This window comes from Stylophora pistillata, chromosome 11 (genome assembly GCF_964205215.1).
Source record: "Stylophora pistillata chromosome 11, jaStyPist1.2, whole genome shotgun sequence".
Classification (NCBI taxonomy): Eukaryota; Metazoa; Cnidaria; class Anthozoa; order Scleractinia; family Pocilloporidae; genus Stylophora; species Stylophora pistillata.
The window spans coordinates 16,083,598-16,218,844 of record NC_142529.1 but is presented as its reverse complement, the minus strand read 5'-3'; the positions used below and the strand labels follow the sequence as shown (position 1 = coordinate 16,218,844).

At 38.9% G+C, this 135,247-nt stretch overlaps 11 protein-coding genes, 1 long non-coding RNA gene and 1 pseudogene across 16 annotated transcripts; 7 read left to right on the top strand and 6 right to left on the bottom strand.

Moving 5' to 3' along the window:
- The first annotated feature begins 5,006 nt into the window (after positions 1-5,006).
- LOC148720300 (uncharacterized) lies at positions 5,007-9,670 on the top strand. Its single transcript, XR_015993380.1, has 4 exons — positions 5,007-5,139; positions 6,965-7,056; positions 7,660-7,705; positions 9,402-9,670. It is a non-coding gene; the product is annotated as an uncharacterized LOC148720300 (long non-coding RNA).
- Positions 9,671-10,244: 574 nt separating this feature from the next.
- On the bottom strand, positions 10,245-13,645 carry LOC148720299 (uncharacterized). Its single transcript, XM_088739403.1, has 2 exons — positions 13,422-13,645; positions 10,245-11,308 (listed from the first exon to the last, which is right to left on the bottom strand). Exons 1-2 carry the CDS (start codon positions 13,534-13,536, stop codon positions 10,983-10,985), a joined length of 441 nt encoding a protein of 146 aa, XP_088595529.1. The 5' UTR covers positions 13,537-13,645; the 3' UTR covers positions 10,245-10,982.
- On the top strand, positions 12,822-19,630 carry LOC111340591 (uncharacterized). 3 transcript variants are annotated; one of them, XM_088739402.1, is made up of 5 exons: positions 12,822-12,840; positions 14,421-14,537; positions 17,129-17,451; positions 18,354-18,633; positions 18,896-19,630. In XM_088739402.1, exons 2-5 carry the CDS (start codon positions 14,433-14,435, stop codon positions 19,181-19,183), a joined length of 996 nt encoding a protein of 331 aa, XP_088595528.1. In that variant the 5' UTR covers positions 12,822-12,840; positions 14,421-14,432; the 3' UTR covers positions 19,184-19,630. The 3 variants fall into 3 exon arrangements, with proteins under 3 accessions (XP_088595528.1, XP_088595526.1, XP_088595527.1); XM_088739400.1 differs by lacking the exon at positions 12,822-12,840 and adding an exon at positions 13,685-13,810; XM_088739401.1 differs by lacking the exon at positions 12,822-12,840 and adding an exon at positions 14,145-14,163.
- A 10,358-nt stretch (positions 19,631-29,988) lies between these two features.
- On the top strand, positions 29,989-34,631 carry LOC148720298 (uncharacterized). Its single transcript, XM_088737539.1, has 4 exons — positions 29,989-30,121; positions 31,946-32,037; positions 32,641-32,686; positions 34,363-34,631. Exons 2-4 carry the CDS (start codon positions 31,954-31,956, stop codon positions 34,530-34,532), a joined length of 300 nt encoding a protein of 99 aa, XP_088593665.1. The 5' UTR covers positions 29,989-30,121; positions 31,946-31,953; the 3' UTR covers positions 34,533-34,631.
- A 1,713-nt stretch (positions 34,632-36,344) lies between these two features.
- LOC148720297 (melanocyte-stimulating hormone receptor-like) lies at positions 36,345-38,421 on the bottom strand. The gene has a single exon (XM_088739301.1). It carries the CDS (start codon positions 38,402-38,404, stop codon positions 37,385-37,387), a length of 1,020 nt encoding a protein of 339 aa, XP_088595427.1. The 5' UTR covers positions 38,405-38,421; the 3' UTR covers positions 36,345-37,384.
- Positions 38,422-39,768: 1,347 nt separating this feature from the next.
- Positions 39,769-42,459, bottom strand: LOC148720296 (melanocortin receptor 5-like). Its single transcript, XM_088737326.1, has one exon. It carries the CDS (start codon positions 41,811-41,813, stop codon positions 40,869-40,871), a length of 945 nt encoding a protein of 314 aa, XP_088593452.1. The 5' UTR covers positions 41,814-42,459; the 3' UTR covers positions 39,769-40,868.
- Positions 42,460-48,239: 5,780 nt separating this feature from the next.
- LOC148720295 (trace amine-associated receptor 9-like) lies at positions 48,240-50,567 on the bottom strand. Its single transcript, XM_088739849.1, has one exon. It carries the CDS (start codon positions 50,443-50,445, stop codon positions 49,501-49,503), a length of 945 nt encoding a protein of 314 aa, XP_088595975.1. The 5' UTR covers positions 50,446-50,567; the 3' UTR covers positions 48,240-49,500.
- Positions 50,568-55,911: 5,344 nt separating this feature from the next.
- LOC148720294 (5-hydroxytryptamine receptor 1F-like) lies at positions 55,912-59,487 on the bottom strand. The gene is made up of 2 exons (XM_088737307.1): positions 59,379-59,487; positions 55,912-57,983 (listed from the first exon to the last, which is right to left on the bottom strand). Exons 1-2 carry the CDS (start codon positions 59,421-59,423, stop codon positions 57,399-57,401), a joined length of 630 nt encoding a protein of 209 aa, XP_088593433.1. The 5' UTR covers positions 59,424-59,487; the 3' UTR covers positions 55,912-57,398.
- Positions 59,488-60,569: 1,082 nt separating this feature from the next.
- On the top strand, positions 60,570-61,631 carry LOC111340590 (uncharacterized; annotated as a pseudogene).
- A 1,968-nt stretch (positions 61,632-63,599) lies between these two features.
- On the top strand, positions 63,600-65,097 carry LOC111340589 (melanocyte-stimulating hormone receptor-like). Its single transcript, XM_022947459.2, has one exon. The coding sequence runs from the start codon at positions 63,682-63,684 to the stop codon at positions 64,624-64,626; it is 945 nt and encodes a 314-aa protein (XP_022803194.2). The 5' UTR covers positions 63,600-63,681; the 3' UTR covers positions 64,627-65,097.
- Positions 65,098-70,190: 5,093 nt separating this feature from the next.
- LOC111340588 (5-hydroxytryptamine receptor 1D-like) lies at positions 70,191-71,836 on the bottom strand. The gene has a single exon (XM_088739216.1). It carries the CDS (start codon positions 71,335-71,337, stop codon positions 70,384-70,386), a length of 954 nt encoding a protein of 317 aa, XP_088595342.1. The 5' UTR covers positions 71,338-71,836; the 3' UTR covers positions 70,191-70,383.
- A 4,656-nt stretch (positions 71,837-76,492) lies between these two features.
- LOC111340592 (uncharacterized) lies at positions 76,493-92,587 on the top strand. 2 transcript variants are annotated; one of them, XM_022947463.2, is made up of 11 exons: positions 76,493-76,640; positions 77,327-77,566; positions 81,699-84,259; positions 86,860-86,941; positions 88,678-88,827; positions 89,221-89,319; positions 89,774-89,887; positions 90,564-90,662; positions 90,801-90,902; positions 91,845-91,949; positions 92,409-92,587. In XM_022947463.2, exons 3-11 carry the CDS (start codon positions 81,765-81,767, stop codon positions 92,439-92,441), a joined length of 3,279 nt encoding a protein of 1,092 aa, XP_022803198.2. In that variant the 5' UTR covers positions 76,493-76,640; positions 77,327-77,566; positions 81,699-81,764; the 3' UTR covers positions 92,442-92,587. The 2 variants fall into 2 exon arrangements, with proteins under 2 accessions (XP_022803198.2, XP_022803200.2); XM_022947465.2 differs by lacking the exons at positions 76,493-76,640; positions 77,327-77,566 and adding an exon at positions 78,817-78,952.
- A 1,932-nt stretch (positions 92,588-94,519) lies between these two features.
- LOC111340587 (venom phosphodiesterase) lies at positions 94,520-131,109 on the top strand. Of its 2 annotated transcripts, XM_088737993.1 has the most exons (26): positions 94,520-94,712; positions 97,453-97,500; positions 97,600-97,678; positions 98,414-98,447; positions 99,377-99,465; positions 99,943-100,022; positions 100,479-100,598; positions 101,129-101,204; positions 101,573-101,606; positions 102,150-102,245; positions 103,778-103,853; positions 104,748-104,856; positions 105,188-105,231; positions 105,813-105,891; positions 106,298-106,329; positions 108,481-108,551; positions 109,360-109,413; positions 110,406-110,475; positions 110,829-110,916; positions 116,996-117,177; positions 117,932-117,989; positions 118,297-118,448; positions 119,261-119,480; positions 129,764-129,893; positions 130,086-130,254; positions 130,892-131,109. In XM_088737993.1, the coding sequence occupies exons 1-26, from the start codon at positions 94,629-94,631 to the stop codon at positions 131,036-131,038; spliced, it is 2,421 nt and encodes an 806-aa protein (XP_088594119.1). In that variant the 5' UTR covers positions 94,520-94,628; the 3' UTR covers positions 131,039-131,109. The 2 variants fall into 2 exon arrangements, with proteins under 2 accessions (XP_088594119.1, XP_088594120.1); XM_088737994.1 differs by lacking the exons at positions 94,520-94,712; positions 97,453-97,500 and having other exon boundaries at positions 97,657-97,678; positions 98,418-98,447.
- The last annotated feature ends 4,138 nt before the right edge of the window (positions 131,110-135,247 follow it).

Below are 135,247 nucleotides of genomic sequence, written 5' to 3'. Positions count from 1 at the left end.
TGAACAGTCTCTCGGTTTTTGTTCTTGATAATCAACTCGACAGTGCTGGAAGTTTAAGTATTTAGGGGTTGTATTATCCTCTAATTTTACGTGGACCGAACGTGTGGAACATGTGATATCTAAAGTGAACCAGAGATTAGGTCTTTTGCGTAGGATCAAGCAATTGTTGCCGTATAATGCACGCCTTCTTTATTACAAAACCCTTGTCCTACCCATCCTTGATTATGCTGATATGGTATGGGGTGATAAGGATAACGCGGTCTTAATGAACAATCTGCAGGTGTTGCAAAATAAGGCGCCAAAACTTGTTCCAGGTAAACCATTGTACTCTTCTGCAACCGATGCTCTCAATCAGCTCGGCTGGTTAAATTTACAACAACGCAGGCACTTCCATCCCTGCTTGTATGTTTAGAAATGCGTAAATGGAATTACATCTCAAAAATTGGAATTATCTAGAAACAGCGATGTACATAGATGCAGCACTCGTTGCAGAGATCATCTTAGACTTCCATCAGTAAAACGGAACTGGGGTAAACAAAGAACCTGCTATCATGCCTTTAAAGACTGGAATGTCTTGGACAGTGACTTGAAGAACTCTGGAACTATATGTCAGTTTAGAAATAATTTTTTTAAATCTTTTAATCTATAGCTTACTTGTGTAGTTTTTAATGTATGTAATTTGTGTACTTACTTTTAATAATTTAATGTTATTTTGGATTAGGACCTCTCTGTAGATCACCTACGGGTGAGAGAGCTTCCTGTTTAAATATCATTACTATCATTATAGCTTATTGTCAACTTAAAGCTATGCAAGAAAAATAGGACAGTGCCGAAAGAAACAAACGTAATCCGTTCCTTTAGAGGAAGTTTGCAAACAGCAGTATTTGGTATTTGCTTAGAAAGAGTGGAGAGAAGCTTCAGAGAAAAATTCCTTAACTGGAACGAATCAGTAATTTTTTATGGATAGGACTCGATAACATCCATCTATGTCCTATCAGGTTAATCGAGCAAGAAACAAATAGTTATGTCTAGGTTCTCATTCCCTGGCATTGCACTGCGCAATATTTGTTGCTCATAATAGTGCTCACAAAAGACTGAAATAAGCGAGCGCGCTCCATTACTGCAAAGAACTGACCTGCTATTGAATACCCATTGTAGAAAAGGAATGACCAGTTTCTGCTAGACAAGTACGATGACCTATATCGTTTAGCGCAGTTTTATTTGTATACAACATAGAGGCCATAAAAATGCTTCATAAACGAACGCAAGAAAATCACTGAACTGGGGCCGCCAGGTAAATTATCTTGGATACGCCTTTATGAATTGGGCGGGTTCTGTGTGAGAATAAAGGGCGTGACTTACAAAAAACAATAAGTCTTTTATTGCTCATATAGGGATTCTGTGTGTGTTTTGATGGAGTCGCTCTAGTTACCGTAGTTGATGTAGTTCCTGCAGCTTAGTGTGGTTTCTTTAGTTTTTGGTTATTTTCATCACTGTAGCTCGGTTTATTTTCTGTCCTTCGATGTTTGATAGTTTGGTTTGGTTGCATGCAGTAGTTCACTGTAGTTGAGTGTACAATATCAACCACACCAACTACACTAAGTTCAGTGAATGCACCATTTATTGTAGCGAACTTTATCAGTTACACTAAAATACACAAGAATAACCCAAATCACATCAAACTAAAGCAGACTGCTCCAAACTATAGCAACTACAGTAACCTTTAAAAATCGAATGGTTTACTGCAACAAATAGACCGAAGCGCAGCAAAATACCAAATACAATTAACTACAACAAACCAGACCGAACTTGAAATAAATGAAATAAGTTATTAAAGAAACTGTGGTGTTGCCTTGGTAAGGGGTATTACTTGATAGCGAATTTGGTTTTATCACCTGAGTTGAGAACATAAATAGGCTACCGCAGAGTTCTCTGCTCGTTAGCCTTTTGTCAGTGTGAACCCAGTTACTGGGAGCCGCGTCAACTCGGCGAAACTAAACCAAAGCACACAAAACTTCATCAACCGACAATCAAACTAACCCAAACTAAACCGACCAGAAGCGGCTGCAACGAACTGGCACAACTTAATTAAACAACAACACTTGAATAAAGGAACTCCAGTAGATTACAACGACAACAAACTAAGTAAACTACATTGAACCACAAACCCAATGAACCGCGACAGCAAATTATACCAGACGACAGGATCCGCACTGACTACAACAAATACAGACAGATTAATTCACGACATTAAATCACTACACCGCGTCAACAACTTCCTCTGCAATCATTGCCTGTGCATAACTTACTCGATATTCGCGACGGTTAGCGTCGAACTTAAGCCAATTCTGTGTGTTGTATTGCACAATACAAACAGACCGCTTCTAAGAATATTCAACACCCGACTTGATCATCGTTCAGTAGTTTTTTGAGTGGAGGCGCGAGTTCAAAGCATGAAATAACGTGAGGTGAAATGATAACAAAGAAACATGTAGTGAGGAAAAGTTTACGTGATTCTTAACCTCTTAAAACAGTATTGAACTAAAGGCTATGCATGTTCGTTAAATTAAGTAAGGGAGGTTTTTTTTTTTATTGAAAACTCTCTCAAATGGAACAGACAGATTTTAATGAGAAGAAGAATGTTTTCTTTAGTACAAAAAGAGAATCCCACGCCAAAGTTTTATTTTGAAACATTACTAGTGGTCAGACGAGATCGTGCAAAAAAAGAATCATCTGATCGGTCATTAACCTCCAAGTTGGACATGCATTAGCTGGCCTAACAAGATTCCTCAAGTTACATACGCCTCCCACATAGTTGAGGCTCATAATTAAAGACTCCTCTTCTTTTTAACTTTCTCCATTCACATTCTAGTTTTAAACGCAGACAGATAGGAAAGATCTCTACGTATAACTGAAATCAGGGGACTGAAATCAGGGGATGTTTACGCGATTGAAATTCAAGGACCATAAAATTCGCCCGTATCCTTAAACGAGGAAGGTTCGTGTGAATTGTTTTGTGAATCAAATGAGACGGGTCGATTTTCCCGAAGACGAGTCCAGTCCACTGTGTAAGTCGTGTCGATTCGTCAGCGAAGGTGCCAGCGAATGAGCATTTTTTTCCCGACGTTCAACGTTGCAAATTTGTAGTTGAGATAAAATATTTTTTCAGTTCTATAACATTGTTGATCTTTCTTTGACTTTTTCGATCTTTCCTCATTCCGTTACTGTTTCTTGCTGTCTCTTAACAGATCTGTAAATTGGAGTCGACTTCATAATAAATATTTTTCAGCGTTCAGGTTCGCGAAACTCTCATGAAAGTTCCTTTCTTTTCGAAATGATAATTGCGTTGTCGTGTCTCATAATTAGTCAGCGCGCGCTTAAAAAACCCTTTGTACTTAAAGGGTGGGGAGAATTTTTTACAAAGAATGTCGTAATTGTTAAACAGTGGAGATCTCACCATTTCTTTCTCTGCAATGGGTCTGTTACAGTAATCGAGCCGGCGAATCTAATAATTTCGCGCGCGCTCTACAGTTTTAATCACCGATAGCTTATCTTGATCTGAGAATATAATATGATAAATTACTGTAGGGCCTTTGACAGTATACGGCATTTGTTAAAAAAAGCGGCGGAAGAGTCCAAAGCTATTTACAGCCACCGATCAGATAAAAAAAAACACAAGACAAATTGGCACTGATCATAGTTCAAAACAGAAATTGAACAATGTTCCGTGCCTTTTCAGAATGGATGTGGCTATTGGGTTTATGAAAGATCATTACTTTTGGAAATAATTGTTTCATTGTCGTGTCTCATAATTAGTCTGGGCGAGTTTTAAAATACCCTTTGTACTGAATGCCATAAAAATTAAACAGCGGAGATCTTAGTGACGAGCTTCGAAAATCACAGAGCTGGGACAAGTAATATCAATTAAGCACGTACTGCTTTCCTCATTATCAATAAGTTTTTACGTAATCACTTTGCTATCAAAGTGTAAAACAAGGATTCGGAGGATAAAATCGATTGAAAAAAGTATCGGTCATTAAGTTCATTTAGATGAAAACGGCCATTTCTTTCTTTGAAATGAGCGTCGATCGCTTTGATTTTACCTATTCGCATGCGCTCATTGTTTGGCGGAGTTTAGGTCACGACAAGACTGCCAATCGTAAAATATAGTGAAACGAAGTGATAATGAGGCATGATATGGCGAGGAAAAGGTTGCATAATTTTAACCTGTTGGACAGAGTTCTCTTAAAAACAGTTTTTTAACTGAAAGGCTTGCAATCAAGACCATAATTACTTAGCCACGGAGAACACTGAAAAGAAACAGCAAGTTCCAATTAGACACGGAGGAGGCTGGACAACTTATTTTAAATCAAGCACAGAATGCTTTCTTCGCCATCAAGAAGCTTGTTAGCCATCGTTTCGTTTTCAAAGCTTTAAAGTAGAACCACTGCAGAGGAACAAAAGAGAGTTGCTCACTGAGCTTGTTTTGAAGAAAACAGCCATTGTTTTCTCGCAAATTTAATCAGTTAACGTCTGCTCTACAGTCTTAATCACCGATATCTTATCTTGATCTGAGAATATTTTATAATAAATTGCTACAGGGCCTTTCACAGTATTGTCCCAGCTCTGTGAGCTGGGACAATACTGTAATCCCAGTATTGTCGCAGCTCTGTCCCATACTCTATTGTCAATACTCTATTGTCCCCGGGACAATACTCTATTGTCCCCAGCTCTGTGAGCTGGGGACAATAGAGACACCCCAGTATTGTCCCCAGCTCTGTGAGCTGGGACAATACTGTAATCCCAGTATTGTCGCAGCTCTTTCCCATACTCTATTGTCAATACTCTATTGTCCCCAGGACAATACTCTATTGTCCCCAGCTCTGTGAGCTGGGGACAATAGAGACACCCCAGTATTGTCCCCAGCTCTGTGAGCTGGGGACAATACTGGGGTGAAAGAGTGCAAGACTATTCACAGCCACCAATCAAATCGAAAGAAACACAAAGCAAATTGAATGGGAGTAATGCTACGATTACTCTGTAAAAAGCTTTGTTCAAGCGAAGTTGATCATCACTCACTTGGGATAGGCGAAGATTGAAGAGTTATTTCTTTGGAGGAACTTCGTCACAAAAACTCAGGTAAGAAACTTTGAGTCACAGAGCGCTAGCTGCTTGTTTTATCTTCAACGGTCATCCCATTAACCTTATGAGCATGACAGATACCTCTGAGTTTCTTCTTGAAACCTCTAACATCCGATCAAAACACTGGAAATTCTGCGTATACATCAAAATACATCTTAGTCATGTTTTCCGAAAATGCGGAGGAAATTGGTCATTAGGCTCTGGAGACATTAAGGAAAAAGTAACGTACATTTTGCATTAAAACAGCAAGTGAATACTTTTTTAAAATCTTTAAACCATGGCTTTGGTCGCGAATATTATTTCTACGCATTCTTATTCAGGAAACAATACTTCTAGTAAAGGCTACAGGGATCACATAGGTAAAAAGCAATTACTACAAATAAGGCTTTTTCATACGCAGGAAAGAAAAGGAAGCTTATTCTTTTCATCTAAATACATCAAGCGAGAAAGTGCTTTAAAAACATGGCAGTTCATCTTTTCAGTTGTTGTAAACAACAGAAGTATAATTTCCTTATTCGAGGGAGAGTCTTTTAGGTCTAATACGTGAAATTGAAAAAGTATTACTATCTACGTGTACAGGTGCTTAGAAATTCTGTGCTTTGCAACGAGTGCAAATTTACTGCGCTGTTGAATTATGTAATGTATATATGCGTTAATAACTTCGTCTCGGTCCATAAAAATGAAAAAAAGAACTCGGCCAATATCCAGCCATCTTGACCGAACAAGTTCGGTTGATAAAGGATTTATTCTATTGCAAAAAGATTTCGCTCCATTAAAAATTGAGAATGACTTGTTTCCTTCGAGAACCGGGAGAGAAAGCTAACTGTGTTTATAGCACATCGAACTCACGAGATTCGCTTCTGTTTTCTTTGTTTTGACTATCTTCTGCCGCTTTTTGCGTTTCCATCGCCAAAATTGTCCCTGCGCGAAAATTTTATGAATACCGCGCCGAAATCAATTCAGGCGCGAGAATCATTCGAGCGTCAATGAGCAAAAATTAACTCAAGCAAAGCGCACGCAAAAAGGCAATTCGAGCACGATAAGGCCGTAAAGAGCGATAGTTCTAACAGTTCTATGTAAGGAAATGCATCCGTGCCATTAAAACAAAATTATAGTGGTTTTTTTTTTTTTTATATCCATGTATCCAAATTTTTTGTTGTTTTAAGGATTATACAATGAGACGCAAACAGGGAATCCATGGTTTACCACTTGTGTATCTTCCGTTGTGCCTTCTCTGTCGCTTGCAGGCTGTCAAAAAACGTAGCAAAGTACGTTTTCGAGATAGTTTGCATGTAATCTGAGATATAGCCCATCCATATTCCCCAGGGAAAAGTCATCGTTTGTCGCCTGGGGGGAGGAGGGTTGGTGGATATTTGGGGATCACATGGCTTTGAGGAGGACTGGAGGGGGGATCAGTCGTCGCCAACAGAGTATTAGGGGGAGACTATGAAAAATTGACTGCCAATTAACTTCCAATAAGGGAAACCTCGTTCCCATGGCCTTTTTTGGGGGTGGGGCGGGAAAAGGCCATGAGAACGAGGTCGCAATGAGGGAGGATCACAGCAAAGTTTCACAGCTCTATGGGGAGATCAGCTAAATTTATCTTAATAACCAGACTCCTCCGCATTTAACGACAGTGACTGGGCCCGGACGTTGCACAACTTCGTGAGCCAGGTTTTATTGATTTTCGGTAACGGAAGGCCTTTGTTTTGTTTCACCTAATGGCTTTGTAAAGTTTTAATGAGTAGTTATCAACATTCATGTCCGTGATGATCCTGAGTTATATTTTGTATTTTTTTTTTCGTAATTTCTTTTGAGGCAGATTGCAAGATGAATGTCCAATTTATTTTGATCGCTTTGGCGTTTGCCTTTGTTTGCATCTCTGCAAAGTCCAGGTTCCCAATAAATGATGAGGTAAATACTTCATCTTCTTTCATTAGCTTTGTTTGTAGAATTAAAGTAGACCAGGATGGGCTTCTGAGCAGACTATGGACCTGTGAAAAAAAAATAGATATTGCTAAAAAAGATAAGAACTGTCTTATCAAAGAGGCCTTCAGCGGATGTCATGGCAACTGCAAAGAATACAATTATGGTACCCTTACCGTAATTTTTTCGATAAACCCTTTAACTCCCGCGAGCGACCAAGAAAGAATTTCCCCTTACGATATCGATACAATGTCAAGGAGACAGGTGACTAGAATAACGAAAAATACTGGTTAGGTGATTAATAGTTGATCCAATACCAAATTCTCAAAGCTTTTAAAATCATTAGAGTCGTATGGCAGAAAGTAAGGAGAGTTACTGTTGAGTTCTTGGGAGGGTTTAAATATTGCGACTAGGGGGAAAAATTGCCAGAGAACAACTCAGCTTTTTCTCAGTGATCTAAATCGACCCAAATTATTTTTAAGGGAAAAAATGTATATTTTAATCGGAACAGTGCACGGTTTTAACACAGGAATTCAATCAGGTTAACAATTTAAGCACAGTGGTAAATATTGTGTCTCAACATAATTTCAGAGATATCGAGATGCATTCAAACAAGAGCTGAGGGAGCCAAATCAGGGTAAGCAACTTCTGTGATCATTGATTTGAAATTTCATGATACCTGCTGTATTATTTAACTAAATAGAAACTTTCACGACTACTGATGCTTCACTCTCCGGAAATACAAGATTTTTCCATGATTTCTTTGAGGAGAATTTTTACCCTAATTACATTGGAAATTATTAGCAGCTGTCTGTTCAGGTCTCAGATACCATACCATTCGCTGAAAATTTGGGATAAAATGATGTTTGGGAAGAATGTTGCGGACAGTAAAAAAAAACAAGCTGCATCAAACACAACAAACATACATATGATGCACGATCCTCGCAGTAGATAGCACTATTTAAGCAATAGCGAAAATCAGACCTGAAAAAAATCAGGCCTGTACGGGATTCGAACCGCTGACCTCTACGATACTAGTGCAGCGCTCTACCAATTGAGCTAACAAGCCAGCTGGGAGCAGGCCGTTAAGTTGATTCGTAATAAACCCGTGAAAGTGATAAATGAGATACAATGAAATATATGAAGTTCATATATTTTGAACTGCGGTATTAGATACATATGATGCACGATCCTCGCAGTAGATAGCACTATTTAAGCAATAGCGAAAATCAGACCTGAAAAAAATCAGGCCTGTACGGGGTTCGAACCACTGACCTCTGCGATACTAGTGCAGCGCTCTACCAATTGAGCTAACAAGCCAGCTGGGAGCAGGCCGTTAAGTTGATTCGTAATAAACCCGTGAAAGTGATAAATGAGATACAATGAAATATATGAAGTTCATATATTTTGAACTGCGGTATTAGATACATATGATGCACGATCCTCGCAGTAGATAGCGCTATTTAAGCAATAGCGAAAATCAGACCTGAAAAAAATCAGGCCTGTACGGGATTCGAACCACTGACCTCTACGATACTAGTGCAGCGCTCTACCAATTGAGCTAACAAGCCAGCTGGGAGCAGGCCGTTAAGTTGATTCGTAATAAACCCGTGAAAGTGATAAATGAGATACAATGAAATATATGAAGTTCATATATTTTGAACTGCGGTATTAGATACATATGACGCACGATCCTCGCAGTAGATAGCGCTATTTAAGCAATAGCGAAAATCAGACCTGAAAAAATCAGGCCTGTACGGGATTCGAACCACTGACCACTGACTATCTACTGCGAGGATCGTGCATCATATGTATCTAATACCGCAGTTCAAAATATATGAACTTCATATATTTCATTGTATCACATACCAAACATGTTAAAATCAACAGCATGTTGGAACTCAGAATATCTGTTCCAAAAACGGAGGAGGGAAATGAGACTTTGATAAAATGTAATTATTTTATTGGGAATCATACAGTTTTCAGGAGAAACGAAGAGGGAATCAGTCGTCGCTAACAGAGTGTAAAGGGGAGGTGGGACTATAGAAAATTGACTGCCGATTAGGGGTATCAGGACACTACAGTGCCTTGGGGTGATCGAGTAATTTTATTGAGACACAACTAAGTTCCTTCGACCCCTTCCCCCCCCCCCCCCCCCCGTGATAAAATAAGAACCCATTTCTCACAAATGAACATGCTGACTTGAAACGATTTGTAATTTATTATCTGATTAGCCACATTCTCAGACAAGCTCATGCCTCCAACGTCATCGGTCTCAGTTTGCACACCAGTAATGTAGTAGGCGTCAACCTTATAATTACATCTCATCTCAGGTAATATCTTCAGCAAGCGAGCGAAATGCTTTTGCAGGGATGATGGCAGAGATTTCGCGAGTGCTAAATGGAGTGGGACCGAGTTTTGGTTTGTAACATGTGAAAGCCAAGGTTGGAAGGACTGCCACAGCAGACACGGCGCATTTACAAACTGCTGCAGAGAGCACTAGGGGCCAAAAAAGAAATGCCGTCACTACTTGAGGAGAATTCTGTGCCTGTTAAACCAAATTTCTGTTAGTTGAGCTGAAATAAACACGAGTTTAAGCGTATGGTATCTACTGAGTTCTTAACTTGGAGGACACTCAGGCCCAGCCCTACCACGGTCGCAGTTGTCGAATATGAAAAAGTGTTATTTCTTTTGAAAGCGAAGCCAATCCTCTCCCGCGTCACCCCCCCCCCCCCAATGTTTTCTTTGTCCCACCTTGGTAATTAGTGGAGTGTTACCTTTCTTTATCACACAGCCATCTTCTTCTATTTGCTCACACCAAGGAATTTGATAATGACCTGGTTCACCATAGATTTCTTTGTAGCTCAATAGAGGAGCATCCGAACTCGTAAACCGTATGATATTCTCCTCGTTCCCCTTCTTTTAATTTGGTTCGAGCGCAAAACAAGGGGGGGGGTGCCCCGATAAGAAATCAGAAATGCCTGATACATTAGGTTAACGAGTCATGTTAAATCTTTTTACCAAAATATCCGCATATCTTCTTGATTAGGTATGTTTCCGAAATATTTAAAAATATAATTCCATGAGTTATATAAAAAAGGTTGAGAGTGGTATATTTCGTATCATCACGCTGCAGAAATTGTCTTTTTATGCCCACGTATATAAGCCTGAAGGTTATTTCTTCTTACTCTGTTTCCACAGTTTTAATTTGAACGATCTCGTGATAAGTGAAACATGATGTTGGCTTGGGAGATCCATAATCGCTGTAAACTACGGAGGAGATTTCAAAATTTCAAAATGTTTGCCGGTGATGTACAGAACATCTTTTAGAGCTACCGGAACGACATTCAGACAATTTCTAGCTTGTGTTCAATCGCGCGGCTGAACTCAGTGTAACAATTATGTGCGATATCTTCCCATCTTGGTCAGCTTAGCGGTGCTATTTTGTGTAAACTAATCTCTTGCCTCTGAGTGAGCTCCTAACGGTCAAACAAAAGTTAAATGATACCAGCCAGATAACAATTTGTGGTAGATGTCATATATATTAGTGTTCAGCAAACGCCTTGTACTCAGTGATTGTAAAAACACGTGTGGTTGACATTAAAAATTGGAGGCGGCGTGTCCGAGTGGTTAAGGTGCTGGACTTGTAATCTGGTGTCCCGAATTCAAGTCCTCCACCCTGCCACTCACTGGATTTGTTCTCGGTTACCCCTAGTTCAACTCCTCGGCTGTGCTCTGTAAATAGCCCACTGGTCTGCCTCCTGCCAGTGGGGATTTTTAAGCTCTTAGTTAGTCTACATTGTGGCTGAAAAGCCCCCAAGGGGGAGCCTCAATTAACGTATATTATTATTATTATTATTATTATTATTACTATTATTATTATTAGTGATCACACGGTTCGTGTCGGGGTTGACTTAGCTCAAAATGTTACAGTAGACACCGTTTCTAACTATATCACTACTGCCACTGTTTTGAGCGATGTAGTAGGTCAAGTAGCGGTCTTTGTCCTTAAACTGCAATATAAGATCTCGGAGTTCCTTGGGTCGAGCCCGATACTGAAACTGTACGTTCAACTCGATCTCAATACCGTCTTTGTTAACACACTCCAGCTCTTCAAAACTTATGCTCTGAAACACGCTGGGAAAGATGATGAATCGGTAACCAGGGGAACCAGAGTGAAGCCCCTCCCTCTTCACTTCAGTTGACAGCTTTTTCTCATGGATATCGTACGCCACACCAGCTGTTACAGATGAAAGAATTTGATTATTAGTTATTAGTTTTGAATGATGGACTTCGAGCAGTCCCTCCTTTTCGGCGAAGTTCGTCCTGCGAGTCAAAAAAATCAGAAAGAAGAATTTGATGTCAACGCGCCCCGGGGAACTCTTGGAGTGACACTGATGCACCGCGGGAGCACCATGAGTGAACACCTCACTCATAAAGCTCCCGTGGTGCATCAGCGTCACTGCGCGTAGTTTTTGTACCACCTCGTTGAATTACGTTTTCTTCGTGCTTATAAATTAGCCTGAAAATAATAAAAATGAATTCACGAAAATACAAGAGGTCTTTTCGAATTTGCTGTGAACACAAATAAGGGCAGATTCGCCACAATGTCTACTCGATCACGGCAAAGATTTGCACAAGCATTTCAATAAAAATTAGCACACTTTGCATAAACATTAATCAGTACACCTTTAATTCACAAATTTTTACTTGTAAAAGTACTTTGTAAGGCGAACGTGACCGAAACGTTCTGGATATATTGGCTCAATGAACACAGAAAGTCACACCTCTTTAGACCGCTAGCAAACAAATCAGCTTGTTTCAAAAACGTTATCCAAATACATTGAACCTAACCGAACCCTTCTATTGACATAGCCTTTCAAACCTGTACGAGAACTCTTCTCTTATCAGCAGAACTACTAAAATCAATTTTCGATAGCAGTCATGCACGATGACGTCAAAAAATTCTCGTAGCGTCAAACTGAGGCTTGGTAGTGATCGCTTCGCGTGTTTTGTTGGTGTTTAAAGAAATAATCAATTTCCCTCGTCTTTTTTTTTTCACTTTTTCTCCAAAATGCAAGTCGAAATGCCGGTCGAACGAAAGCAACCGACTTCGAGTGTAAACACACCGTCGGACGATTTGGCAGAAACATGTCACGGCATTGAAAATAGCAACAGGAGACTCGAGATCGAGGAGTCTGGAGAGGAAGTGTTGCGAAGGAGAATTAAAGAATTGGAGTTATATCTCGGTCTTTGCGCATTTCCGGCAAACAGACGGCGTTCAAGCAAACATTGTTGTCGTTCCCTTTGATCGTCGTTTAACCAAAGGGTAAGAGTGATTGTTCACACGTTTAAAGTCACCTGCAGTTTGTGCATCACCTACTTTACGTGAAACCATACTACTAACTATGGTGAAACAAAGTATGCTATCATGTTGGAAGGGGAAAATTCAGGTATGCGTGATGACGTCATTTTCAATGCCATGACATGTTTCTGCCAAATCGTCCAACGGTGTGTTTACGCACGAAGTCGGCTGCTTTCGTTCTACCGATTTTCGCTCTCCTAGAAGCTTCCTAGGTGTTTTTTCTTGCACAAAGCAAAATTTTGTGGGAATAGACCCCGGTTTCAAGTTGACGCGCAAGGAACCCGGTGTTTTTCTAAAACAGTCGGCTTCAAAGTGGTCGCCACTTAGCTTCGAGTGCTCATTAGGTGGCGTGTTTGTTCCTCGAATTTTTGGAAGCCATTTGGAAAGCAGTTCTTTGTTCTCCAGCGGTAAGCGATGCCAGGACTTTTTGATTTTCATATCTAAAGAGTTTGTACAGCCGTAGGCAATACACCATTGAGGCATTTCGAACAAAAAGTGAAAAAAAACAGACGAGGGGACTTGATTATTTCTCTAAACACCAACAAAGCACGCGAAGCGATCACCACCAAACTTCGGTTTGACGCTACGAAAATGTTTTGTGACGTCATCGCGCATAACTGCTATTCTCTTGGTTAACAATAATTTGTTTACCTTGGGCAAGGTCACGAATAAAAATACGTTTAATTCTAACAGAAATTTTAGCGAGCTGTTTCCATTAGCGAAAAGAGGCTTATCTTTATGCTGGTTGTTACATATCAGAGCAGTGTCAGCGAATCTGTTCCTTCCTTCTTGATAGTTTACAGTCCATTTGTTTTAAACTCATCCGCTTAGTTAAAACAAATCTCGAGATTTTAAAAAGTTTACGACATTCATTCATTCATTTTTAAAAAGTTTACGACATTAATTTAGCCTCTCAGTTTGATCAGCAATTTCTATATCCTTAAAAATTTCTGTGGATTGAGTAGCAAGTTCTTCAACATTTACAAACCTTCTTCCGTGTTAAGCTTTCGTAACGAGGTCCCTACCATTGCGCCAGTAAAGATGATTGCAGCAGTGACCACTATTGCAACAGTTATCGCAGACTTGCTACAATCACAATCCATGGTTGTTCAGGCCAAACAGCTCCGCACACTTTGAACTTGAGTCAGCACAAATCTTCCGCCCTGTTCGACCTGCAGTGCCCAATCTTTAAAACCTAATTAATATGTATGTAACAACGGGAAAAAACTCTTTGTTCAAGATTAACATCCTCTGTTAGAGACTTTATGCAAATGTAGAGTGATAACATTGAGAAAGATTTACGCTTGACCGTAAATCCATAGACTGTCAACAGAGCCCGTGATTGAAACGACATGTTAACAGCAACACAAAGAGCAGGTGAGTATTATTTCTTTAGAAACTCCATGGTTGCGTTAAACTTCACAACAGATGGTGTTTCGCGAGAAAATCAAGACGATCCCTTACCGAATACTCGCAATCGTATGATTTTTACTCGATCTGAAATCAAATAAGTAAGAAGAGCGAAGCGGAATAACTGATATAAACGTTTCCACTGATCAGTATGCGATGCGGTCAAAAGTCGTCACATCAATGCACATTCTGTCACACCTAATAAATTCCATACAAATCGACGAAAGTGAAATGATTAACAATATCAGTATAGACAGTAAACATGAACTTAATGTAATTGCTAGGTTTCTTAACCTTCCTTGATGTAAAAGGGGTAACAGGTAAGCAATAAATCACAGGGACGTGTCAAAAAATGCAGGTCTCGAGTAAACTAAGCTACTTAATATGGACTACACATATTATTTTACGTTTCCTTTTAAGGAACTTGCGATAACATTTGAAATAGTTAATTCTCTACATAGTTTAATTGTTGCGTTGTTTTACGTCATGCACGTTGACAGATGGTCTACCTCTCTCGTGATTTTCCAAGCAGGAATTTTTTCTGCATGAACAACTTACTAGGTTTCTTGTCTTACAGTGATTTTACAAGATGGCTAACGCTGCTTCGATGATCATAGCAGCTGTTGTAGGCATTGCAGCTTTACTCGTCGTCATTCTTATCCCGACCAGCTTCTCCTATGTGGAATATTACGAGGTAAGAAATTAAGTGTAATCTTACTGATTAAATTGGGTTATTCTTTGCACGAAAACATCTTGATAACATTGCCTAACCTCACGGGATGCAGGAAGTTTTCGCCTTGTCCTGATCGTGAGGAAAACTTTCGTCTTGACTCTGTTTAGCCTTCGAGTTCTCCGAAAGGTTTTTGTTTCGAAGTCTTTTTCTCGCGTTACACGGACCAGAGGACCAAATCGTCCTAAAGTTGTTGTTTTCATATATTTGTCAGTTGAGTTACGTCCATCAGATAACATCAAATTCAATGACAAATCGTCCTAAAGTTGTTGTTTTCATATATTTATCGAGTTACGTCCATCAGATAATTTCAAATTCAATGATATCGCCTACCGTACTTTGCAAATCTCAGATAAGAGGAAGGTTTTTTTTGTGTGTACAAACCATTGAATCGTTTTAGTTGAATCACGATGATATTTTTTTTGTTTTCTCGTTGCTTGAAAAAATATTAAGGGAACATTAGACAACAATATATATATCCAATATGCTAAGTTGGCTCAAGTTCTGCCGTTTAACATCATCAAGATCAGAGGGCGTTGTGATATTGGAAAGAAGGCTTGCAACAAATATATTTATTGAATGACTGCATTTTCTAAAGAAAACGGATGAAATTGAGGTGAACGGGTGTAATTCATCTTTTGCTGCTCGTGCGAAGGGCGAATTTAAATCAGAAGAACCTCCAGAATTACTTTGATCTCGTCAACTTACTAGAAATGCATACTGAATTTTAAGACTTTTGGCGACCGAGAGTTTTCCAGAATTCCACTGACCTTCCCGACGGCCTCACCTCTTAGTTCGAAGTACATCCCACAAATAATATGAGGAATGAGGGGGGCATTGAGGTTTGCGGTTTGGCGGTTTTGGCTATTTTTTAGATCGGTTTTTGTGCCAAAAATCGTCGGTTTTTCGGTTTTGTCGTTCATTGCGTTTTGCGGATTTTCCGTTTTCAGCATTTGGTTTTCGGCTCTCGTCAAAATTTGGCCGGGTACTTGGATTTGGTATCCGATGTGCTTTTTCGGTTTTTCATAGTTGGGGTTCCGGTTTCTCTTCGATCTGAGCAGCAGTTATACACCTCTGCTGATCTCGAATAGCCGCGAAACCTATGTTGCTTCCCTTCTAACCACAGTATCAGACCGATTACGATTTTGACAACTGAGATGTGCAAATTTATCGGTTTAGAAGGGTTTGCAGTTTTCGGTTTCGATCGAACTTTTTTGCGCTTTTGCGGTTTCCACTAGATCGCAATGCCCCCCTCAGGAATGAATCGAATCCCATAAAAACAAAACAAAACCATCGAAACGAAACGATCGAAAAGACGAGAAAAACCATGGAAACAGCCAAAACGTAACGACCCCACCGCTTCGATCAGACAATCAGACAAACAAAAAAAATCAGTTACGATGAAGCAACGAAATCTCCTTTTGACACATTGCACGAGATTGGATATGAGTTTATTCAACTGCATGTTCGTGCGTGCAAAGAATATTAGGGACTTTAAGAAACCGCGACGGCGACGCCAAGGAAGATTTCGATTAAAAAATGAATTTCTACTCTTAGTTAGGATTTCAAAAATGGCTGCGGGAACTTACTGTCTCATACAGCGCCACACCTCAACTTCAGCATGACGTATAAAGTACCCGTTGAGTTCCAAATGGAAATTAAAATAATTTGCCATCGCGGTTTCGGTTCGCAGACGACGCAAATTTTGGCGATTTCACGTTGTTGTTTTGCATAGGACGGCTAAGAAATGTACAAAGTTTCAAAACGCACGCGCTGAGCTATTGTTCTGCCAATTTGATCTCTTGTTTTTCTACGTATTCGTTGCCGTCGCCGTTGCGGTTTCTTAAGGTCCCTATTAACTCTTGATCCGCGTTCTTTGACATGGTGCAAAATAGATTTGAGGAGGGGACGGTGACTAAGCTTGGTGCCGACGTAAAAGTCAGTTTTTCTGCAAGGAAGGCAACATCTGCATTTAATAGATAATTTCAGAGTCAAATGGTCAATGCAACTCCCGATGATATGATACCACAAAATGTAACTTAGCAACGTTCTTGCATTGTAATATATCAATAACAAGTAAAAGTGTAAAGAAGATTATGAATTTAATAATGATAATAATTATGATAAATAATGAAACAATCAGGTGAATTCATTGAGGTAAGAACTGGAGTCTTTGATTATTTTTTAAATTGAGACAGAAATTCGGGGCTATACTCATTAAAGTATGCATGAAAAAGAGGAAGGCAGAAGCAGATAAGCGAGTAAAAGTTGAATGCGCTCACCTTGATTTGCACGAAGTTCGTTCAACTGATTATTTGAAACTGATTGCAACATTCGTCCAACTCGAACTTTTACGAGACACTCATTCCAGAGTCATATTTGTAACTTGTACCCGTGTTACATGAAGACTGGACTCTTTTTAGCCCGTGAAAACTGAATATTTTTTCATGTATATCATAGTTGTGATTTATTTGGTTGGAGTTTTATGACACAATTAAAAAATGGGTTCAACTCTTTAAAAAGCATTGTTTTCTTTTCCATCTTTACGCACACAGGTCGGCTTCAAAAGACGTAAGTCCACTGGTTATGTAGACATCAGCGAGGTGTACACCTCAGGTCGGTACTTTGTGGGTCCTGACTACACGTTCAAGGTTTTCCCAGCTGATGCTAATTTTGTCGCGCTTAACGAGATCTCTGTGTGGACTGGGGATAAAATCGAGATCAAAATCAGTTGCAATTTTCAGTATTTTCTAAGAAAGGACTTTCTGGCAGATTTACACGAAGCCTACAATGTCGACTACAAGCCTGTTGTCAGGGGAACGGCTATTGACGCCATAAAAGGGCGCGCTGCAGATTTACCAATCGACGACTACATCAGGTTTGTAAATATTGCCTATGGGGGAAGATGGCCTTAAGGGAATAGAGATATTTAGCACCGCGTTAACGTGAAAAGTGAACGGTAGTAATGACCACGTGACCTTGTGTTCCCCGCCAATTTTCACGTTTGCCAGCTGCACTTTGCCGTTTCTACGTGAAAGTAACCTGTTTCTCTTTTGCCGTGTACGTAAGATTTTCTCCGCTTTCTCCTTCGGAATAGAAGTTAATTGCCAGAAATAGGGCACAAAACTATTCCCTGTAAGTCATACTGAGGCGCCTTCAAATCTAACATGACATGAGCTCACGCGAAGCCAAATGTTCACGGTGTTTCTCGTGAAATGTAAAAGGGCTAGCTGACGTTTGCCGTTTCAAGTAAACGCGGTGCTAAATCTCTCTAATAACCATGAAGGGGAGGGGATCAAGGGTACATGTGAAACCTTCGATGTCCAGTACTTTTTACTTATAAAAATAACTAAAATAATTGACATGCCTCAAAATTGTGGCTGAACGTACTATTTAGGAATAAGTCTGTTACCCAGACCTTCCACGGCCAAGTGGTAATAACTAAATTTCAGTTACACGGCAGGACCTGAGCACGATATCACTCAGAAGTCCTTACCCAATCGTATGGCGTTCAATTAGAAGTCAAGCTCGGTTTTGTAAAAGTAGCTTTAAGCGCTTCTTGCGATGTGTTCAGGTATGTTTTTTTTTTTTGTATTAGCGAAATTTAGTCTCAGCAAACTTATGGTTACGGATCCAGGCACCCACTGTTTCCACGACAAATGCACAATTAAGCTGAAGGGCGTAGTGACGAAGACTCGAGGTTTTTGTAACCCTTCTTTTTTTGTTGAGCAAAAAAGGAATAATTTATTCATTCATTTTTTCCTATCTGTACCAAACAAGGAACCGAGAAAATATCGAAAAAGAACTGTTCAAAGCTCTTGCCAAGCGTGTAGATGGCTGCTGCAGAGAAACCTGTCCCACTGAAAAAGAGAAGATGCCCGCTTGTGGCTACTGCATTGAAAATTCCTTGTGTAAGAATGACGAAAGAGGAATGTTCGTGGAAGTCAGATACTTCCAGTTATTGGCGGTCGATGTGCATGACGATGTGAAAAGTCGGTATCTGCGTCAAGTCACAGAGGCGGCTGAAGAAGAACGGGCTCAATTTGAATTGCGGGAAAAGGTAAACCATACAGCTTTATCGTTTCTGTGGAAACTAAAGCGTTATTGACATTGCGTCAGCGGAAGAGATAATGATTGGCTCTATCACCTCCTATACCTTAACGTTTAATTCTCCTAACTGTCTGCCCCACATCTCCAGCTCCCTTATAGATGATCGCTAACCGCTAGGCGACCTCGTTCACTGTTGTATGTTAGCTAATCTATAATTGCAGGTGTTATCTACGTGAAGGCTGAACAACTAGCTATTCCAATTTCCCATAAAGGTTGTTCGAAAGGAAACCGAAAGGATTAAAAACGAGATCTACAACGAAGCCCGAGAAATTTCCCAGAATGCGAGCGCTAAAGCCGTGGTTATTGACGCTGAGGCAAAAGCGAAAGCGCTACGAGTGGTAGAGGAAGCGAGATCGGAAGGCCTCAAGAATCTGTACTCAGCACTGGGTATAACTACTGACGAGGAAAAAGCTGCTTTTAACTACCTACGATCTTTGCGGCAGAATAAAAACATCAAACTTAACGTAGGTTACAAATCCCTGGCACAATTCCAAAATTAAAACACACTGCCAAACAACCTCGTTTCCAGGGTCTCATCTTTCCGCTCCGAAAGGGTGAGAAGATGAGTGACCCTGAGAACGAGGTTGACCAACAAAGAGTCTTAATGCAGTAATTGGAGAAACAAAGAGTCGCTGACATTGCTAGAATTTTTTGCTTTTGGCTTACACGCTATAGCCTTTTCCAGGCACTTTGTGGTCTGTGAAGACGAGTGGACATTGGTGGCTGTGGTTACCATAGAGATAAGAAACGTTTGCAATCGAGAGCTTGGCATAGGCTAACATAACCATCGTAATTAGGGGTTGTTAATACCCGAAGTAACGCCCGTAACAAAAGCTCACATGCGAAGATGTAAAGAAAATAGAATTTATACGTAAAAGTGCTAGGTTTTGTACTCATCAACCTTTGTAATTTTCTTTATCACGAAATAAATTTGATAAAAAAAAAAATTGGAGGAACCTATTGCATTTTAAGTCCCAACCTACCCGAAGTTTTTTTTTAGGGACTCAGGTCTTTATTTATCGCCTGGGTGGAGACGAGGGGGAGGGGGAGGAGGGCATGGAGGATTTTGCTTGCATGACGATAAAATATACCTTATTCCCGCCATAACGCTCTGTAATATTATACTCATGATACCCCCTCCCTCATTGGCAGGTAAATGGAAATAAATATTCTATAGCCTCCGTTATACTCTGTTAGCGACCATTGATTCCCCATCCGTTCCCCCCTGCACACCAAGTGATCCCCAAAATCTTCCACCCACAGGCGATAGATAGTGACACGTATCTAAGAACAACCCCCAAGTTCAGATTAAAGAGAGGTGAGGAGGCGATATGTTTTGCGAAATGAGCAAAAGCCATTTCTTTCTCACTGACCACTCTCAACTTAGCAGTCTCCGTAAGATTCTGAGTATGAATTGCTATAAATATTCCTCAGCGCCATTTTTTAAAACCTCGAACCCCCCTCCCCTTCCAGCGTCATTTTTTTATACTCCTCTCTCCTTCCGCCCTCTTGCGCGCGCGATTTTCCCTGCGCTGGCGTCTGCTCGTTTAAATACGCCAAAGTATGACGCCTGATTCCTATTTTGTTCGCTACGTTACTGAAATTCTGTAGAAAAAAGTGTGGGATTGACTGGAAACTCAATATTCAGACACCGAGTGCATTTTGACTGTTCAGCTTGTTTCAATAATCATTTCAATGTTTTTTGCAAAAAATCAACAGCTCCCTTATTCCCTTGGCTAATTGGCCAAAATTGTCATGAAAATTTTGAAGAGCAGCAACATCAATCAGTCATTGGTAATTGCTAAAGGTTACTTAGGTTTCCACAAGTACAAAACCTCCCTAGCTTGTGTGGTTTTTTGGTATGATGCACTGGGCGTCAGTTAAGGACATGTAGCAGAAACATTCGGATGTAGTTGCTTATTTCGAAGAAAAAGTCCAAGCCGAGTTTTAAAATGTCTTTACTCATGCTACAAATTTCAGGAAAGCCTTTCAAAATTTTTTTTTCAAAATTGCTGATAAATTCGATCTTGACGACCGCCATTTTTCATTTCACTCAGCAACGTGGCCTTTTGTGATACCGCACAACGTTCTCTTCTCCGATTTACTTGAATATTAAAGGAGCTACACAAAAAGATGTCCTTGGTAGCCAGAGTGCCAGCTTATTGTAAACCAATTCCTGGACATCGAGTGGGTGTTGCAAGATGTCCTGCAAAGTTATTGAAAATATTTTCAACTGAAATTTACTAGGCTAACGTTAAGTAAGTTTGGAGATAATTTTGAAAAGCTCTCGGTTTACTTGTTGATTTTAAAGTGAATTTTTAAATAGGGATGTTAAAAGAAATTTTGAGCTTTCTGGAGTGTACTTCATTCAGTAGTGACTACAAAGAGGAAAATGTTGATAAAAAACTGAACCGTACCTTCGGAGTTCGCGGACAGCCCATGTATATACCTTCTCCATTGTCCCCAGTCCTTATTTCATCATACTGTGGAAAGATAGCGTTTAACTGCCACTATAAACATGAATTATTTGCCATTGGGTTCCCATTGTCAAACTACCCAAAATTTGGCAGGATATCATTTTGTTGAGTAAGTTTTTCCGGCTATGCACGTGCATAGCTATTGTTCTTCTTGTTAACAGATATTTTCCACCATTTTCGTTGCTATCGCCTTCTAAGTTAACCCATGTTTGGCCATTCTATTCCTAAACTGTAATGTAAGGGTCAGTGGTTTCTGGATCTTGACATTCGTTGATATCTTAAGCGTAGCTCTTCCTTGCAACCACTAGATTCACACTGGTGATCTGTTCCATAGCAGCAGTGACACTTTCAGCCGAACAATTTAGAGCCATGATGCCTTTGACCTATAGAAGAAGAACCGTATAGCCTTTCAGTATAACCATATAGATGAACAACGCTTATCGTGCGCGCTGATTGGCTAGTTTGGAAGTGATTATCAAGAAGCATTCACCTCCAACCAACTTTAAAGACAAAGTCGCGCGTCAAGAGTTTCATTTCGGACCATTTTTTGGTATATTAAACACGAAGGCACGCTCTAAAAGGTGAGACTGTTGGTGATCATATTGGATGATTGTAATGTCGAGGGGTCCGAATAACCGGGAGGAAACATGTCAACGATACTGTAGAACTCAACGATTTAATTCAACATGTCGAACCGCTTGATTCTAACATTCAGGATTCAGAAATTTGCCTTCCAGGATTTACACTAGTTCGTCGGGATATAGGGTCAAAACCAGGTGGAGGTGTTGCTATCTACGTGAGAGATAGTCTTCCGTTTCGTGTACGGAACGACATAGATACTGGTGCGAATGAATGTCTTTGGTGATGATGATGATGATGATGATGAAAGTCTTTATTATATTATAGATCAAACTAAACACTTGCAAATATACGTGCAAGTTTACAATGCATCCCTACAAGCATTAAACTAAATAAAGTTAAAGAGAGACCTATTTATAAAACAGCGCTTAAAAAGCTCTGTGCGAACACACGGTAACGTATAATCAAGACCACGCTGACGTAAAGGACGTGCACTTTTACTCGGAAGGAGATCCGCCAAACAATGCGCGTCTGCATGCATGTGTGACTTTCTCCAACAGTTGTTTATCCCTAGCGAAGATTACATTGTTGATGGATATGCGATCCTTGGTGTAACCATATTTCCAAGCTCGCTTACAGAATTTATCGATCTTAGAGAGGTATTTACAACCATAAGCACATGCTCATACCTCAATTGCGTAGGTAAATACAGACATAATTAAGTTACGAAATAAGATCGTAAGTTCTTATAAACTTTACCCATAGTACTTACAAATCCTAAGGATATAGAGTCTTGAATTAGCCTTATCCATCATATTGTCGAAATGACGATCTCAGTTGCATGGATTTTCATGAAAGGTTACTCCTATTAATTTAAGTTCACTCTTTCTCTCAATCATGTGCACAGTTCCAGGAGGGGTTTTTTGGGTCTTTCCGGCTCGTTACTAACTCCCTTGTCTTAGTCAAATTTAGTTTCATACGAATCATACTTGACCAAAGCTTAATGTTTTTAATTTCACTGACTGAAGAGTCGTCAGGTAAATTTGGCCCAATCGGAATAGACCCCTTGCACATGACGTCACTAGCGATTTAGGATGATGGTGATGTCATCTGCAAACTTAATAAGCAGATTTGTTTCCAGATTCACAGCATTTATGTCATTAACCATTATGGAGAATAACACTGTTCCCCTGTGGAACACCCCTGCCAATTGCAGGGAACTTTGTTGTCACAGCAACAACTACGACTCTCTGTTTACGGTCAATCAAAAAATTAGTTATCCAGTTAATAACATAAGGATTAATATCATATGACCTGAGCTTATTACATACAATGTGATGAGGGACAAGATCAAAAGCTTTACTAGCTCAAGATCAAAAGCTTTACTTTGGATCGAACTCAATGGCGCCAAATGTAAACCGACTCTCATTTGTTGTTTATATCGTGCACCTAATGCTGTCTTCACCAAGTTTATTTCCAGTCTCGAAAACTGTATGCCTACTTTGAACTTTGATAGATGTGATCTAATTATTCTAGGGGACATGAATGTTCACCTCTTGCTGAAGCCTGCTTATGGATGCAAGCACGATATGCGGATTCTGCATAAATTTACGCTTTCTTTGGACTTGTCTCAAACTCTCAACTCGCATCGTAGAACAGTCCAAATCGTTAATTGATGTGATCCTGGTTAATAATCAGCACCGAATTGTTGATAGCGGTGTTGTGTCCCTATCAAAAAGCGATCATTTACTGATTTATTGTGTGCTAAAAGCTGGTGTGCCAAAGGCCACACCGAGGACAATAGAATATCAGTCATTCAAATGATTTGATGAAAATGCCCTCATCCAGGACTTTAAAAATGTTCTGTGGCACATTGTTGACGATGAGAGCAATGTCAATGACGCAGTCTTGACTTGGAACAGATTCTTCACCGAAGTTGCGGATTCTCATGCACCGCTTAAAAAGCGCCGAGTAAAGGGCACGACAGCTCCTTGAATGAATAATAAAATCGCTGAAGCGATGCGCGATCGCAATTATCATCTTCGAAAAGCACAGAAATCAAACTCTACATACCATTGGGGAATGTCTAGAAAGCTGCGAATATTTGTGAATCGCGAAATTAAGTCCTCGAAGTCAAATTACTATTGCAAGTTAATTGAAGAAAGTAAAGGCGATTCCAGTAAATGAGGCTTCCTCACTCAACGTTAGCTCATCCATCCCGCAGTGTATAATTGCAAGTGGAGTACAACATAGCGACCCCAAATCTATTGGTACAGCCCTGAATTATTACTTTGTTTCTGTTGGAAGATTGATGGCAGAAAAGTTCTCTCAATCTCTTAATTATGTAAATCTTGCGAAACTCAATGTTGCTGAACCAGCGGCGGTTTCTTTTGAGTTAAGAACCGTTAAGCCATTCCTTTGTTTTACAACAGATTTGAGGCCATCGGGTTAGACAGAATCAGTGCCCGTTTACTGAAATGTGCTTCACGAACTATAACTCCATCAATTACGAAATTGTTAAATCTTTCAGTTGTAACCAACAAGTTTCCTAACATCTAGAGATGCGCTAAAGTCACAGCACTTTTCAAAGCCGGGAACCGTACTAGCCCGTATAATTATCGCCCTATTTCTATTTTACCAACTCTCAGTAAAATCCTAGAGAGGGCTCTGCATTATCGATTTCATCAATACCTTAACCATAACCTACTCAATGAAAAGCAATTCGAATTTCGGCCTAAACATTCAACAGTTAACGCTGTTTCTAGTTTTTCCGATGAAATTTTGTTAAATATGGAAAGGGGTAAACTGTGTGGAGCCGTATTCTTGGACCTATCCAAGGCCTTTGATATGGTCTACCACACAATCTTGCTACGAAACCTGTCGTCTTTTGGGGTGACTTCTGACAAGGCTAAATGGTTTGAGTCATATCTTAATGGACGAATGCAATGCACATCGTGCGGTCCAGAATTGTCTGATTTGTTACCTCTTACGCATGGCGTGTCTCAGGGAAGCATATTGGGCCCCTTGTTATTTCTTATATATATAAATGATTTGCCCACTGTCATCAAGCATTCGGAGGTGGCCCTATATGCTGATGACACAGTGCTTTATTGCTATGACTCAAACCCAGGTGGTCTGGAGTGCGCCTTAAATGCTGACTTGCGTGCTATTGCTAACTGGTTCAATGATCATTAACAAACTTACTCTTAATGTTGGTAAGACCAAAGCAATGCTTATTGATAGTGATTCCAAGCTTCGCAAAATAAACAGTCTCTCGGTTTTTGTTCTTGATAATCAACTCGATAATGTTAGAAGTTTAAGTATTTAGGGGTTGTATTATCCTCTAATTTTACGTGGACCGAACGTGTGGAACATGTGATATCTAAAGTGAACCCGAGATTAGGTCTTTTGCGTAGGATCAAGCATTTGTTGCCGTATAATGCACGCCTTCTTTATTACAAAACCCTTGTCCTACCCATCCTTGATTATGCTGACATGGTATGGGGTGATAAGGATAACGCGGTCTTAATGAACAATCTGCAGGTGTTGCAAAATAAGGCGGCAAAACTTGTTGTAGATAAATCATTGTACTCTTCTGCAACCGATGCTCTCAATCAGCTCGGCTGGTTAAATTTAAAACAACGCAGGCACTTCCATCGCTGCTTGTATGTTTAGTAATGCGTGAATGAAATTACATCTCACAAATTGGAATTATCTAGAAACAGCGATGTACATAGATACAACACTCGTTGCAGAGATCATCTTAGACTTCCATCAGTAAAACGGGACTGGGGTAAACAAAGAACCTGCTATCATGCCTTTAAAGACTGGAATGAATTGGACAGGGACTTGAAGAACTCTGGCACTATATGTCAGTTTAGAAATAATTTTTTTCAATCTTTTATCTATAACTTACTTTTGTAGTTTTTAATATATGTAATTTGAGTACCTACTTTTAACAATTTAATGTTATTTTGGATCAGGACCTCTCTGTAGATCACCTACGGGTGAGAGAGCTTCCTGTTTAAATATCATTATTATCATTATAGCTTATTGTCAACTTATACCACGATTAATTCAGTTTTAAAGCTATGCTAGAAAAATAGGACAGTACCGAAAGAAACAACCGTAATCCGTTCCTTTAGAGGAAGTTTGCAAACAGCAGTATTTGCTTAGAAAGAGTGGACAGAAGCTTCAGAGAAAAATTCCTTAACTGGAACGAATCAGTAATTTTTTATGGATAGGACTCGATAACATTCATCTATGTCCTATCAGTTTACTGCAGCCAAATCGAGCGAGAAACAAATAGTTATGTCTAGATTTTCATTCCCTGGCATTGCACTTCGCAATATTTGTTGCTCATAATAGTGCTCGCAAAAGCCTGAAATAAGCGAGCGCGCTCCATTACTCCAAAGAACTGACCTGCTATTTAATACCCATTGTAGATAAGGAATGACCAGGTTCAGCTAGACGAGTGCGATGACCTATATCATTTAGCGAAGTTTTATTTCTATGCAACATAGAGGCCATAAAAAGCTCCACAAACAAACGCAAGAAAATCACTGAACTGGAGCCGCCAGGTAAATTATCTTGGATACGCCTTAATGAATTGGGTGGCTTCTATGTGGGAATAAAGCTCGTGACTTACAAAAACAATAAGTCTTTCATTGCTCGTGTAGCGATTCTGTGTGTGTTTTGATGGGGTTGTTCTAGTTACCGTAGTTGATGTAGTTCCTGCAGCTTAGTGTGGTTTCTTTAGTTTTTGGTTATTTTCATCACTGTAGCTCAGTTTGTTTTCTGTCCTTCGATGTTTGATAGTTTGGTTTGGTTGCATGCAGTAGTTCACTGTAGTTGAGTGTACCACACCAACTACACTAAGTATAGCGAATGTACCATTTATTGTAGCGAACTTTATCAGTTACACTAAAATACACAAGAACAGCCCAAATCACATCAAACTAAAGCACACTGCTCCAAACTATAGCAACTACAGTGACCTTTAAAAATCGAATAGTTTACTGCAACAAATAGACCGAAGCGCAGCCAAATACCGAATACAATTAACTACAACAAACCAGACCGAACTTGAACTAAAGGAAATAAGTCATTAAAGAAACTGTGGCAGGTGTTGCTTTGGTAAGGGGTATTACTTGATAGCGAATTTGGTTTTATCACCTGAGTTGAGAACATAAATCGGCTACCGCAGAGTTTTCTGCTCGTTAGCCTTTTGTCAGGGCGAACCCAGTTACTGGGAGCCGCGTCAACTAGGCGAAACTAAACCAAAGCACACAAAACTTCATCAACCGACAATCAAACTAACCCAAACTAAACCGACCAGAAGCGGCTGCAACGAACTGGCACAACTTAATTAAACAACAACACTTGAATAAAGGAACTCCACTAGATTACACCGACAACAAACTAAGTAAACTACATTGAACCACAAAGCCAATGAACCGCGGCAGTGAATTATACCAGACAACAGGATCCGCACTGACTACACTAAATACACACAGATTAATTCACGACATTAAATCACTACACCGCGTCAACAACTTCCTCTGCAATCATTGCCTGTGCATAACTTACTCGATATTCGCGACGGTTAGCGTCGAACTTAAGCCAATTCTGTGTGTTGTATTGCACAATACAAACAGACCGCTTCTAAGAATATTCAACACCCGACTTGATCATCGTTCAGTAGTTTTTCGAGTGGAGGCGCGAGTTCAAAGCATGAAATAACGTGAGGTGAAATGATAACAAAGAAACATGTAGTGAGGAAAAGTTTACGTGATTCTTAACCTCTTAAAACAGCATTGAACTAAAGGCTATGCATGTTCGTTAAATTAAGTAAGGGAGGTTTTTTTTTTATTGAAAACTCTCTCAAATGGAACAGACAGATTTTAATGAGAAGAAGAATGTTTTCTTTAGTACAAAAAGAGAATCCCACGCCAAAGTTTTATTTTGGAACATTACTAGTGGTCAGACGAGATCGTGCAAAAAAAGAATCATCTGATCGGTCATTAACCTCCAAGTTGGACATGCATTAGCTGGCCTAACAAGATTCCTCAAGTTACATACGCCTCCCACATAGTTGAGGCTCATAATTAAAGACTCCTCTTCTTTTTAACTTTCTCCATTCACATTCTAGTTTTAAACGCAGACAGATAGGAAAGATCTCTACGTATAACTGAAATCAGGGGACTGAAATCAGGGGATGTTTACGCGATTGAAATTCAAGGACCATAAAATTCGCCCGTATCCTTAAACGAGGAAGGTTCGTGTGAATTGGTTTGTGAATCAAATGAGACGGGTCGATTTTCCCGAAGACGAGTCCAGTCCACTGTGTAAGTCGTGTCGATTCGTCAGCGAAGGTGCCAGCGAATGAGCATTTTTTTCCCGACGTTCAACGTTGCAAATTTGTAGTTGAGATAAAATATTTTTTCAGTTCTATAACATTGTTGATCTTTCTTTGACTTTTTCGATCTTTCCTCATTCCGTTACTGTTTCTTGCTGTCTCTTAACAGATCTGTAAATTGGAGTCGACTTCATAATAAATATTTTTCAGCGTTCAGGTTCGCGAAACTCTCATGAAAGTTCCTTTCTTTTCGAAATGATAATTGCGTTGTCATGTCTCATAATTAGTCAGCGCGCGCTTAAAAAACCCTTTGTACTTAAAGGGTGGGGAGAATGTTTTACAAAGAATGTCGTAATTGTTAAACAGTGGAGATCTCACCATTTCGTTCTCTGCAATGGGTCTGTTACAGTAATCGAGCCGGCGAATCTAATAATTTCGCGCGCGCTCTACAGTTTTAATCACCGATAGCTTATCTTGATCTGAGAATATAATATGATAAATTACTGTAGGGCCTTTGACAGTATACGGCATTTGTTAAAAAAAGCGGCGGAAGAGTCCAAAGCTATTTACAGCCACCGATCAGATAAAAAAAAACACAAGACAAATTGGCACTGATCATAGTTCAAAACAGAAATTGAACAATGTTCCGTGCCTTTTCAGAATGGATGTGGCTATTGCGTTTATGAAAGATCATTACTTTTGGAAATAATTGTTTCATTGTCGTGTCTCATAATTAGTCTGGGCGAGTTTTAAAATACCCTTTGTACTGAATGCCATAAAAATTAAACAGCGGAGATCTTAGTGACAAGCTTCGAAAATCACAGAGCTGGGACAAGTAATATCAATTAAGCACGTACTGCTTTCCTCATTATCAATAAGTTTTTACGTAATCACTTTGCTATCAAAGTGTAAAACAAGGATTCGGAGGATAAAATCGATTGAAAAAAGTATCGGTCATTTAGTTCATTTAGATGAAAACGGCCATTTCTTTCTTTGAAATGAGCGTCGATCGCTTTGATTTTACCTATTCGCATGCGCTCATTGTTTGGCGGAGTTTAGGTCACGACAAGACTGCCAATCGTAAAATATAGTGAAACGAAGTGATAATGAGGCATGATATGGCGAGGAAAAGGTTGCATAATTTTAACCTGTTGGACAGAGTTCTCTTAAAAACAGTTTTTTAACTGAAAGGCTTGCAATCAAGACCATAATTACTTAGCCACGGAGAACACTGAAAAGAAACAGCAAGTTCCAATTAGACACGGAGGAGGCTGGACAACTTATTTTAAATCAAGCACAGAATGCTTTCTTCGCCATCAAGAAGCTTGTTAGCCATCGTTTCGTTTTCAAAGCTTTAAAGTAGAACCACTGCAGAGGAACAAAAGAGAGTTGCTCACTGAGCTTGTTTTGAAGAAAACAGCCATTGTTTTCTCGCAAATTTAATCAGTTAACGCCTGCTCTACAGTCTTAATCACCGATATCTTATCTTGATCTGAGAATATTTTATAATAAATTGCTACAGGGCCTTTCACAGTATTGTCCCAGCTCTGTGAGCTGGGACAATACTGTAATCCCAGTATTGTCGCAGCTCTGTCCCATACTCTATTGTCAATACTCTATTGTCCCCAGGACAATACTCTATTGTCCCCAGCTCTGTGAGCTGGGGACAATAGAGACACCCCAGTATTGTCCCCAGCTCTGTGAGCTGGGACAATACTGTAATCCCAGTATTGTCGCAGCTCTGTCCCATACTCTATTGTCAATACTCTATTGTCCCCAGGACAATAGAGACACCCCAGTATTGTCCCCAGCTCTGTGAGCTGGGGACAATACTGGGGTGAAAGAGTGCAAGACTATTCACAGCCACCAATCAAATCGAAAGAAACACAAAGCAAATTGAATGGGAGTAATGCTACGATTACTCTGTAAAAAGCTTTGTTCAAGCGAAGTTGATCATCACTCACTTGGGATAGGCGAAGATTGAAGAGTTATTTCTTTGGAGGAACTTCGTCACAAAAACTCAGGTAAGAAACTTTGAGTCACAGAGCGCTAGCTGCTTGTTTTATCTTCAACGGTCATCCCATTAACCTTATGAGCATGACAGATACCTCTGAGTTTCTTCTTGAAACCTCTAACATCCGATCAAAACACTGGAAATTCTGCGTATACATCAAAATACATCTTAGTCATGTTTTCCGAAAATGCGGAGGAAATTGGTCATTAGGCTCTGGAGACATTAAGGAAAAAGTAACGTACATTTTGCATTAAAACAGCAAGTGAATACTTTTTTAAAATCTTTAAACCATGGCTTTGGTCGCGAATATTATTTCTACGCATTCTTATTCAGGAAACAATACTTCTAGTAAAGGCTACAGGGATCACATAGGTAAAAAGCAATTACTACAAATAAGGCTTTTTCATACGCAGGAAAGAAAAGGAAGCTTATTCTTTTCATCTAAATACATCAAGCGAGAAAGTGCTTTAAAAACATGGCAGTTCATCTTTTCAGTTGTTGTAAACAACAGAAGTATAATTTCCTTATTCGAGGGAGAGTCTTTTAGGTCTAATACGTGAAATTGAAAAAGTATTACTATCTACGTGTACAGGTGCTTAGAAATTCTGTGCTTTGCAACGAGTGCAAATTTACTGCGCTGTTGAATTATGTAATGTATATATGCGTTAATAACTTCGTCTCGGTCCATAAAAATGAAAAAAAGAACTCGGCCAATATCCAGCCATCTTGACCGAACAAGTTCGGTTGATAAAGGATTTATTCTATTGCAAAAAGATTTCGCTCCATTAAAAATTGAGAATGACTTGTTTCCTTCGAGAACCGGGAGAGAAAGCTAACTGTGTTTATAGCACATCGAACTCACGAGATTCGCTTCTGTTTTCTTTGTTTTGACTATCTTCTGCCGCTTTTTGCGTTTCCATCGCCAAAATTGTCCCTGCGCGAAAATTTTATGAATACCGCGCCGAAATCAATTCAGGCGCGAGAATCATTCGAGCGTCAATGAGCAAAAATTAACTCAAGCAAAGCGCACGCAAAAAGGCAATTCGAGCACGATAAGGCCGTAAAGAGCGATAGTTCTAACAGTTCTATGTAAGGAAATGCATCCGTGCCATTAAAACAAAATTATAGTGGTTTTTTTTTTTTTATATCCATGTATCCAAATTTTTTGTTGTTTTAAGGATTATACAATGAGACGCAAACAGGGAATCCATGGTTTACCACTTGTGTATCTTCCGTTGTGCCTTCTCTGTCGCTTGCAGGCTGTCAAAAAACGTAGCAAAGTACGTTTTCGAGATAGTTTGCATGTAATCTGAGATATAGCCCATCCATATTCCCCAGGGAAAAGTCATCGTTTGTCGCCTGGGGGGAGGAGGGTTGGTGGATATTTGGGGATCACATGGCTTTGAGGAGGACTGGAGGGGGGATCAGTCGTCGCCAACAGAGTATTAGGGGGAGACTATGAAAAATTGACTGCCAATTAACTTCCAATAAGGGAAACCTCGTTCCCATGGCCTTTTTTGGGGATGGGGCGGGAAAAGGCCATGAGAACGAGGTCGCAATGAGGGAGGATCACAGCAAAGTTTCACAGCTCTATGGGGAGATCAGCTAAATTTATCTTAATAACCAGACTCCTCCGCATTTAACGACAGTGACTGGGCCCGGACGTTGCACAACTTCGTGAGCCAGGTTTTATTGATTTTCGGTAACGGAAGGCCTTTGTTTTGTTTCACCTAATGGCTTTGTAAAGTTTTAATGAGTAGTTATCAACATTCATGTCCGTGATGATCCTGAGTTATATTTTGTATTTTTTTTTTCGTAATTTCTTTTGAGGCAGATTGCAAGATGAATGTCCAATTTATTTTGATCGCTTTGGCGTTTGCCTTTGTTTGCATCTCTGCAAAGTCCAGGTTCCCAATAAATGATGAGGTAAATACTTCATCTTCTTTCATTAGCTTTGTTTGTAGAATTAAAGTAGACCAGGATGGGCTTCTGAGCAGACTATGGACCTGTGAAAAAAAAATAGATATTGCTAAAAAAGATAAGAACTGTCTTATCAAAGAGGCCTTCAGCGGATGTCATGGCAACTGCAAAGAATACAATTATGGTACCCTTACCGCAATTTTTTCGATAAACCCTTTAACTCCCGCGAGCGACCAATAAAGAATTTCCCCTTACGATATCGATACAATGTCAAGGAGACAGGTGACTAGAATAACGAAAAATACTGGTTAGGTGATTAATAGTTGATCCAATACCAAATTCTCAAAGCTTTTAAAATCATTAGAGTCGTATGGCAGAAAGTAAGGAGAGTTACTGTTGAGTTCTTGGGAGGGTTTAAATATTGCGACTAGGGGGAAAAATTGCCAGAGAACAACTCAGCTTTTTCTCAGTGATCTAAATCGACCCAAATTATTTTTAAGGGAAAAAATGTATATTTTAATCGGAACAGTGCACGGTTTTAACACAGGAATTCAATCAGGTTAACAATTTAAGCACAGTGGTAAATATTGTGTCTCAACATAATTTCAGAGATATCGAGATGCATTCAAACAAGAGCTGAGGGAGCCAAATCAGGGTAAGCAACTTCTGTGATCATTGATTTGAAATTTCATGATACCTGCTGTATTATTTAACTAAATAGAAACTTTCACGACTACTGATGCTTCACTCTCCGGAAATACAAGATTTTTCCATGATTTCTTTGAGGAGAATTTTTACCCTAATTACATTGGAAATTAGTAGCAGCTGTCTGTTCAGGTCTCAGATACCATACCATTCGCTGAAAATTTGGGATAAAATGATGTTTGGGAAGAATGTTGCGGACAGTAAAAAAAAACAAGCTGCATCAAACACAACAAACATACATATGATGCACGATCCTCGCAGTAGATAGCACTATTTAAGCAATAGCGAAAATCAGACCTGAAAAAAATCAGGCCTGTACGGGATTCGAACCGCTGACCTCTACGATACTAGTGCAGCGCTCTACCAATTGAGCTAACAAGCCAGCTGGGAGCAGGCCGTTAAGTTGATTCGTAATAAACCCGTGAAAGTGATAAATGAGATACAATGAAATATATGAAGTTCATATATTTTGAACTGCGGTATTAGATACATATGATGCACGATCCTCGCAGTAGATAGCGCTATTTAAGCAATAGCGAAAATCAGGCCTGTACGGGGTTCGAACCACTGACCTCTGCGATACTAGTGCAGCGCTCTACCAATTGAGCTAACAAGCCAGCTGGGAGCAGGCCGTTAAGTTGATTCGTAATAAACCCGTGAAAGTGATAAATGAGATACAATGAAATATATGAAGTTCATATATTTTGAACTGCGGTATTAGATACATATGATGCACGATCCTCGCAGTAGATAGCGCTATTTAAGCAATAGCGAAAATCAGACCTGAAAAAAATCAGGCCTGTACGGGATTCGAACCACTGACCTCTACGATACTAGTGCAGCGCTCTACCAATTGAGCTAACAAGCCAGCTGGGAGCAGGCCGTTAAGTTGATTCGTAATAAACCCGTGAAAGTGATAAATGAGATACAATGAAATATATGAAGTTCATATATTTTGAACTGCGGTATTAGATACATATGACGCACGATCCTCGCAGTAGATAGCGCTATTTAAGCAATAGCGAAAATCAGACCTGAAAAAAATCGGGCCTGTACGGGGTTCGAACCACTGACCACTGACTATCTACTGCGAGGATCGTGCATCATATGTATCTAATACCGCAGTTCAAAATATATGAACTTCATATATTTCATTGTATCACATACCAAACATGTTAAAATCAACAGCATGTTGGAACTCAGAATATCTGTTCCAAAAAACGGAGGAGGGAAATGAGACTTTGATAAAATGTAATTATTTTATTGGGAATCATACAGTTTTCAGGAGAAACGAAGAGGGAATCAGTCGTCGCTAACAGAGCGTAAAGGGGAGGTGGGACTATAGAAAATTGACTGCCGATTAGGGGTATCAGGACACTACAGTGCCTTGGGGTGATCGAGTAATTTTATTGAGACACAACTAAGTTCCTTCGACCCCTTCCCCCCCCCCCCGTGATAAAATAAGAACCCATTTCTCACAAATGAACATGCTGACTTGAAACGATTTGTAATTTATTATCTGATTAGCCACATTCTCAGACAAGCTCATGCCTCCAACGTCATCGGTCTCAGTTTGCACACCAGTAATGTAGTAGGCGTCAACCTTATAATTACATCTCATCTCAGGTAATATCTTCAGCAAGCGAGCGAAATGCTTTTGCAGGGATGATGGCAGAGATTTCGCGAGTGCTAAATGGAGTGGGACCGAGTTTTGGTTTGTAACATGTGAAAGCCAAGGTTGGAAGGACTGCCACAGCAGACACGGCGCATTTACAAACTGCTGCAGAGAGCACTAGGGGCCAAAAAAGAAATGCCGTCACTACTTGAGGAGAATTCTGTGCCTGTTAAACCAAATTTCTGTTAGTTGAGCTGAAATAAACACGAGTTTAAGCGTATGGTATCTACTGAGTTCTTAACTTGGAGGACACTCAGGCCCAGCCCTACCACGGTCGCAGTTGTCGAATATGAAAAAGTGTTATTTCTTTTGAAAGCGAAGCCAATCCTCTCCCGCCTCACCCCCCCCCCCCAATGTTTTCTTTGTCCCACGTTGGTAATTAGTTGAGTGTTACCTTTCTTTATCACACAGCCATCTTCTTCTATTTGCTCACACCAAGGAATTTGATAATGACCTGGTTCACCATAGATTTCTTTGTAGCTCAATAGAGGAGCATCCGAACTCGTAAACCGTATGATATTCTCCTCGTTCCCCTTCTTTTAATTTGGTTCGAGCGCAAAACAAGGGGGGGGGGTGCCCCGATAAGAAATCAGAAATGCCTGATACATTAGGTTAACGAGTCATGTTAAATCTTTTTACCAAAATATCCGCATATCTTCTTGATTAGGTATGTTTCCGAAATATTTAAAAATATAATTCCATGAGTTATATAAAAAAAGTTGAGAGTGGTATATTTCGTATCATCACGCTGCAGAAATTGTCTTTTTATGCCCACGTATATAAGCCTGAAGGTTATTTCTTCTTACTCTGTTTCCACAGTTTTAATTTGAACGATCTCGTGATAAGTGAAACATGATGTTGGCTTGGGAGATCCATAATCGCTGTAAACTACGGAGGAGATTTCAAAATTTCAAAATGTTTGCCGGTGATGTACAGAACATCTTTTAGAGCTACCGGAACGACATTCAGACAATTTCTAGCTTGTGTTCAATCGCGCGGCTGAACTCAGTGTAACAATTATGTGCGATATCTTCCCATCTTGGTCAGCTTAGCGGTGCTATTTTGTGTAAACTAATCTCTTGCCTCTGAGTGAGCTCCTAACGGTCAAACAAAAGTTAAATGATACCAGCCAGATAACAATTTGTGGTAGATGTCATATATATTAGTGTTCAGCAAACGCCTTGTACTCAGTGATTGTAAAAACACGTGTGGTTGACATTAAAAATTGGAGGCGGCGTGTCCGAGTGGTTAAGGTGCTGGACTTGTAATCTGGTGTCCCGAATTCAAGTCCTCCACCCTGCCACTCACTGGATTTGTTCTCGGTTGCCCCTAGTTCAACTCCTCGGCTGTGCTCCGTAAATAGCCCACTGGTCTGCCTCCTGCCAGTGGGGATTTTTAAGCTCTTAGTTAGTCTACATTGTGGCTGAAAAGCCCCCAAGGGGGAGCCTCAATTAACGTATATTATTATTATTATTATTATTATTATTATTATTATTAGTGATCACACGGTTCGTGTCGGGGTTGACTTAGCTCAAAATGTTACAGTAGACACCGTTTCTAACTATATCACTACTGCCACTGTTTTGAGCGATGAACAATCGTACTCTGTGTATCAATATGCCAGAGAGCACTTAACGGACAAAAAAGGAGAGACCTTGTGATAAACGACAAGCCATCTCTAGTGGCGGGAGAAACACTTTCTCCGGGAATCTCTAAATACGGGTTTGACCAATTAAGGCATGTCTCGCAACATGTCACACTCTGATATCTGAAGCTACATTTGAAGACTGATGCGAACAAAATAGTTCATGAATCAAGATCGCCGACAGCGTCGACAGTAAAAAACACTTGAAGAAAAATTTATTTATTCTGCCTTTATCAACAGCAGTTATTAATTATAAACCTTTAGTTGCTCTCCGATCGACTACGTCTCATGCAACTCTAACGCATTTTTCAAGCTCCCCAAACAACCTCCCTGCTTCATTATCTCAATGAATGAACACTTACGAACAAATCAATGGACATCAGCCAGCCACGACACACTCGGCCTCTTTTTTAAGTTCGGGTTTGTACTAAATTATTCATTTACATTTTGTTACCTAATTACTTTTCTTTCGACCCTATATTCCTTTTAATTTAAATTCAGCATTTCATTAATCGACAGGGAAATAATTGATTGATATACCAAACGAGCGATTTAATCGTTAAAAGATGCAGTAAATTATTTACTTTTTGCAAAGGAGTTCTATCTTCGAAAATTCTCCTTTAATTCTTCTTTATTATTCCGAATTATCGATCACAGCTAAACTAATATTCAGTAATATGCGGGCCACAATTTACATTTTCTCTCAATTAGTGAAGTTTAATTCAAGCCAATAAATTAGCATTGAAAGTCAATTCCCCTTCGCAAACACAAAGACATTAGCTACATTACTTTGTCACTTTTAAATGCTGAAATAAGTAATTTGTTAAGATAACGAGCTCACATTTTCTGGGGACAGTAATTAAGATATTCTCTTTGTATTTTTTTTTTCTAATAAAAACCTTGTAAGAAAGACTCATATAAGTGAAAGTTAGGGAAAATAAATCGCTTCTTTCTTCTGGTTGTTTTAGCTCAAACAACACGCTTAAACTACCCTTTGAAGGTTCATCTCATACCTCTATATTGAAAACCAAGAATAAGTATGAGACAATAATGAAAGCAAATTTTTTCTTCGATGATGGAAATTCGTGAAAAAGTTTGCGTTCGGTAGCACGAAAAATAGCTTTAAAAAGTTGCGATTCGTGTTTCCACTGTCTTTCGTCCAGCCTTTTACGCTGGAAAAAAATTATCGACAAGCCTTGAACAGCAATTCTTTTTTAACTTCTATTTCTTCCTATTTAATGACATATTCATCAAGCGCTCTCTAATATTAATCGTGACTTATTCAGTCAGCTTTGAAAGTATTAACTTGGGCGTAACTTAAGAGTGATCTAACTCCATGGACAGCGAAGTGCTTGTCTGATTGTCTGCTTCACTGCTTGTCTTAGTTCACTAATCTTCCAGCAGTAAAGACACGGATTTAAAGTCGAGTTAAAGTAAACTAAGACAACTGCTACTTTCCGTAACACGACTAAGTGTAATAAATGTGTTTTACTATGAGCGACCACAATCGCCACTATGTAAAATGGTGCATAACAAACAACTAATGCTAACTGCATCCACAGTGCACTGTGCAATGCCTTTCTATATCGCGCCATATTCAGTGCATTTGGTTGGCCCGGCTGTTGTAGAACATGAGTTTGTCCTTGAGATTGTTGATGCTTGAGAGTGTGAAAATTGTTTGTGTACGAGACGAGTGAAATAACCAGGCAAAATGGTACAACGACGCGGCTGCACAGTAAAGTTATACGGTTATTAAATATGCCGAATAAAGAGTAAATAAAAGATAAAACCCAAAATAGAGCGACAATGATATATACACGATTTAAAGTTACAATTTGTTTGTACCTCAGCCCCAAGAGCAGCGCGAGAAGCCTGTCCACGCTTATGGATGTAATCGTCAATAAAGAAACACCTGTTAATGCAAGGCCTGTCGTGTATGCCGCACCACTCATGTATCGACAAATACTCCAGTGTTCGTGAACCAAGGACATCCAGTGGGTAGCAGCAAGAGGCTGGCTAACAAGACCAACCAACAGATCAGTTGTTGCTAGACAACGATACAAGAGTTTGGACGGCGGATGAAGGGAAGATTCCTTGTGAAGGGCAACAAGGATCAGAGAATTGCCAAGAAATGCTGTGATGGAGAGGAGAATGTCAACTGCTGCGAAAAAGGTTGCTACGAGTTGAATTCCACCGACCAAAGTAGGGGAGCATCGCAGGTCTAGAAATGCTTTACTGTGCGTTCCACCACTACTGAAATTTGTTGTCCACATTATTTTGTGTTCGTTTCGTTCTTCTTGTAGGTTATCTGTTACTATAACGAAAAATGTTTTGTTAACACAGTACATTTTTAACCACTATCACAAAAAAACTTACTTTTTTTTTTTAACAACCTCGTTAATACCGAGTTGTCTCCCCAAGACCCTCAGGAAAAAAATAAGAATCGCCCAAGGGGAATGCACTCACCTGCCCACAGATAACAGCTTGCTGTCACTATTATCATTTTATTGGAAACTTCCGTCTTCAAACCACAGATAATTTGCAGACAAATGTCTTCCTGGGAAGGAGTATTTGAATTATTTATTGTGCTTTGAAAATAAAATGTCCACGCTTGGAACTTATTTGTAACCTTGAAGCCACAGAATTGTTTATTTGCTAAAAGTGTCGTAATAAATTCTAGGAACTTTTACGAACTTTGAGGATAAAAATGTAATTTGTCACAACAGACAGATCGTTCCTGCATTTTAAATGAGCAATTGATACTGAGCTGAGGCCTTCACTTAAAAAAACAACATTGAGGAAATGAGGTTTAATGAGTATTGGGTCAGAAATTAACAGCAGGGGAAAAACAAACGAAACATATCACATGCAGTGCTCCTATTCTTGGGTTGGGGACTCCAACATCAATCAATATTTCTCTGAGGTCCAAATTCTTCTTTCCATCAAGGCATTTATTTACCAAGTTCAGTGCTCTCTTTCCAGCCTCTTTGAGTTGGGGATTTCAACATCAATATATATGTTTCTGAGCACGCCACATTCAACTCTCCATCACAGCATCTCTTAAGAATTCTTTTACCCTTGTTGCCCTTTACAAGGAATCTTTCGGCCATCGAAACTCTTGTTTCGGCTAGTCTCGTCCCATAAACACACACACACCGCTGTTCGCTATTCAACTTCCTTCTCCAAACTAAAGATAATTAGCACACAAAGGCCTTCCCAGGAAAGTGTCTCTGAATTATATTGTGTTTTGTAAAAAAAAAAAAAACGTTAAATATATCTCAGAATTTTTCATGTTTTGAAGCCGGACCGAAGTGTCATAGAATAGAGCTCACGGAGAAATAGTTTCATAATAAGGTCGTAATGGAGTTTCGTGACATAAAAGATAGATCGCCTGCGCATTTTAAATGAATAATTGAATAAGATGCTAACCCAGGAATTTACCTTAAGAGCATCATGAAAAACATTTAAAATTGATATTTGGTCAGAGATGTCAACTTATTTTATTTCTTTGAGTTTCACTTTGTCATTTGACACCTTTATTCACACCGTTTTTTCTAGATTAGACTTGCAAGAGACGAAACAGTAACAAGATAGCAAGATATTACAGTATGCATTACATTTAAGTGCAATTTCCTTTTCATTCACATTTTGTTTTCCTCTGTCTTGAGTACCAAGATCTCGGGCATAGTTTTCCTAACACAGACAGACCAAGGCTGGTAAATAACATATTTTATTACTATCATTTTTATTATTATTATTACTTATGAACCTTTAGTTGCACTTGGCTCCGTCTTTAGCGACTCTTACGCATCTTTCAAACTCTCCAACCTTCCCACAGGCCTCATATCATAACGAACGAACACCAACGAACGAATTGAATGTTAAATGTATCCGATCAAATTTAAGGAGACATCAATAAGCCACAGATACGGCCTCGTTTTTGAGTCTGGGGTTATTTTGAATCTGAAATTAATCGTTTCCTTTTTGTTGATGGGGAAATAGCTAATAGACAAACCAACAACTGAGTAATTTGATAGCTAAGACATGCAAGAGTTCCTCAATTTTTGTGAATAAGTCCTTTCCTTGGTAATTTTCATTCTGATTCTCTTTGATTATTCCAATTATCGATTGCAAGGAACTAATGAACCTTAATATGTAGGCCGTAACAAGCTGTTTATCTCAGTCAGTAAAATAATACTTCAAGTGAAAATTAGCATTAAAATTTTTAAATATTCCCTTGGCAAACAAAGACAGTAGCCACATTCTTGATTGACAAGACGATAGAGGAACTTTCCCTGTCACAATGTCATTGGCGTTAGTAGCAGTATAATTAGGTATGCTGTCACTTTTAGGGCTGATTTTCGACTGAAAATATTCTTTATGACTATTTTCTTCAATTACGAACTCCAAAAAAGCCTTCTAAAACGTCTTAAAAGAAAAATAAGTGCATGGTAAACCTTTGCATGGAACCAATAAAAATTAGAGACAAGTTAAAAACGACATATATCAGACATACTGGATATACATAACCCTATTAAGAAAATTTTAAGTTAGATCATATTCATCAATCAATACTCCAATTCTCCCAAAAAAATTAAAAGAAAAACATCGATTTGAAAAAAAACTCTGTAACAGCCGGTGACGGTCAGTTTTATTTGTTATTTTACTTTCATAATTCATATTTCAGCAAACTCGAGCACCTATTTTGTACAAGTCGATTATTATTTAACATCCGACGAGCATTTCCTCTAATAACCATGACTTAGTGAGTCAGCTTTGAAAGTATTAGCACGAGTATAACTCAAATGGCTTTTAGCTCCAGAGAAGGCAAAGTGCTTGTCTGATTTTCTGCTTCACTGCTTGTCTCACTTCACTAATCTTCCAGCAGTAAAGAAACGGGTTTAACGTGGAGTTAAAATGAACTAAGACAACTGCTACTCCCCTCACGATGACCAAATGCGTTGAATATGCTTTAGTGTGGTTGAGCACCATTTCCACCACACCATATGGCAAGTAACAAGCAACTAATGTTAACTGCACCCACAGTGCACTGTGCACTGCCTTTCTGTATCGTGCGATATTAAGTGCATTTGGTTGGCTCGGCTGTTGTTGAACATGATCTTGTATTTGTACATGATAATGACTGAGAGAGCGAAAAATTTTCCAGTACGAGACGACTGATATAACTAAGCAAGATGTTATAACTATACGACCATACCAATTAGTGATACGGTTATCCAACATGTAGAATAAAGCAGCGGTAATGGATAGAACCCAAAAGATAGCTACTATGGTACCTGCGTGTTTCAAAGTTACAATTTGTCTGTATCTGAGCCCTAACAACAAGGCGAGAAGCCTGTCCACGCTTATGGCCGTCATGGTCATCAAAGACACTGCACATACAGCATAGCTTGTGATGTATGCTGTGCTATTTGCATATCGGCAAAGATCCCAGTGTTCGTAAACCATAGAGATCCAATAAATAACACTGAGAGGCTGTGTAACAAAACCAACCAACAGATCAGTTGTTGCCAGATTACAATATAAGAATTTGGACGGCGGATGAAGGGACGATACTCTGCGAAGGGCAACAAGGACGAGAAAATTGCTAAGAAATGACGTGATGGAGAAGAAAATGTTGACTGTTGCGAGACAGATTGCTTGTTGTTGTTGTAATCCACTTATGAAAGCGGGGGAACAAAGTAACTCTTGGATCGTTTTTGTTTGTGTTCCATCACCTGTTTTTGTCGCCATCATTCAGTGGTAATCTTTCATTACAAAGAGAAATATTTCTTCAAAACGGCACCCGCTCAGCCACGGTCAATTAATGGCTCTTCAAATAACAGTCAAACAAAGACTTCCTTAGCAACGTTCACCATTCAAAATACGTGGGAAAATCATGTGCTGTTTAAAGTACAAATTAGAAATATGAGGAAAGCATACAGATGCGAAGACGTCTAACTATTTGTAGTAGAACTATTCTTTGCGTGATACGATCCCTTTTCACTCAGAGATACTTTTATTGATAGGATAGTGAATCATTATTAGCATCTGCTACGCCACATATAGTAACTGACGCAAAATGAAAGAATAACCCAAAACGTAATAACTTTTGATGTAAAATGTACTAGTTGTAATTAACAAATCGACTGTGGTCTAGCGTGGTCTGTACTCTTACCTAATAACTAAGGTTTTCGATAAGCAATTAAGAATAAAAACCCGCGATATTAAAGAATGACGTTTCGACGGCTCGATGCCATCATTTTCAAATTAAAATAAATACATTTTGTGAGTTCATTATATAGAAAGAGTACGTGTGGAGGTCTCAATTCATATGATTAAGAAATGAAAACGATGGATAAAAGATAAAAATAGGTGAATAAAGTACAAGCGTGGTGCGCTTGAACTGTCAGATAAAAGGTTTCGCTTTGATGGAGTCAGATTGAGTGTTGAGTGTTGGTTTCTGTCTTTGATGAAGAGCATTTCATAAATTAAATAATCCAGCTTCCGACGGCATTTCTTGAAGATCTTTGTTCCTTAGATTGTGTAGGTGTTTACCAATGACAAAATGCATTTGTTCCTTAATGCGTATTAACTTTTTATCTGACAGTTCAAGCGCATTACGCTTGTATTTTATTCACCTATTTTTATCTTTTATCCATCGTTTTCATTTCTTAATCATATGAATTGAGACCTTCACACGTACTTTTTCTATATAATGAACTCACAAAATGTATTTATTTGAATTTGAGAATGATGGCGTGGAGCAGTCGAAATGTCATTCTTTAAAGTGCCCCTGAGATCAAAATTTTCGTACATCATTTTTTTCCATTTTCGTGTTCAGTGTGTCTCCTTCACCTACTCTGCCAAATTTCAGTTTAGACCGAGCACCAGAAATATCTTTTTTCGGGCCGTTAAATTCACGATTTCTCGTCCACCATTATTTGATCATGTTCCGGAAGTTGATCGCAGGACTCAGAGGAAGTGACGTCAAAGGCTCAACGCGAAAATCTCACATGGCAAAATGTCAAGCAAACATAACAGGGTGCTTTACTCTATTCTTACAAAAACTAAACAAAAATGACTGGGCATCGATGCGTAATTCAAAGCTGAAGTAATCGTGCAGACCATACTGCAGGTATTTCTCTGCATCGGAGCATTGCAAATAGATCAGAGCGGGAAAAACGGATGCGATTTGTGCGACCCCGCCGAGTAAACGTCAATCCTACAGAAATACTTGTGGTCTGCTTCGAACACTTCTCGGAGGACTGTTTCGAGAGATCTGTGTACTTTGAAGGATCGAGGCGAAGAATTCTGTCGGATTCAGTGCCTACCGTTGAAGAAGAGAAGGGACAAGAACCTGTCAAACTATCAACCATCTGACAGCCAAGTCAGCGTGCTATCATCCCAACGCCTGTGACAAACGAATTTAAAATCAGGCCAACTTTTGCGAAATTTATTCGCAAGACAAATGCGCCTCCGTTGCACCTTTCACGGACAAAACAAAGAACCACTTCTGTTTCATATCAAACTGAATGCCACCGGTTCAGTCTTCTATCGCCCTTCAGAGCTACTCGGAAAATCGTCATAACACTACTTGCAGACTGCATCTAAGCCAAAAAATACTTTGTAACGCAATGAGGTCACAGCTCTAAAAGAATTGAAACAAACTCTGCTTTAAACCTCACCGAAGCCACACAACAATAGTTATCATGAATAAGATAGAAAAAACAAAAGAGACCAAAGTGCAACTCAACAACAGAGTTCACTTCAAACCTCTCAAAGCACCGATTGTAAAAAAAAACACGTAGGAAAGAGTTAATGAGATCATTGACCAAATGCATCGAGGAAAACACATTGATGGCTTAGATATGGCTTTCACAAACTCCCAATAGCCACCTTCGGATACACAATTAGCCATTGCCGAAAACTATTTTTACTAATCACCCGATCATTTCTTACAAAAAAGGGAAATCCCTTACGACAAGCAAAAATACAGTTCGAAGGCGATAAAGCGATGCGACCACAAAAGCCACATGGGGAGTCCGTGCCGTTCTGTGTTTATCTTTATTAGCATGGCAAAAATTCATCGTTTGTCGGCGCAAAACTATCCACAGAAGCTTCAGATGATTTCTGGGACAATTCATGGTCTGAAAAAGTCGACATTTTCCGACTGACAACGAAACAGTTCTCAAAAAAGTAATATGTGTGATTCTCTGTGCAGCGAACAAAGAGAGTTGTGACAAAGTAAAGCATAAGTTTGTTGAGCCTTTGACGTCATGATGACGTTTTTTCGGGCTCTGCTGGAACATGTTTTCAGCAATGGCGGACGATTTTTGGACGACTTTCAAGCGGTAAAAGTTGGTCATCGAAGGTTTGTTTTGAGTTTTTAATGGCAAAAAGAGTCTTAACTTGACCCAATTCAACATTGTGTAAACAATTTAGGCCAAAATAAAATGGTCAATTTTCGTCTCAGGGGCACTTTGATATCGCTGGTTTTTATTCTTAATGTACTCTTATCGACGACTATATTCATCATCACAGTGGTGAAATATTGTGGACTCACGAGGTGCATCCGAGTGAGTCGGACAAAAGTTTTGACCTACGAGCCTTGACGCTTCAAGGGTTAATCCAAAGCTAGATCGAAAGACTTAGGGTTTAAAACTCTCGAAAGGCCAGCTTTAGAAACTCTTTAAAACTTTAGAAAATCGATAAATCTTCATTAATATTAAAAATTAGACAACCAAACTAAGCCTCAGAATAATCTCCCAAATTTTCAACGATAATTTGCTTTTAAACTTCATCACACTTTGAAGTCATTTTGGACACAAAGCACTCATATTTGGTTCGCGCTTGGTCAGCTTGCGTTGTAAACTCCCGCAACTGTATGCGGGAAGTCGAGGGTTTAAGTCCCAGACCGAACCAACTCTCAGGGTCTTAAAATAACTAAAAGAGAGTTTATTGCATCCGAAAATGGTAAAACATTCTAGTCTTCTTGAATGAGGACGATAAACCGTAGGCCCCATCTTTTGCAATTTCCGCACTGTACTGGTTTGCAGGGGACGTCAAAGAACTTCTCGCAGAGTAAGGAGCGTAGCATTCGGTGTTGTGGACTGGCCTTATTGTCATATATAAAGCTTTAAGCTGAACTGGACCAGCCTATCTAAATATGTCGCAGATGCCTCAACAGATTTTTGAGAAAGGAACGTTGCGACCCATAGCATTGGTAAGGGTCGCCTGTTGAGGAACTCCTCGAAAAGTCTGACGGGATCTCTCAGATCGCCGTCCGTGGTTCACAATTCTCGCTGAGTTTTCCGATGTTTCACCGTTGAGTCACCAGTCCTTGTTATATTCTCATTAAAATGTCTGCATTTTGTTATTTGCTATTTCTTTTTTTCCTTTCGATTATTATTTTTTAATTTCTCCTATTCAAGGGGAAAAAAATGACATACTGAGTTTACAGCAACCCTTTTTCCTCATGACACGTATATAATTTTGATAAAAAGGTCGATCTGAAAGATAATTCCGTAACAACTGATAATGGCCAATTTTCATTTATTCGCTTTCTTAAACTTCATTAACATATACAACGATTACAAGTGAGGAAATATCTTCATGCATTTACAAGCTTAATGGACATTACTTGAACAAAACAAATAAATTTGAGACTAAACTGGAATCATCTCCTGTATAGAACATGAGTGTCAAGCCCTTTCTCCAATTGAGCAACAAAAGCTGATTTCGTTTTTCGTAACATACAAATACCTAAATATCGTAGAGTACTCTTTGAAGTTGTATCCACACACCATAAATGCTAAGATCGATATACATGAAAACACCTACATATCTTTCCTTTCGAAGATGACTTTTTACGTTGATGAAAAACTTTGGTGGCACGAAACATTCTTCTCAAACGATAAAGTGAGTGATTCCATAACCCTTCCTTCAGTTCTTTCGATGCAAAAAAACAATGCATATCAAACCAAAACAAAGAAAAATGGCTATCGACAAATCTCAAGGAATAATTTTTTAACTTTTTTATTCTTTGTATCGAAATAGATATATATATCTTATAAACGTTTCCCAGGAATAACTGTGACTTGAAGAGTCAGCTTTGAAAGTATCAATACGACTGTCTTTCAGGAGTGGTCTAGCTCCATGGACAGCCTGTCCAATTGTCTGTTTTACTGCTTGTTTGGCTTCAATAATCTTCCAGTGGTAAAGAAACCGGTTTAACGTCGAGTTAAAGTATACTAGGACTGCTCCTACTTCCCGTATGAACGCTAAGCGCGGGGGATATGTTTTATTAGTATATACTAAAACAGTGGATAGCGTTAAAGGCGCGCTCTGATTGGCTAGTCAAACTCCGAATATCCTTGCTATTTACCTCGCAGATTACAACGAGGGATATTTCTTCCAAACAGCACGATTATTTACTCTACTGATAATTTTTAAATTAAGACTTCCTTGGCAACGTTCACATTTAAAATGCGTGGGAAAATAATCTGCCGTTTAAGGTACGAATTACAAATAAGAAGAAAGCATAAAGTCGCAAAGACGCTGTTTCAATACCGGAAGGTGGAATGCTCAGAATGAATTTACAACTAATCAACTTGTATTTTCACTGTAGTAGGTTCACTGAGTCGTTACAAATAACAATTTCCTGATATTTCTGCATACAGTACAAGAATTACGCATAGAAAGCATCACTTAGATACTTTATCACAGAGTAAGCTTAGTTTCGCTTAACCCCCAAACTCCCAACATCTGATTGGTAATTCTCCCCTTTAGCTGCTGAACATTTCTTTGTGAATTGGTCTTGAGAATTTGGTGTTAGATCAGGATAACAACTTCCACCTGATAAGTTTGAGTATTCTGTTTGTATACCATGGGGAGAAATTACACGTTTAAACACTGCTAGGAGTTAAAAAGTTACTAAAGTTTGGCCTTAAAAAAAACTTTAGGGTGGAGTAGCATGAGGGAACAGACATCTAATCATTTGTATCGTTAGACGAACCTTTATTGAAGGATTGTGACTAAGTCTTAAGACTTGAATCATTATTGTTCCAACAAAAATACAATTTACGAGCGAAATTTATGGTCTTTGAAAAGTTTTCAAGTGCTTATTTACATCAAATTACACGAGAAATCATGATATCACTTATTAATAATTAGCATGAAAAAAACATCACTGAATGTCAAGACAGACGAGATTTTGAACTGCGCGCGGCCTGTGAACAACTGATCCGCTGGAATCAATACCTTTGTTAAATATTAAAGGGCTGTCACTCAAATTTCATTTAACCACAAACCTGTAGGCGAGTAACAATACTAATCAACCAAATAATTTGTTCAATCGGAACCATCCTCACTTGAAGGTTTTGAAACCTCAGGCGTATAACTTTAGCACTGAGCGGCTAACGATGGAAGAAGCTTGGCAGTTGTTGAAAGCGTTCGTCATGGTCTGTTCTTGCGACCTCATCATGGTCACCGTGTTAGGATGGAGAAATCCAGAACATCGATAATTACTTGAAAATGAAAGCAGGAGCGGTGCATTTTGGTCCGAAAAATTGATTTATTTGATGAAACGTTTTAATTTTTTTTAGTCATAAACTAGTTGAGTTGGGGATTTCAACATCAATAGATATGTTTCTGAGCACGCCACATTCAACTCTCCATCACAGCATCTCTCAAGATCTCTTTTACCCTTGTTGCCCTTTACAAGGAATCTTTCGGCCATCGAAACTCTTGTTTTGGCTAGTCTCGTCCCATAAACACACACACGCCGCTGTTCGCTATTCAACTTCCTTCTCCAAACTAAAGATAATTTGCACACAAAGGCCTTCCCAGGAAATTGTCTCTGAATTATATTGTGTTTTGTAAAAAAAAACGTTAAATATATCTCAGAATTTTTCATGTTTTGAAGCCGGTCCGAAGTGTCATAGAATAGAGCTCACGGAGAAATAGTTTCATAATAAGGTCGTAATCATTGGAGTTTCGTGACACAAAAGATGGATCGCCTGCGCATTTTAAATGAATAATTGAATAAGATGCTAACCCAGGAATTTACCTTAAGAGCATCATGAAAAACATTTAAAATTGATATTTGATCAGAGATGTCAACTTATTTTAATTTCTTTGAGTTTCACTTTGTCATTTTACACCTTTATTCACACCGTTTTTTTCTGGATTAGACTTACAAGAGACGAAACAGTAACAAGATAGCAAGATATTACAGTATGCATTACATTTAAGTGCAATTTCCTTTTCATTCTCATTTTGTTTTCCTCTGTCTTGAGTACCAAGATCTCGGGCATAGTTTTTCCCAACACAGACTGACCAAGGCTGGTAAATAACATATTTTATTACTAACATTTTTATTATTATTATTACTTATGAACCTTTAGTTGCACTTGGCTCCGTCTTTAGCGACTCTTACGCATCTTTCAAACCCTCCAACCTTCCCACATGCCTCATATCATAACGAACGAACACCAACGAACGAATTAAATGTTAAATGTATCCGATCAAATTTAAGGAGACATCAATAAGCCACAGATACGGCCTCGTTTTTGAGTCTGGGGTTATTTTGAATCTGAAGTTAATCGTTTCCTCTTTGTTGATGGGGAAATAGCTGATAGACAAACCAACAACTGAGTAATTCGATAGCTAAGACATGCAAGAATTCCTTAATTTTTGTGAATAAGTCCTTTCCCTGGTAATTTTCATTCTGATTCTCTTTGATTATTCCAATTATCGATTGCAAGGAACTAATGAACCTTAATATGTAGGCCGTAACAAGCTGTTTATCTCAGTCAGTAAAATGATACTTCAAGTGAAAATTAGCATTAAAATTTTTAAATATTCCCTTGGCAAACAAAGACAGTAGCCACATTCTTGATTGACAAGACGATAGAGGAACTTTCCCTGTCACAATGTCATTGGCGTTAGTAGCAGTATAATTAGGTATGCTGTCACTTTTAGGGCTGATTTTCGACTGAAAATATTCTTTATGACTATTTTCTTCAATTACGAACTCCAAAAAAGCCTCCTAAAACGCCTTAAAAGAAAAATAAGTGCATGGTAAACCTTTGCATAGAACCAATAAAAATTAGAGACAAGTTAAAAACGACATATATCAGACATACTGGATATACATAACCCTATTAAGAAAATTTTAAGTTAGATCATATTCATCAATCAATACTCCAATTCTCCCAAAAAAATTAAAAGAAAAACATCGACTTGAAAAAAAACTCTGTAACAGCCGGTGACGGTCAGTTTTATTTGTTATTTTACTTTCATAATTCACATTTCAGCAAACTCGAGCACCTATTTTGTACAAGTCGATTATTATTTAACATCCGACGAGCATTTCCTCTAATAACCATGACTTAGTGAGTCAGCTTTGAAAGTATTAGCACGAGTATAACTCAAATGGCTTTTAACTCCAGAAAAGGCAAAGTGCTTGCCTGATTGTCTGCTTCACTGCTTGTCTCACTTCACTAATCTTCCAGCAGTAAAGAAACGGGTTTAACGTGGAGTTAAAATGAACTAAGACAATTGCTACTCCCCTCACGATGACCAAGTGCGTTGAATATGCTTTAGTGTGGTTGAGCACCATTTCCACCACAACATATGGCAAGTAACAAGCAACTAATGTTAACTGCACCCACAGTGCACTGTGCACTGCCTTTCTGTATCGAGCCATATTAAGTGCATTTGGTTGGCTCGGCTGTTGTTGAGCATTATCTTGTATTTGTACATGATAATGACTGAGAGCACGAAAAATTTTCGTGTACGAGAGGACTGAGATAACTAAGCAAGATGTTATAACTATACGACCATACCAATTAGTGATACGGTTATCCAACATGTAGAATAAAGCAGCGGTAATGGAAAGAACCCAAAAGATAGCTACTATGGTACCTGCGTGTTTCAAAGTTACAATTTGTCTGTATCTGAGCCTTATCAACAAGGCGAGAAGCCTGTCCACGCTTATGGCCGTCATGGTCATCAAAGACACTGCACATACAGCATAGCTTGTGATGTATGCTGTGCTATTTGCATATCGGCAAAGATCCCAGTGTTCGTAAACCATAGAGATCCAATAAATAGCACTGAGAGGCTGTGTAACAAAACCAACCAACAGATCAGTTGTTGCCAGATTACAATATAAGAATTTGGACGGCGGATGAAGGGACGATACTCTGCGAAGGGCAACAAGGACGAGAAAATTGCTAAGAAATGACGTGATGGAGAAGAAAATGTTGACTGTTGCGAGACAGATTGCTTGTTGTTGTTGTAATCCACTTATGAAAGCGGGGGAACAAAGTATCTCTTGGATCGTTTTTGTTTCTGTTCCATCACCTGTTTTTGTCGCCATCATTCAGTGGTAATCTTTCATTACAAAGAGATATATTTCTTCAAAACGGCACCCGCTCAGCCACGGTCAATTAATGGCTCTTCAAATAACAGTCAAACAAAGACTTCCTTAGCAACGTTCACCATTCAAAACACATGGGAAAATCATGTGCTGTTTAAAGTACAAATTAGAAATATGAGGAAAGCATACAGATGCGAAGACGTCTAACTATTTGTAGTAGAACTATTCTTTGCGTGATACGATCCCTTTTCACTCAGAGATACTTTTACTGATAGGATAGTGAATCATAATTAGCATCTGCTACGCCACATATAGTAATTGACGCAAGATGAAAGAATAACCCAAAACGTAATAACTCTTGACGTAAAATGTACTAGTTGCAATTAACAAATCGACTGTGGTCTAGCGTGGTCTGTACTCTTACCTAATAACTAAGGTTTTCGATAAGCAATTAAGAATAAAAACCAGCGATATTAAAGAATGACGTTTCGACGGCTCCATGCCATCATTCTCAAATTCAAATAAATACATTTTGTGAGTTCATTATATAGAAAAAGTACGTGTGGAGGTCTCAATTCATATGATTAAGAAATGAAAACGATGGATAAAAGATAAAAATAGGTGAATAAAATACAAGCGTGGTGCGCTTGAACTGTCAGATAAAAGGTTTCGCTTTGATGGTGTCAGATTGAGTTTTGAGTGTTGGTTTCTGTCTTTGATGAAGAGCATTTCATAAATTAAATAATCCAGCTTCCGACGGCATTTCTTGAAGATCTTTGTTCCTTAGATTGCGTAGGTGTTTACCAATGACAAAATGCTTTTGTTCTTTAATGCGTATTAACTTTTTATCTGACAGTTCAAGCGCACTACGCTTGTATTTTCTTCACCTATTTTTATCTTTTATCCATCGTTTTCATTTCTTAATCATATGAATTGAGACCTTCACACGTACTTTTTCTATATAATGAACGCACAAAATGTATTTATTAGAATTTGAGAATGATGGCGTGGAGCCGTCGAAACGTCATAAAGTGCCCCTGAGATCAAAATTTTCTTACATCATTTTTTTCCATTTTCGTGTTCAGTGTGTCTCCTTCACCTACTCTGCCAAATTTCAGTTTAGACCGAGCACCAGAAATATCTTTTTTCGGGCCGTTAAATTCACGATTTCGCGTCCGCCATTATTTGATCATGTTCCGGAAGTTGATCGCAGGACTCAGAGGAAGTGACGTCAAAGGCTCAACGCGAAAATCTCACATGGCAAAATGTCAAGCAAACATAACAGAGTGCTTTACTCTATTCTTACAAAAACTAAACAAAAATGACTGGGCATCGATGCGTAATTCAAAGCTGAAGTAATCGTGCAGACCATACAGCAGGTATTTCTCTGCATCGGAGCATTCCAAATAGATCAGAGCGGGAAAAACGGATGCGATTTGTGCGACCTCGCCGAGTAAACTTCAATCCTACAGAAATACTTGTGGTCTGCTCCGAACACTTCTCGGAGGACTGTTTCGAGAGATCTGTGTACTTTGAAGGATCGAGGCGAAGAATTCTGTCGGATTCAGTGCCTATCGTTGAAGAAGAGAAGGGACAAGAACCTGTCAAACTATCAACCATCTGACAGCCAAGTCAGCGTGCTATCATCCCAACGCCTGTGACAAACGAATTTAAAATCAGGCCAACTTTTGCGAAATTTATTCGCAAGACAAATGCGCCTCCGTTGCACCTTTCACGGACAAAACAAAGAACCACTTCTGTTTCATTTCAAACTGAATGCCACCGGTTCAGTCTTCTATCGCCCTACAGAGCTACTCGGAAAATCGTCATAACACTACTTGCAGACTGCATCTAAGCCAAAAAATACTTTGTAACGCAATGAGGTCACAGCTCTAAAAGAATTGAAACAAACTCTGCTTTAAACCTCACCGAAGCCACACAACAATAGTTATCATGAATAAGATAGAAAAAACAAAAGAGACCAAAGTGCAACTCAACAACAGAGTTCACTTCAAACCTCTCAAAGCACCGATTGTAAAAAAAACACGTAGGAAAGAGTTAATGAGATCATTGACCAAATGCATCGGGGAAAACACATTGATGGCTTAGAAATGGCTTTCACAAACTCCCAATAGCCACCTTCGGATACACAATTAGCCATTGCCGAAAACTATTTTTACTAATCACCCGATCATTTCTTACAAAAAAGGGAAATCCCTTACGACAGGCAAAAATACAGTTCGAAGGCGATAAAGCGATGCGACCACAAAAGCCACATGGAGAGTCCGTGCCGTTCTGTGTTTATTTTTATTGGCATGGCAAAAATTCATCGTTTGTCGGCGCAAAACTATCCACAGAAGCTTCAGATGATTTCTGGGACAATTCATGGTCTGAAAAAGTCGACATTTTCCGACTGACAACGAAACAGTTCTCAAAAAAGTAATATGTGTGATTCTCTGTGCAGCGAACAAAGAGAGTTGTGACAAAGTAAAGCATAAGTTTGTTGAGCCTTTGACGTCATGATGACGTTTTTTCGGGCTCTGCTGGAACATGTTTTCAGCAATGGCGGACGATTTTTGGACGACTTTCAAGCGGTAAAAGTTGGTCATCGAAGGTTTGTTTTGAGTTTTTAATGGCAAAAAGAGTCTTAACTTGACCCAATTCAACATTGTGTAAACAATTTAGGCCAAAATAAAATGGTCAATTTTCGTCTCAGGGGCACTTTGATATCGCTGGTTTTTATACTTAATGTACTCTTATCGACGACTATATTCATCATCACAGTGGTGAAATATTGTGGACTCACGAAGTGCATCCGAGTGAGTCCGACACAAGTTTTGACCTACGAGCCTTGACGCTTCAAGCGTTAATCCAAAGCCAGATCGAAAGACTTAGGGTTTAAAACTCTCGAAATGCCAGCTTTAGAAACTCTTTAAAACTTTAGAAAATCGATAAATCTCCATTAATATTAAAAATTAGACAACCAAACTAAGCCTCAAAATAATCTCCCAAATTTTCAACGATAATTTGCTTTTAAACTTCATCACACTTTGAAGTCATTTTGGACACAAAGCACTCATATTTGGTTCGCGCTTGGTCAGCTTGCGTTGTAAACTCCCGCAACTGTATGCGGGAAGTCGAGGGTTTAAGTCCCAGACCGAACCAACTCTCAGGGTCTTAAAATAACTAAAAGAGAGTTTATTACATCCGAAAATAGTAAAACATTCTAGTCTTCTTGAATGAGGACGATAAACCGTAGGCCCCGTCTTTTGCAATTTCCGTACTGTACTGGTTTGCAGGGGACGTCAAAGAACTTCTCGCAGAGTAAGGAGCGTAGCATTCGGTGTTGTGGACTGGCCTTATTGTCATATATAAAGCTTTAAGCTGAACTGGACCAGCCTATCTAAATATGTCGCAGATGCATCAACAGATTTTTGAGAAAGGAACGTTGCGACCCTTAGCATTGGTAAGGGTCGCCTGTTGAGGAACTCCTCGAAAAGTCTGACGGGATCTCTCAGATCGCCGTCCGTGGTTCACAATTCTCGCTGAGTTTTCCGATGTTTCACCGTTGAGTCACCAGTCCTTGTTATATTCTCATTAAAATGTCTGCATTTTGTTATTTGCTATTTCTTTTTTTCCTTTCGATTATTTTTTTTTTAATTTCTCCTATTCAAGGGGAAAAAAATGACATACTGAGTTTACAGCAACCCTTCTTCCTCATGACACGTATATAATTTTGATAAAAAGGTCGATCTGAAAGATAATTCCGTAACAACTGATAATGGCCAATTTTAATTTATTCGCTTTCTTAAACTTCATTAACATATACAACGATTACAAGTGAGGAAATATCTTCATGCATTTACAAGCTTAATGGACATTACTTGAACAAAACAAATAAATTCGAGACTAAACTGGAATCATCTCCTGTATAGAACATGAGTGTCAAGCCCTTTCTCCAATTGAGCAACAAAAGCTGATTTCGTTTTTCGTAACATACAAATACCTAAATATCGTAGAGTACTCTTTGAAGTTGTATCCACACACCATAAATGCTAAGATCGATATACATGAAAACACCTACATATCTTTTCTTTCGAAGATGACTTTTTGCGTTGATGAAAAACTTTGGTGGCACGAAACATTCTTCTCAAACGATAGAGTGAGTGATTCCATAACCCTTCCTTCAGTTCTTTCGATGCAAAAAAACAATGCATATCAAACCAAAACAAAGAAAAATGGCTATCGACAAATCTCAAGGAATAATTTTTTAACTTTTTTATTCTTTGTATCGAAATATATATATATCTTATAGACGTTTCCCAGGAATAACTGTGACTTGAAGAGTCAGCTTTGAAGTATCAATACGACTGTCATTCTGGAGTGGTCTAGCTCCATGGACAGCCTGTCCAATTGTCTGTTTTACTGCTTGTCTGGCTTCAATAATCTTCCAGCGGTAAAGAAACCGGTTTAACGTCGAGTTAAAGTATTCTAAGACTGCTCCTACTTCCCGTATGAACGCTAAGCGCGGGGGATATGTTTTATTAGTATATACTAAAACAGTGGATAGCGTTGAAGGCGCGTTCTGATTGGCTAGTCAAACTCCGAATATCCTTGCTATTTACCTCGCAGATTACAACGAGGGATATTTCTTCCAAACAGCACGATTATTTACTCTACTGATAATTTTTAAATTAAGACTTCCTTAGCAACGTTCACATTTAAAATGCGTGGGAAAATAATCTACCGTTTAAGGTACGAATTACAAATAAGAAGAAAGCATAAAGTCGCAAAGACACTGTTCGAATACCGGAAGGTGGAATGCTCAGAATGAATTTACAACTAATCAACTTGTATTTTCACTGTAGTAGGTTCACTGAGTCGTTACAAATAACAATTTCCTGATATTTCTGCATACAGTACAAGAATTACGCATAGAAAGTATCACATAGATACTTTATCACAGAGTAAGCTTAGTTTCGCTTAACCCCCAAACTCCCAACATCTGATTGGTAATTCTCCCCTTTAGCTGCTGAATATTTCTTTGTGAATTGGTCTTGAGAATTTGGTGTTAGATCAGGATAACAACTTCCACCTGATAAGTTTGAGTATTCTGTTTGTATACCATGGGGAGAAATTACACGTTTAAACACTGCTAGGAGTTAAAAAGTTACTAAAGTTTGGCCTTAAAAAAAACTTTAGGATGGAGTAGCATGAGGAAACAGACATCTAATCATTTGTATCGTTAGAAGAACCTTTATTGAAGGATTGTGACTAAGTCTTAAGACTTGAAACATTATTGTTCCAACAAAAATACAATTTACGAGCGAAATTTATGGTCTTTGAAAAGTTTTCAAGTGCTTATTTACATCAAATTACACGAGAAATCATGATATCACTTATTAATAATTAGCATGCAAAAAACATCACTGAATGTCAAGACAGACGAGATTTTGAACTGCGCGCGGCCTGTGAACAACTGATCCGCTGGAATCAATACCTTTGTTAAATATTAAAAGACTGTCACTCAAATGTCATTTAACCACAAACCTGTAGGCGAGTAACAATACTAATCAACCAAATAATTTGTTCAATCGGAACCATCCTCACTTGAAGGTTTTGAAACCTCAGGCGTATAACTTTAGCACTGAGCGGCTAACGATGAAAGAAGCTTGGCAGTTGTTGAAAGCGTTCGTCATGGTCTGTTCTTGCGACCTCATCATGGTCACCGTGTTAGGATGGAGAAATCCAGAACATCGATAATTACTTGACAATGAAAGCAGGAGCGGTGCATTTTGGTCCGAAAAATTGATTTATTTGATGAAACGTTTTAATTTTTTTAGTCATAAACTAGTGGGCAGTACTACACGAACTAAAAAAAGTGAAACTTGTCTTGGGCCACTACTACATTAATGCGTTCTCGTTTTAAAATGCGTACTCTAAGTTTGATTGTAATTCAAGACATGTACAGTTGAAATCAGACTTGAAACAGCCTATTAAGCCGCAGTAAAGGGCTGTTTAGAACCTCTCATCTTTGAACGATTTGTTGACTACTGTAATTTAAGTAACATTTGTAAATGAAGTATTTTGCCCCCAGCAAAGCCCAGCTTAGGGCTTGATGGTGTTTGAATGAGATTGTAGCTCCGTATAAAAGAGTAAAGAGTTGAGTACAGTAACTGAATGTTTTTGACGAGTGACTTGCGACCACCAGTCAAAAATTCCCTTCCAAAATAAAGCTACATGTCAGCACGTTATAAACATATGCTAGATTGTGTGCTGATATTGTGGTTCATCTTAAACTGAAACATAAACCCAGTTTTGTTTTTGGCAATATGGAGTCAAGGTAAAGCTAATTTTTTTTTCTAACCTTTTTTTTATCGTATCTTGATCAGCTCTCGTAAACTACTCTTTGATGTTTTATCCCAAGCCTTCAAACGAGAAAGATTTGCATGAGAATAAATGCCTGCGTTTATTTTTTCTTTCGATTTGACTTGTTGTTTTCATGAAAAACGTTGGTGGAATAAAGCACTCTTTTTAAAAGATGTAGTTAGTGTTTTCAAGGTTTTTCATTCAATTTTTCATATGCAAAAAAAGGAACAACAACAACAGCAAAGAAAAAAATTGCGAACGACAGTCTGGAGCAACGATTGTTTTTTTGCATCTTATTTCCTCCTATGGAATTACATATCTGTTGAGTGTTCCCTCGAACCGAGACTTAATGAGTCAGCTTTGGAGAGGGATCTAACTCCGTGAATAACAAAAGTTCTGTCTAATCAACTTCTTCACTGCTTGTCTCACTCCACTAATCTTCCAACAATAAAGGAACGGATTCAACGTGGAGTTAAAGCAAACTAAGATGGCTCCTACTTCCCGCGTGAAAACTAGGTGCGATGGATATGTTTTCAGCTATAGCTGATCACTATTTCAACTGAATGAAATGGTAAATAACAAACAACTTAAGCTAACTGCACCCACAGTGCACTGTATACTGCCTTTCTGTATCGCGTCATGTCCAGTACATTTAGCTGACTCAGCTGTTGTTGAACACGATCGTTTACATGTGTACGATGATACCTAAGAGCGCGAAATATTTTTGTGTACGAGGTAGTTGAGACTACTAGGCAAGATGCTACAACCATACGGCCAAACCAAGAAGTGATACGGTAATCTAAAGTGTAGCATAAAGCACCGAGACCAGATACAATCCAAAAGGTAGCCACAACGACACCTGTACGCTTCAAAGTTACAGTTTGTCTGTATCTCAGCCCCAGTAGCAGAGCGAGAAGTCTGTCCACACTTATGGCCGTCATTGTCAATAAAGATACAGAACATAATGCATAGCTTGCCATGTGGGTTGCGTCCCTTACAGGTCGACAAAGACTCCAGTTTTCTTGAGCCACGAAGATCCGATAAGTAGCATAAAGTGGCAGGGCAACAAGACCAACCAACAGATCAGTTGTTGCCACACAACGATACAAGAGTTTGGACGGTGGGTGAAGAGAAGATTCTTTGTGATTCTTTCTGTTGTTTCTGTAGTTCTCCTAGATAAGAAAGAGAACATACCAGTTCTTCAAATGTCGTCTGCATTTCACTTCCTGTTAGATTTGCTACTGCCATCATTCAGTCGTTTCTTATTTCTTGCGGTTATCTCAGATTACAACGAGGGATATTTCTTCCAAACAGCCACGATCACTTACTCTACTAGTAATTTTTAAATTAAGACTTCCTTAGCAACGTTCACATTCAAAATGCGTGGGAAAATAATCTGCTGTTTAAAGTCACAAAGACAACTTTTCAATACCGGAAGATGGAATGCTCAGAATGAATTTACTACTAATTGACTTGTATTTTTCACTGTAGTAAGTTCGCTGAGTCGTTGCAAAAAACTATTGCCTGATATTTCTGCATGCAGTACAAGATTTACATAAAGAAAGTTTAGTGTATCACCGATTAAGCTCAGTTTCGTTGAACCCTCAAACTCCCAATATCTGATTGGTAATTCTCTCCTTTAGTTGCTACACATTTCTTTGTAAATTGGTCATGAGAATTTGGTGTTAGATCAAGATAACTACTTCTACCTGATAAGTTTGAATATTCTTATTACCTGTTTTCTGGATAATGTATGAATACCATGTGGAGAAATTACATGTTTAATCACTGCTAGGAGTTAAAATGTTAATAAAATTTGGTCCTATAAAAAACGTTAGGGCGGAATAGCATGAGGAAACAGATATCTAAGTATTTGTAAGATTAGACGAACCTTTAGTGAAGGATTGTGATCAAGTGTTAAAAGACTCATCGTTATTTCAACAAAAATATAATTTGCGAGTGCAATTTATGGTCTTTGAAATTTTTCAAATGCTTATTTACATCAAATTACACGAGAAATCATGATTTTACTTATTAATAATTAGCATGAAAAAAACATTAATGAACATCAAGATAGACGAGATTTTGTCTGCGCACGGTTTTTGAAGTTCATTTAACTGATTCGCTGAAATTCGCTGGAAAAAATCCAGAACAATCTTAATAAGTAGTTTCTTAGAAATCGACTTTGAAATGAAAGCTAGCGCTAAGAAGTCACGACGTTTCGACCTTTCTGAGGTCATTTTCAAGTGAGTAAGTTTTCCAAATCAGCATAAATATGTTGAAATAACTTGGATATATCAACAAAGTTGAAGTGGTAAATTGGCCACCGTAACGATTACAAAAGCTGACGTTTCAAGCGTTAGCCCTTCGTCGGAGCGAATAGAGGAATTGTGGGTTGTATGTACTTTTAAAGGCAGAGAATGGAGCTACGTTATTGGTGGGAACATGGCAACGAGAAAAACAAGAATAAATTAGTGGAATGAAAAGCGTTCGTTGATCCCTGTGGGAATTAGAAAACGGAATGCTAGATCTTTACTAATAGGGGAAAAAGGGAAAAGATAACTTACGATTTCCTGGCGTAGCTCCTTTGTGAGTTTCTTGAGGCTTGGCATGGTCCGCTGTTCTGAATGCTGTGGATTGAAAAATGCTAAGACAAAAGTTAGTAGTCGCAACAATCAAAATACAAATAGAGTCCTAAAGTGCTTACGTCACGTTTCCATAGCACCGGAATTCTGTGGTCTAAACAAACCAATATGGCGTCCCTAGCGTGACACATTGTCGTTGACCTCGAACACTTCAAGAGCTATAATAGCGCATTTTATCCTCCAATAATAGAAATAAGATAAAGAGATTCAAGATAACCTTTGGCCTTACTATTGAAGAGTATAATAAGCGGACAAAAGCACCTGGTGAGCAATAATTCGAGTCAAAACGCCACGGAGACGAAGTTTGCGATGGGCCAGTGTTTTCATCCAGATTGCAATCACACATCTGAAAGCCACTGCTGCCGATTCTTTTCGTTTCCAGACCAGAAAAAACATAAAACACTCTATGATAAGTGGATATCATTTGTAAGGTGAGTATTTTTCGAAAAATATATATTTCGATGCTGTACCATCGATTAGAAATAGCTGTTTTTTTTTTTATCTCAAACTGATTCACGATTAGCTGTTTCTCTTTCTTGTCTTATTTCTTTTCTGATATTATCGAATTATCTTTTATCTGATAAAAAGATAATTCGAAACAGACACGTAAGTTGCAATATATATTCCGCAATATAAACATTAAATTGGAGGTGAAATCGGGGTTGGGAGTTCTTCGAATTGAACATACGTGTTGTGATCCCAAATTGGCAACTTACTGTGACTTTGTAGTCCTTATTTTTCATGCTTGCTTGGACTTCACCTTTGATGACTCCCCTGGAATAAATAAAGCTTTGGACATGGTCGGATTTGAAGTGGTTTTCTCCGCGATCAAGCGATTTCTGCTCTCCAGAAAAGAAAGAAACGAGTGAGCATATCGATAAAGACGCCATGTTTGAAGTATGAGTTTAAACTGTTTAGACCAGAAAAAAATGCTGTCATGGCAACGTGACGTCACACTTTAGGACTCTATGAGTAAAGGCTGATAAATATGTTGAAGCAAGTTGAAGACGATAAAATGTGGCGAACGCTAAAATATGTGAAAAAGTGTAAACAATATAAAATGGAAGAGAATAAAAGAATAAAATAATAAAATAATCTACAAAGCGCTTGTAAGATGATACACTTAGTGTAATGCCTGATCCGGAAGCAGCCTCAGAATTTCTGGAGACATTGAACAAGTCTCATTCCTCTATTGATTTCACAATGGAACTCCAAGAAAATGGTAGGCTTCCCTTTCTCGGAATGGATGTTATCAGGAATGGTTGCCGCCTAGACACCATAGTCTACAGAGAACCAACGGACAAAGGGCTTTTGCTACACTATCACAGTCACGTTGACGCCAGATACAAACGGTCACTGCTGATCACCATGCTAAACCGTGCGTTTCAACTCTCGTCTACGTGGAAGTTTTTTCATGAGGAATGTGAACGCCTTAAAGAGATCTTCTCCCGACTGCGCTATCCTGACGACCTTGTGCAGTCAACCTTTCGCAGATTCGTTGAATCAAAAGTGTCTGAGGATTCACAAACCGAATGGCTGATAAAAGAGAAGCCCCAGTCAGAATCGTGTTGCCTTACAAGGACCAGAAATCTGCAAATGTAGTACGAAAACAGTTGGCTGACCTCAGTCTGAAGATCAACGTAGGTATTAGCCCATTTTATACAAGTAAAAAGATCAAGAATGAAATTAAGGTCAAGGAAGACAAACCGCCTCTTGTGAGTCAACAATGCGTGGTGTATTTATTTCAGTGTGGTCTGTACGATGCAGGCTATGTCGGCTACAAGTGCCGACACTTACACCAACGAATAGTCCATTTTACAGTTGTGTGCTCGGTTGCCAAGCCTTTGAATGGGAGTGAGGCTAGGGTTGACCTTGTTATGATACAAACCTTGCTGCCTTTTAAATGTAAATCACTTTGTTATCATGTTAAGTAGATACAGGCCTCTATCACAACAAGGTCACCTTCGGACACCACCTCAGAGAGCAGCACGACATGGAGGCAGAAGACATCACACAGAGTTTTCAAATCTTAAAGAAGTGTGAGAACAAATTTGACTGTCTTGTTTTTGAAATGTTTTTTTTTTATCAAAGACTAAAACCAAAGCTAAACAAACAGTGCGATTCAATTCGCGCCAAACTATTTGTTTAGAACAATTCGTGCCACGATTATTTTATTCTTTTATTCTTTTATTCTTTTATTCTCTTCCATTGTATATTGTTTACACTTTTTCACATATTTTAACGTTCGCCACATTTTATCGTCTTCAACTTGCTTCAACATAGTTATGCTGATTTGAAAACTTCCTCACTTGAAAATGACCTCAGAGAGGTCGAAACGTCGTGACTTCTTAGCGCTAGCTTGTATTTCAAAATCCAGAACATTATCGATAATTACTTGAAAATGGAGGCAGGAAATAGTTTTCCTGCTACTCCATAAGACTCATCTCGAAGCGAATCAGAGTTCAATAGTGGTTTACACTCGTGTTATAACTTTGCACTCGTGTTGCGTCTTTGCATCCGTGTAGCATGAAAAATGCACTCGTTCTCAGCCAATCAAAACCGCGTAATTTTCTCATGTATATTATCATCAAAGAAACTGTGGTTCTGCGTCCATTGAAGGCGTTACAGGATATCTTAGTTTTATGGACTGACTTGATGATGTAAATAGGCCACTGTAACGAGATAATCCTTACGTCAGAGCTCATTTTGTAATCATTTTGGACAATCATATTTTCTTTTTTTTACAAAAACGAAGCTAACATCCATCAAACAACCAATGGGCTGAGTACCAGGGTTCTTGCATCAGTCTTAAAGAGTCCACTACATACTTGAGGTAGTCTTGTTCTTTTACTTCCATGAAGTATTTCAGATGGACTTCGTTTAAAATTCCGCGTGGCATTGTTTTGGTATTGACATTTATGTTTCGTAACCAAGGTTAGGAGAACCAGTCTCTCATCGACGTTGCATTAATTCTGTGTGATGTTTTATTTTCTTCCTGTTTACGGTGTTTCTTCGAGTAATTCGTCTGAAGAAATAGGAAAGCTGGATTCGTCTGGTAGGTACTAGTATTTATTTTGTTCCTGTGGTCATTTCGCCGACAAAGACTCGTTTGTTTGTTTGATTCAACATCAGTGGGTCAACTGCGACAACTTATCTTTTTCTCTCTTTCCGAGGCTTTCTCATTCAACGGTTGTCAAACGGTTGTCATATTCAACTTAAAAAACATCTGAATAAAAATCATCGGACCAGTGAATTCCGTCCATGTGGACCTCTCAACCTGCTCACTAGAAGGTTTTCTTCATTTTGATCAGCTAGGTAGTTGACTTTTATTGGCTGATGGCTTAAAGTGCTCAATTTCTATGGGCTGCTTAACCTGACGGTTGGAATTAGCCTGTCCAATTACAAGTGATTACAGTTGGTCTTAAAAGAGTTGCTTGGTTTCGAAGAAATTGATGCCTTGATACTAGGCTCGTCATCAGCATCATGTTCTATCATCCCGCCGGAACGTTTAATTTGATGTTTGGACGCGCACAGCTAAATTGAATGACAATGATATATGATAACGTTGTTAATTTTGGCTGTTAACCGGATTGACAGCTTTGACAGCTTCGACTCTTTTAGTGCGGATACAACAGAGGAGACAAAAATTTTTCATGACAAAGTTTGTCCATTGATTTTATCGGGACAATTCTAGATTGTCTGCTAGTGCGGGATGGCCCCTAAATCTAATCCAAGAAGAAACGGTGTGAAAAAAGGTGTCAGATTTCGTAACTTACGAAGTGAAGCTCAAATAATTTAATACAGGTTGACACCTCTGACCAAATATTAATTTTGAAAATTTTTATGTATCGATGGATATCAATCTTTTTTTTTTTTTCGGACCGAGTGCATCGCGAGCTTGAAATTTTTCCTATAAATTTCCCGAGGCTGATAATGAGTTAAGTCTCAAATTCAGTCAGTTAATCTGACTGAATTAATAAGGATCTTTCCTCGCAACTTAAAATGATATTTAAGATGTCTGTGTGCTTACCAGTTATTTCTAATTCATGTCTAACTCGCCACTGACACATCAGATCATTTTCTTCCGCAGTATAATGAATAAACCCTATTTGACAAGTGTTAAAAGGTTCTTAAAAAGGGAATAAGCTTTCAGTCTGCGTGGTTAGGGCTGTGTTGTTTTGTAAGAACAGATAACCCACAAGAAAACGGAAACGAACACAAAATAATGTCTACGACAGATTTCAGTAGTGGTGGAACACACATTAAAACATTTCTAGACCTGCGATGCTCCCCTACTTTGGTCGGTGGAATTCAACTCGCATCAACCTTTTTCGCAGCAGTTGACATTCTCCTCGCCATCACAGCTTTTCTTGGCAATTCTCTGATCCTTGTTGCCCTTCACAAGGAATCTTCCCTTCATCCGCCGTCCAAACTCCTGTATCGTTGTCTAGCGACAACTGATCTGTTGATTGGTCTTGTTAGCCAGCCTCTTGCTGCTACCTACTGGATGTCCTTGGTTCACGAACACTGGAGTATTTGTCGATACACAAATGGCCCAGCATACATAACAGGCGTTGCCTTAAGTGCAGTTTCTTTACTGACGATGGCGGCCATAAGCGTGGACAGACTTCTCGCACTGCTGTTGGGGCTGAGATACAAACACATTGTAACCTTGAAGTGTTTATATATCATTGTCACTCTATTTTGGGTTTTATCTTTAACTTTTTCTTTAATTGCCATTTTTGTTAATCGTATAACTGTCCTGTACATCCGCATTGTTATACCATTTTGCCTGGTTATTTCACTCGTCTCTTACACAAAAATTTATTGCATTCTCAGGCATCAACAGTCTCGAGTAAAAACGTATGTTCAACAACAGCCGAGCCAACAAAATACACTGGACTTGGCGCGTTACAGAAAGGCATTGTACAGTACACTATGGGTGCAGTCAGCATTTGTTGTTTGTTATGCGCCATTTTATATAGTGGAGACTGCGATCGCTCATACTAAAACATATTCATCATATTTTATCGTGCTACGGAAAGTAGCAGTTGTCTTAGTTTACTTTAACTCGACGTTAAATCCGTTTCTTTACTGCTGGAAGATTAGTGAAATAAGGCAAGCAGTGAAGAAGACAATTAGAAAAGCACTTTGTTGTCCTTGGAGTTAGATCACTCTTGAGTTACGCTTTAGTTAATACTTTCAAAGTAGACTTAAAACAATTTGTTCCAGAGAACGCTTGACGAATATGTTATTGAATAGGAACAAATTAAAAGTTAAAAAAGATCGCTGCTTGATAGTTGTCGAAGGAAGTATTTTCCTTCATCAATGTCTCATGTTCATTCTTGGTTTTCAATACGAAGGCATTGGTCAAAACTTCAAAAAGTAGTGTACGCGAGTTGTTCGAGGTACAATAACAGAAAAAAAAACTTCAAATTTAACTCATACTTAAAAGAAAGCACTTGAGGTTGATGCCATATTGCCAAAAGAGCTGATAGAGTATTGGTTGCGAACTTGTTCTGACATTGCTATAATGTCAATTTAACGCTTGATATAAATATGTGAAGGCTTTTTTGTGTGTCACTTGTATATATTAACGATACTTAAGAAATTTAATGAAATTAAATCGACCATCACCGGCTGTTCGTCTTTTCTGAAATAATATGTTAAGGGGCGTATGGCAATATCAAATAAAACAGATAACAGTTTTTAAAAAACATGCAATAGAAAGGATTACTCCATATCCCGTTGGTAACTGATTAAGAAAATTAGAAATGAATAAAAGGCTGATAGTTTCGAAAAACTGTTTGGGGCTGCGTCGGTGGGAGTAACGAAATAATTTGGATATATCAACAAAGTTGAAGTGGTAAATTGGCCACCGTAACGATTACAAAAGCTGACGTTTCGAGCGTTAGCTTTTGTAATCGTTAAGGTGGTCAATTTGCCACTTCAACTTTGTTGATATATCCAAATTATTAAGAAAATTAGAGCTTGTTATCTAAGCAATCTCATTATCGTTTTCTTAAAAAGTGATATATCCTATGTCTTTGTGTTTTCCGAGGGGATTAACTTTCAATGCTAATTTCTTTTATGACTGGAATCAAACTTTAATAATTGAGGTAAACTGGTAATTGCAGCACCTTACTGAATATTAGTTTAGCTGCGGTTGATAATTCGGAATAATCAAGAAGAATAAGGAGGATTTCCAAGGATAGAATTTCTAGACAAAAATTAAACAAATTATAATTGCATCTTTTAGCGATTAAATCACTCGTCTGTTTTTTCAACTTTTTTTCCGTCGTTTAATAAAAGACTGAATTTAAAAAAAACCAATATAGAGTCCAAAGAGAAGCAATTAAGTACCGAAATCTAAATGAATAATTTAGTACAAACCCCACACTTAAAAAGAGGCCGTGTATGTCATAGCTGACTGATGTCAATTTATTTCAGAGTGCGTCAGTGTTTGTTCATTAAGTTATGAAATAGACGGGTGGTTTGGAGAGCTTGAAAGATGCCTTAGAGCTCCTTGAGACGTAGCCCAGAGCAACTAGAGATTCATGAGTAAAACTGCTGTTAATAAAGGTAGAATGAAATAAATTGTTTATCACGTGATAACAGTTTTTTTTTTACTGTCGACACTGTTGGCGATCTCGATTAACAACTATTTTGTTCACATCAGTATTCAAATTTAACTTCAGTTATCAGAGTACAATTGTTCATCGCTCAAAAGAATCGTAGCTAGAAGAGCTCAACGACCTGGGGATTGGGTTCGCTTTACATGAAAGCTTGCTTGTATAGAAAAATACTTTTCTCGTCTTCTTGTTAACAAGACGTTGGAAAAAAAAAATTGGACCAAGATTCTGTGGAGCGAGCTTTGGCTTGCAATTATTCAGGACAATTCGATCTTACGTGAATTTGCTGGCGAAAGAAGGAGAAAAAGAAATTGCTTAAAATGTTTTCCTGGCATAATATTTTGCTCTTGTTTATGTTTCTCTTCTAGCTTCAGTCTGAGACGAAACGTAGGAGAAAGAGTTGCAAAATGTGATCAATCACATAGTTTATTTCAAATATTTTAGGGAAGTTTGCATTTGTGGCCTTACATATTATTTTTGAACAGTTGTATGGTTCATAAGGCGAATGTCACGATTCCAAGTTATTTCTTTTGCAGGGTTGGGGTAGGAGACGTTAATCTCCCACACATGAGATTACTGTGTGATGGATGTCCTCCCCTGGGGTGGGATGGGTGGGAAGGTGAGATCGATATGGACTGAAGCGGCTGTCAGAGGCGCCTGAGAAACTGCCGACGTCTGTTCTCAACCTTAACAACATCTCATTGTAACAAACCTGTAATTCAGCTCTCTGCAAAAGGTTTGAATAAACACCATATTAGTATATTTCATATTCATCATATTTTGTCGTGCTACGGAAAGTAGCAGTTGTCTTAGTTTACTTTAACTCGACTTTAAATCCATTTCTTTACTGCTGGAAGATTAGTGAAATAAGGCAAGCAGTGAAGAAGACAATTAGACAAGCACTTTGCTGTCCATGGAGTTAGATCACTCTTGAGTTACGCTCGAGTCAATACTTTCAAAGCAGACCTAAAAAAATTTGTTTTAGAGAACGCTTGACGAATATGTTATTGACTGGAAAGAAACTAAAAGCTAAAAAAAGATCGCTGCTTGATAGTTGTCGAAGCGAATATTTCCCTTCATCAATGTTTGATGTTCATTCTTGATTTTCAATACGAAGGCATCGGTTAAAACTTCAAAAAGTTGTTTAAGCGAGCTACTTGTTCGAGGTACAATAACAGAAAAAATTCAAGTTTTATTCACACTTACAAAAAGGCCGGCACTTGAAGTTGATGCCATATTGCCAAACGAACTGGTAGAGTATTGGTTGCGAACTTGATCTGACATTGTTATAGTGTCAATTTAATGCTTGACATAAATATGCGAGGATGTTTTTTTATGTCACTTGTATATACTAACGATGCTTAAGAAATTTGATGAAATAAAATCGACCATCACCAGTTGGTCGTCTTTTCTGAAATAATATTTTAAGGGGCGTATAGAAATTCCAAATAAAACAGTTAACAGTTTTTAAAAAATATTTGATAAAAATGATCGCTCTATATCCAGTTGGTAACTGATTAAGTTGTGTCCTTATTTATTAGTTCTATATCTACTAAATCTAATTAGGAGCGGTTAGCTATTCCTAACTATTACTCATCAGCCTTACTTAAAAAGGTTTGAATGGAGCAGATGGAAAAATACAAAGAGAATATCTTAACTATTGGCCTCAGAAAATCAGAGCCTGTTATCTTAACAAATTGCATATTTCAGCATCAAAAAAGTGATAAAATAGAGTTTCCTTATTGTTTTGTTATACAGCTCATGTCTTTGTGCTTGCCAAGGGTATTGATTTCAATGCTAATTTTTACTTTAATTAAACTTTAGTCATTGAGGTAAACTGTGAAATGCAGCCCACATGTTATTGAATATTTGTTTAGCAGCGGTCAATAATTCGGAGCAATCAAGAAGAATAAGAAAGAGAATTTCCGAGGATAGAATTTCTATACAAAATTGAAATAAATCATTGCATCTTTTAGCGATTAAATCACTCGTTTGGTTTTCATCTTTTTCCCCGTCGTTTAATAAAAGACTGAATTTAAAAAAGAATATAGAGTGGAAAGAGAAGTAATTCAGTACCGAAAATCTTAATGAATAATTTAGTACAAACCCCACACTTATAAAGAAGCCGTGCATGTCATAGCTGACTAATGTCTTTTCAGAGTGCGTCAGTGTTTGTTTATTAAGATATGAAATAGACGGGTGGTTTGGAGAGCTTGAAAGATGCCTTAGAGCTCCTTGAGACGTAGCCCAGAGCAACTAGAGGTTTATAAATGAAAACTGCTGTTAATAAACGTAGAATGAAATAAATTGTTTATCACGTGATAACACTGTCGACGCTGTCGGCGATCTCGATTAATAACTATTTTGTTCACATCAGTATCAGAGTACAATTGTTCATCGCTCGAAAGAATCGCAGCTAGAAGAATCTAACGACTTGGGGATCGGGTTCGCTATGCGTGAAAGCTTGCTAGTACAGAAAAATACTTTTCTCGTCTTCTTGTTAAGAACACGTTGGAAAAAAAAGAAAATTGGATCAAGGCAGACAGGACGGAAAATGCGTGAACTGTAAGTACCTCCCGTTGTCCCATACAAAGCCTTAGAAACGTTTTTTAAGGTTTTTTATGGGACAACGGGAGGTACTTCCAGTGCAGGCATGTTCTGCCCTGTCATGTCTCATGGACGAGCTTTGGCTTGCAATCATTCAGAACAATCCGATCTTACCTTAATTTGCCGACGAAAGAAGGAGAAAAAGAAATTGCTGACAACGTTTTACTGTAGCTTCTAGTTCCAGTCTGAGACGAAACGGAGAAAAAAATAGTTGCAAAATGTGATCAGTCACATAGTTTATCTGAAATGTTTTAAGATAGTTTGCATTTGTGGCCTTACATATTATTTTTGAGCAGTTGTATGATTCATAAGGCGAGTGTCACGATTCCAAGTTATTTCTTTATACATGGGGCGGACCATTTACTCTCTAGGGGAGGGGTTTGAATGATTTGGAGAAAAAAGGGAGACAACTTGGTATAGAAGGTCAGAGGGCGAGTATACCCAATAACCTGGTCTTTCTTTAGGCGAAGCAGTGCATTTTGGTTCGAAAAATTGATTTATTCGATGAAATGTTTTACATTTTTTTAATCATAAATTGGTGGGCAGCACTACACGAACTGAAAGAGTAAAACTTGTCTTAGGCCATTACTACACTACTGCGTTCTCGTTTTAAAATGCGTATTCTCAGTTTGATTGTAATTCAAGACAGCGGAAATCAGACTTGAAACAGCCCATCAATCCGCGGTAAAGGGCTTTTAAGAACCTCTCATCTTCAAACAAATTGTTGACTACTGCTATTTAAGTAATATTTGTAAATGAAGTATTTTTCCAGCAGCAAAGCCCAGCTTATGGCTTGATGGTGTTTGAATGAGGTTGAAGCTCCATATTTAATAGTTGAATCTAGTAACTGTATGTTTTTGACAGGTGACTTGCGACCACCGGTCAAAATTTCCATTCCAAAATAAAGCTACACGTCAGCACTTTGAAAACATATGCAAGATTAGATACAATGAATATATGAAAGTTCATATATTTTGAACTGCGGTATTAGATACGTATGATACACGATCCTCGCAGTAAAGAGCGCTATTTCTGCAATAGCGAAAATCAGACCTGAAAAAAATCAGGCCTGTACGGGATTCGAACCACTGGCCGCTGCGATACTAGTGCAGCGCTCTACCAATTGAGCTAACAAGCCAACTGGGAGCAGGCCGTTAAGTTGATTCGTAATAAACCCGTGATGATAAATAAGATACAATGAATACATGAAATCGTGTATCATACATATATGCTAGATTGTGTGCTGATATTGTGGTTTACCTTGAACTGAAACTTAAATCCAGTTTTATTTTTGGCAATATGGAGTCGAAGTAAAGCTATTTTTTTTTTTTAATTTTCAGCTCTCGTAAACTACTGTTTGATGTTTTATCCCATGCCTTCAAACGAGAAGGATTTACATGAGAATAAATGCCTGCACATATTTTTTCTTCCGATTTGGCTTGTTGTTTTCATGAACAACGTTGGTGGTATGAAACGTTCTTTTGAAAAGAGATAGTGTTTTCAATGCTTTTCATCCAATTTTTCATCATCAAAAAAAGGAACAACAACAACAGCAAAGAAGAAAACTGCGAACGACAATCATATCTCGTGCAGCGATTGCTTTTAGAATCTTATATCCTCCTATGGAATGACCGTATCTGTCGTGTGTTCCCTAGCCGAGACTTAATGAGTCAGCTTTGGAGAGGGATTTAACTCCATGAATAGCAAAGAGCTTGTCTAATCAACTGCTTCACTGATTGTCTCACTTCACTAACCTTCCAGCAATAAAGGATCGGATTTAACGTGGAGTTTAAGTAAACTAACACTACTCCTACTTCCCGTATAAAGACTAGGTGCGATGGATACGTTTTGCTATAGCTCATTACAATTTCAACCGAATTAAACGGTAAATAACAAACAACTAAAGCTAACTGCACCCATAGCGCACTATACACTGCCTTTCTGTAACGCGCTATGTTCAGTACATTTGGTTGACTCAGCTGTTGTTGAATGTGATCGTTTACATGTCTATGATGATTACTTAGTGCGCGAAATATTTTTGTGTACGAGGCAATTGAGACTACTAGGCAAGATGCTATATTTATACGGCCAAACCAAGAAGTGATACGGTAGTCTAATATGTGGCCTAAAGCAGCGATACCAGATACAATCCAAAAGGTAGCTACAATGATACCTGTGCGCTTCAAAGTTACAATTTGTCTGTATCTCAGCCCCAGCAGCAGGGCGAGAAGTCTGTCCACACTTATGGCCGTCATTGTCAATAAAGACACTGAACATAATGTATAGCTTGCTATGAAGGCTGTGTCCCTTGCGTGTCGACAAAGACCCCAGTTTTCTTGAGCCACGGAGATCCAATAAGTAGCATAGAGAGGCAGGGAAACAAGACCAACCAACAAATCAGTTGTTGCCAAACAGCGATACAAGAGTTTGGAGGGCGGGTGAAGGGAGGATTCCTTGTGAAGGGCAGCAAGAATCAGAGAATTACCAAGAAATGCTGTGACGGAGAGAAGAAGTATTATTGCTGACATATAATTTGACTGTTGTTTCTGTAGTCGTCCAACATAAGAAGAAGAACATATCAGTTCTTCAAATGTCATCTGGGTTCCATGGCCACCTGCTGTTAGATTTGTCGTCGCCATCATGAGTGATTTCTTTATCAGCAAGAAGAAACAACTGGCGTAAAAACAAAAGCCCGCTTGGCCACGATCCCTCTGTAATTATCACTAAAAGACGTAAAGATCTATCTTAAACATAGTTTAAGTAAAAGTGGCGCAGCCCTCCGGAAAATTTTACCCTGTAACCGTTAGGGAGATAAAATTGCTATACAATTTAAGGCCTTGTTCCGTCTTGAATTTATGCATCAGATACAGTGGCGCCAGGCTTCTAATTTCCAAAGAAACTGTTAATATACAATCAGCAATTTTGTACTTCCAAGATTAGTTTTTTTAGCATAGATACGAAATTATTAATTTTATCCTATAACGTGTTGAATTTTTAGAGTGTATAAAATTAGATAAAAGAGTAAAGTAGAAAAAGGCCTACTCTGGGACCTTAAGTTGCTTTAAGTCGTCTTAAGTCGCCTTAAGTTGCCTTAAGTTGCCTTAAGTTGCCTTGAGTTGAATTAAGTTGCCCCTAAGTTGCCTTAAGTCGCTATTGGTTACGCAATGTTATAAGGGTTCCACCCTAATCCCAATTGACTTCATTCACTCCACTCTAATCATAAGGGTCAGAGGAGGAGGCATGGTGGCTAAATGGTTGGTGCACTGGACTCGACATTAGTCCAGTTTTGCTAACTTTGATTTTATCTCTTAAGTCAAATAAAATCGCTTTAAGTCGCCTTAAGTCGCCTTAAATCGCCCTAAATCGCCTTAAATCGCCTAAAGTCGCAATGTTGTTTCAGCCAATTTTGCTTAAGTCGCCTTAAATCGCCCAAAGTCACCCAAAGTTACGGCGACTTAAGGCCCCAGAGTAGACCTAGAAAAAGCGCGTGCCTCCTCCCTCTCCAGCGACTGGAAGAGAAGTCTGACATTCCGCTATCGGAAAGAAATTGAATGACTACAAAAATGTAAGAAAAATGAACCTGCATTAGAATTATCTCGTAATCCTTCGCAAACTGGAGTGTCAAGTCTTCGAAATGTTGTTAATTAATCGAGTAAACCAGACATTTTAAACCCTCAAACAGACTCCAATCGCCTGAAAAGATTTGTTCTAGTATCAACGCTTCATACTCCATTCTCATTTCTTCATAGAGAGGTTTGTTGGCGGAAGAAAATTAAAGTAAATCTACGATGTTCTGTAATGACAATTGTGTGTCCTATATAGCTATCGGCCATGGGATTATGTCTACGACAGGTGTTTCCCTACAGATATTACAGAATCGGTACAGTGGCTGTCAGAAGTATTTGAATAAGTTGTTCAACACAAATTTTTTTCTTTGCGTCATTTATTGAGGTTTTTAATTTCCAAGTGGGACTAAATGTTGTAGATGAAAGCAAAAGCTTATCACCAGAGATTAGTTTATACTCTCTAGCTATCATAATTATCTTTTAACCATGAGCCTTAACAAAATAATGTTTTCCGTGATAAAACGCACGACGAAGTTCCTATTAATAATGGTAATTGAACTGAGTGGAGTGCAATTTGGTCTAAAATCATATGCGTGATTTCAAAATTAAAAGAGTGCACTAACATTAATTTGTATTTTCCGCTGATTTTCGTGCGATGGACTTCGACGTAACTGAAAGAGAAAATGTTTGAAGTCTTGAGATATTGCCATACTCTCTGCTTATCAATTTGTTTTACTCTGCTGCATAACCAGAAAGGTATCAAGATGTATTCAACAGCTGGCATTTTACTCTTGAACGGCATAAACAAACAAAAAATTATCACTTCTCCAAGAGAAATATATCTAGGAATTATCTATAACTGTTCATAACATGGCGTGACTGTTAAGAAATTACATTCATGCGTTTATCCAATTGGTGTTGTTTCGTTAAGTTTGAGTTTGCTTTAAGAGGTTAATTCACACAGTCAACATTACGTTGTATGTGTTATAGACTACAAGCAGTCCCTCCCTCCGCGGGAACTCCATGATTGAGGCACCCTACTTTTTTAGCGCCTCACTCATGGAGCTCCCTGGGCGCATCCGCGTCACTCCAAGAATTCCCCATGGCGCGCTAACATCAAATTGTTTTCACTGATATTTTTTACTCGCGCGACGAACTTCGCCTAAAAGGAAGGACTGCGCGTAGTCTATATTGTGTAATTTTGATCTCATAAAATGAAGATAAAACTGCCATTCACAGCTAAGGATAGAGGATTCACAGCGATGACTTTGAGATGACTTAGGATTTGCTCAACCGAAAATAGAAACTTCAAGTCTAAAACGCCAACCATAAGAAATTCAAACTTGACTTGCGTGACTTTATCAGAAAACTTTATCTGACTTTATCTGACTTTATCTTTATAGAACTATTCAAAATTATCAAGAGAAAATAACAGAATTATACTTAGGCGTAGCCAACTGGTTTAAAAACAATGTTCTAAATTTAGCCTTGGAACTGACTAACTCTTCCAGCTTTTCAGTCAGCGTTTGAATTCAACGTACATTTCTGAGGAAACAAATCAGTAACGCGTGGAAACATATAACTCTACAAAGAACATACAATGCCCTACTTGTATATACCACTTGTTACCATTGTCAGAGAGGTCTAGTCAAGTGAACAGGGCTTCAGTTTGGAACCACTCAGTCATATTAATGGACCTTTATGGACTGCCGTCATACTGACTAGACTGTCCTTGGAAATACCTGATTGGTTCGACATAATTATAAGAGGGTCTCAATGGGGTTAACTTCTAGTCGCGAGTAAAACTGGTTAGGGATAGAACTGACTTCCGGTGTGGAAACACTTCCGGTGTCGAAAAAGCTAGTCATTCACTAATAAAAGCTTTTTCAAATTAACATTTCTTTACAAACGCCTCATTATGAAAAATTACAGCCAAATTCGCGCAGTTCGTTGGTTTTGTAAACGACATTCCAAAAAAATTATCCGTTAACCGTCAAATGACCTAAAATTTAACCTCAACTGTCAAAAGGGCTTATTTTTAATCGTCAACCGTAAACTTGACCCCCTCATTGAGACCCTCTTATAATAATGTGAGGAGTTTTCACGGCTTTGTATATGCGTGTTGATAAACTTTTGTGTCATGCATTCTTCGACATTCTACCGATATCATATTAGCCCATGAGCTGGCGCTCATCATTAGAGCTGGCACTCATTGTTAGATCTGCAGGATGCGCATTTCTTTGCCCATTTATCGTATCTAGAAAGATTCAGATACGAGTCGGGGAGAGGTTTATTGGTTTTGGACTCCTTGCCACACATCGGTCAAACGTTTGCGCATGTTTGAACGATGCTATGACTAGTTGGCGAGAAGGTGGCGTACGCGTGCTTTTTAGGCTTGCATAAAGAGTTGTCTCAAACAAGTAACGAACAACTACACAAGCCACTGTGTTTTAGGAGGGTATCATCAAACTTTTACGCTAAAGTTCAAGACAGAGTGGTAAATACACAGAATACCCGTGCCAAGCAGTTTGTGTTCGAATGGGCTTTGTGTTTGAATAAGCTCTGAGATCTAAAAATGTCAAGTTTTCCTTTGCCCTACTTTTCTCCTTATACAGACTTCTATAAACGTCTCAATTTCCTTTTGCTTACGCTGCGAGACAGTGGTTGTTTCGATTCTTACAATTTCCTTTGAAATTTGCGCGGGAGAATCGATCCCCTTGCGCATGATCAACACGTATGACCGCAGTGTCACCCCTTGTAGATCTCTCGCCGGCTCGCATTGCTCAGGGATTTCAACTTTCACGTGGGTGGAGAAACAGCTCATGCTCACGTGCTAGTGATAAGGGCCTGCTCGCAAAGCTAGTAATTATGTTTTATCATCAGCAACGACTGTTGACCAGTTTACAATATCATTCAGTAAGATCTTAAGATCATTAAAATGACGTCAGGCCTATATCTGAAGATCAGCGAGGTAGCTCAAGGAATTCTTTATAGCATACAGTTTGTATGAAAAGTACAAGGTACGTTATTGATAAAGATGAAAGATTGGTATTAATCGCTTGCCTGCCAGCAGTTCAGCGGTTCGCATTGCATATTTTGTAATTCCCATATTTTTCTAATATTTCGTGCCAAATCATGGCCAAACCCACAGCGGCTCTCAACGCGGACTCTGCTGGGGCCACCGCATTAACGCGACTTCAACTGTATAATTTCCTGAGACCGACGTATGTGTCTTTTCTGAGGGGATATTCATCTCCCAGTCGTTAACCAGTGTCATCATTCGAGCGAATGATAATGAATGTGGCTTATTTAAGTAGATTTTCCGAACGCAATATTTGGACTATCATCGGCCGGCAGACGGTGAAAATGATAACGGGAAGGATACAAATCGCTAAGGGGGATTTTGTATCAGGAAGTGACGATGGCTTTCAAAATGTAAAGAAGAAGGGGGATATTCAGTTACATTTTTAATTTTATTTGAACATTTTACATGCAGGAAGTTTTTACCCCCGCCTGCAACGAGCTCTTAACATGACAGACAACCTGAAACCTAAGGGTCAGACTATTTCTGCGAAATAGCTACAGTCACATGGCATATCATTTTAAGGGTCCCTCCTCTAAGCGTGAGGTAGAGAAAGAACGCGATTCTATCGATTTCAGTTTCGGTTTAGCAGCCCTTGCTTAACACGAATACACCGTATATATCATTGTAATATACCTTGTCACTTGACGATGCCAGTGGAAGCCTACTAAAATCAGTGCTTGCCCGTTCACGCCCATTACCTTAGGGCTATTAGCCAATAAGACATCGAACGTGTGCAAAGAGCACAAAAAGACACTTATCGTTCTTTATCATTCATGCCATATCACGCGCACATACTTTAACTGAACGGTTAGCTTGAAATAGATCATTTAGCCACCTATTTGGGTATAAATAGCATATCAACATTGCCCGAGGCTATCAAAAGTAATAAAGCGTCTCTTTATATTCTTTGGATTAACATCTATTCTTAAGTTTGCCAAAATGGCTTTTCGCTCTCATTCTTGAAGAGCAGTATTCGAGATATAAATCTTTGGTAGAACAGAGCAAAACAAAACAATATATCATCACACAAAACAAGATAGTATTGCACCACTGTGCCAACAAAGTGCTCCGTCCCACGCCCCCACGCGCAAACGTGCCATCCCATTCACGGTTCAACTGACACTCTGGAGACCACGGACATCGTATTTTATTATGATAAGGGTCATCCATTTTGAATTTGAAAAGCCGCTCTTAGCACGAAAAAAATTCTTTTCTTAAGGACCTGTAAACAGCTTGGGCTTAAACAAATTACAGAGAGACCAAAGCCACGTAGTCACCGAGGAATCTAGCATAGGTAAGCTTACATTTTTATTGACTTTTGACTTGTTCTATTAACTCTCACTGTGTACTTTGCTCTTCTACACGAGCTTGGCAAAAGAGGTGCATGCCGTTGCTACGTAGTGTAGTTAAACCTCTTATGCACAACGCTATGGTTCTTTGGCATGTGGATATTTCTCTTATATTTGGCTTTTAGAGTTGCTAATTGCATGTCCAGCGCAACATTCATACATATATAAAACGTTCTCAAGCCTGCAAACCGGACAGGATTAATATCGTAAAATTTTTCTCACAGTAAGCTTTATTTTGCCTTTGGCAATAAACGTGGCTAGTTAATTAGAAGCACACCGTGGCATTCATTTTAGTTAATGATTTGTAGCGGCTGAGTGTTAATTATGTCCTTTTAGGTGACACTTACTCGTTTGATTTAGAAAAAAAATTATCGTGGATGTTTTTGTTATGCAAAACCGTGGCCTGTGCGCTGATGCGAAACGTTGAGTAAATGATGTTTAGAAGCAAAGGCCAGGGCAGATTTGAATTGAATGCGAACAGATTCGTATACATTGAATGTGTGTGGCTTACAATATCACGCAGAGCAAGTATTAAGTATTAGCTGGCTCTTTTGTGGTAATCGGAGGAAACAGAGGCTTGAAATCCAAGCGGCGGTTGTTTTTTTTGATCGATCTTTCATTTCCTTTCTAGCAGTTTCCTGCCACTCGTTACCTTCAGACCACATGCGCTTTGAAAGCTGTACCGATACGAAGTCACCTTTGATTTGACCTACTTGACGTGCGTTCTTGCTTATCAGTCGATTTGTGCAACATCACGATCTCTTCTCGACTGGCAAGCAGCGACAAGGAACGGCGACAGACAGTTTGCGATCCCCGAACGCGATTTCATTAGACGACCTTTCTGTAACATCGAAAGAGAGTCTTCGAAGAGGTATCACAGGCAATGTTGTTTGTTCTTTTGTCTTCATCCTTTCTATTGTCCTTTGATAAAGAACATTTGTAATTGTTTATGGTGTTCACAGTGCACACTTAAACGAATTATGTTTCTCGCCGTGAGCCTAAGGCGAAACTTGCTTTGTCTTATAGTATAATTTTATGTTTAAGTGATCTGTCTTTGATTCAACTCTTGAGTCGGCCTTTAGGGGAGAGAGCGTTAATCTTTAGCATCGACACAAAAGTAATTCTCTTCACGTGCGAAACTTAGGTTGAACTATTATTAGAAAGATTAATACTGGAGAAAATCGTTATTATAAGATTGTCAATTTAACGAGCACCATCTATCACGATAAGGAACGAAATTTTATTCAAACATACTTAAAAAAAAAAAACAGAAGAAATTTAGGTTCTTGATAAACCCTCGTGATCACTTTGTTTCAGTGGCGTGAACTTAATTTTTATCCCCAAGGTTCAATGCTAAACATGTTCTTCTGATTGATTAATATTTTTTTTTATCTACCGTTATGGAATTTAGCGTTGCTCAATATATACGGTACCAATGTACGCATCACAGGATTAGAGAAACATTCCTTTCTTGTTGATTAATCATCCCACGAAATTCCGGAGCATTAGTTTCTTCGCTGTTGTGTAAACGTGGAGCTAAGCCAAGGATTTCCATAGTTTCCAAGATTGTAAGATTAAATAGACATTTTCAATGGGGTTCGTCTGAATCAGTCGATCTCTACAGTAGAATCGAGATAAGCTAGCGTGAAAAGCGAATAAATTGAATGTATACACATGTGCGTATATCTGTCACAGATATTCCGTGTCTGTTTATATTTTTAATCAAGTCATTAAACGCTTTCTCATGCCTCTAGACATCGTCACGACATAACAACAGGGCTCTCTCAAATTTCCCGCAGATTATCTGTCCTTGACGACACTCTTTCAGGGTTAAAATCTTAGCGATTTTTAAACGGCTTACATAAAAAAAGTAGCGATTGTAAACCACATCGATTCGTGAATTACGCATCGTTTAAATAAAGCACACGTATGGTGCGGATGTTTTGATAGTCCCTCGGCGCAATCTACAGATAAAACAGATAAGAACAGAAGGTTAATTTGTCGTCTCATTGGTTATAGTATGCTTTCATTATACTCCATATAGTGAGGCAAACATCTTCATTTAATGACTTTGTAACTATATCTGTTGTGAACCTCTTCCTGTGCGTATCTGCTCCCGGAAAACAAATTAACGCGCTCGAATTTCCCTCTAAATGGCGGTCAAATGCGGTAAGCATTCTCTGGAACAGTTTTGGAAACAATTTCAGAATATTTGAAACATAGATGATAGCATAATTTGCAGAAATCTTATCCAACAGTAAGTATACAAAACAATTGAACAATATACATGCTTCAAAGAAACTCATGTAGAGCTTTTATCTTGAGGGAGGCGATTATTATAAAAACGTCCAAAACTGATGCGCCATTTTGTGATTTTGACGCACAGCTGTTGTGCACATAGCCAGTCTCTTTCAACAATCACAGGTTTTGAATTTTTGACTAGGTTAAATCTCTGCTCTTCTTGATTTGGCCGTGGAATTTAATTAGAAAAGGTTTTTTATTTTTGCATGGAGTTGAAATTATGTTTTGCTTCAAGAAAAGATAGACATATAATTCCTTTATCTGTCAGACTTAAATGTGCACAACAAGGTGTCATTGTTAGATGTCTAGACAAACATTTTCTTCCTGTCAAGTTTGTTGGATGTGCTGTTCAAAATTAAATCTTAAAAGTGAATTGAAAAATGCAGATTTTCTCTCGTGAGAGTCTTGATCTAGTTAAGTTTATAGCACGTGACATTCATCCAATTATCATGGTAAATGAAGTGTCCAAGTTAAATTTGTATGGAATTTTCGTTATTTAAGTGCAATTAATTGTTCACTATCAATGGATAAAAATTAATATTGCACAATCATTCAAGTCTGTAGATAAAGCAAGTGAGTAACTATTCAACTCCCTGTGGGTGACCAAGACAGTTTCAATACAACATCAAGCAGACAAGTGATGAGAGTAAAGAAAAATAGGGGCATTAATGGTTGATCGAGTACTAAATTCTCAGAATTAATGTTATTATGGCAGACTCTAATGAAAATTCCTCCAGAGATTTTGAGGGTGAAAAGGTTAAGCAACATCAACAGGAGAGAGAATTGTTGTAGTTGATCTCCTTAACAAAGACAATTTCTCTAACTTTGACAAATCTGTATTTATGTCTTCTTTCATTCATCCACAGTCTGCGACTAAGTAGTAACTACCTGTAGGGTGAACAAAAGTGGTACACTGCAAGGCTGTGCTCTAAGGAAAATTGAATGGAGCCCATTGCTCTGAAACTGTGAAATCCAGGGTGCCTAGCATATGCTTTATATGAAAAAAGTAAAACTTGAGTAACCCAAGAGCAAAAGTAAGGTGCCAAGGTCACCTGGCACTGCTAGATCACAGCCTTGCACTGTTCTAGCTTAATTTGTGATTGGTAAAATTTCAACATAACAGAACTTTTGCACCTCAAACTTTTTTCATCTTAATTATAACCATTTAATTCCTAAAGGTGACAAGCATCTAATTTTTCCCTACATTATCACTCCTCTGAATCGAACAGTAAGGTCTTGAGAATAAACAAAGTGATCACCAACTTTAAAGAAGCTCTTGATTGTTGAACAAATTCTCCTCGGCTGCACCACCAAAGATGTAGAGACAACAGTATGGAGAATAGAAAATACTGATGTTGGGTTGTGAAGGGTTAATTTTAAACATGTTCTTGTGGTTACTAGTCGAAAGGTCTGAACCAGACAGATTAATCCCTGGCTCAGAGCTCAAATATTTCCAAATTTTTTCACTCACCTGGAGGGGGACCCATCATTAATGGTCACTTCAAATTAAATTTCTGTGGACAAAAAAAAAGGAAGACAAAAAGGACATTTTGCACACTATTACAGATATGTTTACAAATTTTAAATCCTGTTTAACCCTTTTACTCCCAAGAAGTCAATAATAATCCTCCTCACTGCCTACCGGCTGTCACTGCAGATTTTCCCGTAATATTTCTTTGGTCAGGAAGGGTGCAGTGGCCTCATGGTTAGTGCGCTTGACTCCGGATTGAGTGGTCCAGGTTTGAGCCCTGGCTGGGGACACTGTGTTGTGTTCTTAGGCAAGACACTTTACTCCCACATTGCCTCTCTTCATCCTAGTGTTTAAATGGGTACCAGCAAATTTAATGCTGGGGGGCAACTCTTGGATGGAGTAGCATCCCATCCAGGGAGGAGTAGAAATAGTCCTTAAGTCACTTCATGCTATGGAAACTGGAGTTAATCACGGGCCGGAATTGGGCCAGTTGGCTTATATTCAGCCTTTACATTTACCTTACTATTTCTTCGGTCAATTCAAATGATAATTTCTTTGTTTTTATTTTTCTTTACTCTCATCACCTACCTGCTTGCGTATTGATATTGTAAGGAGAAATTGGTTCCATGTCACTCCTGGGAGAGAAAGGATTTTCGAGTGGTAAAAATGTTTGAGCTTGTTTCATGACTGCCTTTCACAGGTTTCCAAATTATTGCTGACTTTCTCTATAAATTTAGTCATAAAATTTTCTTTCCAACCTGCCTTGACAATTATCTAAGTAGTTGGATCTCGGAGCTTAATTGTGTTAATTATGTTCTTGGTGAGAAATTAATTGTCCCTCACAGTGCCCTTCTCCATCCAGGGGTATCAGAGGATACTGGCGAATTGTCAGGGAAGCCTTACAAAATGCTTAGCACCCTGATGCCCTATGTTCTGGAATCTGAGATAAGCTCTTATGCAGTAATGACCTATTACATATGGGCTAGCATGTATAATAATCATATTTATTTTCTTCTCCATCAAAAGTTCTACCATGTTTTTTTTTTTCTCTTCAATAATTAATTGAAAGTCCAATGGCCATTCTCAAAAATTGAAATTCAATCCATAAACCTTGACTCTCAGTGCTGGACTCTTTTAAAATTCAGGGTTGGAGTTTCAAGTCTGGACTGTCAATTTGATTTGAGCAGTAATCTGCTGTACAACTAATTTGTTTCTCCTTTGTTTATTGTAGGACCTGCATGGTTTTGACAGGGTGATGTGGATTTAAGCCCTGTATTTGTTGATTCTTTGTCTGGCAATGTCAAAACCATTCTATCTCAAGGGTGGAGTTAAAAGGATAAGGCCCTCATCACTTGGTTCTGATTCGGATGAGAATGCTTGTGTACGTCAAGGTACTCATGCTTATGAACTGGAATTAGAAAGCATTTCTGATAGTGATGGGAGCAGCATCAAGAACATGGAAGAACTTGATCCTTGCAGTCCAAATTCATCAACTCCTGGAAGTCTCTCTCCCCTCAGTTCACTGAGTAGTGGAGATAGCCAGTTCACTAACAGAACATTTGAGTTTCCTAGCGAACCATTAAATGTCATGTGCTATGCCAGTTTACACTCCTCTGGCATGCAACCAAGTACATCTCTTTTAGAAGTGTCAATTGCAAACTTGCCACCGGAGTCTGAGTTGAAGCAATCTTTGTTGAAAATCCGTGAACAGATGGCTGTGAGTCTTGTGCGACTGAAGGAGTTAGAAGAACAGGTTCGGAATGTGCCAACCTTGCAGGTTCGCATTTCTGTGTTACAAGAGGAGAAGCGCCAACTTATAAAGCAGTTACAATCCAAAGGCAATAGAAAGAGAAGTCGATCAGTAGGTCCCTCATTGGGTACTGAATACTCTGTGTACAACAACATGCACTCCAAAGGTTCAAAGAGTGATACAGAAAATGATGGTGATGATGACTATGCTCTGATCAGGAAGAAGCTTAGAGTCAGGTTAAACTCTGTTGGTGTTGGAGATTACTTGGTAAATGGACCTTGTTCTTGTTGTCCCACAGTGACACCAGCAGTCTTCAAGACTCCTGTGAAGTCTGTGTGTGTTGGTACAGATACACAATTGGACGAAAACAGTTTACAACCAGCAAGAGGGGTCAAAGAACTGGTTAAACCAGTTGTACAAACAAGATCAATTGGAGTTGGAATGATGAGGTCTTTCACAAGAGATGTTGGTGTGGGTGAAGATAAACCAATTATTTATACTGAAAGCAAAGGTTCTCAGGCATCAGTAGGAATGGTGGATTCTGCATGTGATGCTCTGTCTGCCACGCCCACAAGAGATATGGCAGTGTTAGTGAAACCTGATGTAAGCTCAAAAGGAATTGGTACAATCATGGAAGAAAACTCAACTGACAGTTCTCTATACAAGGGAACTGAAATTCATTCGTCAAAACTGATGGTTCACACTGGTGTTCAGACAAGCAGAGGTCCAAACATGTCATTGGTATCAATTGGCGTGGGCATATGCACTATTGATGATGAACTATCATGCCGAAAGTGTTCTAACAGGAAGTCCCGTGCAGTGGTGAAAACTGTTGATGAGATCATGGCCAATCGTATTGACATCCCATTCTACAGATCTGTTGGGGTTGGGGATTCCAGCCTTAATGACAACTATCTTTGCAATCGCTGCAGCACTATTGAGACAAGAACAATTGCAGTTGGAGAAAAGATTGAATGTAGAAATGTTGCTATTGGCGACTTCAGTGTTTCTGAGGACTCTCACTGTGGTTATTATAGTAACCTTAAGACAAGAAATATTGGCTGCAGCACTGACTGTGTTGTTACTGTGGACACTGGTTCTGGAGAAGACAAGATTGATGACTTTCTGTTTTGTGACCACTGTTCAAATTTACAAACAGCATCTATCGGAAGTGGCGATTTTAAATTGGAGGAGGGCTCTGTTTGTGAACTTTGTAATTCCGAAATTCAAGCAAAGGCTGAAAGCATTGTGGAGAGTTTGGTGACTTCTGATGTTGTAGTTACAACAGAATCAACTATTGAGGGAAGTCATCTTGTTGCTGAGAAAAACGATGTAGAAACATGTGTATCAACAGAAAATATTAGCTCTGTTAAGAGAAGTACATGTACTCGTACAATCGGTGTTGGTAGTTGTGGCATCATGGACTCTTTCTGTGACAGGTGTGACAATCTCCACACCAGGTCTATTGGAGTGGGCAGTGGAAACATTTCAGTTGATGTGATTTGTGACAGATGTTCCAATAAGAAGACAAAGTCAGTTGGAACAAGCAGTGACATTATAGAAACAAGAACACTTGGTGTCAGTGAGTGTTGCATTACAGATAACTACTGCGATAGATGCATGAACATCAGAACACAAACAGTGGCCATTGGAGACTGTTGTGTCACTGACAGCTTCTGTGAGCGCTGCTTTAATGTTCAAATGCAGTCTATTGGTGTTGGAGACTTTGATGTTAATACAGAGGATAGCACACCAGTCATACAAGCTAATCTAATTTCTGTTGATAATAACAACATGGTGGACATAAACAAGAACATGAAAACTAACAGCTCAGTTACAACTAAAAATGTAAGACACATACAGTCTAAACAAAGCAGTCCTCTTATGTACTCCAATGATGGCATAAAGAAGGTGTTTAGGAATAGCAAGGAGGGTAACCTTCATGAGTCTGATGAGAGCATTGACAATGACAACCCCAGCAGTGACACTGCAAGCCAAACCAGTGAAGTTTTGGAAACAACGCCATCTCCTGAGCGGATTAGGTATGGATCCTTCATAAAGCTATAACTTATTTGCCACAGAATAGTCAGTGAAGACAATTTTTTGAAGTTTGAAGACATTATTTGTTCCTCTATATAATTATGTTCCCTATAAAGTTATAGTTGACTGTGCCCTTTGGTGGGCAAGTATTACTTACAGCAGTGACTAATGTGTTGAAAACATGTAAGAGGTTATCCAAATGTTAATTTGTTCAGAACAAATTGGAATGCAATTACTACCGACAGAGATTCTCTCAGATGTTACATTTCAAAAGTGTTCATTTTGCAGGAAACAATTGATTCCAGGATACATGTAACTCTCTTGAAATTTTCAAAATCATTTCCACCACTAGTTTTGTTGAATTTCAAATTTTTTGTGGGGGTTTGACAGGTATTCAAAGCATTTACATACTTAGGAAAGTCACAGCCATGTTTTTATTAAATGTGATTAAATGTCAAATGAGTTTGAAAAGAACAGAAAATTAATATTGTAGGTAATCAATTTACAACTTTATCACTAAATGTGCAATACTTGGTGTTATACAGTGTACATCATAATTTTAGTTGACAAAGATTCAAAGTCTTTTTTTTCTGATAACAGATAAGTTACCCCAAGGCCATTATTATTCTGCCATATGGTATGCAGAATCTAGCTCAATTGGCTAGAGCGCTGGATTGTGTTGTGCGGGAGGTCGAGGGTTCAAGCCCCGGCCGGACTAATACTCATGGTCTTAAAATAACTGAGGAGAATTTGCTATCTTTCTATAATATCAAGAAATGGATATAGATATTCTAGTCTTCTCGGATAAGGACAAGTAAACCGTAGGCCCCGTCTCCTGCAGGGTTAGGGGTAGGAGACGTTAATTTCCCATGCACAAGATTACTGTGTGGTGGATGTCCTTCCCTGGGGTGGGATGGATGGGTGTTGCCCTTAAAAGCCCTGTGGGGAGTGGTAAATTAGCCTATGTAACCTATGTATGTAACCTATATATTGATAGTTATGGCCTTTCAGACATACTGGGAGAGCCAAAATGAGTGTCTTTTCAAATGGCCTTGTAAATATTGGTACACCGATCTAAAATATTGGTACCCTAACAGTAAAGTCTAAAAAATTTTGTCACTTATTGTAGATAAGTGTTTCCTATATTTTATGTGGTCGAGTAATAGCCATTTTAGTAAATTATCACAATGCTGTTAGATTTTAGCTGAGAAAATGAACAAAGCATGTATTTAGATGACTGATCACTTATGTTGCTTTGGTCATGACTGCTACATGAAGTAATTAGACTGTGCAATGTAAGTGTCACAGGGTCAATGATTTGTGGTTACATCTCAGTCACTGTTATATTAGTATGGGTTTATATGTGTTTGTAAGGATGTAGTTTTATCTTGGCTTCAAGTGCTATACATGTATGCACTGATAAAAATCGTGATGAACTAATGTAGCACTTTCACAAAAGGAAAGGGAAAAAAAACTTAGCAGCAATCTAGACTAAAACTTTATTTGTGCATTCAGAGCATAATATTCTGGATGTATTTTAGAGTGGCATTCATTAAAAATAATCTCATTGTTTAGAAGCAAGAGGACATAGAGCTTTGTCCTTTTCAGGGAAACGTTCTCTTAATCTTTTTCTATTGACTTGGTGGAATCTAGTTTCAGTTTTCAAAGCCACTTTTTTTGGAGTTGATTACTAATTATAGTAACAGTGCTGAAGATCTTTTTTAGTCTGGTCTTTATTGGTTTGTGATAAGTGCATTAGTTATGGTAGTCCATGCAATGAAGTAATGACAAGATTTGAATACACTGACTGTGAAATGGGTAGTGTATCTTCAGGCCTGCGGTTGGTAAAATCTTACAAGAAAGACTGTCTCGTATACGTGTTCAGTGCGGCTCAGGCAGTTAAACATCAGACTAAATAAACTGAGCAATTGGCCAAGTTAATACTGTCTGAATTCCTACTATTGTCGGCCTTAAAAATCTAAGGTCTTTTTCCATGAAAAACTTGTATTTACTGCTGACTGAGAACTTTAAATCACTGCATGATCTTTTATCCTATTTTCAGTAAAATATCCATTGACGTTTTGTATCTATTCTCAAGTAACTTGTTAAGCTTATTAAATCTAATCCTCTTCAGAAGCAATATCTGGGATCTTAGTGAGTCAAATGTTGTGCATTTTTCCTGACTTAGGACTTAAAGCCACTTAACCACTTATTAGCAAATGGATCCAACAGATGCTATCGTGTTTTCATAGATAATACAATATTGTTTTTAATTTTTTTGTTTGTTTATTCAAAGAATGGTTCAAAGGCTTATAATGGTATTTGAAGAGAATCTATTGAAAGATGTGATGGAATTTCTTAACGCACTTAAAGCTGCTAGAAATCAAAAGGAGTCTTTTCTTCAAATGATAACCCATCTCATTCCCTTCCATTGATCACTTCAATGACGAAATTTAATATCCTTGTAATGCTTTTTCAGTGTCCCCCTCTCATTCCCTCTCAAGTACTATCCCACTCCTCCCATGTTACAAAGTTTATAGTTTCAACATCCAATTTGTTGACTCTATTTTTGAGGGCTAATTATTTTTCTTTTTTGTTACAGAATAACAGATGAAGTTGTGGTGGCCTGCAAACTGTTGAATGGGCATCTTTATAAAGGAAAAGAGATTGGGAGAGAGCAAATGGTGAGCTTGTTGTTAAATTGTGTCTTTTTAATTATAGTTATATTCTTTTAAAATTTGTCTTTGTAATACCTTATTGTTTGTTTCCTTGCTTTTGTGAGCATTTGGTTTTCAGCTCTGTGCTTCATTTAATTTTAAGGTAAATGTAAAAAAGGTCCTGAACTTACTCCCCCTAAAAGAATTGCTAAGTTTTCAAATGGAGAGGCTCAAGATTTTTCAATTTCTCGCAAGACCTAATGTCGCTTAAACACTCTTAACCGGCGGTAAAACTATGCGCTAGAACTTGTCCAGTATGTAAAGCATTCCGAGATCACAATAACCCCTGTGGTTATCATGTAATTGTCTTAATCCCAGTAGAGGATTATTTTTCTATTAAATGCAAAGTAGTCAGATTAGCATTAAGATGCTTATTAGTGAGCTAAAGTTTCAAAACAGACTATGAATTAGAGTTCAGGTTTGAAGAGCAAGCTGTTGGCTTGAGTTCGATGTGTAACAATGACTGGGAATCTTTCATTTAGTTTGTCATCACATAAGCTCAGATATTGTTATTGAACTAAACACCACACTCTACGTGATTGGTTACTGCCAACTGCCAACTGTCTGTCAGAGTAGGCATGCACGGCCAACGATCGAATGGTGAAAATTATTTTCTTTGTTTATGTTCAATATGGCGCTTTGTTTTGAAAATATTTGCTCCACTTCGACTAAGTTAAGGCGTCGATTGACGGCGATGCAAGAGGTGCGTAAAACACTCAAAATGAGAAAGTTGAAGTAGAAAAATGTTTATTCAGACTCGAAAACCTTCAACGGGTATAGATATGTTGGAGTGAGGGCAAAGTTCTTACATGTGATTGTCCTGACGTTGCCACTCTGGTATGCGTCCGTTCAATCCTAAGTCACCGTTGACATCAGATTGTGTTAAGAAGGAAGTACTGACAAGCGACCCAGCTTTGGTTTTACCTCATTCTGACGTCACGGGTATAGATATGTTGGAGTGAGGGCAAAGTTCTTACATGTGATTGTCCTCACGTTGCCACTCTGGTATGCGTCCGTTCAATCCAAAGTCACCGTTGACGTCAGATTGTGTTAAGAAGGAAGTACTGACAAGCGACCCAGCTTTGGTTTTACCTCATTCTGACGTCACATGTGAACTAACTCTTTTGCGATGAAGATTGAAACGATTTCCTGAAACGTTCTCAAGTTACTTAGTGTAAAATCTCGCAGACCGATGGTAAATCCTAGTCTTCCGAGCTATAACATATCTTCTATAAATTTAATCAAAGAAAAATAATGTAACTCGATACACGTTGATGCTTTTCACACGTGCTTTTCTTTCAGCTCGATGGGTCTTTTTATGAAGCTACTTGGACTCTTTTACCTCTACGAGTGACTAGTATCTAATTTCTCCTTACAATATCACCCCTGAATCACACATTAAGGTCAGGAGAATAAAGGAAATGATCAACAACTCAGTAAAGATACTTTTGATTGTTAAACAAATTCTCCTTGTCAGCATCTCAGGATGTGTTTGGAAAACAGTATGGGGAATATTCATACTGATGTTACAGTGTATAGGGTTAAAGTTTTGGTTGGCCCACAATTTAGATACTGGGATTTATGAGTTATTGTCACTAGGCAAAGGTCAAGGAAAATCAAATCGTGACGCAAAAGTAGGTAAAAAACAGAAGGCGCAATCAACGGCTTTGAGAGGAACTCACATTTGTTTTTCTTCTACTCAGATCTCGTGCATGAGTACAGTAGAAAACAACTGGTTTCGCTGTGTCAGTTCCAGAGACAGTGACCCAGAGGTGATCAAAGGGCTCCTGAGAATATTCAAGAATCAAATTCACATGTTGTTGGAAACTATTCTCAACCTCGTGGACGGCAATGTAAGTGTCGAGTCGTGTGCTTCAGAGCCCGTGGCCTCTGCAGTAGAGGATGTGTTGCTAAACATATGTGTCACACAGTCTGGTGTGACGAAAAGCTGGGGTAGACCAGAGCTACCATAGGCATCAAATCGGCTCACTGTGTGGAATTGACCTTTTTTGGGGGGTGCTGAAGGTTCGAAAATTTCGTGGGAGTAAAGTTTTTGCCCCACGTGTTTTCGAGCTCTACTAAAAGGAAGGAGGAAGGAAGGGAGCGTTAAGTTAAGGGTACTCGAGTGAGTAAATCGATTGGTCGACTCACTGATTGATTAAACAGCCAGAAACTGATCGACTGATTAACTGACTCATCGATTAATTGTCACTGTGGTTAAAAAATGGCTTCTACTTCGCCCACAGGGAAATAATGCACTGCATTACGCTGTGTCATTTAGAAACTGGAAACTAGTGGACGTGTTACTGGACACGGGACTCATGAACCTGAACTTACCAAACAAGGTATTGTTATTCTTTGGAATATCCCACCTTTCCAAAGTGTAGGTGTGTATCGAAAAGAGTTCTTTCTCGATATTGTGTTTCCTATTTTAGGCTCAATCAACTGTCTGTCGGGTGAAACCAAAATATTATCATTGATTTTGACACGTTTTCAAAATATTAAGCAGTGAACTTGGCTCGATTTCAAGAAATGATAATGAGTAAGTAAGGAACGCGAGGTTGTGTCCTCAATCCTTAATGAATTTTATTGGGAGGGGATGGGGAGAGAGGATAGAGGAAGCAACTGTGAAATTAAGCTGTCTTAAAGGAAATGCCCACTTCGTTGTAGAGTTTTAAGTGCTTAGCATGCAGCGAAAAGTTTCCCTAACGCTGAGTAAGCTTCTCTCATTTTGGTGTCTCATGAAAGTGTAGTAATTTATTGAAAGGCGACATAATTAACTTATTGAATAAATACCAGGCTGGGTACACTCCGATTATGATGGCTGCCTTGGCAGGAGTCGTGAAAGAAGACGACAAAGGCATTGCGAGGAAATTGTTTAAAACAGGAGACATCAACAAGCAAGTCGAGGAAGTAAGTTTACCAATTCGTCCATTTCTTCCCGTTCCACACTTCCACAGTGATGGTGTCATCTTGGATTGGGGAAAATCACCCATGCACTCCACGTAATGGGTTGGTTCTCTTTTTATACGACATCATTGCGAGAGTTTGCCTCAGGGCGACATTCCAATTCTTTTACAACGATCGGGTGAACTCGCATTGGTACGACTAGTTCCCATGTAAAATTTTGTAATGGCGAAAGCAGAGCTCCGAGAGAAATTCGTGGTCAACTCGTACATGCTCCAAAATCACCTCTTAACCATTACTTGTATTATTTCAACCCCAGATTAGTGCTACTCGGTATTCTAAAAACTCGTCCAAGGGTAGAATCACGAAATGAAAAGTACTAAAATCATGCGTTATTATTGCCCCTTAAGATGAACTGGCAAAATGATTGTAGGATATTTTCTCTTTGAGACCATTTGACAATGCAGCGAATGTTTCCTGACCAAAAACGAAAAAACAATTTACCTTGTAATTACCTTTTTTCAAGAGTACTCAGTACTTTATAGGGGGTATAAGAACCTTTTAAGGTTTTACTGCAACTAAAATTCTTTAGCTTTACGTTTGTGCAAATACGCACCTCTTTTTCCAGTCTGCCTCAAACATCATCTTAATATTGCTTTGTAATTTTTTTTGGAATAATCAGACAGGACAAAGTCCACTTATGTTGGCTGTCAGTCGAGGAAGAATGGAAATGGTCGAGCTCAGTTTGGAAGCTGGGGCCGACATCAACGCAACAGACGAGGTTAAAAACTTTCTTTTCAAATCAGTCCAGATTTCTCAATCGCTTTTCTGCCGCATAGTCAAGACAGTTTCAGTGTTTTTTTGTTTCCCATTTCGTTTGTTCATGACCACCATTTCTGCCATTGTTTCATATTTCCAGGATGGTTCAACAGCTCTGATGTGTGCGTGTGAACACGGTCATCTCAATATTGCCAAGCGGCTGCTCTTGGAGCCTCAATGCGATGCCTCCCTCGAAGACAATGTGAGTGGACTTAATGTAACATATGACTTTTACAGCTGATTTTTACGACTTCGAGATAGGTTGCTCAACAGGGGTGTCTATTTTTCTTCTTCTACTTTTTTTTTCCACCGTGTCCTCTCTTATGCTGGGGCTCTTCACCTCTGAATGTCATCTTCGACTAGTCCTTCAGAACTTATCCCTGTTTCGTAAACATAAAGAAGATGCTAATCCATCGATGGCTTACCCCGCCTTTCCCTCCCTTTCCCTTCTATCAAGTTTTCGTTAAGGATCCTTACAGTTTGCTGGTATCTATTATTAATCCTGGTTGGACCGGAGTACCGTGATAATTACGCAAGCAGTGGGCCTCATGCTTTTTCTATAAGATGATTGATATTAAATAAATGTCCTTCCGCTGCTAGTTTTCGGCCCTCTTGGCACTACCACTCACAAAGACAAATGTTTTAGATAAAAAAATTCAGCTAAACTGAAGATAATTTAGAACTCGGTTTTGATAAACATTAGCTATACTTTGTTTAAATAACCGGTCCTAAGTGTCTTACCCATCACAGCCTGGAAATATAAATATATCTTATTAACCAAGCGCGAGGGCCGTACTGGGAGAATATCGGCCCGAGGTCTTGACAGTACAAAAAAGACCGAGGGCCGATATTCTTCCAGTACGGTCCCGAGCAAGCTTTGTTAATAAGAGATTTATTGTATGACTGAAGTTCAAAGGGACACAAGTGCGGTATCATTCGGGACCATTCGGGACAGTGCCCGGTCCAATACTGAGAGAATATTGACCGGCAATAAAGCATTTTGATTGGTTGATTTTAGTTATTGGCTCTCTGACTGCCCGAGTCTTGTAATAAAGTGAGTTATTGTTCTCCCTTCCTGGAAAGAAATATGAAGGCATGAAAGTTCACACGAAAAAGCAAAGTGATTTGACTTTTGCGCTTTTAGGAAGGAAGTACTGCTCTGTCTATTGCCATGCAAAGGAACTTCAAAGACTTGGCTTTGCTTGTCTACGGGAATGTTAGCTTTGATCCCATTGGGAAACCTCGGAAGGTAGGCTAGTATTATAGACTTGATAAATTGATCCGTGATATGAATTATACTTTGATAGGTATGAATCTGACTAGAGAAATACGTTTTGACATTCTTTCGTTACTTTGGAGCCACAATGGTGTGTAGAAATGTAGTGGGGAAGCTATATGTTCGATAAAAAGACAACGTCACCAACAACAAGTAACCAGAAAATACAACAAACGAACACACAAATTAGTAAACAGACAAAAGCAAAACCGAAAACAAACAAAAATTTAGCAAACACCTCAATAAAAAATGGCGACACATTTGTTACATGAGGTTGGGAACGCGCAAAGGTGAGAGTACAATTTCAAATTATGAAATTCATGAGTGTAGTTCTTTCAATTGAGTGATTTAGAGACAATGTCTTTGTAACGAGTGTGCATCTGTGGTGGAGCAAAGCAAAATTATTGTAATTTTTTTTCTTTACCTCTACAGAAAATCGGTGGCTTGCCGTGTAAAGCTTCTTGACGTACAAGTAAAGATTTAGGCAATCGTGCGGAGTAACTGTTTGCGGTGTTACGGTGTTTTAGTCGTGTACTAGTCAATAACTTTCGAGGAATAGGCCTCTGCTGCACAAAGACAATCCAAGTTGGGAGTACATGCCATGTTTCTTTTTCAACGCACAGTAGACGAAATATCAACCCTTTTGATTGATATTTAATGGTTACAGCTGTAGTATTTTTGTGTGAAAGAACATTTATCATATCAGGAAAGCGTAAACAGGTTTCCATGAAAGATTAAGATTGGTATTCATATTCTCCACGCGGTTCTACGTACATTACCAGTGGCACTGACAAAGGAAATTTGTCCGGAAATAGGCAGCTTTCTAAATTGGTTTTCATTTCCTTTGTTCTCATGACCTTTACATTTGATTCAAGGTTCATAATGTAAGGAGAAATTAAAGGCCAGTTACTCTTAGACCTTTAAGTATGTCAAATCTGGAATCTAGAAATTTGAGTTACCTTTGCAGAAATGATTCATCCAGCTTTTATTGAAGGAACTCTATCTATAGAGGTTCAGCTAGTTATTTTTCATTTGTTGTAGTAGGGGTGTCCTGGTGGTACAAGGTAGGGATGGAAACTGCCCTGCGGGGGGGGGGGGGGGGAGAGGGTTTCAATTAGTGAATGGAGACTTAAAAACGTGAATGAGATCAGATGGTAAATAGATTATGTTCGTATCTTAGTAGCATAAGCAAATAAATGCACATGTAGTTTTTCCTAACCCATAGAACTTATCTTACTTTAACTATTATTCTAAACCTCGTATAATTTACGGCAGTTCTTCAATAATCCTGGCCGTGAAAGGTCTGGGCACGAGACTAGTTCTTCCATAGTGTGACAAATTTAAGAGAAAGGAAGGCTTGTCTGCCTAACTGAGGATGGCTTTTAAGATTTGTATAGATATATTTATATATATACATTTTCAAGATGGTATTTAAGGGTTTAACGTGTTTGAATTTTTCTTATTGTTTTGTTACTTTACTTTGATGTAGTAAAGTCAATGTTATTTTATTGTTCTTTATTTAACACAAAACAATGGTTATTATATCTTAGTGGGCCACTCTTCATTAATAGCTATTCTATCGATGTGCTACATTTATTAATAATTATTTTTGTTAAAAATATGCATAGTATTCTATGAAATGTGTAAAATCTTGTGGGTATATGTTACGAGCTATGTCGAGATTTCCTGGCTTTCATCCCAAAATGTGCCTTCATCATTTCTTTGCTCGCTAAATTAACAGCCTGCTTTATTTACACCCCACAATCGTTTGCATAAAAGCATCAAAATTCTTGGTCTAAAGCAAATGAGAACTTTTTATTAGGGGTACACCAATTTTCGCCTATTCAAATGTGTGAGTAAGAGAGATTATAAATCATATTCCCTTGGTGATTGTCAATCCAAATGACCCGGATTTCTGTTTAAAATATCTGACGACCACTGAAGGTTACCGAAGACGTTCTAACGACTCTTGGACATTAACGAAGATTCACAATAAGGTATTCCGAGCCGGCAAATCTTGGCTCCCTCTCTTGCAATTGGTGTTCGATATCCACTTGGATCTGCTTCAAGATTAATCTGAAGCGGTTCTTTTTTAGCGGAGTTGAAGAAACCGAACAACACAAGGACACGTTTTCGCTTTCGCGTCACCCGCCGATATGTTTGCTAAGTGGAGAAGAAAAATTTTTTAGATCAGTTTTTTAAGATCAATTCTTAAAGAGATTTTAAGAACTGATATCAAGTTCTGTGATGATTTCTTGGTTTGAGTCAACATTTGGACCGAATGTAATTCTCTTATTTGTTCGTCTGCCGATGAATTTCGTGATTGCTTTACACCATTACTCCTCTTAGAGCGGGGAATAGACCACTTTCATGAATGGCTGCCGGATTAATATTCTTTTGTTTAAATTTAAATTAGCCCTTCTGGCCTCGTTCTCCAGTACAAAATTCAAAAGAATGTATTAGGGGAAGAGGACTAAATAGGCAGAGCCTGAGTCGAGCCTAAACACCCCCACTCCCCCCCCCCCCCTCTAATTTGGCCTTCAGTTGTCAAGCGGGTAATCACGCGATGCTGTGAACAACCTACCAGGACACTATAAGTTAAATATCAATTACACGCAAATTTTACATATTCAGAAAGCTTTTTATGAAACCATGAGTGAGGGTAAAGGAGAACTTATCGCCGAACTGGAAGACGATGAGCGAAAATATAAGGTGAAAGTAAAAGACGGATCATCGGTAAGTTGCCGAGTCTACACTCGCACATTTCTTCACGTTCGTTCTGCTCGAATGCTGCTGGATTTATATCAGCAAGTTTTGCGTGTCTTTGAATAGTTTTATAGTTGTTTGATTTAAAAGCAATCGCTTTTAAGTATTGTCAGCTCCAGAAGTTTCAAAAACGCCGGTTTCCGTTGGTCTTCCACCGCTTGCAATACCTCTCGTTGCCGCCAGGTAAGCCCGCGACTGAGGCTCGTCTGTTTGGGTTTCGCCATACAGCTTGGCAGGCTATTACGGCATCGACAGCCGCTTGTGAAAAAGGACCATCCTTTCGTGTTCTCCCTCGTTCTTCGAAGCATGCTGACTAGGTGGACCTCAGTGGCCCTGTAGTCTGCAGTTTCTCCAAAGACAGGATCGACTCGTGAATGATCCATAACTCTTGCATTCCGTGAAATCCTTTGTGATAACATGCGGTACGCTTCACTTGCGTCACGCAACTTCAGTAAAAAAGAACGTAGTTTATAACGAGTCAGTGCTTTTTTTGCTATTTTCTGCTTTTTCGATGACTAGAACTAGTGAACAGTATATTGAATTTAGCAAGGGTTTAATTCGTTTCATAGTTCGTGCTTCGCAAGCGAAGCCGACTATGACTTCGGAAGAAAAAAACAAACAAACAAAAAAATAAAACAAAAGCAATGTCGCCTAATTTGCATCAGTAGACACGGGGAATAATTAGGGACCTTAAAGCACCACGACGGCGACGGCAACGAGGACGTGGAAAACAAAAGATCTAATTAGTAGAACGATAGCTCAGCGCTCCCCCCTTCCCCCCGTTTTGCTTATGTTTGGTAGACCTTTTGTCGTCATCAATCCTTTAATACTCCACAGGACGCTTTCAACTTATCAGGTACCCTCCAGACGCGCGCTATGATCGCCGCTTTTAAATTATTTAAGCATGGAATGTTCAAGATTCTCTGCCTAAATTTCCAAGATACTTTTGGAAAAAAGGAATCCAGTGTTAACTGCACCTGATTACAACGTTGTTCAACTATTTTTCTTTCGGTCAAATTTTCCAGCACTACAACCTATTGGAGATAATTCTCATCTTTGTGAACCGCAAATTTTTTTAACTTGATAACCACATCAAGCACTTCTTAATGTGAAAGGTTACTGCCAGGGACATCAACATGTTTCTCCTTATCATCATATGGACAAACTGTTCGTTCGACTCTTCAGCTATCGGTTCAACAAAGCTTGATATCAGGTCTCTTTCCCAGTCCCCAGTGTTTTCTTCTGTTGGCTGTTCATTCTCAACTGTTGACCAAGAAGCGACAGCGGAATGTTGTCTTCATCTTCGTAGTCATCTTGTTCGTCAGTCACAGGAAAGCTAGTGGTTTTGAAACACTTTGTAAGTGTCGATGGTGCTGTCGCAAATCATACCTTGGCTATCCAGTTGAGTAGCGTCTAGTAAAGTTATTTCTTTACAGAGTTCAGAAACGCTCTCAGCCCTCTCGATCTTCCTTAAAAGCGATCGTGGTAGATGTTTCTTGTATCGTGTCTTAAAGGCACGGATAATCCCTTGATCAAGTGGCTGTAAATGAGATGCTGTGTTTGCTGGAAGAAACTTTCGAGAGCGACATGACAGTCCATTAACCTGAACCCTATTGTTATCATTCATTTGACTCAACAACAGCGACGCGACTGTCGACTTTAGATTTTTTGCTTCAGTACCGATAGCCTAGGTGCGTTTCTCACCTCTGATTGGGATTTCACAGCGGCATGATGACAATTTTAATTTTTTCAATCACGTTTAAAAGCGTGTGATTTGATTTGGCGGTAAGCTTAAAACTTTCACGTCCCGTTTAACGAGGTCAAGAGAGGATTCCGGTTTAATGAGGGTCCGAATTTCAGCCTCGATGGACTTGAACTACTTTGTTTCTTTTCCTTGCATACGTATTTTAATACAGGTTTCGATAGAACGCACACGACGCTCTTACTGTCATTATTTTACAAATAAAATTTTCTCAATTCTGTGGGTTTCCATATAAGGGCCTTGATTAGCGCGCTGCTAGATCGCTTTGCACCATAGTCTAGCTCCCTAACGAGTTTCCCAGCTCAGAGGTAAAGCATCGAACCGCGAAGTCAGGACGTTGTAACAAAGCGATTTAGGGCTCAACACTAACTTTTCAACTTACTAACCAAGCGGCTAGTGATAACTTAGACGTTACAACAATTTCGGTGTGTTTGTTTGTGGAAATCGAAAACCACCGGCTAAAACTGAATTTCTTCTCGTCTGTAGCTAGTTGGCTACCGTTAGCGTCGAGCCCTTCGATTGAAGTCTTTATGGTGGACTGTACACGGTGATTTTGCTTCTTGTAAGATTTAAAATGGCGGCTTCCAGTAAGACCATTTAAGGACGACTTGATATGTTTACTTTTTGAAATCTCAGAACCCAGTAGATGAAGAATTTTAATGTAAACTTTTAAAGTGGATGATGAAATCATACAAGGGTTTCAATATTTCTTTCCATAAGCGGCTGCCGATGGGCGGTTGTGTCCGTTAAAGAGGCCACCGATAGGGCGAAACCGAAACACGAGACCCTAACTAGCAGGCTAAACGTGCGGTAGACCACAGGTAAACAGTTTTCATAAAGACCCCAGTCATGTGGTTTGAAGAGCATAATTCTCCTCTAATTCAACGAAATCCTAACCTAGCTTTGAAAAAAAAAAACATGTCTGTGGATTCAGTTGTTGCTTTTCAGGAAAAGAGATTCTTTGGCTTGAGCAAAAGACGATTGGCATTAGTTGTGGTAAGTTGATTACATTGTGTGTATCTCCATCGTAGCTAAATCTTAAGATTAATTATTTCCTACATAGCCGTAAAATTTGCGCATTTCCTTTTCTTGCAGGGAGCAGTTTTAGTCATCTTGTTAATAATTATTTTACTCGTGGTGTTTTTGGTGAAAGTACGCTCAAAGGGATCTAAAGGTAGGCTTTAAGTTTTCGTGATTTATTTGTCTTTGGCGAGCCTTGGCGAGGCAGCGCACTATTTGAGAGGATCCTCAGTGTAGTGGGTGTGCCTAACATAAATGAACCTAACATGATTTGTAGCTCAGATTTGGGCGTGCGCAATTTGGCTTTTAAATTATGTGACGTCTCGTTGATTTGTTTTGATCTTGAACGTGCTCCACACTGCACGTGTCGCTTGCGTTTCGAGATCGATGTGGATGGCTGTGTTGCTGGCGGCTCGAGATACTGTTTTCTAATCTCAATAGCCCATTCCCGAATAACCCTTGGCCTCTTTTTCGAAACGAGGCCTGGTGCTCAACCATTCTTGTGAAAATGAGTTTAATTTGCTTGTGAATGAAAACTTAGTATCATATGAAAGGATGAGCACCAAGACTCGTTTTGGAAATGAGGCCAAGGGTAATTCGGAAATGGGCTATTGTCTCGCAACGTACATATTTCACACTCATACAGAAGGACACGCTGGTATTTTTAAAGAAAAAACACTTATATTCCATTGGAAAAAATTGACACTTCCGGTTCAATTTCCCCACCCTATCCAGGGAAGGTTCAAATACCCCACTCCCGGGCACAGACGACAGTCAAATGCCTGGGGGGTTCCCGAGGGGGGGAGGAGATACTGAAGCTTCGAACTGATCGTTTGATAGGCACTTAACATCTGCGTCGTAGCCCTTATACCTTCTGCCTTCGTTTTAGGTAGCAAATCACCTTCAGAAGGACGGGAGAAATGGTAAGATTGATTGGAAGTACAAAACACGAAATACTGAATGCCAAGGTCTTCTTTTTTGAGCTATTGTGTACCATGATGAGATAGAATAAATATATGAAAATCATATATTGAACTGCGGTATTTGATACGTATGATGCACGATCCTGTTAGGCCCAGATACTTGGCCCAGATACTAGGCCCAGACACTAGGCCCAGATACTAGGCCCAGACACTAGGCCCAGATATTAGGCCCAGACACTAGGCCCAGACACTAGGCCCAGACACTAGGCCCAGACACTAGGCCCAGACACTAGGCCCAGACACTAGGCCCAGACACTAGGCCCAGACACTAGGCCCAGACACTAGGCCCAGACACTAGGCCCAGACACTAGGCCCAGACACTAGGCCCAGACACTAGGCCCAGACACTAGGTAGGTCCAGATCCTGGGCCCAGATACTGGGCCCAGATGCTGGGCCCAGATGCTGGGCCCAGATGCTGGGCCCAGATGCTGGGCCCAGATACTAGGCCCATTTGTGTGTCGAAAGTGAGAGGATTGGCGAGAAAAAATGGAAATTAATTTGGCCGGGATTTGCATGTACCCCCGAAAGTGAAGTGCCAAATCGCTACTATCGGCTATTCCCTGCGTCAAGTTTAATGTGGAAGGAGCTCTCGATCCTCCATGACGATTGTACTGATAAAGATTGGTGTATTAAATCGCCTCCAGAATGTCACCGGGCTTGAGAAAGTAGTTATATCTTTACATCTACCTTAAACATCAAACGATTGCGAGAATTTTGAGGAAAAACAAAATGCATATTTGCCTCTTCCTTTCATGGCACACGATGTCGTTTATGTACTTAATTAAAGAACATCTGAGGAAGCCGTGAAGCTAGTAACTTATATCTACTCTCTCTTTTGTTTTGTTTTGTTTGTTTGTTTTTATGAACAGCTCACCAGATCCCTTGATTATCATATCAATGGATGGATTTCGACCTGATTTTCTCGGAAGAAATCTAACCCCCAACATCGATTATCTCGGTAAGAAATTCGGCCGTCTAATCTGAGCGGATAGACGGACAGACGGCTATACAATTAGAAATGTAAGTTAATAAGTCATCCGTTACCTGAAAAATACGCTACTAGAAAGCTTGACTTAAAAAATCGGCCACTCAGACAGACATACAAACACTCCAGTAAAAATCTATATATCAAGCCATCCAACAACTAGAAAGAAAAGGGTGTGCAGAGAGGAAACCATTTATTCCACTCAGTTGACCTCAGTGGTCTGACCGACGGACAGACAGTCATGACCAAAATTTAGCTTTTAGCGGTGGCTTTAATTTTCAGTGACATCTTTTCGGAGAGAAGCCTACACGAACAGAAATCTTGAGAGAACAGACAAGCTACTTACTTTTAAAGTAATGGTTATCTGTTGCTCAAAAACAATAACGATTTGATCATGGAAGCAAACAGTAACTATGATTTGTCAGTCATTTTCTCTTGTCTCACCAACAGCTAGCAGTGGAGTTCTAGCAAAATTCCTCCTTCCTCAATTTCCAACCAAGACCTTTCCTAACCACTACTCCATGGTAACGGTGAGTATGCACTTGCGGAGCGCGATGGTAAAATTATGAGGACGACAGTAGTGGTGGAGCGAAAAAGCAGGAGGTTTGGATCTAACCCGACCCAAACCTCCTCGTTTTTTCACTCGTTTGCTGCTATCGCGCTTCTCTAACGCTTTAGCCTTTAAGAGGGACTAGTATTGAATTTGTCCTTACAATATCACCTCTGTATCACATATCAAGCTTGCGAGAATGAAGGAAATGATCGACTAAAGAAGCTCTTGATTGTTAAACAAATTCTCCTTGTCAGCACCTTAGGAAATGTATAGAGAACAGTATGGAGAATATGCAAACTGATCTTAGAGTATAAAGGGTTAACTAACAGAACGTCGGAAACAGGCTATTACCTTACACAATGATTGAATTTTTTTTCTAATTTTAGTAAAGTTGATCGTGACTATTTGTTCTTCTGTTTTGTCTCGTTACCAGGGCCTTTTTCCCTCACACACTGGTATTGTGGCTAACCGGTTCAGAGACGACAAACTAAATGACAACTTTAAAATTGGAGGACCGACGACGTCTGATCCGAAATGGTGGAAAGGCGAACCAGTGAGTAGTTAGCTTGTGCAGTTGGGGGTATTTTTGCTCGTAGGAAACAAAATTTAACGGCGCAGTTCTCAAAAAATCTGCAGCAACGCTGTGTCAACGCCTGCAGGTTGGCGAACAAACCCGCCAGCTTGTCTCTTGTCATTCTGGTAAAAAGATCTTTCTTTCTTTTAATGCTTGTTCCGGCGATAATTTTTTACTTTTTTGTTTAAAGGCTTTGCCCCGGTAGTTTGAAAGGTGGATAACACTCTACCTAACATCTCGCGGAGCTCGCAGCATTTTGAGAGTGTCGACTTGCGCAGACCTCGCTAAAAGCCCGAGAGATGGTAGTGCAGCATCGTCAATGCGGAATACTTACTCTCATGCTAAACGGCCACGTCGCTCGTGTACAAACAAACAAGCGACAAGCCCTCTACTGGAAAACAAACAAAAAAACAACTGAGAAAAGCCAAGTAAAGTTACAACAACAACAGCAATAAAAAAAAAGAAATAAGTTAATTGGAAGGCTAAGTGTCTCTTTCTCTTATAACTAGCTTTGGGTCACCGCCATTAAGCGAGGTCTCGTGTCTGCGTGTTACTTCTGGGTCGGATCGGAAGTTCCTATTGAAGGTAATATGTGTCTGTAGGCAATTATATGAAAAGTTGAATCACGCACTCATTTTGATTGGCTCCTACCTGTGATCTATTGCAGAACAGATATATAGATGACGTCACGTCTCCATCAACAAATATTTTTTTTTTTTATTTTCGGTATCACTGAGAAAAACAATAGATCTCATATTGCCGTAGATCTAACAGTAATAGATTACAGAGGTAGTCAAACTGTGTGACAACATCACTAACGCACTCAGCTGCGCCATTTTGTGCCACTTTTTTATTCTTACCACATTTTAACGTCATTTGTGGTGTGCTACTGAACAGACGCACCGTAAAACGAAATCTGTTTGTTAATCTGACAGCGTTAATTGTTCTTTTAGGAATATTACCCAACTTCACATATGTCTACAATCAGTAAGTATTTCATCGGAGTGAGAAGAAGTTTTGTATGATCTTTTTTCTGAGATGTTTGATGATGTGCCTATTGTGCTTGGAATGTTCTGAACGCTGAATTCGCAATCGTGAGACAAAAATGGATGTAGGAATCATTGGGGATCAGTCATTTTTTTCTCGCCTGTGGAGCAGGGGCTGGAAGATTTGGTTGTGTCACGATAAAATTTACCTGATCGCACCATAAGGCTTTGTGATATTCTTAGCATCCCCCCCTTTTCATAAGTATTTAATTGGCTGTCGATTTTCGATAACCTCCCCCTCTTTTATACTCTGTTGACGATGACTGACCTCCCCTACACTCCCCCTGAAGACTACTGAGGTGACCCCTCAAATCCTCCACCCCACCCGCAAGGGGATAAATAATGGCTGCGCCCTTCTTTTGAACACTTTTTACATTCACTTCGTTTTACTTACTTTTCTCATTTATTTAGATACACGAAAGAAATAAAAGAGAAGAAAATTGGCAGATATCTATGCTTTATTCTGTTTTCTTTTCTTCGTAAGGACTCATCCGTTTGAAGCGCGTGTGGATAAAGTTCTGAGCTGGTTGGATCTGCCATCCCACTGTACCGCGGATGATCCCAACAAGGGAGGCAAACGGTAACAAATACGTGCACTTTTCTTTTCGTGATTAATTTATCTTTAGGAATATATCTTAGTTTTGTTGTACTTATACTCCTGTTTGCGAGATTTTCTTCTGCTTGATGTAGATGGCGGTTTCTATGTATGCGAGTTGTATTTTTTAATCCAAATTTATAATTAAGGATTAAGGCTTGAAATGACTTTAGCTCCTGGTGATGCAATGAAAAAATTTGCAACGGCGAATTCGCACAGGGGTGATGGTGAGAGAGTTTAGGAGTTAGAACTTTGTTTTAGTACCGGTGTTAGTTGTGACAGCGAGATGGGAGCGCACGAGGGGGGGAGAGGGGAAGGGGGAGGGAGAGGGGGAGGGGATTGCTATTTCCACACCGGAGAATCAGTTGGGCTGTGACCTTTACATCTGTTGTTCCAGTATATATTTTAAGCATTTCTATGCCGTCTGGCAACCCTTTTTTGATGTCATAACCAACGCATTGTTTGATATTATGCAATTATTGGATGAGCTTGAGCATCATTCGAAAAGCGAATTTAATAATTGTTTTACTATACATTTTTCAAAAAATTCGCAAAAGAAGGAATTTATCTGATTTGTACACGTATATTGAGCGTCTTTGTCATCTCTTTTGAATGAAAATTCTTTTACATACAAACTGTTCCAATGAGGCCTTAAACTGCTTTCTAAAAAGTAAAATTTAAAGTCCAAGCTTTCGCCGATCAACGGCATGGTGCCGTTTGTATTTAATTATGCTGCTGAAGGACAACATGAACAGATATTGAAAATTCTCTTATTTTCGGCTCCTTGCCGCGGCGGCAAAAGTACAGCATCATCTCGAAGAACATTCCGAGTGAAGTGTTCTGGGATTATCTAATTCCACACTCGTAGAGCTTTCGAAGGTCGTTTTCTGAAATAGCGGGTTTGTGTTCAACCTTCGCCAAACTCCACCGTTTTAAATCAACACACTTCGCTAGAAATACGTTGTTGCCCTCGGCGAATTCTGGGTCTTTGATAATGTCAGTTCCTATTGTCTTGAAATGCTTGTAGAGTCCAAATTGTAAGGAGGTCATGAAACTTTTCGAGTACGAGCTTCCTTCACTTTTTCTAGTGCCGGCGTAAAACTTCTTCAGAACACTGGCCAAAGCGGTTTTATCGTATGGTTCTTCCGGGTTCTTCCCCCTCAAGCAATCATTCAGAATTTTGACACGTGTTTTTGCCGTTCTCTTTGTGTTTTTGGAATCTTAGTTTTCTATTAAAACTTTCAATCCGTCCTCGGAAACAGAGGCGAAGCATTTAGCCATTTTTGCAAAAGTTTGAAAACACTACAAGGACGAGGGGCTTGGAAACGAGGTAGACTTTGAACTCATGTCAACTTCACATGTTGCTGTATATTGACTGAATGCTTTAGAGCGATCAGATGTTTCATAGGAAGTCTAAGCATGATGGCATTAGTTTTAGGCCACAGAAAAAGGTATCAAGGATAAGGTTATTCCTTTTTTTTACTTGAATGCATTTACTTTGGTCATTTTGTGCCCAGGCGGCCCTCCTTCATAACTCTGTATTTTCATGAACCTGATTACACTGAGCATCGAGCAGGGCCGGACTCAGAGAAGGTAAGTGTCACGCTTTGCTGTCCCACCTCATGTGTCTCGCCGGCTCATGTGTACTTCGAAGCTCAGTGAGCTTCGAAGTACACATGAGCGGACCGGACGGTCTCGAATTTTGGGAGAAGTAGAGACTATTCTATGGAAAGCGCGCACGAACGATTGTTATTCAAGAGTTGTGATGCATCAAAAATAAGAAAGAGTGAGTACAGCGAATGAGTGAGTTTTTTGATGCATCGCAACTCGTGAATAAAAATCGTTCAAACACTTTCCAAGGTATGATGTTTTGATTTCATACGTACTGAGATTTTGTCTTACTTCCGACACATTTGATAGTGGGGAAGCAAAGACTGTGAGGATACATCGTTCTTCCAATCAGAGACACAAAGGATAGTGCAAGGATCACGGTGTACATCTCAGCATGTGTGAAATAAAGGAAAATCTCTCATCATAATCATCATATTCTTAAAAGATTAGATGCAAAAAAGAAAGAATTTTTTCCCCCTGATAGTGTATCATTTTCTTGAGCCATCCCTCTTAATATTCAGTGTCGAAAACAAAAAGGCGGTAAAAACTGGATTGTCTAGAGACGAGACGGGTGGAGGGATTAAGTGGAAACTTATTTTGAGAATAAGCAAAATTTGTCATTATGACTGAATATTGGAGGCCGATATATTCGTTGTCCGCCTTAGCTGAACAAAGATTCAAAACCCAACTAAGGAAGGGAAAGAGAGAGATCTTTGAAGGATAGAGCTGATATTCGAGAGGCTCGCTCATCTTGTTTCCATGGATACGGGACGTGCCATCCACCCCTCGCACCTATACCCGAAAGGTAGGTATACATGACCTTTACCAATTGTTTTCTTTTTGTAAACTTTTCCTACCTTTTCTGCATTTTTGTAGACCAATGCGCAGTACAAAAGAGTGGACGATATGATTGGAAGACTGTGGAAAGGGCTAAAGGATCGATCCATGCAGGATAAAGTAAACATGATCCTTGTTGGAGATCACGGTACGGTGACTAGATTATTCAAATAAGCCTTGTGAGGAGAATGCGTGACCTTAAAGTCAGCGCCAGTGCACTAAATCTCGAATTGCCATTGGCATATGGATGGGTTTAATTTTTGACGCCCCACCCTCTGACTGAACACAGAGTAACTTTCTAATCATTCTCACCCTTGCAACGCGCGGTTACTGGTAGAAATGGTAAGGAAATCTGCTCCTGGGAAGAAAATGTCGCTTTTGCTACTACCGTTATCAGTGAAAACCTGGCGCCTGACTTCATTGCACACGTTTCACACGGAGATACGGGCTCTAAAAATTATGTGGATGTGTTTTGTTAGGTATGGCTTCAAAAAGTTGCCAGCGGATCGTTTACACAGACGCAGTAAGTAGTTGAAAGTTTATTTTTTGCTCAAAAGAACGTGAGCTGTAGGAATAATGCCAGAAACGATCATCTTTAGAGAAGTATACTCTTGATGCAATGCAATTTTCATCCCCTTCTATTCAGATAATGGTACCAAACAAGAGATTACCTTTGGAATTGTAGTGTTTAGCTACTTCTTGTGAATTTTGTGTACGTCTTCATTTTGATCACATGAGTTTTCCTGTTTTTTTTAGTTTAATCTCCACCATCCCTATGCTGAACTTAGTTGCAAAATATGTATCGCAATTATATAGCAGCGACCACGCGACGTAACACTTTCCAAGGTGGAGCTCACCTTCAAAAAATTAGACTGTGTCGTTTATTTTTAGTTTGTCGAAAATTTACAAATCTTCCGTTTACACAACGTCCTCGTCTTTTTTTTTTTTTTTTAAATGACGATAATTCAGTCGTAGATTTTTTATAAGTCAATAGAAGGGAAGATCTGAACTTTAATAAGATCTTACTAACATGTCTCTGTTACATCCAAGAATTTTACACGAGGACTTATGCCTTAACAAACAACAATTTGAACTTCCTTTCAGTACAATGTAACTCTCGATGACGTATATTCCCCTCAGTGGTATGGAGGGGCATTCATATCGATGAATCCGAAACCGGGAGGTACGTAACCGCGTTCAGCAGGGAAGGGGAGGGTGGGGAAAGCTACTTTTTCGGTGAAAGCTAACACTTGTCTTTCGAAAGGATGATCATTTTTGACGGAATGTGCTTAATAGATGTTCGTAACTGTTTTGGATAATCATGAAATTCGCTTTCCTGAAAGATGGTTGGCTAACATCTATAACAAAACATGAGCTGATGCCTTTAGGCCATCGAAAGGATTTTGATTGACGAAAAAACGAAAAAAAAAATGGACAATCACGCTTCATCAAAAAGAGAGAACAAGAAGTGTTACAATATGTATTTTATACTTGGCTATTGTTATTATTATTATTAGTATTATTATCATTATTATTATTAAAAATAATTATTATATATTACTATATATAATAATAATTATTATTTTCAGTTTCAGCGGAAGACATTGTGGCTCGTTTACAAGTAAGTTTTTATTCGTCTTAGTCAACTTTACGAAACAAATTTTCACCTGAACAAACTTTATACTTAACAATGAAGAAGTATTTATCTTATTTGAACGCAGCCAGCCAGGCTGACTATAAGCAACTTAAGGGTTTAAACACGAAGGCGCGCTATATAAAGAAGTCTTCCCTGGGAAGACCGAGGCTCATTTGTCACTCACCGTTGACGTGTGCGGGTCAAATTCAAGTGCTGGTAGAGGAACAAAAGGAGCTAATGAGATATCTATTGTTTACTTCCACCAGCATGGTGGCATGAGGTAACGTGCGAACCACCTAATTCGATCTCAAATTTACCGCCACAAATAAAGAAAGTTTCCATTGGAGAAAGGAAACACAAATCTCAAAAATTCTTGTATTGTGATGAAGACATAAAACAGTTTTAAGGAATGCGCCCGCTGTTCACTGCCTTGGAGTAGCTGTAGCTCAAGCTGACTTGACTCTTAGAGTTCTACATCACACGACGGTTGATTGACAAATGGTTCAGTGGGACCTAAGGCTCCTTTTATAGCGCGCCTTCGTGTTTAAAGGGCATAATTATAGGTTATTTCACGGATGGCGAGCGCGTACGATTTTTATTCACAAGTTGTGTAAAACAAACGAACGAGCGCAGCGAGTGAGTTTGTTTTACACAACGAGTGAATAAAAATCGTACAAGCGAACTAACCGTGAAATAACTTATTATATACATACCGAGATTCATAAGCGAACAGAACTCAGAGATAAACATATCTTTATTTTCTTTCAAAGGAAAGCAACGCGCGGTCAAGCCGCCGTTCGGGAGTTGCACTGAAATGGCTTCCTTGTAAAATACTTCTTTACATCTAAATTATCATGCGAAAATGCCGTTAAAAAGCAGAACTAGGTAGAATAAATTAAGACATCCTGAAAATATGTCGAAATAGTTCTATGGAAGTTCAAATTTTGAAATAAAGAAGTGAAAACCCGAGACTTAATTTTTTTGTTTTTGTTTCGCCTTTCAAAACAAGAAATTCGCGGAACAGAGCGACATCGTGTTTGGTCTTTTTCTTGGTGTTTTAATTTTCCTGTCCGTCTATGAACTCTTCTACTGATGAATCTAGGCTCTGAAAACGGTTAGTCTGATTTGAAGCCATCTTTCTAAAGAAAAATGTGCCTAAGCTCTTAGAAATGTGCTATTTGTCAGTCAAGAGGAGCGGCGAGCGAGCGACAGGGTTGTGTATACTAGTGAAAATAATGATATAGCCAATCAGAGCGTCGATACGTCGTATTTCACAAGTGAAAAAAAAATTATGTGACCAATCAGCTGGTTCATCTAGCGCGAAGAGACTATTTTTATCTCGATACTTTTTGGCGCGTAAATCTCAGTATGTATATAATAATTAACAATTATTCCACGAGCGCGCGTTGGATATGAGATGATAGATAGCCAACGAGGCGCGTAGCGCCGAGTTGGCTATAATCATCTCATATCCAACAAGCGCGAGTGGAATAATTGTTTTATTAAAAACGTTAGCTTAAATTATTAAATTTTATTAAATTTAGCTCCCTTTTAATTTTAAGCTGATACGTACGCTTACCATATTTGTAGATTATGGTATATTGGCTGATATACCATAATGGCTAAGCCAATAAAAAGTCTTGAATTGCATTATCCAATGAGCTAGTTTTTAATAATCACGAATATCTAATGTGTTAACATGTGTATTAACTGGAGTAACACAAGTCAAAATTTACTCACGTATAAAATCGATGACAAATCCCTTTTTCCATTGGCGTTAAACCACTCTTACGTTCATTGAAGTCGACATTCTCCGAGCATGATTGTGAGAAAAATTTTGATTGGATTTTAAGCGTTTGCCGTTTTAGTGTTTTTGATGAGAAGAAAACGGGGCGTTTCGAAAACGCATAAGTGTGGACGGGGTTTATTAGTAAAACCCCGAAATTATACACAGGACGCTCGGGCCGCCTGTGATTTGACAAGTCCAATAACTACTCGCTGTGGATTAATGAGTAATTGGGTGATTTAGACTCATAGTTCGGTTGTTGATGTCTTCTTTTTCCAAACTGGACAGGCATTTTTAAGTTTTTTCTGACTTCACTTAACCCTTGGCGTATTTATTAATTTTTTTTTCAGTGTAAAAATCCACACTTTCGCGTGTTTTTGAAAGAAAACCTTCCCAAGCGACTTCATTACTCTGATAACAGGTAAACGTCAGGTTTATTGTTTAGTTCACTCGAGCGTTCCTTAATTAATGGTAAACTCTAGTCCCGAATGAATTCGATCTTTTCGTATTTTTGTTTTCCCGGTTTGCTCACGCCTGTTATCAGTTCAAAATGTATCAATGACATATCTTGGGTGAGATGTGAGGCCAAAATAAAACAAGTAAAATAGATGCTAATTGATACAATAAAGTTCGTGGTTTTTCAATTATTTCTCTTTAAAATCCATGACAAAGTTGAAGGAGGAAGGGTAGTAGTGAAGGCTATAGAGCCTGAGGGCCATATAGACACACGGACGAACGAACGCTTGAAATCGGCGAACAAGTAGACAAGAGTCTTAGCCCTTGGAGGACTGAGGCCTTTATTTATTTCGAACACTAAGAAATAAGAAATTCCAAACCATTACCAGACGAAAAAAGAAAAGATGATGAAATAAGGAATGGATTAAAGTGCTCTTTATCGAAAATCATATTATTTGAACAATTAACCTTGGCATTTTCAGGTTCTAGATTATTTTTCTTTTTGCCAAATCTGCTGCCACGAATCGAAAGTCGTGTCTGATACTGGTTTTCCTGGGTTTTAAGGGCAGGGGGTGGGAGGCACTTTTGGAATTGAATTTGTATTCTGTGCGTGTGCGAGAAAGGAGATTGATGACGCACTTAAAGAAGTATGTTTTAGAACCAATCATTGCCAGTGGCTGTGCGTAGGATAATTCATCTGAATTTACTGCATTCCAATAATTGTTTTAGACATTTTGTGTTCTTGAAGGCGTCTCTGATGTTCTATTTCTCAGGAGGATTGGACGAATTATCCTAATTCCGGAAGACGGCTGGTTGGTAGGATTTAAGTGAGTGCAATGCGTCATGTAATAGTTATAAATACCCATTTATACTGATGATTTCGAACACATTCTAAGATAAATGAATAAAGGGTGAAAGTTTCTAAACAAACTGTGGTGCTGTGTGGGAGGGGGTAACAAGGTAATTTGGTTATATCAACTAAGTTGAAATTGTAAATTAGTCACCGTAACTAGTTAAAAGGCTGACCTTTCGAGAGTTAGCCCTTCGCTCTAACGAAGGGCTAACGCTCGAAACGTCAGCTTTTTGACATGTTACAGTGGCCAATTTACAGTTTTAACTTAGTTGATATAACCAAATTACATTCTAAGATACGTGTGTCGAAACGCCTTTTGGAGGGATGTAAGTCCTTTGAATGTGGTAGAGTTCATGGCTCGAGATTGTTGCAACAATATTTTTCCAAGGTGGATTAATCAGGTTCAGATAATTTGGTTTTATCAATTGAGTTGTCGATATAAATTAGCCACCGTAAAGAGTTTCAAAACTGACGTTTCGAGCGGTAACCCTTTGGTCAGAGCTGAAGATGATAGGCTGACGATCGAAACTTCAGCTGAAGAAACTTATTAAATCAGCTAATTATATCTCATTAACCAAGCGCGAGGGCCGTATTGGGAGAATATCGGCCCGAGGGCTGATAATCTTCCGATATTCTTCCAGTACGGTCCCGAGCAAGCTTGGTTGATAAGAGATTTATTATACGACTGAAGTTCAAAGGGACACAAGTGCGGTGTCATTCGGGACCATTCGGGACAGTGCCCGGTCTAATACTTAGAGAATATTGACCGGCAATAGAGCATTTTGATTGGTTGATTTTAGTTATTGGCCCTCTGACTGCCCGCGTCGTGTAATAATTGACATTATGAGCCTAGTTGATAACGCCAAATTAGCTGATGATAACCCACAGCAGTGTACTTGTTTATAAACCTACCCTCTTTAATTCATTCGTTTATTTCTCAGTTGTGATTTGTTTTGTTCTTGCAAGTTCCACTCGTGGGATCTGGCGCTGTGATGGTGGAGATCATGGCTACAACAACATAGATCATAACATGCGGGTATGAACAGTCTTAAACGATACAAAAAATCCTGGAATTTGAATTTATACTCGCGTACATATGTAATTTATCTCCTAAGCATGTTGTAATTTATTTCTCATTTTGTCGTTTGGCTGCCCTCTAATCCAGGAGCACAATTAGGTTGTTTTCTTTTTGTTCTCTCTATTAATGCCAGATATTATCAACGCTACCGTTGCTTTTGACATCAGTCTTCGGGCCAAAATTAAAAGGTAGAGCCGAAAACTTTGTCAGTTGATTGGTTAGTTTCGATTACCAATCACAACCGAATTACGTATTATTGCCTATCATATTGCGGCAAAACTGATACGTCATTATTTTTTCTTTGTTTCCAGACTCTTTTTGTAGCTCATGGTCCCGCTTTCAAGAAAGGAGAAGTAGTAGATCATTTCCTTAGTACAGAACTCTACGGCATGATGGCAGGTATTTTTTTTTTCTATGTTCAAGCGCTTAGATGTCATAACACGTCGAGCCAAAGCTAGGTCACTTTATTAAGGTTATAATAACCTCAATAGATTACGGTCTAAACTGTTCGCGGTCGCTTAAACGTTGTTCAGCCCGTGGCTGTTAGCTAAATTCGTTCGACCTCTGATCGCAGTATTCCGTTCTTGCACTAGTTGGCGAATTGTTGGTGGTCGGAAAAAGGTAGAAAAAAAAAGGTGGAATGTAACTTATCTTCGGCCTCGCATCGAGATGCTCAGCTTCCAGCCTTGATCGGCGATTGTTCGGTGACAAAGATACAGCAGTCAAACTTAGAGTAGGGGATCAATTTACGCTGCTCTCGTGCATCAATTTTCCGGGCAAAATTTCAAAGGAAAGCATAGGAAACAACCGCTGTTTCGTAAAAATAAGAGAACGAGAATTGTTCATAAAGGATCTGTAAATGAAAAAAAAGAGGGGAAAGGAAAACTCGAGCCTTTTTCCAACACAAAGCTTATTTGAGTGCGTTTATCCTGTTGATTTACCATGTTTTGAGCTTTACCGAAAAGGTTATACGCTTCTAAAACATCGTGAAAACACGCCACAGTCTGAAAACACGCCAGTTAGTCCTTACAAGGTCCGTACATGCGTAGACGTTTGACCACTGTGATGGTGGCAGGATGGAACCGTTTGGCAAGGAAGATTGCCAAAGATTGCGCGATAGTCATCGTTGGTCGGATAATGACAAAAATTTGGCAAGTTTTGAGTTCGTATTAAACCTACTAGGTTTTTATGAATTAATTGTGGGAATTTTTAGTATGATTAATGTTTGACTAAATATCGTAGCCTTGGGATTATATGATGTTATTTCCCCGCAGTTAAAGGATAACCTTCGTGGTTATAATATTTTCCAGTCAAATTGTATTGTACAGTGTATTGACACGCCGCCTCTAGTACTATTCTACTACTATTAACGCATAATTTATTTTTAAATAAGAAAACGATCGTCTCTGGATGCGATTTGGGAAAAAAAAAATTGGATGTAAATCTCTTTCGATTGAGCGCCACCCTTGAAAAGAACAAAAAAGTGATAAACGAGGCGGAGCCGAGTGTGTCCCTGATGTTCTTATGCCAGCTAACGACGTCATCAATGCGTCTGTGTTGATGACAAATAAGAACTAATCAAAATGCGTGCGTAATTCCGCTTCTGACTTAACTGAAATTAGCGCTTTGGTGCCTCTCCGAGGAAAGAAAGGAATTCATGGAAATGATCTGCTGTAGTGTGAATTTATTTTATCTCCTTATTGAGTATAAATAATATGACTGATGGACCGTGGTTAGAAACATTTTATATCCGAACCAGGTCAAACCGGTTTCGTTGATGTATTGTCTAAAGAAAAAGCCTCTTGCTTAATAAGCTTACTGCCAGTCCGTGTTCAAAAGGGGGACGGGGGCACTAAGTACGATTGTTCACTGGCAAGTAATTACGAATTGGACGATCTATACATTTCACAACAGAAAAACTAAAAGACTGCAACAGCTTGCAACCCTGCAGGGTTGCTTGTAACGGTAGAACTTACGCAACATAAAGAATACTATCCTGAATATTATGAACTATCCCAAGGTTCTCCATTTTGTAATTTTTTTATTATGTATATATATATAGGTATACGATTTTAGTCCTTTTTAAAGCATTGTAAAGCGCTCAGCACTGAAAAGGATAGGCGCTATATAAATATTTTATTATTATTATTATTATTATTATTATTAATACTACGCTCCTAGTTTATTAAAAACTGTTTAGTTATTCATACCAGGCAGCAATTCCTAACGGCAGTACAATAATTATCTTCTAGAACCTACTTGAGACAACTTGAAAGCATCCTTGAGTTTTCCAGAAAGAGCTACTAGCTTACAATGGACGGAGGAAATTAAACTGAACTGGATCTGATATAAAAAATGAATAAAAAATGTAATTTGTTTTCTTAGTTTATTTTCTTCCACAAACAATCAGGAAAGAAATTAAAGTTTCAATCTTGAAGCTTTGCGGATTCTACGCCCGAGGAGTGATTAATGGCGTCAGAAGAGGGAAGACTGCAACACTCGGGCGTCAAAAGAGAATTTACGTTCGGGAAGCGACAGTTTCTATTTTATTTTGCAACAAATCTTGGCTCTGCTCTCTCTCCTCGGCTATAGTGTAAACTGAAAGATAAGGTCGAGAATTGATCTTAAATGGCGCAGGAAAGTGGATCACTGCGGCTTATTGCTGCTGGCGCCTCCAAAAAGTCTTGATACCTCTACGGAACCAAGTAGAATAACACGCATGTTCCAGGCAACCGAAGCTAATATTTCATGCTCTGCTGAAAGAATGAGCCATGGAAAAATCCAGCACTGACCTGTGAGTAGCATTCTGAATAAGGTCCACGTTGATGAAATCGGACTGAATGTGAATGTACTTGAAGCAAGACGGAGCGTCTTGAAGCGACGGTTGATCGTGGATAGGCGAGAAGACGCAATGCAATTTGCAGCGAAATCGAACGAAGTCGGTTCCTGCAAGGGACTTATTTGGAAAAACATCGACGCAATCTGAAGGTGACAATGGATCTAAAAGATTGAGGGCTAATGATGTGGTGATGTCTCGGAATTCAAGGCTAACTTTTCGAAAAGTTGTTATATATGTTCTTTTAATGAATTTGCAGAAACTCCAAAGCTATTGCTTTTTAAGGGGTCAAAACATGACAAACTTTCGTCAGTAACAACAAAAAGATTGCGAACGCTTGCGTGAGAAAGAGAAGAGAAAGAGAGATGCAGAAAGCAACAGTAGACTGTGGCACGCGTTTTCTTTTTTCAGTTTTTTCAATGTACTTTATTTACTGGTGAACTATTTCGATAATTTATTACTTATGGCATGTTTTGATATTTCATTCGCAAATTTTAATGTTTGTATAACTTGCAATTGCTTAACTATGATCAATAAAAGATGTTAATTAGCGCTTCAAGTTAACAATATTCGGGCCATAAACGGTCTATACTATTTCCTGTGATATGATTGGGCTAGACAAAACTAAAGCAAACAGATGTGGTCGAAAGAGGATTGGGACGATACATTTTGTTCCTAGCTTTTTCTTGGTAGCCATAATATGATGCGGAATGGACGGCAGAACAGAATTCAAAATTGCTAGAGGGGCATCATTGACGTATTTATTTTCTGTATTAGTCAACTCTATTCTCGCACCCCGCGTACACGTATTTTCTCGTAGCGCTTTGTTATCAAATTCTATATGTTTCCGGTGAGATGTCTTAAAGAAACCACGTGGAAGGTAGCGACCAATGAAATGACATATTCACCTCAATCTCACTTTAATTTAATTTAATTTAATAACTTCTAGAGCGCTATTTTCGTTCAAGGATCAACAGCGCTTAACAACTTAGAATACTACAGTAAATTCAAATTTATAAAACTAATTACATGTACATTAATATTAACAGTGTATGTTAAAAATAAGAATACTATGGAATATCCATAAGGATCTTAATTAGGGATAAGGATCTTAATAAGAAACTGAATTAGTAATACTAATAAAAATAATTGTCAGACAGGATACTTTGAGAAAGCTGCACGAAATAAATAAGTTTTCAGCTTACATTTAATTTCCAAACTCACTTGCAATTTCCAAATGACTATGTAAGAAAATGTTCTGCGAGAATTTCAGAGGACACTCCTCGACCAGCTTTAGCCGCCGGTTTGTTTGTTTGCTTGATTTGAAGGACGCCTTCAAGCTTTTTTTAGACTTAACTGGATTCCGATCATCGATGTCATCAAATGCAGAAACCTACAACTTCTTTTTTCCATTCTTCTGAATCCTGACCCTCCATCTTGTTTACGGCGCAGCTTTAGCTTGCTATCTTCTGTGCAAACCTGGTACTCAACAAGAGGCACAGCATCTTGCAATCTATCTCTCCCTAAACCTCGCACCAACTCTGGTAAACGCACGTTTGCCTCCTCAGTCGCTACTCTTTTCAGTGGTCTTGAGACACATCTCAAGCAACTTGCTTCCTCCTCTATGCTACCTATCTCGCTCAGCACCGTCTTCACTACCATCAAGCGCAAACTTCGCCTATTTTTCACGAACAAGCTTGCACGCATATTGCATTTAGATGAACTTTTTTGTCATGATTGCCGTTTTTTACTAAGATTGTAATTGCTATTCAAACTGATTCGTGGTTTTTATGAATGTCATATTATATTTTTTGTGTGTATATGAATTATATTAAAATCTGTAATGAAAAATTAATTGTAATTGTAAAATGTACTGTGTAGGTATGTGAGGGCCATACGTTAGAAAACTTATGTAAGTTAATATGTTACCCTCGTTAAATAAAGACTTATGTATGTATGTATTTATGTATGTACGTAGCTCTTTGCACCGTGACAAGGGCAGTCTTGTTCACGATGAGATGTCCACAGAGAAAGATCATTTTAATTCGAGATAAGTTTTTGCTGATCTGAGTTTTCCCGGACTCGATCAAGTATTCATGGGTTTGCATGCCGAGCAAACCCATTTGAGTTTTCTCAGAGTCTTAATCGATATTATTTAGAATTGCACCGAAAGCTCATTTTTTAATAGCTTTTGTCAGACTGTCTTACTTGACAGTCCTTTATCATAAAGTCGAAAGACTGTTCTTAAGAAGGAGATACGATCACCATGAACTGAAACGAAAAACATAGGATTTTCAAGAATACTGAGAAAATCGATAGCTGGCAGAAGCCATGACGCCTTGACTGCCAACAACAAGTTACAACAACAGCGACCGTGCACTTGGACCTAACCAACGTGCACTCGACTTCTGTTTTGATAATTGTGAAGCACATATATCGATGTTCACCACAATGTTTTTCTTTTTTCCAAGACAAAATCGTACAGACCTCGAATTTGCATGTTAGTCATAGCATGTGTGTTTTCAACAGTCCCAATCTGAATAAGTCATCGCAGCTCGACTTTCAATTGTAATTTCTCCCACAAATTTCAACTGATGCCATTCAAACTGGTCTTAACGCGAATCTTTAAAAGTGCAGGAATAAAATATGGGGCTAGCCAAAGTTTTAAAATGTTTGACCGTGACGCCGTGTTTCATGACGGCATGGTATAGACAAAATTGTTTATGGTTCGGACTAGCTAACATGGTTCGTTAAAACTTCTGGTTTGATTGTGTAAAAAAAATTTTTTTTTCTTTTCTTGTAACAGTGTTGAGTCATTTTTTAGGGAAGCGGGCAAAATTGTCATCAGCCATGATTGTCCAAGATGGGTGGCAAGATTCAGTCATACTTCTTGAGCGAATAATTAGTGTCACAAACAATAGCCCTTGCGTCATCAAAATCAGTCTTAAGATCGAGTGTCCATGCGTTGTTTGTAACGCCAGGGACTTAACACGTTGTTTTTGTGTTTTCAACATATTCTTTTCTTCTTGTTCTGGATGAGCTCTGGTTCGCCCTAAGAAAACCTCATGAATACAAAGCAGACGGAACGTAGTAATTGATTTAGCAAGTTTGTTCAGTTTTTGCTGTCGGCCTCCGAAATTGATTGCTTTTAAGCCATAAATAGGCATATTACTTTTTATTTTATCTCCCAGTACGTTCGCTATGCACTGTCAACTTAGCGAGACGTTTTTACTGTACGGCCCGCTAAATTCAAAAGTTTGTGCGAACTGACATGGTCCCCCCCTTTATATGAATTCAGAGATATGATATAATAATTATCTTATTACCTCGTTTTTCACAAGTTACGGGAACAAGTTTTTCATGGCCATGAATCCGAGCTAAAAACTACTCGGTAGGTAACTTACAGTACGGACCTCGAACTCGGTTTAGAAGAGGTAGTATTTACATTCAAGTTCTGAAAAAAATTCCTTAAATCCTTTTTAAAAAGAACATAATTAAATAGATTGAAATGAGATGAAATAATATAACATTATGTAAAATCATTTGATGATTTGGTATACATGTATTTTTAGACCATGGAACAACTTAGCTGTATTCTGTTTCAAATAGTCAGTTTCATGATCAATTTCTATTCGTTTCCAGGTATACTCGGGCTTAAGCCAGCCCCGAACGATGGAACGCCTGGTAGTTTGCGACATCTATTGGATCCAAGTGTCGACATTGATATTCCTGAGACTAAGAATGAGGGACAGTTAATGAGAACTGACATCTGCCGAAAACCTGCGGGCTTTGACAACTGCAGTCAGTGCATTTGTGAATTTTGTGTATGTGGTAGGATGCTGCTAAAAAAATTTAACTGCACTTAAATGAGCAATATGATCAGTAGAAAAGAAGGTAGAAAAAGGTAAACCCTTCTCTCGAGCCAAGTGGCCGATCCAGCCTGAACCTTATGCCAGTTTCTAGAACATGAGAGGCGACAAGGGGTATCACATGATATTATAAATCCCCGGGATAGGATGCCAGTTCATCGTGAGGCTACCTCCCTGCCTGCTGCATTTCCTCAAGCTTCCCTGACAGTTCACCGGTACCCATATATACTCCTTGGTGGGGAGGTGAGAGTAAAGTGTTTTGCCCAAGAACACAACACTGGAACCCAAACCCCTTGACGTGCAGCACAGCTCAATAATCATTTCTTATTTGACTCAAGGTCTTAAACTCATTTGCTCTGAAGAACTTTTTACTCAAATGAATTCAGAATTCAAGTTCCAAAAACTGAGGGTAGAATAGGAAATGTATGGTTAAAACATTCCAAGGGTTCCTACGGGTTTTTAGTTAATCTGAATTTTTTCAATTCATCCATGTTACTACATGTATGCAATAGCTTTGAAAAGAAATTTGAAGTGAAAGCTGACCTGCTACTTTAATCCAGTCGATAGTGAAACTGAAAGAATGGCTATATGAAACTTTGGTAGTAATTGCGAAGAACACAATACACATTGGTAAACTGTATACAACTTTGAGGAGAAGCAGTTAAAGTTCTTTTCTTAATGTTCTTTGTTCTCTTTGTTGTTTTTATAGGACAATAGAACAGAGGTTATTCTAAATGACAAGAAATTAGACCTGTCAGACCAACAGAGTAAGGACATCTTTTTGGTTATACATAAATGTTTCCGTCTCTTAGAGACTTTGCGAATAACATTTTGACTGACGCGCTGCCCCCTTCTCTCCATGTTTTTGTCAATGAGAGATTTTACCGAGGGGTACTGTAACCTAACATTTCATCCACAAGTATAAGTCCACAGTCAATTTTTTTTTCTCTTAACGAATTGTTATTATTATTTCTGTCATGTATTGATTTTTTGATGTATTGATTTTTGTATTATTTTGGAACGTGGGTGTCGTTTTGTTTTATTTAATTGTGTTTGTTTTCTTTTTTATCCTAGTATCTGAATTTCAGGCGACGCACCTTCCGTGGGGAGTACCTGAGGGTGGAGCAGGTCAAGAAGGCTGTATTCTAGCACAGAAGGGTTTTGTGACAGGCTATAGTACTTCTCTACGTTTGCCCTTATGGGTGGCTTATAGACTTGATGGAGAGGTACGTAAACCAGGATCATTTATTTTAATGAGAAAGTAACCAGCAAACATTTAGGAGCACGACGAAAACGTTTAGCGCGAAAGGAGGATCTGTGACAGAATTTTTATGTGTCTGCATCACTGACAATGTAATTGCGACATCAGCAATGGATTGATGCCAAGTCACTGTTATTCCGAGTTCTTGGCGATTGTTCATTGTTACGGGCTGGGTACACCTTGCTGAGTAATCCACGAACGTTTGAATTCAAGTTTGTTAAGTGATCATCCGCCATGTGCAGCTTGTGAAACATTGGTTTTCTAGCTGGTTGCGCATTTTTTCTTGCTACGTCATGTTGACAAGACTTAACCAGGGGGAAAAGAAACAGCAGTTTATGGTGACATTTTGCTTTTCATTTTGGACTTTATCGTGTTAATTTTGTTCCGAGGCTATATGATTATCTCATGTGGTCTCTGATATCTTACTGTTATTGCACTCCTATAAAGAGGCTTAGGACCAGTTTGAGTGTCGAATCCTCCTGTACGGAACTTGTTAACCAGCGACGGTTTATTCAGACGTCAAACTTGAATTATCGAGCTCAGTTTTCCCTGGTTGAAGAAAGAAGTGGCGGGACGCAAATAAAAGTATAATATAGAATACAATATATTTTGCACCAAGCGGAGAAATCACAGGTGACGAATTATATGTGTCAGTTGATTGGGAAATTAAACCAACTCGCAATTTTATCGAACCAGTCTCATAGCTTGTCAAAGGAAAAGAAACTCTCTGAGACTTGTATGTGTCTCACAGATTAATGTCTGTTCTCTTTTACCCAGAAAGCGTCACAGTCAGGAACCCGAAGAAATTGTTTCCGAAAAGATACTCGCCTTACCGATTCCCAGGCCTCGCTCTGCAAGCACTACAAGCATTCGTCTTTTGACCGCGGACACATGGCGCCGAATGGTGACTTTGACTCTTCTAATGAAAACGATGAGGCATGGATGGATACATATCTTTTATCTAACATAGCACCTCAATACCATGGATTCAACGCAGGTGAGGGTAAAAACAAAATGTTTGTACCTAAAGATGACGATACAGATCACACTATACGCTCTGACGGAGCGAATCTATGCACCATGCACCTTGGCTCCTTCACCTACACCAGGATCAGCAATTTCGAGAACAGAAATAGAATGAGAATTATAGTTACATTTGAGGTCGCACATAAAATAAAGAAAGATGTGCGATCTCTCTAGCTCAGTTTCAGCATCGTACAGCGGAATCCGAAAGTCTAAGGTTCGATCTTGTGAACGACGTTTTATCTTCGTCCCACGTCCATGACAAGTCAAAAAACATGTTTTTTTAGAACAAAATAGTGTTGGTGGTTTGTATAAAAGCGTTCCTCGCTGTATTAAACCCCACTCATCTAGTTGGTGGAAATAAGGCCTGAAAAAAAATTCAGGCCCGCACGGGATTTGAACCCATGGCCTCCACGATACCGGTGCAGCGCTCTCTATCAACTGAGCTAACAAGTCAACTGGGAGCTGGTAATTATGTTGGTTCCCATTAAACCCGTCAAAGTGATAGAAGTCAATGAATTTTGAATATATGAAAATCATAATTGTGTACTGCGGTTTCATGAAATATCAGTGAAAGCGTTCCTACCCTGAACAAAAACGCCCACCAGCCCTTCACGAAGCCTAAAACTCCGCTACAATACGTCCACCGCGAGAGCAACCACCCACCAATTACCACAAAGAACATACTCACAGGCATCAACAAACGACTGTCATTTTCATCAGACGAAGCATCCTTCGACCAAGCCGCCCCTCCGTACCAAAAAGCACACCACGAATGCGAATACAACGGAACAATACACTCTGGTACAACCCCCCATTCAGCAAAAACGTCAGCACCAATATCAGACAGATTCCTTGCCCTAGTAGACAAGCACTTTCCTAAAGACCACAATCTCAGAAAAATTTTCAACCGAAATACAATCAAGATTAGGTACAGCTGCATGAACAACATGAAACAGATCATCGACAATCACAACAAATGCATTTTAAATTCATCCAAACACATCGATGGCACCGCAGATGGCATCCACACAAAAGACAACAAAACTTGCAACTGCCGTGAAAAAAGCACTTGCCCACTTAGCGGAAACTGCCTCCAAACATCAGTGATCTACCAAGCCACCGTCACACGTAAGGACAACAGCACTACTACAACATACATCGGACTTGCAGAAAACGACTCTGAAACTAGATACAGAAACCACACTGCATTATTCCGACGCATAAAACCCAGAAGCTCTACGGAACTCGGCAAACATATCTGGACTCTTAAAATAACGTTGACCACTTTATTTCATGGCGCAACCTTTCATCAAGATCACCCTACAAAAGTGCAAGTAAACGATACAACCTCTGCCTTAAAAGAAAAAACTACTTATCATCTGCCGACCTGAATTATCATCACTCAATAGACGTAATGAACTCGTGTCCTCATGCCGCCACAGAAACAAAGCATTACTGCGAAAGAACTGAACAAAGCATTTGATTCTACCTGTCTTTAAGCGAAGCGATATGATTTCGGTATCTTGTTTTCAACTGATCTACTGTTATTCCAATATAGGTTTCTTTGCCCTTGTTGCTGCTTAAGTAGCTTGGTGTACACTACTCCACGCCAGGCAGTTCCGTCTATCGGACAGGTTGACTTTACTCTGCAATAGACCTTTTTAGCTTCCTGATCACGTGGTCCGAAATGGGTAAACAAAACATTCAAGATGGCGGATTCTCTTGTTGAGCTAGAGTCTCACTGCTTAAAGTCCTTGGAAAAAGTCCCTAAAGTATATTCAATTACAATTGCAAAACACTTGACAGGCTGTAGAAAAAATGAAGTTGGCGAGAAAGGCTATAAATTCTTTACAGAAAATTACATACATGATGTTTTTGTCAAAGAGGACGATCGTGTTTCGTAAAGGCCTTCTGTGTTCGGAACCAAAGGAAAAGCGAAGCTCCTCACGCAGTTATTAACTGAAGATCCTAACTGATCCGAGAAATTTAACAATCTGAGGAACTTATCAAAGTACACTATGCACAAAAGTAATGACCCTTAGCTTACTCATATTTGCTTACTAATACAAATTCATAAGTGTTCAAATGCCTCACTCTAAAGAAATGTTTTATACTTAATGACATTTGTATCTAGCTCAGTTAAGTATTTCAGTTTTTACGGTGCAACGCATTATATATATTTTATATGGGCAAACATTCACTGCATCCAGCATCCCTACTGTAAAAGCTTTTAGCAGTTCTTGAGAAAGTTCAGTTTTAGTTTCTTCCAGCAGCAGATGTTAATCATCCTCTTCATCAGTTAAAACAGGATTCATGAAGTTTGAAATCAAGCAACAAACTGTCCAGAGTTGATTTATGGTACCCAATGAACTAATTGGTATTCTTGTGTTAAAAATGAGAAAATTTCTGACTTTTCCGATAGCTCTTTCTACCTGAATCCTGTGTTTTGCAATAGATTGTGTTCTAATGACCTCATTCTCATTAAACTGTGGTTTTTCTTTTAAAAAGGGAGGAATATTCAATTGAAGTCCTATTTTCTTTAAGTCTTCTTCAATATCAAAGCCTTTGTCTGCCATGATACTATCACCATCATCAACTTCTGACACTTCTTTTTTGCTCGACAGTAAGTCAAGAAATTCACTTCTTGTGACAATTCACCTATCCAATATTGATCCTGTGTATAACTGTGACACAAACATAAAACCTCCCTTTAGATCAATATCTACAAGGGATTTCAAAGTGTTTGTAGATTTATAATTTGAGTAACTTTGGGATTGCACTACAAGTGAAGATGGGCACTGAATTTTCACCTTGGTGCAGTCTATGATTATGATGTTATTGGGATGTTCCTCTTTGAATTGTTTTTGGGTATGTTAACCAATATAACCCTCCTGTGGGGCCACACTTTGAGAGCACCAAGGCTGATGTACAAAAAGTCGACCCACGTGATAAATATATTAGAAGCTGTTGCTTCTGAAACTCTAAATCTTGTGGCTAAGTCTAAATTCGTAAGCCCCAAGCGAAGTTTCATAAGCACTAAAAGAAACTCGTCTTCTATCGCTAGAATGTGATTACTTTCGGTGCCAGAGTCTGAGTGTGAATCACTCGGCTGCTATCGCTTTGTGCAGATTCTTCATCTGAATCAAATAACAAGTGAGGAGGTATCAATACTTTGGTTTTGCCAGCTTTCGAATTATTTCGTATTTATGAATTCATAAATACATAATGCATAGGCTGTGATGGTGGCTGCGTCTAATGCGTATCGACAAAGACTCCATTGTTCCTGAACCACAGACATCAGATAAGTAGTGTAGAGAGGCTGGCAAACGAGACTAACCAACAGATCAGTTGTTGCTAGACAACGATACAAGAGTTTGGACTGCGGATGCAGGGAAGATTCTTTGTGAAGGGCAACGAGGATAACAAAATTCCCAAGAAATGATAGAGAGGAAAATGTAGATGGTTAAAAGAGAATTTTAAATTCTTGCTGAAGCCCACCAACCAGAGATGGGGAGCAATGCAGTTCCGTCTGTGTTTCACCTCTACTGAAATTTTTTGTCGACATTATTCTGTTTTTGTTTCCTTTTTCTTGGACTGAGGTTATCTGTGATTGCAACGAGAAATATTTCGTCTTAACAGCAACACAACGACGATCACTGAAACCTTGCTCAGTTCCTACATAATGATCAGATAAAGAATTCCTCATCATCGTTTGCTCGTTTGAAAAACGTCACAGAGAAAATTTTCTTTTGTGTGAAAAAGCCAATTTTTGTCGCTCAAACTCGTTAGGGTACTCTCCAAGTGAAATAGTAATAATAGGCAAATATATAATAACACTTGTAACATTTCTCTTTTTCACGTTGCGACTACAATCTCTCTTTACTTAGCCAACGGACAGGCACTCATTATTAACACTACAGTACGAGTTTGTCCATGAATAAGTTTGAGGCCTTAAGCAACACGACTAGTGAGCGAAGGAGTGACGTGCCGCAATACTAATAACGAGGACCTGCTCGCAAGCTGACCTAGTTTCTTTGACAGGGTGTCAATCAACTGTCCATATCATTTGTGTAACGTTAAGGCTTGAATCATTATCAGCCTCAGCAAGCTAAGGGAAAGAAGGTTTAAGCTAAGGATGTCAAACCCATGTCAATCACTCCAGGAATTCGAATGCATTTAATGAATTATAATTAATGTATGGCCACAGATGCAAACCTTATTTTTTCAAAATATTTAAATTCAACTGTACATTTAGTAACATTTTGTGACTCTTTTACCTCCGTTTCATCTCCGACAAAACTAGAACAAAACAAAAAAAAGAACAAACTACGTGAACAAACCATTTTTCTGTCGTTTCTTTTGCATTCTCTATTTTTTCTCCTCCTTTCACCAAAAAATCCTAATCTTCCAACCAACCAACTAACAGATCAGTTCTTGCCAGAAAGCGATACAAAAGTTTGGATGGCGGACGAAGGGAAGACTCCTCATGAAGGGCAACAATGATAAGAAAATTACCAATAAATGCTGTGATGGAAAGGAAAATTTGGACTGCAGAGAAAGAAATCAATTGTCTTTGTCGTCCATCCATCAAAATTGGGATGCCTAGCAGTTCTAAATATGTTTTCGTTTGTGTTACACCTCCTACGTAAATTGTTGTCGCCATTATTCTGGCTTTGTTTCCTTTCCCGCAAGTTTGAGGATCAATTATGTGCAAGTTTCGTCAGTAATGTTTTGTCAATTAGAACCGATCACCGAAGTCTTTCTTTTTTCAACCATAATCACAGAAAGACTTCTTTATTCAAAAGGCGTCAAAGTGTCTGTTGTGTCAAAAAAGTAATTTTATCCTTTGAACTTGTCATTACATCCGGTATGAAATTACAATAAGAGACAAGTGAATAGACATCTTTGATATTACTTTTCTCATAGAGCAACAAAACAAACCCTCTTTACCTGAATCAACTTTGGATGCAAGGGAGCTTAGAAGGTGTCATACTGTTTTTGAGAAGTTGACATTGTCATCATTATCAGCCTCGATAAGCTGAAAATGAAAAAAAATCTCCCAACTCAAAGTTGAATCCATTCTTTCATTCATCAACGTGGAATCGAAATTTATTTTATTCTTGTATTCCATACAGCGACCACAGCTAAACTACTCAACAGTTATATGCAGGCGGCTATCAACTGTTTATATCAATTAGTAAAGTTGAATTTAAATACAAATTAGCACAAACACATCAGTTATATTACCGTTTGAAATTACAATATTTAATAAGGGAACTTTCTTTTTGTCACTTTTTTAATGATGGAATAGGCAATGTATTGAGATATGCTGTCATTTTCTGGGACAGTAATTAAGTTGAAATATGTTGTCAATTCTCAACTACAAAAAAAACCTTCATAAAATGACGTTAGATAAAAAGGAATTGAAGTTGAAGAAACTAAACCTCTCGAAAGTTGTAGAAATGGAATCAAATGTAACTAAAGAATATTTAGAAACTGAATTAGTGACAAGCTGGATACCTACCAACTCCTTAATTAAGTATAACTTTTTAAGTTGACTATGTTCCTCATTCAAATTCCTTTTTTGCCGTTTAACCTGTGATTTCAGAAAATCGATCGATCTGGAACTGAAGAAAACTCGAAAACAACCAGTTATAGTCAATTGTATTCCATACGCATTCTAATGGTTTGTTAACATACACAAGCAACGACACCATATTTGCATATTCATAAGCATTACGGACATTTCTCTGATAACAAAATAAATTGAGACTAAACGTCGACCACTGCAACTCGTTTGGCAATATGGCGTCAATACCAAGCACTTTCTTTAAGTTAGGAAAAAATTAAATATAACTTTTTAAGTTGAATATGTTCCTCATTCGAATTCCTCTTTTACCCTTAACCAGTAATTTCAGGAAATCGATCGATCTGAAACTGAAGAAAACTCTGAAAAACCAGTTATAATCAATTTAATTACATAGGCATTCTAAAATTTTGTCAACATACACAGGCAACGAGTCCTTACATATCTAGGGTACTCTCTTTTGCAACTTTTTTGATTAGTAAAATATGCAGTAATTAGATATGCTGCTGCTTTCTATGGCCGATTATTAACTAGAACTGTTCTCCCTGTATTTTTTATTTTTAATTGCTTATTTCAGTAAAACTTTGTAAAAGGACTTTAAAGAAAAAGAAGCAACAGCTTATTGCTGGGAAATGGTTCATATTGAATGAATAATACTTGGAGACAGCTGCTACACCAGATTAGACTAGATAGACTAGATGAAAAGCGATTTTTTTAGTTAACAGAAAGTGGATCATTTTGTTTCATTCAGTAATCCTTTTTCCCTCATAACATTTACTGTCAGCAAAACGATTGATCTGAGAGAATTCTGTAACAACCGCTGAAGGTCAATTTTCTTTCGCACGCTTTCTTACAATAACAAACATGACAGTATAATGCACGCATATCTTTTCTTCGATTATGAATTGATGTATTCGTGATAAAGTTTGGTAGCTGGAAAAATAATATTTTAAAAGTCATGGTAAGTGTTTCCATTGCCTTCCTTTAGCTGTTTTACGTGAATAAGAAGAATATCATCGATAGATATGGAGCAAAAATCTAACTCAATTGGACAAGGGTTCCCTATCGGTCAGTTTTGAACTGAAAGTAATAATATGATCGGGCACAAATAGAGGGAGGTCAAACTCCATGGACAGAAAAGTGCTTTTCTGATTGTCTACTTCACCGCTTGTCTTACCTCACTAATCCTCCGGCAGTAAAAAACGGCTTTAAAGCCGCTTTCAATTAAACTAAGACAAACGCTACTTCCCTTATGACTACTAATTGTGATGAATAAATTTTTACTGTAAGCGATTACAATTGACACTATAATTTATGGGACACAACAAACTGCCAAATGCTAACTGCACTCAAAGCGAACCGTAAAACCCCTTCCGTTCGAGGAATAATTTGAGAGTTTCATGAGTGATGTTTTGTCAAATAGGAACGATCACTGAAGTCCTCCCTTTTTTCAATTATAAACAAACTTGTCAATTACATCAGGTATGAAATAACACTAAGAGGCAAACGTAGAGAAATCTTCAGTATTCATTTTCTCACAGTGCGACAAACGAACCCCCCCGATTTACCAAGATCAAGTTTTTAGGGAGTTGCTAGGGAGCTTATCAAGTGCCATATTTGTAAGAAGTTGACGATGTAATCATTATCAGACTCGGCAAGCCGAAAATGAAAAAGGTTTCAACTCAACGTCAAATCGACGGGGAATCGAAATTTATTTCATTCTTGTTTTCCAAATAGCGACCACAGCTGAATTACAAGACAATTATATGTGGGCGGGTATTAGCTGTTTACATCAATTAGTGAAGCAGTAAATGGCTTGAACCCGGGGGTAACATGTGAAGGTGTAGTCTGATCGTCCGGGTGAGTGTAGTCCTGAGAAGGACTGTTGTCGGTGGTAGTGACTGACGTTTCGACAACCTGTGCGGAAGTCATCATCAGAGTCAAGTGAATGATTGTTGTCAGTAGAATGTTCTTAGTCCAGTTCGTGTGAAATGATCGGTTGGTTTTGCCGTGATGTTATTGGCTGTAAGACTCAAGTGAAGTAAGTCGGTCGTGATTGGTCTGTTTCGATCTGTCGGTAAAGTTAGGTCGTTCTTTTTCGGTCGTTTGTGATGTTTATGTCGTGAATGAGTCGTTTGTATGGGGCGGGTAGTTGTTGACATCAGTTTAGGGGAGTCTGTTCTAAGTTAGTAAACCAGCTTTCCAGAGTCAGTCTTTGAAAATAGTCAGTGCTGTAGGTTAGGCATTGCGCAGAGTCCCAGTCAATGTTGTGGTTGGTAAGTCGATGGTGTTCAGCAATGTGATTGCTGACATCACCTTTCCTCGTCGCCCGTCTGTGTTAGTCAGTCTTGTGAGGTTTCTGCCAGTCTCACTGATGTAGGAGGCTTGGCAGTCGGAAAAATTGATCTTATAAATCGTTCCATGTCTGTTCCTCGGTTCGTCTTTGTCTTTAACGTTGGTTAGTAACTGACGTAGTGTGGTGATGGGTTTGTGGGCGACGCGGATATTGAAGGGTAGTAAGATGCGCGAGATGTTTTCAGACATGCCTTTTATGTACGGTATGGTTGCTGTAGTCGTAGGGGTTACGGTGTCGTTTGTTTCGGTAGTGGTAGTGGGTCGGTGAGTGTTTCGTCGGATGAAGTCGTTGTTGTAGTTGTTCTTCGTAAAAACACGGTGAAGGTATTTGTTCTCGTCGGATAAGCTGTCTGTCGAGTCACATACTAGTTGTGCGCGTCGTGTTAGAGTTCTGATAGTTGTGGCTTTGTGTGATGTAGGGTTGTAGGATGACTCGTCTAGTAATCTGTCGGTGTGTGTCGGTTTCCTGTAAACTGTCGTTCGTAATGGGTTGTCGTTGTGGCTTACCAGGCAGTCTAGAAAAGGAAGTTTGCCATTTTCTTCCACTTCTCTGGTAAACTGTATGTCAGTGTTTTGTTCGTTAAGGTGGTTGTGGAATGCGTCAATTTCGTCGTGTCGAACGGCGGTGAATGTGTCGTCAACGTAACGTAACCAAAGCGGTATCGTTTGTCGGCAAGTCGAAAGGGCGCGTTCCTCGATGTTCTGCGTCACAATTTCTGCTATAACAACAGAAACTGGAGACCCCATGGCAGTGCCGTGTAACTTTTTGTAGTGTTTACCGTTGTACTGAAAGTAAGTAGACGTTAGGCAAATGTTTAGCAAGTCCATGATGTCGTCTGTCGGTAGCGGTAGTGGGTCGGTAGATTGTCGGATTGCAGTCTCAGTGCATTGTAATGCTAATTGAAGTGGAATACTTGTGAACAGTGATTTCATATCAAATGACTCTAGTTTGTAGTCGTCAGGTATCTGAACAGTCTTGGTAGCGTTAATGAAGTCTTCAGTGGATTGTAGTTTATGTCTGGATTTGTCGGTTAGCGGTTGTAGTATTGTCGTCAGGTACTTGGATAGTTGGTAACACCTAAACGCATACTGACCGAGGCTATTGTATCTAGGGTTGAGGCGGCCCTGTCTCGGTAACGAGAGCTATCTGATGTAGAACTCTTAGAGTCAAGTCAGCTTGAGCTGCAGCTACTCCAAGGCAGTGAACAGCGGGCGCATTCCTTAAAATTGTTTTATGTCTTTAACACAATACAAGAATCTTTGAGATTTGTATTTCCTTTCTCCAATGGAAACTGTCTTTATTTGTGGCGGTAAATTTGAGATCGAAGTAGGTGGTTCGCACGTTACCTCATGCCACCATGCTGGTGGAAGTAAACAATAGATATCTCATTAGCTCCTTTTGTTCCTCTACCATCATTTGAATTTGACCCGCACACGTCAACGGTGAGTGACAAATGAGCCTAGGTCTTCCCAGGGAAGACTTCTTTATATAGCGCGCCTTCTTGTTTAAAAACCATTAACTAACGGGAATAATATTCACGACGTTAAAAACATAAATGAACGGTTAGAACATTCACAACAAACTATCTACAAACCTCGAACAGCAATATTATTTGAGCCTCTTATTTTTTCCTATCTAATAACATAACTTACGAGCGTTTTTCATGTAATAATCGTGACTTTATGACTCAGCTTTAGAAAAACTAATAGAAATATAACTCCAGGAGGATTTAACTCCATGGACAGCAAAGAGCTTGTCTGACTGTCTGCTTTAGTGCTTGTCTTACTTCACTAATATTCTAGCAGTAAAGAAATGGGTTTAAAATCGAGTTAAAGTAAACTAGGACAGCTGCTACTTCCCTTATTACCACGAAGTGACGAATATGTTTTATCGTTAGCGATGACAACTGTCATCATAAAGTATGGCGCATAACAACCTACTAATGCTAACTGCACCCATAGTCCACTGTACACTTTCTTTTTGTATCGCACCATGTTCATTGCATTTGATTGGCTCTACTGTTGTTGGACATGATCTTGCACTACACCGGTAACACTGCACCGGTATCGCAGAGGTCGTGGGTTCAAATCCCCAAGGGATTTGAATTTTTTTCAGGCCCTATTTCCGCCTACCAGATAAGTTGTGTTTATTACCGCGAGGAACGCTTTCATATATTTCATGAAACCGCAGTACACATATATGATTTTCATTTTTTCAAAATTGTTGATGGTTTGATTTTCGTCTTGGTTGTTGTTGGTTTTCGGCGTTCTTGGAAAACCAACTAACATTTTATCAATCATGTACTCGTCAGGTATTTGGCTGAAGGCTGAATATTTGGTCCGGGATCTTGCAGCCAACTATTCACATGTTTACATCATAAGTGGTTCAATATTTGACGAGAACGCCGATGGAATCCGAGATGAAGATGGGAGCATTTCAAGGTTAGAACCCAGAGTTATCTTTTTAACGCAGCAGAGCTTGTAGCAAGTTAAGAAAACCTCGTCTAGTTATCGAGGCTGACTGTCAAACATTGTGAATTAATAACGTTTAACAACGAATTCTCGACTAATCCTTACCTTCGTATGAAGGTAAAAATTAGTCAGGGTTTTTATGCCTTTCCTTTTAATTTGAAGGTGGCTTAAAAACGATACCAGCTCAGTGGCTATTCCTACTCATTATTATAAAATTATAATGCGATGCGACACCAGCAAGAAACCATACTACAATGTGCCCGGATGTGAAGGAAGACTTGACGTCATTTCTTTCATATTACCCCACTTGCCGAAGCTTCCCTGCTCCAAGGTAAGCTTGGTGTAATGGCTTTTGTCGTCCTTGATTTTAATTCAGGTTGTCAGTCATTCATTCTTAGTTCCTCATTAAGTTGATTTTCAAATACTTTGTCATTTTAACGGCTGGAGAGGGAAGATGATCCCTCATCCCTGATGAGGCAAGAGAGTCCTCATTTTTCATACGCTTGAAAATCTGGCAATTCCCAGTTTTCGTTACCATGGTCACCCCAAAGGCCCAAGAACAAGCCGCCGAACAATTTCGAAATAAAGTACGTCACTGAATCCAACCATCCAGGCAGAATCGTATTCAATCGTCACTTTTCTGTTTCTATTTGCAAAGGAATCTGGAAATTGGACTTGAGCGCGCAAAGGCACTTGGGAAGGAGGGAGAAAATGTGGCATCTCTTCCCTTAATGGAACGCCAGCTTGCTAAATCCTTCCCATCAGTCACTTCGCTGAAAAGAAGAAACGACTGGGTACGAGTCTGCCATCGAACAGTCTTCCCTAAAATGGGCACTAAATTAGTAGCTAAATTTTGGTGCATTTCGAATTCCTATGTGTATGGATTGTCTTCTATTTTATCGCTTTCTTTCTCATTCGAATGTTTTTCTATTGTTTTGAAGCTTATTTCCGTTTCTTACTTTTTGCAGTATGAATCGTCTTCTAAATATCTCCTTGAAAATGCGGCTAGAGTTCGCGACATCGAACTGTTGACAGGGATCAAGTTTTTCAGTGGATTACCACCATCGGAGCAGGCGCGACTCAAAACTATTTCACCGGTCAAATTGTGGCCCTGAGCATTTAAGAGCGTGTCTGTAATTTCCGACCACTCGAAATTGGTTCAAAAATAAATCTTGCCTTAAACTTTCCGTGTGGATAAGGAAACCATTGCCTATCATCGGAACAAAAGTGGTTTCCCTCAGATTTCAAAAGTTTTTTTTATTTTTTAACAATTTTCCGCACGCAGGTCAAATTGTGAAATTGACATCATTTGTGTACACAAAATGAGCAATCTTTATTAGGATCTCGCGCTGTCAAAAAGGGTTCAATACGAGAGATATTCTGGAATACAACAGTTTAATACATCAACTTTCCAAGTGTGATCACAAAGGTAGTATCTGGATAAATGTATACACTGTCGTTACGTCAAATATGCCACTACTTGACTAAGCCGAAAAGTGGTACTTTTTAAATTGCGATTTCTCCGTACTGGGACAAAACTAGAGATCAGGAGTTACACGCCCTCAACAACCGTGCATGAGAGCACTATATCCTGTAAAAATATCCATGGCTATTATCGCAGGAAAAAAGTAAAGTGAAGTAGAAATGTGTGATTTTCACATACCTGTACGGCGCTGCTTTCGGTAATTTGCATTCGTAATTATCCACAATGAATCACAAAATAATCGCAAATTACCAGCTCAGTGCACTTACTAATACTGTAGAATGTCTGTAAGTCAGGTTTTATTGTCCGAAGGTCCAAGGATTCCAAGGATTTCTTTCCGCGTGCGAGTCTGTAGGAATTTAGGTCATTCACTCTGAGTGACGATTCAGCGGCACCGAGTATTTGTATACTAGCACTGTAATCCTGTCCATCTTCCAACTTTAAAGCCATGCTGAGAACAGTATCCCCTAAGATACACAGCTCCATCCGAATTCAAGTTGTAGACTGTTCCAAATTTGCTGGTCATTTATAAGAAATCGAGTAACATTCATCGTGACATTCTTCTCTTTGAGAAACAACCCTGTGGCCTCGATTGCATGAGAATCTAGACAGCCGCAGGCCGGGGGTGGGGGGAGGGGCAGTCATTGGAGACAACCGCATTCTGTGACCAGTTCTTCTATCTTTGCAACAAAGTATTTTTTTTCTGTCCTTCAATGTGGAAGTTATGTCATAATAATCAAGAATTTCCTTGAGAATTGTATTATTCAGTTTCACGAGTTTTCGCTCAGTCGCATATTCACAAACATTGAAAGTGTCATAGATCACGGGGTGTTTCAAACCAATGTGCGCATGGATAGAGTTTAGAAGCTCTACTTTATCTTCAAATTCTTTCTATTCAACTCCCGCTACCTCCTCTTCTTCTGAAGGTGTTGAATATTTTAAAGAAAGCCAGATAGAAAGCTTCTTCTCCAGGCTGGCGTCTACTTGAGGGTGTGTAACTCCTGATATCTAGTTTTGTCCCAATACGGAGAAATCGCAATTTAAAAAGTACCACTTTTCGGCTTAGTCAAGTAGTGGCATATTTGACGTAACGACAGTGTATACATTTATCCAGATAGTCTACCTTTGTGATCACACTTGGAAAGTTGATGTATTAAACTGTTGTATTCCAGAATATCTCTCGAATTGAATCATTTTTAACAACGTGAGATCCTAATAAAGATTGCTCATTTTGTATACACAAATGATGTCAATTTCACGATTTGACCTACGTGCGGAAAATTGTTAAAAAATAAAAAACTTTTGAAATCTGAGGGAAACCCCTTTTGTTCCGATGATAGGCAATGGTTTCCTTATCCACATGCAAAGTTTAAGGGAAGATTTATTTTTGAACCAATTTCGAGTGGTCGGAAATTACAGAGACACGCTCTTAATTTAGATGAAAGCAATTTGAAAGAACCATTCTATACTACTTTTAAAACACTACTCTAATGAATAAATAAACTGAGAGGAATTTGAAAAATGAAGAGTGGAGAAAAATGATGATCTATGTGTGGTTATCCTTTAGAAAGAGCAAGCTTGTCAAACTACAAAATTCGTGGTGGTATTTTTCCATCAAAAGGTTTCCTCGGTACCGTTGCATTGGCTCTCGGGGATGGCCTTATACACAAAATTGCGAGAATTTAACCTTGCTTGACTTTCACGTGTATAGAAACTACGTACACTCCTAGACATAACTGGAAAGTTCCAGAACAACGCTTATGATGTTCGTTCAACCCATCCCCCCTTCCAATTTTGTTAATTGCTAATTGTTGCGAACCTATATCGAGAGGGGCGGGGGGGGGGGGGGGCAATAGGTGTCAGGAAACTGTGTCTGGTGTCTGGGAGTATATCTGAAATGCCATCGATTGTCGAATTTTGCACCCAGTCCTCAAATAAGTTTAATCAGTTACTGAAGATGACGCTAATTCAGATCGCTTAACGAATTTAGACCAAATTATTTTCAAGGGTAATTTTGTATCGCTTGTTCTCTTAGCTAGATGAGAGGTATTGAAATTTTGGCTACTTCTGCAGGCTCAAGGCACGCAACAAGTTGAGTAGAGTAGAGTAGACTTTAGAGTAGACTTTATTGGAGAGGGTGACATTTGACAGTAACTAAACTGGTAACCTAATGGCCCTCAAAGTAAATACAAGAGAAAATTAATCAAAAACTGACCTACAATCTATCAAACATAATTTATATACGTATTTCTTGTAGCGAGGACAACTTAAATTTAGATTACAGAATCTGGTTTTTTTTATTATAGATGTCAGAGTTTTTGATTAGTAATAAGTCATATATTCATTGTATATAATTTATATAAAAAGAATATAAAACTACTAGCTAGTGATAAAACACTGAGTAATAAATTGATTTTAAAAATTGATTTATAGAGTGATCCTTTAAAATGTTTTGCGCTAGGACTACGTTTAAGATATACATTTAGCTTGTTCCATTCTTGGATTGCTCTTACGGTTAACGTCCGGCCACCTTCCGTACATCTCTTGTATCGAGGACAACTTAAATTTAGATTACAGAATCTGGTTTTTTTTATTATAGATGTCAGAGTTTTTGATTAGTAATAAGTCATTTATATATTCTGCAGTATTGCCATTAAGTCTTTTGTAGGTTAAGGTACAACGATTTTCATATGACTCCGCATAGAAAGGAATCCAGTTTAAAGTATTGAATAAATGAACAGAAGGGGCCGTTTTTTCGGCATTTAAAATAATTCTAGCCGCACGTTTCTGAAGACGAAAAAGTTTCTGAAGATTCTCCTTACTACAAGAGGTCCATATCAAACTGCTGTAAAGGAAAACAGGTTTTACAATGGTGGAGTAATAAATTTCACATTGATTCCGTTTTAGATAAGGACTTATGAAAGAGACCTATCCGTTTCACAAGTTTTTTGCTCAACTCCTCTATCTGACGATCAAAAACAACGGGAAACTGTAATTATATTTCTTCTTGCTTGTTCAAGGCGGATTGATAGCCATTCCGCTAGTCTCGGTTTTTTCGGGCCAAAAGACGAAGTTGACAAAATTCGTAGCCGAACAGCCATATTCTCTCCTCCTGTTAACATACATTCCATGACAATTTTTCTCTCGCTTAGTGCAAAGCTTGGTTTGGGGTGGACGAGAGGCTCTAGTTCGAGGCGCATAGTACTTTCTAATATACCAAACCATACTCAATAATATATCGCCATATAGAGCGTTTTCACTCACGTGACCAAATTTCTTTATCGTCATGGTAACAGACTTCATCCGCCATGTTGGTGTTCCATGATAATCAGCTCTGAGTATTGCGACAGGAAACATTTGGAGCACATTTTATGGTTTTGAGAAGACAATCGTGTAATATTTATATTTTCGTTATCACAGTCCTTTGCCTTGTCATTAGCTGTGGAAACAAAACAGGAAGGAAGTGGTCTAACGTCGAAAAAATAATGTTTTTTCGTGTCCCACGTGTTCAGTATAGTCAAGGAGAGTACACCGAAGAACTTACTTCTGAGCGAAGAAGAATGTGAATCTGTGCGATAAGTAGAGATGACTTAACTGATGATATTTAAGAACGCGATAGGGTCTACAGCCGGCACTTCGTTTCGGAAGAAGCTGCGAAAGATTGGGATCGATTCAACGTAGACTGGGTCCCTACCCTCCATCTTGAGCATTCAAGTATGCAGGTCCATTGCATCGGGCAACTATTTTATTTTCACTATAATAAAGTGGGTATTCTTCCTCTCCAAAACTTTTTTAACTGTAGATGTACCTTAAGCAGTCTAAAATTTAGGAAACATTTTCA

What these genes read in the sequence shown, in the direction of transcription:
- LOC148720299 (XM_088739403.1), bottom strand. Translation starts at nt 13,536, where the DNA reads ATGGATTGTGATTGTAGCAAGTCTGCGATAACTGTTGCAATAGTGGTC. An exon ending in AAAGCTTAACACGGAAGAAG is followed by an intron (nt 11,309 to 13,421) that starts GTTTGTAAATGT and finishes CATCTGTAACAG; the next exon opens with CTGGTGTGGCGTACGATATC.
- LOC111340591 (XM_088739402.1), top strand. Translation starts at nt 14,433, where the DNA reads ATGGCTAACGCTGCTTCGATGATCATAGCAGCTGTTGTAGGCATTGCA. An exon ending in CCTATGTGGAATATTACGAG is followed by an intron (nt 14,538 to 17,128) that starts GTAAGAAATTAA and finishes TTACGCACACAG; the next exon opens with GTCGGCTTCAAAAGACGTAA. An exon ending in CCAATCGACGACTACATCAG is followed by an intron (nt 17,452 to 18,353) that starts GTTTGTAAATAT and finishes GTACCAAACAAG; the next exon opens with GAACCGAGAAAATATCGAAA.
- LOC148720298 (XM_088737539.1), top strand. Translation starts at nt 31,954, where the DNA reads ATGAATGTCCAATTTATTTTGATCGCTTTGGCGTTTGCCTTTGTTTGC. An exon ending in GGTTCCCAATAAATGATGAG is followed by an intron (nt 32,038 to 32,640) that starts GTAAATACTTCA and finishes ACATAATTTCAG; the next exon opens with AGATATCGAGATGCATTCAA. An exon ending in GCTGAGGGAGCCAAATCAGG is followed by an intron (nt 32,687 to 34,362) that starts GTAAGCAACTTC and finishes ATCTCATCTCAG; the next exon opens with GTAATATCTTCAGCAAGCGA.
- LOC148720297 (XM_088739301.1), bottom strand. Translation starts at nt 38,404, where the DNA reads ATGTACTGTGTTAACAAAACATTTTTCGTTATAGTAACAGATAACCTA.
- LOC148720296 (XM_088737326.1), bottom strand. Translation starts at nt 41,813, where the DNA reads ATGATGGCGACAAAAACAGGTGATGGAACACAAACAAAAACGATCCAA.
- LOC148720295 (XM_088739849.1), bottom strand. Translation starts at nt 50,445, where the DNA reads ATGATGGCGACAAAAACAGGTGATGGAACAGAAACAAAAACGATCCAA.
- LOC148720294 (XM_088737307.1), bottom strand. Translation starts at nt 59,423, where the DNA reads ATGCCAAGCCTCAAGAAACTCACAAAGGAGCTACGCCAGGAAATC. An exon ending in AGGAGCTACGCCAGGAAATC is followed by an intron (nt 57,984 to 59,378) that starts GTAAGTTATCTT and finishes TTTCTTATCTAG; the next exon opens with GAGAACTACAGAAACAACAG.
- LOC111340589 (XM_022947459.2), top strand. Translation starts at nt 63,682, where the DNA reads ATGTCTACGACAGATTTCAGTAGTGGTGGAACACACATTAAAACATTT.
- LOC111340588 (XM_088739216.1), bottom strand. Translation starts at nt 71,337, where the DNA reads ATGATGGCGACGACAAATCTAACAGCAGGTGGCCATGGAACCCAGATG.
- LOC111340592 (XM_022947463.2), top strand. Translation starts at nt 81,765, where the DNA reads ATGTCAAAACCATTCTATCTCAAGGGTGGAGTTAAAAGGATAAGGCCC. An exon ending in ACCTGAACTTACCAAACAAG is followed by an intron (nt 89,320 to 89,773) that starts GTATTGTTATTC and finishes AATAAATACCAG; the next exon opens with GCTGGGTACACTCCGATTAT. An exon ending in TCAACAAGCAAGTCGAGGAA is followed by an intron (nt 89,888 to 90,563) that starts GTAAGTTTACCA and finishes TGGAATAATCAG; the next exon opens with ACAGGACAAAGTCCACTTAT.
- LOC111340587 (XM_088737993.1), top strand. Translation starts at nt 94,629, where the DNA reads ATGAGTGAGGGTAAAGGAGAACTTATCGCCGAACTGGAAGACGATGAG. An exon ending in CTTATAGACTTGATGGAGAG is followed by an intron (nt 118,449 to 119,260) that starts GTACGTAAACCA and finishes TCTTTTACCCAG; the next exon opens with AAAGCGTCACAGTCAGGAAC. An exon ending in CGAAGCTTCCCTGCTCCAAG is followed by an intron (nt 130,255 to 130,891) that starts GTAAGCTTGGTG and finishes TACTTTTTGCAG; the next exon opens with TATGAATCGTCTTCTAAATA.